Here is a 144,179-nt window from a genome sequence, read left to right on the forward strand (position 1 = left end):
AAGGCTCATGTTTCTCCCTCTGGACCCAAAGGCAGGTTCCAAAGGGTCTTCTCTGGGCACCCCGTGGCCTCTCTTCCTGCTTCCCATGGTGGCTGGGCTCTTCCCTGGCTGACCCGCAGGACTCCCTCTCCTGCCTTGTACCTTCTCTACCTTAATGGGTTGCCGGGTTCCAAGCAGGAACCCCTTTAAGCTGGAACAACCTTGAGAAGCAGGTAGGAGACACTCATCCCTAAGGAGAGGGGGCGCAGTGGGATGGGGTGCTATCTCTTCGCTCTCTCAGCCACGCCCACTCTGAAGCCCACTCAGCCAAGCCACCTTCTTCCTTTGCTCAGAGGTACGTCCTCGTTGGATCCCCCAAAGGCAGCCAGAATCCTCCATCTTCCATGGCAGCCCCTCTCTTTAGGGGGTGGGCAAAGAAGTGCTTAATCTGCATTCCTCCCTCATCAAGTAGGTATTTATTGAGCACCTGCCTCATGACAGGCACCGGGCCGAGCACCGGCGATGGCGCAGCAAACAGAGACACTCATCGCCTGGCCTCTCAGAGCTTCACTCTCGTGGGGAAGACACACGCCAATCAAGAAATCACACCTATGTTTCCTTACAACTAAAAGAGCTCTTTGGCCAAGGATGCCGGAAACCGATCTGGTCTTCGGTGGAGATGGCTGGCTGGGGTCAGGGAAGGCTTCTTTGAGGTTGTGATGCTTGAGCTGATATTGTTGTGTTTCGCAAGCTTTGCTTTTGCTCCCATCCAGCTGCCGTTTCAGGGCTGGGGTCAAACTCCCTAGGAGAGGGTCCTGAGGATCAGGTGAGACCAGACAACATTTACCAGCATGGGCTGAGGCAGAATTGCCTGGAAGGGAAATTGTAATGAGAATAGAGAAGTGATCCAGAAAATCAGCGTGTCCTGGCATTAAGATTTAAGAGTAGGACCCGGCTGCACATAGGAGGGGGACAGGGGTGGAGCTCAGGAGGGGTGAGGCAAGAGGTTCGAGGCGAAGGTGGTGAAGGGTGACAGAGTGTGCCTCCCCCCTCCACCGCCCCAAGTATGACTCCCGCTGCTGCACACAATGACTTCATGCATCTGTGCGGCCTGCACGTTTCTTACGCAGTTCTTTGATGGACCTTGCGTTTTACTGGATCTCAGAAAAGCATCAAACAGTAGAGTGTGCCTGTTAGGGCACCCCTGTTGAAAAGAGCTCTGAACCAGGAGGCCTGGTTCCAGCCCTGATTTTGCTCCCCCTCTACCCGCTGTGTGACCTTGGGTGAGCCCCTTGCCCTCTCTGGAATGTAGCTTCCTCATCTGTAAAATGAGGGGGCTGGACTGGGTTGACCTTGAAGCCCACATGCACATCTCAGGTTCCAGGACCCTGGGAGTCAATGACGTGCTTGACTGAGCCACTCCCAGCTGTAGCCAAGAGGTCAGGGTTCAAGCCTGTTATGAAGCTGCCACTCAGATGCTGCCACTTCTGATATTAATTTCTTTTCTCCCCACGAGGCATGGGGTCTTTACAGATGACTCCAAGAATTGCTTCCGGCCTTGGGGACAGAAGCTGGTCCTGAAAGCAAATGGAGCTAAAACCTGAGAGTACCCCCATCCCGGGCTCTTGGTGAACCGCCCAAAATCATCTCTTTGAGCAAGTTGTGGCTGAACTCCCGAGAACAGGGAGCTGGCAACAAACTTTCATTCTGATTGTCCTCAGAACCATGATCTGCTCCATTCCAATCCTGAATGAGCAGGTTTCCAGAGCAGAGGAAGCCCTGATTTTATCCGAAGTGCAAAGTCACGGGCACGGGGTTACTCAGTTTTGAGTTAGAATCCTGTAACTAGTTGTGTAACTCTGGGAAACCTCCACAAACCGCAGTTTTTTCATGCCTCAAATGGGGATAATAAAGTTACCCACCCTTGCCATATTTTTAGGAGGGTTAAAATGTGCTCACATTATATTATATCATATATAAGTTCCTGGTAAAATTTAAAGCTGTATGTAGATTATTATAAAATAATGACAGGGAATTCCCTGGTGGTCCAATAATAAAATATATATATATATCCCTTCCAGATGAAAAAAAAATAGAGTTTAGAGATATTGTTGCTAACAAAGGTACCCTTCATTTGCACAGGGCTTTCATGTCTACTCCTCTGTTCATTTTCTCATTTTATTCTCACCAGGACTCATGAGGCAGGTGTCATTACTCCTGTGTTTCAGGTGGGGCAATGGCTCATAAAGGAGAAGTGGAATGCCCAAGGTCACAGCTACCCGAGGGACATAAACCCCCATCTGATTGCCTCTAAGTGGGATGGTTTTCTACCTTCTTGCACTGTTTGGCCTGGATCCACAGCCCTCAGATCCTTTCTCCCTTGCGATTCTTGGGACAGCTGCTGTCTCTGTACTGTTAGGTGCTGGTCACTCAGAGCTGTGATGGTTTTGCTAGAAGGGCCTTTTAGAGCAGGTATGTGGTCCACTTTTCTGTGACTGGGCTTAGAATAGCTCTGAGGGAGACCCCTTGGCCAGGTGGCCAGAGGCCCCAGCTTCAACCTCAGGTGAATGGGGACTGGACGTGTGATGGACTTGCCCGTGTCCTGGGCTGATGGGTGGGCGCAGAGAGGGACCGACCACCCACAAAGGTGAGAAACTCTAGGACAAGAGATCAGTCACTGGCCTCACTGACTCCTCCAGCAGGGTCAATTCCATCCCTCACCTTCCTCCTGCCACACCCCAGGCTAGGGCCATACACTCATTCACACTAAAACTTCCTTCCTGCCCTTGAGAGGCTGGCAGTCACAGCCTGGACAAGGGGCTGCGTTTGGGGGCCACCAGACAATCAGCCAACATGAAAGTTTCCGATTCCTTTCCGACTAAAATGAAAATGTCTTTTCAGGAAAAAAAAAACAAAAAACACACCTTATCAGAATAATAAAATTAAATTATAACAGGGCTGTCAGTGACACAATATCTGAGGGTGACAAGATGTAATCTCAGTAAAAACATCGGATCTGTCTGTTTATAGATCTAATAAATTATGTTCGAATTGTGCTCTTATAAATCCCGGCTGTCGAGGAAACCTAACAACTAATTCATCAGTTGCTCGTACAGAGGTCTGCTTCTCCGTTCCAATTGTTCACCGTGTAGATAACAAGGAGCCTTCCAGACCGGCTGGTTAAATGTCATTTGTTTCAGAGCTGTAACACGGCACGGATCATTGCTCACACATAGTCACCCAATTATATTAACCTGTGCAGCAATACAGTGTAATGACATGACATTAACGCAGCCGCTTCAGAGGGGCACCGGCTTCCCTCCTCGGAAAGGACCAGGAGCCCGGCCCGGCCAACGGCTTCTCCCCAGCAGCTCCCTTGTCATTTTAATGCAAAAACAAAAGCTGTTGAGTGGAAGCAGCAGAGAGTCACTTCTTTCTGGCAGCCTCCGAAATGTAAAATAGTCCAGGCTTTATCCTCTGTCAGCTCCGAGGGGCTTGCCGGCTGAGTTTTTTATTCAGCGGCTCAATTTTCCCCTAAAGGACAGGATTCCTCTCCTAATGCCCCCACTCTTGAAATTCACAATTCCTTGTCTCCGAGCGCAGTTCTGGGGTTGTCCCAAAGATATGGAACAATGCGATGAACTGAACTCTTGAGAGACGCAGAGAGCCCTATTTACAGAGGTAAATTACAAGGCGTGGATTCCTTCTGGGGGATTAAAGCATTCGGGGGTATCTAGTTTCCTTTGTCTCGTCAGAGATAGAAGGGGAAGGTGAACACATCTAGTTGATCCCAAAGCCTTGCTTTTCTCAGTCTCGGCTCTATTGACACGTGGGTCTGGATCGTTCTTTGCTGTGAGGGACGGTCCTTCTGCATTAACGGACGTTTAGCAACATCCCTGCCCTCTACCCATTAGATGCCAGTAGCACCCCGCGCCTCCAGCTCCCCAGTAGCTGTGACAACAAACTATGTCTCCAGACATTTGCTTCTGGGGGGCAAAATCGCCCCCAGTTGAGAATCATTGGTCATGGGCAAATCTTTCCCTCTACAGATATCCAGCAAATATTTGCAGAGCACCAGATCTGTGCTGGGTTTTGGGCTCTTTAAGTTGCTCTGGAACTTTCTTTTTTTTTAAATTTATTTATTTATTTATTTTTGGCTGCGTTGCGTCTTTGTTGCTGCACGCGGACTTTCTCTAGTTGCGTCCAGCGGAGGCTACTCTTCATTGTGGTGCATGGGCTTCTCACTGCAGTGGCTTCTCTTGTTGCGGAGCACAGGCACTAGGCGTGTGGGCTTCAGTAGTTGTGGCACACGGGCTCAGTAGTTGTGGCCTGCGGGCTATAGAGCACAGGCTCAGTAGTTGTGTTGCACGGGCTTAGTTGCTCTGCAACATGTGGGATCTTCCCGGACCAGGGCTCGAACCCGTGTGCCCTGCATTGGCAGGCGGATTCTTAACCACTGCGCCACCAGGGAAGTCCTGGAACTTTCTTAATAAAGGAGTGTCCTGTCTCTGAACTCCCAAAGTCTCTTTCCTCTTCAAACAGAGGTGGCTCTGCCTTTCAGACTTCTCACATTTGAAGCCCAGCTCCTCTGCTTAATAGCAGTGAAACCTCCAAGCTTCGTTTGTACAATGGGGGTAAAAATAGCACCAATCTCACTGGGCTGTTGTGAGGATTAAATGATTTATGCGGGTAAAGTGCTGAAGGTCTGGAACAAAAGAAATCCTCGGTGCCTGGGGGTTGTTATTTTCATTAAATCCCACTCATGAAGGATCCTGGAGATGAAAAGTTGGCTCAAACCTCAGGAACCCATGGGTCACCAATTCTGGCCACTCTAAATCCATCCATCAATCAATCCGTCACCTACGTCCATAGCATTTTGTTATGTGCCAGGTGCTAGTGTAAGTGCCTTTCAAATATTACGTCACTTGCTCCTCACAATGACCCTATGAAAGTCAGATGTTTTATCATTATCTCCATTTTTACAGGTGGGAAATCTGAGGCACAGTATTTTTTTTTTTTCTTTTTTGGTAATAATTTGTCCTGTGTCATTTATTTAGTAAGTGGTGGGGCTGGGATTCGAACCCAGGTAGACTGGTTCCAGAGTCCATATTCTCAACCACTGTACTCTGCTGATAACTCCAACACCTGTCTCTGATGGGAGTCAGAGACTCCTTGTCCTGCTTGGGGCTGAAGAAGGGCAAGGCCAGAGGGCTGGAGGAGGCCAGGGCAGAGAGCAAGCTCAGGCCATCTCCCATGCTGAGCTTGCTTGCCTCTTTCTGTTTGAGTTGGTCATGCCTGTTTCGTCTTCTCTACTTTTCCATGGAAATGTTTATTAAAACACACAAATATTGCCATGTTTAACAGCACTAGAATCCTGGAATGTTAATTATATATATATATATATACACACATAAATATAATATATATAATGTATATATATATAATATATATAATTTCCACTAACCAAAAGTCAGATAAAGTCTTGAGGCAGAAAATGGAGCCACATAAGGTGGAAGGCAGCCTCATATTCCCCATCCTCACTCCGTGGGAATTTTGTTCTAAGGAGGTCAGAGTTCTCAACGCCTTCACTCCCCCCCAGCAATACTCTCCCACCAGTATGGCTCCCAGCACTGTCATGCCACTGGGGTGGAAATGCGTGAGGGTGGCTGATGGACATCCTGGGAGGTGACGTTGGCTTTGGGAAGGAGTGGACCCTGGGACAGACATGGGAGCTCAGGGGTGGGCGTTTGAATTTACACTTTACATAGCTTCTTCAGGAGTACGTGACCTTCTCACGACCACTTGGCCAGTTCATGAGCGTCTCACTCCCCATGAGCTGAGTCATAGTAAATACAAGACTGGAAAACACTGGAAGGTTGGAGAGAGGATGAGAGAATGCCATATGAGCCAGCTCTCCGGCATATGTACTGGGTGGGTCCAGTGATTCAAACAGCAGCCGGTTGGACTGTGAAGAGGGACCAGAGAAAAATCTCATTTTATTTACCAGACAAATCTTATGTCTGGATTGACTTCTCTTTTGTTTGTTTCTTTCTTTTTTTTCGGCTCAAGGATGAGTACTCAGAGGAAAAACAAGAAGCACATGAAATCTGAGAAAGTCTTCATCATAAAACAGGCAACACAGTGTGCACAATGCAGGGAAAGAACTTGAAAAACACTGATTATAGTAAACTGAAGATCATTTTAGAACACTTCTAAATCGGTCTTTTCAGTGAAATGCAGGGAAATGTGCAGCTTATGATACAAGAAATGAAAAATGAGCTGACGGTACACCAACATGAGATGTGAAGGGAGCAAGCTGAGAGGAGTTAGAAATAAAATGGAAGATGAGATAATAAATAAAAGACTAAATTTAAAGAAACAAAGTTAACATCAACATTAGCTATATCACAAAGCAGAACTGGCAATGCAGAAAGTAGAGCCAATAATCGCTTAATCTCTATATGCCTCAGTGTTGTTATCTGTTCAGTGGAGCTAGTGCCTACTTCAAGGAGTCAATCTGAGCAGTAAATGAAATAAAGCATACAAAACTCTGAGCAGAATATCTGGGGGTGAGGCATGCCTTTAATAAATATTAGCCATTATTTTTTACAAAAGAAAACCTAATATAAAAAACGTATTTATATGTGATCATATAAATATGATCACAAAATAAATGGTTTTAAATTTATTTTAGTTGTGCATTTGAACTAATAATAGGTGAGGCAGACATTGGACTTGGAATTAGAACTCTTGGATAAACTTGACAAACTCTAGCAAAATATAAAGAAAAAAAGCAGAGAATAAATATATGGAAAGCAGAAAACAGTGCTCCAACATAGAGATCATTGCTTTTCATAAAGAAGAGATCATTGGGTATATTCTTTTCTATATATGAAATACTTTAAAATATTAAAAAAAAAACCTTTCAAAATGAAAAACAGATTTTAAAAGAGACCAGAACAACAAATAAAGTAACAACTGAAGGTGAATTAGAAGAAGACTTTCTCAACCTTAAGAAAAGCCTAAGTATTTTATCTTCTTTCTTTTTTCCTTTTTGAACTATAGTTGATTTATAATATTGTGTTAATTTCAGGTGTACAGCAAAGTTATTCAGTCCTACATATATTTATATATATATTCTTTTCAGATTATTTTTCATTATAGTTTATTACAAGATATTGAATATAGTTCCCTGTGCTATACAGTAAATCCTTGTTATTTATCTACTTTATATAGAATGGTGTGTATCTGTTAATCCCATATCCCTAATTTATCCCTCTCTTCCCTTTCCCCTTTGGTAACTATATAAGTTTGTTTTCTATGTTTGCGAGTCTGTTTCTGTTTTGTAAATAAGTTCATTTTTATTATTTTTTAGATTCTTCATATAAGGAATATCATATATAATATTTGTCTTTCTCTCTCTGACTTCACTTAGTATGATAATCTCTAGGTCCATCCTTGTTGCTGCAAATGTTAATATTTCATTTTTGATGACTGAGTAATATTCCACTGTGTGTGTGTGTGTGTGTGTGTGTGTGTGTGTGTGTGCACGCGCACGTGCCACATCTTCATTATCCATTCATCTGTCGATGGACATTTAGGTTGCTTCTATGTCTTGACAGTTGTAAATAGTGCTGCTATGAACATTGGGGTGCATGTAACTTTTTGAATTAGAGTAAGAACAACCTAAGTATCTTAGAGGGATTCCATAGACAAGTTAATGGGGAAACTTTGTTTACCACATCTCCCTCTTAGAGAGTAGCAATGCCCAGTGCATATTTTCCTTGGGACCCCAGCTTGGTAAAGGCTGACTTGTACATAAACAAGTTAACTAGACCCTATACGATCTGACCTCCATTGCAACTCTAATCTCATCAGCTTCTACTCTCCCCGCTTGCTCATTCTACTCCAGTCAAAGTGGACTTCCTATTATTTCTCGGATATACCAGGCATGCTCTCAGTTCAGGGTCTCTCCATATGCTGTTCCTTCTGTCTGGAATGTGCTTCATCAGATATCCATATGACTAGCTCCCTCACTTCCTTCAGGTTTTTACTTGAATATCACCCTAATAAAGCGTTCCCTATGACCCTATTAAAACTGTCACGTGTCCAATTCCCTATGCCCTTCCTCAATGTTATCCTCCCTCTAGCATGTGTCATCTTCAGAAAAGCTGTATATTTTATTCCTTCATTTTGTTTATCATCTGTCTCCCTTCACTAGAATGTCAGCTCCATGAAGGCAGAGATTTGATCTGTTCCATTCATTGCTGTGTCTAGATCAGTGTTTCATACACAGTAGGTGCTCAACAAATATTTGTTGAATATATGAATTAATAAACAAACTCTACAGGCATACAGGAAGAAAACAGTTTACTATAAAGGACAAAGATCAGATTGCTTTCAGATTTTGCTGTAACTTTGAAAGCTACAAGACAATAAGACCATATCTATGGAATTTTGAGAGGAAAAGTTTATGATTCAAAACCACACTATTCTCAGCCAAGTTGTTCATTTGTGAAGACAACAGAAAGATGTATGTGCAAAAGTGTATCATTTATGAGCTCATCCTAAAATACAAAAACAAAGCAAATAGAATCCTTGAAGATATACTCCACTTTGAGGGAGACACAAGAATGAGTAAATCCACATATAAAGTCAGGGTAGTAAATATTAAAACCAGTTAAACATACAACTGAATGTATTATGTTATTTTAAGGACCATAACTATAGTCACTTAGTAAAGCAATTATCTAAAAACAATTCTTGGAAAAGAGGAACGTAATATAAACAAACATAAAATTAAACATTAATGACCTAAAGTGTAAAAATTCTAGATTATATCAATGAAAACATGAAAGTGGGTTAGGAAGGAACGGGGGGTAAATTTTAAAATGCTGACTCACTCTTCTTAGGAGTGAGTCAACAAAACTGACTTACTTCATTACACTGATGAACAGACAAGTACAGATTCAAGCATAGTTTTTACAAGGAAAAGACAATCACTTAAGAAAGTGGTATACTCTTCAATTAACCAGAGGAGAAAAGAAAAACAAAGAGAACAGAGTTTATGGGAATATTTTGATATATTGTTACTAGTGCTTTTCTATATTTTAAAGGTTTTTCAAAATTTAAAAATTAGGCCAATGGAAAATATAACTAATGGCAAGAAAAGCACAAAACCCAGAAAGTATAAGATAGCAATACAATAAGAACTAGAATTCTGAGTCTTTAAATAGAATAAACTTTAATACAAAATTCAGACTTTTAGACTGAATTCAAGCAAGCAAGTAAACAACAGAAATCACCTACAAATTTTGTACAACACTTACCCCTACATCAAAATGACATAGAAAGACAAGATCAAATTCAAAGTAAAAAGCATTAAACTAAAATAATTTTATTTAAAATGGAAACAATCCATAATAAGAAAAAATAGTCATGAATCTTGATGTGCCAAATAACATAACATTAAAATTTATAAATAAGAACTGTCAGCAATACAAAGGAAACCGATGAAACACAGTAGTGGCAGAGGCATTTCATACACTTCTCTTTGACAGATCATGTAGATAAAAATATAAGTAAGGATATTGATGAGTACAGAAATATAAATATATTTATGTATATTTCACTTAAATCTATTGCAATAAAGGCTTCCTTGACCCTTGGAGATTTAGGTAAAATATTTCCAGCCTCATTTCCATGTCTTAGGTCTGTCAGATGCTCCCTAAAAGTTACCAATCTCACCTCCTCTTGGCTTCCTTTCCCGAGTCTGTATGATCTTTCCACAGGTTTCCATGAGACTCCACTTAAGTCAAGTATTTTAGATTTTGTAGCTCCATAGATGATTTTGGGTGTGCCAAGTGGAAGGATCACAGAATTCATTGCTCAGTTCTGCGCATCCCTCACCTTCTATTTTCATTTTCCTTTGCATAAGCTCATCCTCCCCATAGACGATATGACCCTGGGAAATAGAGCTCCTGTTTTTGTGGGTTCTTTCCAGACTAGCAGCCCCTGTGAATCCAAATTGCTTCCCCTACTTTCTTTAGAATGCTGATAAATTAAACCTTACTATCTCTTTAGAAAATTATTATCATTGATAATCCAATTTCTTCCAAATATTTTGAATGTGAATTCCGCTATGTAAAACATTTTGAGCCTACAGTTTCAATGTGAACATATTTTAAAATTACATAAACATACCACTGTACTAAATGTACTAAATGTTTGAGATTGTCTACCCCAATATTGTCTGTCTCTATAGTATGGTTATACCTGAGAGATATTGCAGTTTCAGATCCAGACCACCACAATAAAGCAAATATTGCATTAAAGTGAGTTACACAAATTTTCTGGTTTCCCAGTTCATATAAAAGTTATGTTTACACTATACCGTAGTCTATTAAGTATGCAATAGCACTATATCTAAAAAAACAATGTACAGACCTTAAATAAAAAATAATGCTATCAGAAAAATGGTGTCAGTTGATTTGCTTGAGGCATGATTGCCACAAACCTTCAATTTGTAAAAAATACAAAGTCTGTGAAGTGTAATAAAACAAAACTCAGTAAAATGAAGTATGCTTGTATATGAAAAATTCACTTTGTGGTACTGAGAATCCCGAGATGACTGCAAAGAGGTTAGCAGTCATCCTTCAGAGGAGCTGAGGCCAATGAGAGGCTCATGGTATCTGTATTTAGTCATTATAAACCAGAGGAAGCAAATAGTGGCTTCACATGAGTCCCCATTGAAAGCCACAAAGGCAGACACTACAAATTACTGACACTAATTTGTAACCAAGCTACTTCTCACATGGTCAATGCCTTATAATGTGCTGCAGTGGGATAAGCAGCAGGGATTTGCTTATTTAACAATGGTCAATGATTTTCTAAAGTAATGTCAGTGGAGCCAAGGAGTCTATTATTATAATTGTAAGAACAAGTCAAATGTAAAAAAAAAGTGTTATCATCTTATAAAAACATTTGATAAGACTCAATATCTATTTCTGATTTTAAAATCTTAGTTAACACAGTTTTAACCACTCGTTACTCAACAAAATTTTAGCCTTAAACAAGTAGTCAATCCATACATAATGGTGAAACACCATGAAATTTCATTTCATTGAAATCAAGACTAAGATAAGAATGACCCTCTACCCAGTAGAGGCCAGAAACATCTCTTTAATTGTGATAACCAAAAATGTCTCCAGACATATTGCCAAATATCCCCCAGGGGACAAAATCATCCCCAGTTGAGAATCACGGTTCTAGAAATTTTAGCAAATGCAATAAGATAAGGGGAAAAGTCCACTATGCAAATAATTGTTATATCAAATATTGTTTTAGAAGTTCTAGTAAATGCAATAAGACAATTTAATCTAGTAAATGCAATGAGGCAATGTAATTTTCTAAATTACAAATTACAAATATTGAAAGAGAGAATTGCCATTACTTGCAGAAGATGTTTTTATCATCCTAGAAAACTTAAAAGAATTAACTAGAATATCTATTGGAAGTAATAAAACGAGTTCATTAAGGTGGCTGGATATGGAATAAATGTACAAAAAAAGCCCAAAATTCCAACAACCAGTTAGATAAAATAATGGACAAAAAGATTTTACACCTATAGCGACAATAATGGGATATCTTGAGTAATAAACTCACTAAGATATGTACTGGAATACATATGAAGAAAACATACAATTTTATTGAATAAGGTGTTCCTGGATCCACCTCTAGAGTGATCTTTTGAAACTGAAAACGTGTTACCATTTGCTTAACATTGTCAGTGGTTTTCCATTGCCTTCAAGATAAAGGCTTAAGTCTGTAACATGCCCACTTTGGCCCTTGCTGATCCTTGTAGAAGTTTGCTCCTGCCCACTCCCTGGGCTCCAAGAGGACCCAGGATATTTGAATGTAGGGTCACATGCCTTCCACCTCTGCTCTTCTTCAGCCTGTACACCCTCAGAACTTTCATCTTATACAGCATAGTTTTCAGCCCCTTGACCACGCACATCACCTTTCCTTGTATATATTCCATTAGCTAAACAAAGTCTCTCTTTAAAGTGTGGATCTAGAATTGAATGCAATACCCTGAGTGTGGTCTGATCAGAGTAAAATATTGTCCCCTCCCTTGTCTTAATATTTCAGTCATCTATTCATTAACATTTCTAGAACGCATCTGGAAATGTATTTAATTCCTGGCTCTACCGTTTATTAGCAAGACACATAACCTCTTTGAACCTCACTGTCCCCTTCAACAAGATGGGGATAACAGTGTCTCCTCCCAGTGCTGTGAGGCTAGTACATAGCACTCGTTGTTTTTCCCTTCGTATTTTCCCGTTAGTCATGTCCCAGTCTCCTCCATCCCCTTCCTCATCGTCATGCTGTCCATACCAACGTGATGACTTTGCTAGGCTTTTGTTGAAGCTGACTGGTTGGACCCGCTGCCTCTATTTGCGCCCCCTCAAGTCCTCTTTGCAGAGCAGTCTTTGTAAAACACAGGTTGTATATGACTCCTCTTCCAGTATCTTTGATGCCTCTCCACTGCCTCCCCAAAGTTAAAATGTTTTATCTGTAACTGGGCTGTGTCTACCTTTCTGGCATCATTGCCCACTCCCTCCCTCTGGGCACCCCACACCCCAGTCTGGCTCAGAAAGTCCTTGGCTTTCCAAGTCATGGCCTGAGAGAGGAGATATTCCACATGGGCCTTCCTGCTTCAAATTCCCTCCTCTCGAAAGATTCTCAACCCAGAGAGAAAAGATTATAAAAGAATAATGTGGCGCTAAAGACAAAACTGCTTCTTACCAGAGTAAGAACCAAGGTCAGGGTGGGGGTCTGGCTGGGAGCCATGAAGGTTCCAGAAGGATTCCTCTCCCGGAGCCAGAGAACAAGCCCTGGGGCTCCGGAGGCCCCGTTTCTGAGCACAACATCTTCCCCAGCCCAACACCTCATTGGTCACAGACACTCTTCCATTTCACGGTCAATTGGCCATAATTTCAATTATGTAGGAAGCTTTTATTTTACATGCAAATTCCAAAACAACTCAGAAATCTGTGGAGAAGCCTAGGTATAAAGGAGCAGGAGTTTAAGCCTGAGAGGTGAGAATACCCCCATATTCTACATAACTACCCCTACTGGCCCTAGCACACTCAAGAGGGTATTGTGAACAATGATTATTGAGAGAATTTGGGAGGATGGGAGGTCAAGTGTCTGGAACATAGCAGATACTAAATATAATTTAGTCTAATGGTCTTTTTTTTTCTTTAGCAAAGTCTGTTCGCTAAATGTATGTCTAAGACGTCATGTTTCTATCTTACAACACCTTGTATATCCATACAGTCACACACAGAAAAGTTTCTATTGTTAGGTTAAGATACTTAAGGTTTTCTTTTTTTTTGGATTCATACAAAATTTTTTTATTGGAATAGAGTTGATTTAAAATGTTGTGTTTGCTTCTGCTGTACAGCAAAGTGAATCAGCTATACATACACATATATCCACTCTTTTCTTTTAAGATTCTTTTCCCATATAGGCCATTACAGAGCACTGAGTAGAGTTCCCTGTGCTAAACAGTAGGTTCTTATTACTTATCTATTTTATATATAGTAGTGTGTATATGTCAATCCCAATCTCCCAGTTTATCCCCTGGTAACCATAAGTTTGTTTTCTACATCTGTGACTCTACTTCTGTTTTGTAAATAAGTTCGTCTGTACCCTTTTTTTTTAGATTCCATATATAAGCAATATCATATAATATTTGTCTTTCTGTGTCTGACTTATTTCACTCGAGTTTTGATCTGGAAATCCAGATCCCAATTCAAGGGAGAGGGTTTTAGCCTCGGGTGGGATGACCTTCCTCCTCCTCCCCTCTGCCTTGACTTGAGCTGACAAAGCAGACACCAGACAGACTAGTGGCAGAGCCCATGAGGCATTTAATGAATGGCAGGGAAACCCTATGGACGAGAGATTCTCAGCCTTGGTTGCCCATTAGGATCACCTGGGCAGCTTTTAAAAGCCCTGATTCCCAGGCAACCACCCAGGCCAAGTGAATCAAAGCCTCTGAGGGGTGGGGTCCAGGTTTCAGGGACTTCAATGTTCAGCTGAGGTTGAGAACCGTCATCCTTCTCTCCCCTGAGGATTTTACTATCACAGCTCTGCTGCTATCTGCAAGGAGCAAGAAGGGACCTTACATAAGCTGAGTGCTTGCTATGCATCAGACCTGTGCTGGGAATTTTCCTTATACGCTATCTTCATAACAATGCCGAGAGGTACATATGATCATCTTCGCTTCCAGGCGTGGGATCAGCAGCTCAGAGGGGCAAAGTGACTTGCTCAGGGTCACTTAAACCCAAGTAAGTGATGGGGTTGGGAGGTGAAGCAGGGTTTTCTGGTTCCAGATCCTATGATCTTTCAGTTTCCTCAAGGTGCATGCGCTAGGAGAATGGACCCAAACCTGCCGTGCCCAGGGTGGGTTTTAACTATCACCTCCTTGTCCTAAACTGATTTGAACAGTGTTTATGCTTTCCCTTGTCCCCAGAGGGAGAAGCATGAGACAAAACAAGAACTGAGATGCAGGAAATAACCCTTATTCCTGATTTTACTGCATCTCCTGCAATAACTTCAGGACCTCTGCCTTATGTGCAATTCAAGCCATCTGCATTATATGCCATCCAGCTTGTACACCCACATACACAAACACTTTCATTCACACACAAACACAGACATATACACATTTGAACCCATGCATTAAACAAATACAATGGGGAACCTACTATATGTCAGGCACTGGACGTGTGCATATTACACCTGATTATATCGGAAGGTGGTTCATTGAAGAGAAGGTTAAATGCATAAGTTCTGCAGATAGATAACTTGAATTTTGAGCCCAGTTTCCCAGCTGTATAAACTTAGCCAAGTTAGTTGAGTTGAATTTTTTTCTTTTTCTGCCATTATTGTTCTATGCAAGAATTTATACACACATCTTCCTGGGTGTGGAGCTAAAATAAAAGAGGGAGCTGGGGGGACAGCTCACAGGCCAGTGTCCTCAGAGTCTCTCCCTGAAGTCGGCTGAGGCTCCCGTGGCGGCAGCTGTATCTGTTCTGATCCCTCTCAAGCTGAGGTGTCAGCTTCCAGGGGGATCAGGTATCAAGCCAGGACCGGCCAAGGCCAGCCAGAGGAGACCTGGAGGCTGGGGGTGTTTGTGCTGAGCATAGGACCGTGCGACTATAAGATTGAGCTGCCCCAACCTTGACTCTTCCCGATGCTTTGAGCAGTGAGGGTAGGTGTGGGCTTCCTTTCTCCCTCCTGGAATTTGCCTGGCTGCTCCGAGGGCTCAGAGAGACAGACAGATGGACATCCCTTGGGAGACAGCCCTGTGCTGTGGTAAAGAGCATGGGTTCTGGCCTTGGACCCATCTGGGTGACTCTCAGCCTCCCTCTATGCTTAGCTCACGGCCTGGTGCACAATTATAGATCTCTGATGTTGCGTGGTAAGCTTGAACCTACTCCCCTTGTTTTAATACTTAGGCTTAGTCAATTTTCCTAGCTTTAGTCCTTAAAAGAAAGAAAAAACCCCTGATTTAGAGAACGTTTGGGCCTAACAGAGAGTCAGTTCTTCCTTGCTGCAACTTAGCAGGGTCCTGCAGAGCCACAGTGAAGACAAGGTTTGCCAAGTTGGACAGATGGACACAGGGCCTTTGCCCAGAATCCTTGGAGACCCTTTGGAAACCATTTTGGCAAAACAGCTGCACAACATGGGCGGGGGAGTCAGTGGACCTGGATGTGAATCTGCATTCTGTTACTGTGCAGCCCTGGGTAAGTTACTCAACCAATCTGAGTCTCAGCACCCTCTTCTCTGCTTTGAGTAAAAGCCTCAGATAGAGTGTGTTGTAATCCATTGATTTTAACTTGACTACTTCTCTCTGACGCCTGAAGCAAGGTCAAAGTCCTCTGTTAGACATGTTCACAACATAATGATCCCTCCTCGCGGAGGCCTCATACCTGCGTCATTGGATATTTACCTGGGGGATGATTTGATTGCTATCTACGCCAGTCAGATGTGAGCTCTGTGAAACAGGTACCTTGTCTAACTTGCTCATTGCTGTACCTCCAGGCTAGCCCAGAGCCTGGCACATAGTAGAAGCTCAGCAAATATTTGTTGAATGGTGAACTCAGGAGTGGCCAAGCTCAGGCAGTCAGATTCACTGATTTACAAAGCGGCCCGTGCCAAGAGTTCCTGGGAGCTTGATGTCAATGATGTCCCAGTAGATTGACCCATTTCACAGATTAGGTAACAGGCCTCCTGCCTCCGACTGAGCTGCCTCAAACAGAGGAAGAGAGTGCTGAGGGAATCAGGCTTCCTTCCACCCTGAATGCCCATTCCCATGGGGCTTGGAAGGGAGGTTGGAGAATCAGGGCTTGGTGAAGCTATGTGTGGTCTCCTGTCTCCCCAGCAAGGACATTGAGCCGATAGGGAGCTGCCCAAACAGCAGCGTATCCAGGGACAGAGGCTGGGCCTGGGAGTCAGGAAGCAGGGTCCCGCAGATGTAGCTGTAAGACCCAAAGTGAAAATATTGGCATCTCTGATAATATCACCCAATTGTCACGAGGATCAAAAGAGATCATGCAATTCAAGCATCGAATAATGATAGCAATGGATTATAACACATCGAATAAAAGAAGAATCTCTGAGTCCATAGAGTCAGAAATCAAAAAATGAATTCATAAATAGATGGGAGGAGGGAGAGCTCTTTTTACTGTATTCTTACAGTAGAATGGGAAGTGGGAAATGGAAAAAAGGTGTTGGATTTAGAAAAATCCATCATTTTGCAACCATCAGAGTAATAATTGATTCGGGCGAGAATCATCAATAGAGACTAAAATGAATGAGTACAAGGAAATTTACATATGTCAAAGCATTGCTCCACAAATTACCTATGGATAACAAAGGGAAAATAATATCATTACCATGGAGAAATCTGGGATCACCACATTACCCAAGTGACTGAGGTCAAGATCACCAAGAATGGGACAGATACGATGCACTGAGAAGGACACATCACTCCTGTGCTGTTTCAGCCCCAAATTCATAACCTGAATCTAATCAAGGAGCAGCAAACTGAGGGACCTTCTACAACATAACTGGTCAAAACTCTTCAAAAGATTTCAAGGTCATGAAAGACAAAGAGAAGGGAACTGTCCGAAGGAGTCTGAAGAGACACGGCCAGTAAACGTAACACGTGCTCCTGAACCAGACCCTGAGACAAGAAAATAAATGGCTATAAACAGCATTAATGGGAGGGTTGGCAACATTTGAATATGGACCATGAACTAAATAATAGTATGGCATCTCTGTAAATTTCCTCATCTTGACTATTATATTGTGATTATGTAAGAGAATGTCCTTGTTCTTCGGAAATACACCCTGAAGTCTTTAGGGTTTAAGAGGGGAAGTGAGACAATGCACTGGAGGCCTTGGCTGGATACAGAGACTGTATACAAGGCTACTTTCTTGGGTGTTGCCAGGAAATATGCTCCCAGCTGGAGGAACTCAGCCCTTTGATTGGTGCTGCTATGTCCTGCACACAGATACAGGCTACCTAAAATGCACCCTCAGAGCTAGGTTACCACCCCGTCATGGCTGGGGAGTGGGGCTTCTGGTCCTTTACAATCTCTAGATCTTCCCTCCCCCATGCCATCAGCTCCCCATTACTCAGACAACGAGCCAAAGACATAATGTTCTCCTGTTTATGTACTATCTATGCTCCCAGTCAAAACCCACTAGAAAATACATCGAAACAAAATTAACTTGACAGGGAAATGGATATTTGAATGAAGCTTCTGCTTAAAACAATTTATCATGTTCCATCGTACGTCTCCACAAAACCAGGATCACGGGTGATTTAGCTGAAATGAGGGAATTCATTACTCCCCGAAACATCTCGGGGAGTCATTTCACAGGGGTTGGGGATTGTGGGGAATGAGGGAGGGAACAGACATTGACCAAGCTCCCCAAACCTGTAGGATACTGTTAAGCTCTTTTCATGCACAGCCCCACTAAACCCTCACCGTTAGCCTGGAGATAATGATCAGGGCCAATTTCACCAGTGAGGACACTGGGACTCTTTAGATTCTGAGGGCCAAGCCCGAGGTCACCCAGCTAGGAAGTGAAGGGCCCGTTTTTCAAGGCGGGGAGAATCACCGTTACTCTCATCAAGGCTGGAATGCGCTGTCTCATCCCCTGCATAGCTTCCTGACCTCTTAGGCGAGCCAGGCTTGTTTCTGTGGGTGTGGGAAGCCACAAAGCCTGTCTTGAAGTTAAGAACCTTCAGTTAAGAGCTTTCGGCCTTGTCCCAGGGCACATACTCCTGCTGGGCGCTCCTACAGATGTCTGGCAGATGCTGGGTAACCTAGACAAAGTGTAGCGGCGTGAGGAGTCCCAGTTAGAGGATTCATATCATTTACTCCATCAGTTACGCACTCATTCATTCATTCTGCAAACAGAAATTGCGTCCCTACTATGTACTGGACCCTGGGGATCCAGGGAACTTAACATGGAGCTTAGAGTCTAGTGTCTCAAAATCTGGTCCCTGAATCAGCATTATTACCTGGGAACTTGTTAGAAATGCAAACTCTCAGGCTCCACCCCATACCTACTGAGTCAGAAGATCAGAGAGGGGGTCCAGCAGTCTGTGTCTTAGCAAAGTCCCCTCCGGTGATTCTGATGTGTACTACGGTGTGAGAACTATACTCAAGGGCACGTAAAATAATGACAGGCTGTGATAATAACAGCTAGGAACAGAAGTACTTGAGAACTTTGGGGCTCTGATCATTATAAACAGAGCCCAGGACTGCATGGAGATGCCCTTTCCACTTCCATCCTGTCTGGAAGTCTGCTCTCTCCTCGCCCCAGACTGAACAGCTTTATGGAATATATCCAGCAGGTGACCCATGGCCTAGCCCAGCCTGGGTACACTGGTCCTGCTGGGAGCCCAGGGATGCCCTGAGGGACCTAGGATGGGAGTCAGCTGGGCCTGAAGACAGTGAGCACCTTTTAGGTTGTGTCTCTCCTACACAAAATGGGGCGGATCAGTGAGTCAACCAAAATTCGCAGGAAACAATGATTCAATCTGATGGCATCAAAAACTGAGCAGGGAGTTTGGGAAGCATTTGGGGCAACAGTTCACAAATCGTAGCAGGCAAAAGAAATCATACAGGGAGTTTATCAAACGTTCAGACTGCCAGGCCATACCTCCAGATGATTCTACCGCAGGTTTGGGGGAGGCCCAGAATTGGCAACTCTTACAAGCCCCAGCAAAACAGTTTGAGGAACACCCTTTGAGAAACACTGTCTTGTGAGATGCTTTCACTGGGACAGGCTCACAGCTCCAGCCACACGCCCAGGCTTATAACCTGACCACCCCTGGCTCCTGGGCGCCCGGAGACAGGTCTGTGGTTTGGGGGCAGGTTTCTCGGAAAAGAATGAATAACTACTCTCATCTGATGGGTGATAACAGGGATGAGAAGGGCCTTTAGCCTGGCTGGGGAGTGGTTAATGGCTCTATAAAGCAACAGAGAAATAATGAAGCCTTTCTCATTTTATAAAAGTTGCTTTGAAATCTAATTGGAATATGAAAGTTGAGATCTCAGGCTATTTTTAAACAAAGTATGAGTTCAGCAGGAATAATCAATACGAGAGCTGTGAGCTGCCCGTCAGCCTTCACTGGGACGAGTCATGCACTTCCTTTAGGAAGAGTCCTTGAGGATGGGACAGTTGGATGGAGGAGAAAGGGACCAGACTTAGAAACAGACCGGGCTCTAGGATGTGGACAACAGTTAGGGGAAGAGATGGAGGAGGTCATGAAATCTCCAGACCCTCTCAAACATCCCATCGGGCACCTCAAGGGAAAGAGTGGGTGGTTGCCATGTGGATGGCGTGTGACCTCCTCTGTTAGATTAGAGGAAGCAAACACACTATATTAGGACTCCCAGGAGAGAGAGCTGTGGGGATGGTTTAGTGAAAAGGAGCACGAATCTTTGGAGCCAGATCCTAAATTGAAGCTCAGCCCTGCTCATTTACTCACTGTGTGACTTGACACATCTTGCAGCCTTTCTAAGCCTCAATTTCCCCCCCTGTAAAATGGTGACAGTAATACTGACCTTGAGAGTGATGAAATGAAATTATAACAGCAATCACAGCTAACCTGTGTGCACTTAATGTGCATGCGTTATTTCAGTTGGTCTTTACAACAACCGTATGAAGTTCAGGGAAGTGGAGGGCTTTGCCTTACTAAATGCAAATAAAGCGTTCAGGATAGTGTCTGGTACAGAGTGGGTGCTCAATTAATATTTGTTTCCTCCTTGGGGCAGGGGGTGGGGGCCGTAAGGAGGCTCATTTCTGAGAACTGAGCCCTCCCATCAGCTGCACTTCCCCAGTGGGAAGTGATGACTTAAGTCTCCTGAGCCAGAGCAAGGCTTCCAGAACCAGTGGTGGGGTATTTCTGATCTTGCTCTGACACTGGCCGAGCAGGCAGATTTGGCAGCGCCTGCGTGAGCCAGGGTGCACAGAACCCGGAGACACTCACGTGACCACTGCGGGGCCGCTTCCCAGGAACGTCCCACCCAGATTTGCCTTCCTTGAAGAAAAGGAATGCAAAAGGCCATTTTTCACTTTTAAATAGCTTTCATTCTATGTCTTAATAAATGCACGTTTGTTGATTTGTGTAAGCATGATGTGGGAAGTCTGCAAATGGATGTAATCTGCACCGAGGGCACATGTAAGCACCAGTGAGCACTTTTGAATAATGAATCCCTCCCGTAAAAGACGGACGCTATTCATAATAATTCCTTGCTTTTCTCATTTTGCTGTGTACAGTAGCGATTAATCAATTTGCAATGTTATGTCACCCGCAACAAATTGCTAGCACCAAGACAAATTTATTGCTTTATGATAAAAGAACTTGTTTAGGTAGAAATAAATTAAATTTGGGGGGCTGTCCTTTGGGTTTGATGTTCACATAGGTGACCCATAGAGAGTGGGCTGCCGGGGGCGAGGGGTGAGAGGTCTAGATGATTGCTGCGAGGACCTGGCATCCCGGGGAGGAGTATAAAAGCAAGAGGGCATTTGCTCAGTTACTGACCCTGAGACAGGGCAGCTCTGGCAGGAGACAGTAATGTCAAGAGCTCCCAGAGGTTCTCGGGAACGCGTGCTGGGCTCCCGGTGTCAGGAAGTGTAATTTAGAGCTTTGTGCAGAGAGGTTTGGACTATCAGCAAGGCTCCAGGGAGACACACCCTCTTCCCCTTCTATATTTCACACGAATTATAAGATCCTGATTTACCTCAGATTGGCAGACGGGAACCTCTCTTCTAGAAACTTGAGAGTGAAGGAAACCTTCGTTATAGGAACTGGGAATGGGGTTCAGAGATCAGAGTGTGACAGAGGCCCTGATGCTTTCGTTTATCAAGGCTGCTGATGTATTAAAATACTGGGGGAGGAAAGGCCAAAATGATGTTACCAAAACTGTGGTGTGGTAAATGTTACGTTCGGCAAATGAACGCTTTTCATACATGCGAAATTTAATACTGCATAATGGGGCTATGAACTCAGACACTGTCCAAAGCTTCCATCTGAAGGTCTTCATGGTATAAAGGCTGGGCTGGCTGGGTTGCCACCGTGGCAAGGGTGAGCTGGGGACTTGCAGTCCTGTTTTCCTTATCACATTTGTAGAAAAGACTCTCGGGGCCAGGAAGCGTTTTGCCCGAGGACAGAGTGGGGGTGGGGTGGTGGTGGTGTGGAGCAGCGTCTCACTCCCAGGACAGCACACACTTTTGTCATTAATTTATACTCCATTCATTTGGAATCTGCAGTGGAATCAGGGGTGGAAGCATTAATTCTGACCTTTCCTCCAACACACACACACACAGACAAACACACATTCGGGACAGGGTTTTTTCTTAAGCAATCTGATAGTCTAACATGATTTGTGAAGAGCGGGTTTCCATTAGGAAAGACGTCAGTCAGTTTCACCGCCCATGTAAGGGGGTGTCTCTGCCCCAGCTCATCAAAATCCATTCCTTTCTGCTCCTAACGCAGGCACTGGGACCACCTCCTGCAATATCGTTACTGAAGGTCCACCTGCCAGGGAAAGCACCCCAGTGACTTTCTTGGGCCATGGTCTCTGTCATCCTCATCTCATTTTAGCCTTGGCGGAGGACGGGGGGTCACGGAGGCCTGCTTGCTGAAGCTTCTGCAGCCTTTCTGCAGTATCTGAGCAGCCTCTTGGCTACCCCCCAACCCCGATGCCCACATCCAGAGCCCTGTGAACAATGGCCAGCACAGAACTCAAACCCTTCGCTGGGACCCTTTCTACCACCTTGTGGCTGAAAGGGCCTGAGAGGGTGCACGGCAGCCCCAGGAGGAGCCGGACTCACCTGGCGCTGGCTTCTTTGTCTTCCACTGTGTCTGCTCGCTGGGCTCCAGTCGGCCCAGGTCCTGGCGAGGGCAGCCAACATCCCTCCTGTACGCTTGGCCGGGCCTGCCCGCTCCCTGGACGCCTCCTGAGCCAGGGGTCCTGCAGGGGCTCCCAGCCCTCGGTGGGGCTCGGTCACCCCTGCTCCTGCTGCCCGCCCGCTGGCTAATTCTGATTATTTCTCTTTCTCCTTGTTCTCTTGGGCGCCTTTATTCCTGACCGTGCATTTTCTCTGGGCTCAAGATTAAAAAAAAAAAAAAACCCACACTGCTAATATCCTTGTCAGCCTTTTCCTGAATCATTGCCGCGCGGCTCCAGGGAACTACGGGCCAGTGCCTTCTGGCCAGCGGACTCCATCCCTGGGCGTTCCTGTCCTTGGGGTCCTGCAGGCCCCTGTCTAGGTCTCTTTACCTCCTGAAGACAACACTCAGAGGCCCAGATTCTCAGAGAAATGTCCAGGCAGTGGAGGCAGATGGGGCTGAGAACTGAGAATCCGGCTGAGGTTTTCCATCTCACAGGTGACTTCTCGCAAATGCTACTGAAAAAATTTTTGTAAAGTGTTTTCCTTTACATTATCTCATTTGCTGTTATTATCCCTGTTTTCCAGATGAGGATCCTAAACTTAGAGGACTTAGTGATGTGCTTGAAGTCGCACAACTGCTAAGGGTCGGGACTCCAGTCTCTACGTGCGTAACTCAGGTATGGGAGGAATAATCATCCTCACTTGGCAGATGAGGAAACTGAGGGTCACGTTGCTGAAAGGGCTGGTCTCAAATCCTGCGGCCGTAAGAGGTGGCGCTGGAAGTGGAATTGAGTCACCACAGGGCCCAGGCCAGTGCCCAGTGCTGGGCAAGGGTCTTTCCTTCTGTGTTGTACGTGAAAAGCCAGGTCAGGCCAGGCTAGGAAACACCTAAGACAATACTTGAAAACCCCAAGTCCAAGAGTCTGAGGCGACCGGCAGGCTGTCCTGTGTACACCTGTCTCCTCACACATACACACAGAGCCTGCTGGGGAGCACACATTTATATTTCCAGGGAGAAGCCTGGTTAACTGTTTTAGCTCATCATGCTGTGTGGCCTGGGCGATGTCCTCATTTCTGTGCTGGGGACAATAGACTAAATATGCCTCTAGCTGGTAATAGAGGTTTTCAAAATTCTGGTTCAGACCTATCCCATCAGAAACTCAGGAAGAAGGTCCTGTTTAGCAAACACCCCCTCCTCCAGGCAGTCCTCCTTAACTCTCTTTAGGGAGAATCCTTTCCTTAAAGGATCCTTTCCCTCCTTGGTCTTGCAGCCCATACTTCTCTGAATGGTCACCTTTCTATTGAATGGGCCAACCGTTCTCCCACCGTCCCTCACCTCTGCTGAGCTGTAACCATTAAACTTCTCAGGGAGACATAACACCTACATAGATGCACAGACAGTCCCGTGGACATCCGTGTGCCCAGCTACAGTCACTTACACACATGCTCACCAACATCATCCTCTCCTGGAGACACAATTATACACAGAAACACTGTCCCACACATCACACTCAGTCACGTGCCTGCACACTCACACATACACACCCAGCCGTGCAGACAAATACAGGCCTGCTTAGAGTCTATCCACGTCTGTACAGGCCACTTTGTGCAGGACACCCACTTCCCCTATCCTGGTATTCTGTGTGTCCTCTTAGAACAGAGGCTGCAGCTGATTCTCTGGTCTATGGGGAATGGGAATTCGACCTGCTCAGGCCCAAAGCTTGTAGGGCACCAAACTCTAACATTGGGAACTTTCTGGACAAATAGCCCATTCCAGCTGGGGCCTGTCTTTGTCCTCTTTGCCAGATAGACCAGCCTCAACTATCTCCAGGGAGCATCTGCCCGCATCACACTCACCATCAGATAAGGTCCCTTCCTAAGGGCCCCCAGGGCCCTGTCACCACCTTGCCTTGCCACCTCGGCACTTTCTCAATAACTCACCAAGGTCAACTGTTGCTCACTCAGTCATTTTTTTCCCCATCACATCTGAAGCTTCAATTTTCCTTGGGACAAACAGCCTGTCCCTGGGCTGGTGGCTTAATGGAATAGTAAGGAAGAAAGTGAAAGAAAAGCCAGGGTCTATGCTGAACTCTGGTTTGTCCCCTGCCCCAAAGATACTGCAAGTCCTAAGAGGGGGGCACAGCGACAGACCACGGATGGTGGAGTCTGACAGGCATAGCCTTAAACCCCAGCTCTGTCCCTTCCCAGCTGTGTCACTGTGGACAGTCCCTGGGCCTCTGTAAGCCTCAGTTTCTGTGTCTGTAAAGTGGGCATAACCATTTGAAATTTATGGGGTTGTTGGGAGGATTAGATGAGGTTAAATGCTTGTAAAAAGCACCTGATAAATGACAGAGGGCTCTAAAAGTGTTAGTGACTAAGACCATTGTTTTAACAATGACCTTACCATTTGAGACTCAGGGAGGATCTGAGTGGCAACTCAAAGAGGGCTCAGCCTCTAGCCTCCAGCAGGGGAGGGAGGTAAGAGTCTGGGCAAGGGTCTGTGTCTCTTTTACAAAGCAGGAGAGAGCTAGGCAGGTAAGCAGCTCTGTTCACTGGTGTGAGCTGTCCCTAGCTACCTGTCATCGATCAGTTACTGCCTATAAGGCTCAGGAGATTACCATTTTCCTATGACACTGGGAGGGAGGGAGCTTATGGATAAGGAGCTCTACATGGATAAGGGCCACATCCATGCTGGTCATTTTTAAACGTATTATCCCATTTCATCTCAGAGCAATTGGCAAGGGAAGGATTATTTCAAATGAGGACACTGGGGCTCAGACAGATAACGTAGCCCCTAAGTGGCTGAGCTTGGGAATGAACCCCTGATTTCTGACTCCACGTGATGGGCTGCTTCCCATCCCCCTGGCCACCTATGGAACATGAACGGTAGAAAGAGTGAACTGAACTGCAACAGCGAAACCAGCTTCCTCGTCCTCAGAGGCAAGATGCTGAACAAATCCATATTGTAAGCAGTACTTACAGTGAATCTTACTCCACAGGACAATTCAGACAGAGACCTAGTTTGTGCGGCTGAATATGAAATATGGCTTGTGTCTTAGGCCATTTGTATAAAAAGACTATTTCTTTACTGTCACAGCCTCAAAGCCACCTCTTACGAGAGGCTGATCTGGAAGGTGGGAGACTGGGGAGATTTTTCCATGAACTTCCTGGGGAACCTCGGGTCAATTTTATTCTCTCTCTGGGTCTCTGTTTTTCCATCTATAAAAGAATGTGGTTTTCTGGGGGTGATTTCTCTGGGTTGCTTTTAATTCCCTCAAACCATAGCTATACACTCCGATGTAGAGCTCATGTTAGATCAACAAAGTGTGTTTTTCCAACTTGTAAATTCATTTGCTAGAAAATCCTTACAAGAGTGGACTACGTCAGTGGTGTTTGGTTAATGCATTTAGAAAAACCAAGAAAAATTCACGTCGCCTATAGAAACTTAGGTAGAAATGGCTGCCCCTGTCTGACTCTGTCATGTTCAGAAGAGAAGAACTTTTGGCCTCTGAAGCTTGTGTCCTTGGTCACTGCTTTGAGCCGTGGTTCTCTCTCCTTTAAAGGAAGCAGGCAGATTCCTGGTCCCAGGTGAACTGCCCACCTCCGTCCCTTTCTGAGGTGACAGAAAACCTTTGCGGGACCCTTCCTTCTTCCAGAAACACGAGTACTGGGGTGGGCAGCTGTGCTAGCCTCCTGGCTGTGAAGGGGGGCTTCTGCTGGGGAAGATGCAGCCCTGGAAGTGCACGCTCCTGGCACTTTCTTTTGGGGAGGGGTGGGATGGAGGAAGGCCATCAGCATCCGCTGATGCTACGAACAAATCAATGTGTTGACAGAGCCGCTCTCCTTGCGTGTCCACTGAAACGCCGATCCCCGTGTGGGATTCAGGCTGGCCGACTCGTTTGCCAAATGCAAATGCATTAACCTTACAATTGGGTAATCTAATAAAAAGGATCAATGGTCTGATACAGTGCTTATGGAGTCATTTACTGCAAGCGAGAGCAATTTAGCCAGGACCCAGACGAGTGGCTGGGGGATGCGATGAGGGAGGAAGCCTCAAGCCTGCCGGTGGTCCTCGCTGACTTCCCCAGGCGGAAGCCCCCCCCCACCGCCCCGCCCCGGCCCCGGCTGTCCAGAGTTGCTGGGCTGAGTGGGCGAGGGAACGAGCCGGGTGTGAGCCATTCATTCCTGCCGCTGTAATCACTTAGAGGTTCAATTAACTATAAATCATTAGTGGTATTTCAAGTTACTTTATCCAGGCCCCCCGCGTAACACACTTGACTGGCGGTGGGGAGCTTTCTGTGACTAGATTTAGCGAGCGAGCGAACAAGGCAGTCATATGGGTTTTTCTGCTATGAAATTGATAAATGAAGCGGGCATTGGAGGTGCAGCAGTAATTTCTGCGGTGCAGCCAAGAGCTCGCTCCCTGTCTCCTCCAGCGATGAGGGCATGGGCCCCTTTAATGCGGCAGCTTTCCCCTGGGGGCCCCAAAGCTAGGCTGGGCTGCTGGCCTTGGGTTTATTTCCTTCCAGAGAACTTCCCTGAGCAAACCCTGGTTCATTAAGGGGAACCAGGAGAGGAAAAAAAAAAAAAAAAAGGAGAAACGGGAATAAAAAACGGTTGCCTCACCCTCGTTCATTCTGATGAATGCTGATTTTTTGATCATTTCTTTGGAGTAGCGAGTGGGCAGCACAAAGAGGACAAAATCGGGCTGTCTCGGCAGCTGGATCCCCTCTTCTCATGGATGCAGTTGTCCCTGGAGGCTGGCATCCCTGTCTGGAAAGCATATTTTCTCCTAATCGGTTTTACAGCTCTTTTAAAGTAATATGTCAGATCATTTTCCCCATATACATAGTTAATGAAAGTAACCCTACAAATTCATTTTAAATAGATGGAAGTTGTTATAACCCTGATCCAGAATTTATTACGTTCATTATAATCTTGCTGAAGTAGGTAATGTAATGGACTATTACTTTTATTATCTTTTTAATCCCTCAAAATTATTAGGAACTGACTAATATTTGGCATCACCCTGTTAATGTTTAAACAGAAACTGATACTTTAATTCTTCTAATAAATGATGGGGCACTTTGAGTGGAAACAAAAGCCTGATGGGGTTTATCTTGATCAGACCCAAAGACTTTTAAGTGGGACTCAGGGGTTTGAATGCAATTATTTCCAGGCAGGGTATCTTCATCAAGTACTCAGGAAGGACAGAAGAGCGGAGATGGAGATAGTGACAGAGAGACCCAGACGGAGAGTGACGAAAACAAGGCAGAAAAGTGAGAGGGAGAAGAATTCCACTTACGTATCCGAGTTCTAATTCTGAGTCATAAAAAGCTCCGATTTGGGCTGATAACCACGCTAGTGAGCTCTATGTCTTTTCCTTCTTTCCTTCACCCTCCCCTCCCCTCCTTCCCAGATTAGAAAGACTTTTCTTTCCAACCATCCTCCCTGTGTTAGTAATCAGCTTTATGGCTAAGAATTCTCAAGTGCTCTAGAATCCATGCGTTGCCAAGATAAATGATTGGGTCACATTCTCCTAGCGAGGAGGAGAGACTCTGCTTCCTCCTTGGAAAATAATGATGGCTGCTCAATTTGCAAATTACCAAATCTCACCGCGAAATGGGAGGGGGCGGGAGGGGCACCCTGTTGTGTCTCTTCCAGAAGTGGCTGGGCGATGCGTGTACTCTCCAGAGCTCCCCTGGACCGTTTTCTGCCAAGAGGGTGACAGGTGGGATTTAGGAGAAATGGATCATTTGCACTTTCTAGTTTTTACCAGGCACGATGCAATGCTAGACACTTAAATTAAAAAAAAAAAAAAAAATCTGTTAGTTCTAACAGGGCGAGAGGAACAAAGTACTTCCCTTTTTGGCTTGATAATAAAAGATGAAGGGAGATACATTTGGGAGAGGAAAAGCTGGCATTTAGTGTCACTTCAAGGCAAGGGTGTGTTTTCTAACAAAGAAAGCTTCCCGTTAGCAAAGTCACTAATTAGCACAGAGAAGCTCATTAGAATTTAAAGCTGCTTTGCTGTGTATCATGGCATTGCTCTCTCTCAGCGCCCCGAGTTTCCAGAGCAAGAAAAGTATTGATGAAATTGACTCAGCATGAAATGTGTCTGGTTTGTGCCAACCCATAAAGAGGTGGCTTCCCAGCTCTCCTGGCAGCAGAGCTTACCGGGTGTCCCATGAGCTGGGCCCAGGGAGGTGGGCTGGGGACAGCGTCCTGCCCACCTGTCCGCTGTAGCTGAGTCCAGGGCACTGGCTGCTTATCATTGGGCTAAACCCTGTTTTAATCAGTGGAGGGGAAACTGGCCTTTAACTAAGTTTTGCTCCTGATGCCTTATAAATCGTGCTGGTTGCTTTCGTCAACGCTGAGTCGACAAGGGCTACACGTCGTTTGGGGCTTGATAAAGAGACTAAAAGACAGCTTCTCAGCATGTTTATTTTTAATAGACATAAAAAATGAAAACAGAGGCTTTCTTACTCTTCGAAACCCTCGTTGACAGAAAAATACTGAGTGCACGGAAGTACGGATGGAAATCTTGGAGTAAGAGGGTTTTTTTGTTTGTTTGTTTGTTTGTTTTGTTTTGTTTAACTGAAATATTCCTGTGAACACAAGGACAGCTTCAGAACTAAGAAAGGCTGGGCTCCAGAAAGCTCCATTGTTTCATTCCCCGACATGAAGTGCCAGTTTCCGTGTTTAGGCATCAAGACGTCAGAGCTGTAGCAACATTCTCTGGGCACGCAGCTCGGGCTCTGTCTCGTGGGTACAATAAATCCCACCTATTCCTACCTCATCTCTTAGAGATGCAGCATTGAGAATTGAAGTTATAGCTTCTGAGATACATTGCTGGAAATCAACCCCCATTCTTATTTCTAAACCTTTATTTAATAGAAATAACTCATCCTTGCTGCTTTACTAGATATGGGTGGCACTAAGATCATTTCAGTGACCATCAAAGCAGAAAAAACACACCTTTAAAAGCCAATTAAAAAATAGTCACAATAAATGTGACAAAGAGCTGATGTCCTTCATATAAAAAGAGCTCTTTCAAACTGATAAAACATCAAGATGCTAGGAGAAAAAGTGTTTGAAAAAGAATTTACAAAAGAAGAAATTCAAGTAACTGTTATTTATTGAACATTTACTAGGTGTAATTTACAAGGGATCTCTCATTCATTCTTTACAAAGACCCTATGAAGTAGGTGTTATTGTTCTCATCTCTATTAAAAAATGAAGAACAATAAAACTTTGAAAAGTTAAATAGCCAGGATTCAAGATCAGGCAGCTTGATCTAGCCCAGGCTCTTAACTGCTCTGCTATAATCCCACAAATTCACAGACATAATCATGTAATACGGTTGAAAAGAAGTTCATGTTTACCAGTAAACAAAATGTTAATTTAAAACAGAGAAAAATTTCATTTGTCAAATTAACAGAGAATTTTAAAATGTTAATATTCAATGCTGGCAAGGATGGGTTGAAACAGACATTTAAAAATATGAACTGCAATTTGACAATCTCTATCAAAAGTCTCAAAAATATACAAGTTCATCTGACCCTGCAAAGCCATTGTAAGTAACTTATCCCAAGGAAATAAAAATGTAAGCAAAGTTTTATACACATAAGTCTGCATTAGAGCATTGGAAATTGGCTAACTGTCCCACATTAGGGGAATGGGTAAGTAGATTATGGTCCATTCATTCAATAAAATACTGAAAACAACAAAGAAGATGTTGTGAAAGAGTTTCTAAGAACATGGGGAAATTGTTATGCTGAGTGAAAATAAAGCAGGGTATAAAATTGTAGGTATAATGTCAGTCGTGTAAAATATGTGAACCAGGGGGTGTTCTCTGTGTAATTGGATTTTGTATGATCATATCTTTTTGGTTATGAAGTATTTTCCAAATTTTCTAAAGTAAACATGTTTTACTCGTCATCAGGCGTGGGGACACCCTTTATCACTTTAAAAAAATCAACTTCACTTAAATCGCAGAGCTAATGAATTGCTGAGCCCCAGCACCATGTTAACCTAAGATGCTGGGTGTACTGCTCCCTGCATAGATCTGGGGTAGCTGAAAGCAGCCCTGTGTGTTGTTCAGCTCTCTGGGTCTCCCTGTCACCTATAACATACCTGCTCATGGGGTTGCTGTGAAGATAAAATATGCGTAAAGGCCTTAGAACGGTGTTGGCACAGTGTGGACTCTCGGTAAATGTAAATAGTAATAATGATAGTAATATATTAATGATGTGGCTCTTGTTTTGTAAGTAGGAAGGACGGGCCGAGCATCTAGCAGGCACCTAGAGGTGTGTATAGACTGGCTCGTCCGGGGATATGGCTAAAAGCATCTTTTATTGGTGCCTATCATTCTAGTCCTACATCTGGGCTTCTGGTGCAGCAAGCCTTTCGTCAGCTGCTGCAAATGCTAAGGGGGTGCTCTTTGGATGTCCCATGGACCTGTATGCAGACCCTGATTCACCCCCCCCCCACTTCCTGGTCTTCTTCTTGGGGCCAGGCACTGTGCTGAACCTTTTCACATAAGGATTTTCTCCCCTACAACTTGGAGAAGCAGGTTTCATCATCAGCTCTGCCTTATGGCTCAAACACGAGAAGTCACTCTTCTGGGTCAAGAAGCCAATAAGTGGACAAAGCTGGAATTTGAACCTATGTTGGTCTGGCTCCAGGGATGGCTGAGATGTGCAGCAGTCATGACTGAGAACATAGGCTTTGGAATCAGGAAGATCTGGGGGTTTGACTTTCTATGTGGCTTCCAGCAAGTAATAAAGGTGCCTAAACCTCAGTTTGCTTATCTGTAAGATGGGACAATACTGTATTTCCCTTAGTTCAAGTAGCCAGTGATTGTATGTTACACCATTATTTAATGTCACGCCTGGAAAAACAGAATCATTGCTAATTAAACTATGATATAATAACTCGCTTATCCTCTAGAATTTTAATTTTATATTTATGGAAAGAGCTCTCGGGTTTATTTAGACATAGGTTTTTATCATAAGGCCATTGTACACACGTAAAAAGGAAAATACCAATGAAATAGTTTGTTTAAAGTATTCCTAAAGCTTCTTCATATTCCGAAATTGACTCAGAATTGTCATGGTCCATGTTTTTCTACACAGTAGCATCTTCTGTAACATCACAAACATCACTAGTAGCATTTCTTTAAGAACCACTCCTCTATTTTCCTCAGAATTTTAAGCCACAGAAACCCATTCTGCAAGTTTTGATGTGTTCCCAGATGTGGCAATGACATTAAGACTGCTGCCAGGCTGACAGTGACTGTAAAATCATCTCAATTTCAGAGATGTTAAAACCAGGAAAAGAAAGTGTCCTTCTTAGAACTGATGAAATGCAGTAGCTACCTTATAGGGTCATTAGGAGAAGTAAGTGAGGCTGTGTTTGTAAAGAACTTAAACCAAAGACTGGACCCACAGTGAGTGCTCTATATCATCATCATCAGCATCGCTATTGTATTCTATTCTGTTCTCTGAGAAGTATCGCATATACACTCGGCTCTGTAGAATCTTCCTCCAGACTCTGAGCCAGTGTGCAGCGCTGATGAACTACGCTGTGCTTGGGTAAAGCCTGCCTCATATCCCTTTCTATCTCTTTCCCTCCCCTACCTGCTTTCCGAACCTTCTCCTTCTGCCCCCTGCCTCTCCTGCCTCTCTCTTTTCCTCTCTTCCCCCTTTCCTCTCTGGCTCTCCTTTCCACCCCTCCCCAGCTCTTCTGCAAATAAACGGCTCTGCCACTCCATCTCTCTTGTAGGTTTAGAGTGAATGGAAGTGTCTTTTTGAAAAGCTTATTCTGATATCCCTGACCGGCCCAGCAGCAGGGTCCTGTGCTCCCCTCCCTTCTGCTAGAAGATCTGCTCCTGTGGTTAACGATTTCCAGGATTGCCCTGGGCCTTGAGCACTCCACTCACGGAAGAGGCAGCCGGGCTACGCCCTCCCGAGGAGGCTGCGTCGGTCCTGCCTCTGGTGGCCGTGGGAAACAGGCACAGGGTCTGCCTAAAAAGAAACCTTTTATTCTCATTTATGATTCTTTAAAACAGAAGTTCACTGCTTTTACGATGAGCCTTATACATGCATTTAATGACATTACAGTATATGATTATGTGCCTTAAGAAGAGGTCTGAGAGCTCTCTGGTGTCCTTAGTTTTAAGTGTATTTTAACTGCCTACAATGAAAGGAACAAGACAAAAAACGAGCTGTGGCCGCATCTTCATAAATTCTGAGCTGTAATTGACACACCTCTGCTGACACCAGGAATGGTCCAGGCAGGTGGATACAAGGAAGAGGAACAGTGGAGTTTCTATTTTCTCATGGGTCTGGGTCCAAAAGAAAGCAAGATCAGCCATCTCTGTGATACTTTCTCGCCAGCATCCAAGACAGGAATGAGCATGGGCTGGGACTAACAACACTTTGGACCCAGCACGGCGCTAGGCTTGTGACACATATCACTGTGTTTGGTCGCAGCAGATAGGTGTTATTAGCCCCATTTTCCAGATGAAGAAACTGAGCCTTAGCCAAGTAAGGTGACTTGCTCCAAGTCTGCAAATATCTGAGCCATTATCTGAAAACAAATCTCTCTGATTCTAAGTCTTTGAACGGCCACTGGGTGCAGAGCTCAGAATGGCTCTCATCTGGAGAATAGTTAATGGAGAAAGAGGAAGGAGTAGGTGCCGAGGCCCAAGAAGCAGAGGCCTTCAGGGAGAAGCTTCTTTCTCCCGCCCATGGAGGCACGCATCACGATGGAAACAGAATCAGGACAGAAAAAGCCACTTGAAATGAACTGCGCCCAGACAGGCCGCCATGGTGGCGTGATTGATACTGGAGCATGTAGGTGTAATGAAACTGATGCCGGCTCCTCTGCACCTGTGATTTATTGAGGACAAATTTAAGTTGAGAAAGGGCCCCATACCAGGAGCTGCATCTTCCCCTCTAAGGGAGGGTGGTCATCCATCACCAACCATTACAAGGGCCCATTGCTAGCGGCTCATCAGATGAGCCAATAGTCTCTTTGTTGGGGTTCCTAACAAGTGTTGGATCAGCAAAAGTCTATTTATGCTGGTGGACCTTTCAGGACCAATTTGTAGTGGGTCACTGATTCTGCTGGGGTATTATCTTCTTTACTACTCGGGCCAGTTGGGGAACGCGGCAAAGATTAATGGTTTTGGCTGCTGACTTGCCGCCGCAATCTACTGCTTCTGGACCAAAGATTAAGTTTTTTTGTGTTTTACCAGAAAGGGCCCACCTTGCGTGCTTTGATTTACTGACTTGCTTCTGGGGAAAGGAGTCGTGGAAATGTACTTGATTGTGGCGAGGTTTGGCAGATGGCTGTGAGAACTGGCATCCACTTGCTAAACCCCGAGGCCCTGGGCAGAGAACGGGCAGCTCCTGGTGCCATGGTTTGGGTTCTGCAGGCACAGGGGAGTTCTCCTTGAGCTCAAACGATATCAAACCCTTGTCTGGCACCCAGCAGCTGGCTCTGGGTTCAGAGAGGCAGGCAGTGCCTTAAACTTTATTATTTAGAACTATGGTACTAAAAAAAATTAGTTACAGCTTTTCCTTATTATTTGGAAAATTGCACATGTTCCTTTAATACATTTAGGAAGAAAATTAAAGGAACAAATAAAACCATGCCTGAACCAAATGCACAGTGGTATGACTATTAATATTTTGGTTTGCATTTTCATCTAGGACCTTTGCTATACGCATATACACGCACGTTATTTTACATGATTAAAATCGTACTGGATTTATGTGGGCTTTTAAAAAAAATTATATGGCTTTGTATTCTTTTTATAATGAACATTATACCATAAGTACTTCCCCATTTCTTCATTTTAATATGCACTACTTTTTTTTCTTTCTCAAGTTGGGTTTGTTGCAATGTCTCCAGGGCCAAAAGTCCATTCTTTGATTCAGTGAACATTTGCTGTGGGCTTCCTCTGGGCCAGATTGTGTTGTGCTGGGATCACATCGCTGATCAGATACAGTGCTCCTGAAGCAGAGGTGCTGGGGTCAGCTCACAGGGATGTGCTTGCGCCCTGCGGGGGACTGTATCACCCATATCTCCCACGTGGGCCCAAAACACTGCAGATGGTTTGGAGGCAGGGGACTCTTACTCATGACCCCTCCAAGGTCCCTGTAGAATCAGAGTTCCAAAAGAGAAAGTGAACACTGCTTCTGCAGGAGAGAAGGCTGCTGTTGGCTTTGGATACCCTAGCTTGGATTTTTTAGGGTGAATTGGGAGCTGGGAGCCAAAACCTCTTGCATGAGGAATAGCAACCCAATCTTGGAAAACTGGAGAAAAAGCCCTGTAGCCCCCAAGGGACCGTAAACCCCAGGCAGCTGCAGAAACTGCCAGGGAGGCAGTAAGATATGACAGAAAAGAGTGTGGCCTTCGATGGCACTCAAAGGGCCTGAATTTGAATCTCCTAGCTGGAGACCTTGAGCAAGTCATCTTTCCCAGCATCATTTTCCTCATCTGAAAAATGGGGCTTATATCCCTCATCTCTCAGGCTTTTGTGCCTATTCACCATGTAGAAAGTTCTGGGTGAAGAGCTGGAGCTCAGCCCATGCCAACCCTGCCCCAGGCCCATTTTCCAGATACTGTGCTGACTCAAATAGATGGATGGGCTCTAATTGTTCCAACAACATGTCTGAGGTTCACAGGGCCTTTCCTCGGGAGCCTTTGTCTCAGGACTATAAATCACTGGGCAACTGTCCCCACGGTTGGCTTGGCTGGGACTTCCTTCCCCTGGTGGGGTGGCTGAAGGAGGGAGGGGCTGGAGCGAGGCACCGGCCACCTCTTCACTGCTGGTTTTTCAGTCTCTAATTGGGAGTCTTACTTACTCAGCGATTCCAATGTTCCCTTTGTAGCAGCCTCTTCTCTGCCCCAGGGCAGGCTCCCTCCCTTCCTCCTCACCCAGCTTCCAGATTAACATTCTTAAGTAGAGTATTTTCGCTGGAAGACACTTACACAAACTTCCCCAGTGCTTGTCTAGATAACTTGCAGGAGCCTTTGTCCGCTGGCCCAAGGCTTATGTCTCGACAGGATGTGTTCTGTTTCCAGGGGGAGAAGTTTCTTTTGGTTCAAGAGCAGCGGTGAACACCCCAGACATTCCCCAGCCTACAGGCTCTCCTCTGGTACAAGCTCCTTGTTCTGGCCTTCTGCCCCAGCCACCCTGCTGGACCTCACATTCCTGACCATCCCTCCTGCCCCAGGACATTTGCTCTTGCTGTTCTCTTGGCCTCAATGTCTTTCCCCTTCCTGGACTCTTCCCATGGCCATCTCCTTCTTATCCTTCAAGTCTCAGCTGAAATGTTACAGAGGGTCCTTCCCTGACCATCCCTCACCCCAGACCACGTCATGTCCCACCTCGTTAAACTCCCTGAAGGCACACAATTCACTTTGTTCCTCAGACTCATCATGGTTTGTGAAGATATATTTGTGTGATGGCAGATTTAACAAGTTGAATCCCTTCCCTGCTTTCCACTGTCAACACTACAAGGACAAAGATGACCACCTTTGTTTCAGTGTCTATTTCAGAGTCTGGCACATTATAGGCTCTCAACAAATAGGGGTGATGACTGAACAAATGAATGAATTGCTAGATGGAGGGATGAACTGGACAGAGAATGAATGTGTGAGCCAATGAATGAATGAATGAACTGTGTAGTGAATGAGGTACATTCTGTACAACTGTGTAGTGAATGAGGTAGTGAATGAATGAGCAAGTGAGTGAATGAATGAATGAATTCCAGGGTGGCCTGCAAAGGCTCATTTTAAGGGACATGCCACTTCTTTGAAGTCCAAGGGACTGGGGAGTCTGCCCTGTCCCACCCATCTTTATGGGGCCAAACCTCACTCAAAACCAGAATTTCTGAAACCTGTACTTGTAACTCTTCTTATACAGTGATCTGTCTTCATCCTTTGCCGTTCTTTTTCTTTTAAATGTTTCATTATGAAAATTTCCAAACAGACACAGAAGTAGAGAGAATTATAGTAAACCCTCGTGTACCCCTTACCCTATCCCTCACTGGAGCATTTAAAATAAATCCAGTTATCACCTCATTTCATGCATAAATATTTTAGGGGGCATTGCTAATAGACATGAACTTTAAATTTAAAAAGTAACCATAATACTATTATCACACCTAACAAAAATTTTTTTTAAATTAGTTTATTTAATTTATTTATTTTTGGCTGCGTTGGGTCTTCGTTGCAGTGAGCGGGCTTCTCATTGCGGTGGCTTCTCTTGTTGTGGAGCACGGACTCTAGGTACGCGGGCTTCAGTAGTTGTGGCACGCGGGCTCTAGAGCACAGGCTCAGTAGTTGTGGCGCACAGGCTTAGTTGCTCCATGGCACATGGGATCTTCCCAGATCAGGGATCGAACCTGTGTCCCTTGCATTGGCAGGTGGATTCTTAACCACTGCACCACCAGGGAAGTCCCCCAAATTTTTTTTTAAAAAAACACCCAGTTCCTTTAATATCTAATATTTGGTCAATGTTCAGATATTCCCGATTGTCTCAAAATGTCTTTTTCCATTTAGGTTGCTCAAATTAGGCCACAAACATTGCTTTTGGTTGATACGTCTCTTAAATTTCTTTTCATCTGTAATAGTCCCCCTGTTCTCCTCACGTTAAAAAATGTCATTTATTTCTCTTTTTAAAATGCCATTTGTTTTTTGATGAACACAGGTCACTTATCCTGCATTCTGTTTCACGTTCTGGCTGATTGCCTCTTGGTGGTGTGATCTAACGTGTTCCTCTGTCCCCTGTGTTTCCCAGAAACTCAGATCCAGAGGCCTGATCAGAGTCGCATTTGATTTTTGGCCAGAAGCCTTCGTGGATGGTGTTGTGCAACCTCTGTTGTATCACATCCTAATGTCTAGTTGTCTCTCCTTTAAAGATGTTAAGATTGATCAGTGGCTCAGCCCACCCTTCTTAAGGAACTCCCCACTCCCATCTCTATTTCCATGGCTATAAGAACTTGTTTTGCGAAACAAGCTAGTTGAGAACATTGATCATATCGAGCAGATGTGGGAGCAGCAAGGTCTGGTGACAAATGCACTGATTTAGAGCAGCAGACCCAGAGAAGAGGTTGAATTTCTCTGAGTCTCGGTTTCCCTGACTGTAAAATGGGGCTAAGAGTAGCAGCTTTGAGAACTAACTGACAGGGGAAATATTTGGTAGATAACGTCAACACACAACATTAAATGCTTACTGTGGATTAACCCGCTTAATCTTCTCCACATTTCTTTGAGGTATATGTGCTATTAGTTCCATTATATGTACGGGGGAGAGGAGACACAGAGTGGTTAGCTAACTTGCCCAAGGACACCACAGCTAGTAAGTGGCAGAACTGGGATTTGAACCCAGGCAGTTGGGCTCCAGAGCCTGCGCTTCCATGCTCGATGCTTGTTGAGTCGTTGCAGGGAATGGGCGACTGTTAGTTCCTACACGACGGGGTGTGCTGGGGTGGAGTAAGGCAGCCCTCCATGGCCAAAGGGGGTTTGCTCTTTGAGTTTTACAAAGTCATTATTTCTGTCCCCCACTGCTTTGACGTGGGCCAGAACCAGCTTGACAAAGTCACATGCTGGAGAGGGGACTGGAGGTATAAAGTCCTACCCTCATTTGGGTGAGATTTGACTTTCCTAGAAAAACTCTTCTGAAGCCTAGAGAGGTTAAGTGACTTGCCCAAAATCACACAGCAAGTTTGGCCCTGAGCTAGGATTAGAATCTCAGACTCCCTCAAGCCTTGGGCCGCTGTATCTCGATCCGCAGGTCCTTCCATGCCCATGTAGAGGGGGCTCTCTCTCTACTCCCCACCGATACCCCATGAGTCATGTTCATTTGGGGCAGAACTCCTGTGGGGAGGAAAATGGACAAACATGCTTGCCAAAGTCACTGTAGCCATTTAGGGCTTTCTTGGCACATCACAGACCTTCCTGTCTTGGTCACTCACTATCGTAGATGTCCAGGCCTGCTAACCTCATCCTCCCAAAAGCATTCTGGAAACCGAACTTTCCTCTCCCTTGGCCTCAGTCTTGAAGCCAAAGCAAATAAAAGCCCTGAGCCCAGTTCTTCTGGCTCCTAGTTCAGGAGGGCCAGAAGTGATGTCAGCACATCTGCCATGACTACAGCCCTATCTTCCAGATAAGGGAAGTGAGGCTCAGAGAGGGGTGGTAACCCAATGAGCTCACATAGCCTTGCCTACAGTGTGGGCGGCAGCAGGGGCTGGACTGTTCCTCCTGCAACCCGGGAGGTCCCCAGAGTGGTCTCCTGTTGGGCCGATAACAAAGACCAAGACAATAATGAAAGGTGCTTTGGGTTCCTTGAGCAGGATCTGGCGCCAGCGCCTGGTGGCTCCACTGGTGCCCTGAGCCCTGGGCGCTCACTAATGGACGGTGGCTGATCCCGGGACTGATTGGCAACCAGCCCCGAGATCCTCAGGGGAAACCTGGAAATAGTGACCTCCAGCCCGGAGACACTGTCCCTTCTGGGAGCCACGGGGAGGCGGGAGAGGAGGGGTTCTGGTTGTTCCAAGGCAGGAGTGCCTCTGAGCCCATGAGGTGAGGGGAGATGAACTGTGTCCCCTCCACCCCACAGCCACTGGGCTGGAACACTAGATGAGCCTTCCAGACTGTGCAGAAAACTGTCAAAATGCCAACTCCTCATTTCCTTTCTCTGCTGCCTCCCTGCCCTGTGCTCCTGGCTGGCTAGCATGATATTCTGCACACCTGCCAGGGTGGTAGTGGGACCAATAAGAGGGCTCCAAGGTGTCCTGAAATGCCACACTGTGATCCCAAGGTGAGCCAGGCCATCATCACTCCCAAGACAGAGGAGACATCTCTGAAAGCAGTCCTGAGCGCAGCACAGGCAAAGGAACAGAGGCACAAGCACTCGGGGAGCAGCACAGGGGAAAGGAACGTAGAGCATTAGGGTGGTGAGGCTAGAAGGGCAGACCTTGAAAGCAAGGCAAAAATCTAGACTGTACCTGATTGGCAATAAGGATCCACTGAAGGCCTCAAACGGAGGGCAGAAGAGAGAAACCTGGGGACCGCCCAGAGGTCATGGATCTCTCTTAAGCACATCAGGCCGGGTGAAAGGCAAATACAAAACGGAAGCATCTGACCTTTTTCTAGGACACCCAATATTTATGCGCTTTGCTCATCACCCAAATTTTATTCATTTACCCAAAGAGTGCGAAAAAGACACTTTAGGAAACTGCTATAAATCCAGTGCAAGTCACCATGGTAACCTGATTAGCAGCTAAATTAAGTTCATGGTTAAGAAGAAATAAATAAAAATAACTCTCCTCCTTGGCTGGGGCTACCCACCGGGCCAGTGGCGGCTGAGCAGATGCTGAGGTCTTGGAGGGCCAGGGCCTGGTCCCTATAGAGATGCTGGGGCCGCAGTGGGAGGGATGGATTTGCTGCAGAGATGCAAGAAGCCCGGGGGTTAATACTGCCTGGGGGTTGATGAGGCCCCTGGCGGCCAAGCTGGGGAGTGCAGGCTGTACCCCTCAAGGACAAAGTTATGGTCTCAGGAAAAGGGACCTATATCCTCCAAGAGAGTCTTCTCGATGCCCTGGATCAGGCTTCATTTATCAGAGCATCCCTGCCATGTATTGCCACCCCTCTAGTTCCAGGTTCCCATGTGCTGGGTGCTAGGGACCACAACATGACTTAGACCCGGTTTGGGTCCTGGAGGAGCCCAGTTAAGTGGTAGAAACAAAAAAAATAGACACTCTGGACACTGTGTGATAAATGCACAGATGGGGGTCAGTATAAGGTGCTATGGAAACATGGGTCAGTCAGGGAGGCTTCCTGGAGGAGGTGATGCTCTAGAAAAAGACATGTGGCTGCTGGAGAGTGCCTACTTCAGGTGAGCATTCTGGCTTTTCTGTTTGGAGCTGACTGGCAGGATGGTTGTACTCCAGTGCTAACCTGGAATGGGCTGGCATTGGCCCTGATGAGACCTGAGGGGTTTTTCTTGGCGGCTGTGTGGTTAACACATCGTAGGGATCAGCAGCAAGAGAGATGGGTGCAAAGAGAGAAATGAGCCTCCCATTTACCCTTCCCAAGCCTCCTCCTGGCCGAAGCAGTCTAGTGCAGTGGTTAGAGTCAAACCAACTTTGAATGTTCTTTCTGCCACTTGCTAGCTATGGCCTCTGGGAAGTGATTTCATTTATTTGAGCTTCAGCCTCTTTGTCTATAAAATGGGGGCGGGGGATAATGATAACAGTTTCTATCTCGTAAGATTACATTGGGTTACTGAGATGTCGTAAGCTAGATGTGGCGTGGACCCTCAGAGGTAGCAAACACCCAACAAGATGCTTGCTGGTGTTAGTTTCATTCCCTTGGGCCGTCTGCCCTGATTGGGTGGAAAAAGGAGGGTGTGGTGGCCATGGAAATGCCCGGCTTAAGTCTCCTTCAGGAGAAATTGCTGCAGGGAGCAGAGGTGACTGACAGTCCTAGCTACCACCCCTCGAGATCCCCCAGTGTGTTCGAGCTGAGGCTACATTTCCTCTCCGTTGCTCTCAGCCAGTGATGGAGCACAGGGTCGTGATGCTGGGGCTGGCCCTTTCCTACAAGATGCGTGACACTGGCCCAGGGATGCCCCACCAACCTGGCTGAAACTTTTCTAGAACACTGCTGTGGTCTTTGACTCTTCCCTCCTGCCCTCCTTCCTTGCCCCTCCTCTCTCCCAGATGTCAGGCCCACCTCCATGACCGAAGGCTCTCGCTGCCTCATCCTTTATCCTTCACAGGCGTGTCCCCAGTAAACCTCTTGCATGTCTAATCTTGTCCTGGCATTTGTTCCTCAGGACACCCCAAAGGACACAGAGGGTCAGGGGAAGCGTCCCAGAGGCGGACGGCAGAGAGATAAATATGCAACCAACAGCAGGTCACACGGGTGCCTATAGGTGGGGGGGTCAGGGCCTTCAAAGACCCCAGTCTCTTCCCATGTCCTGTCCTCAAGCATGTATGTGTGTGTGTGTGTGTGTGTGTGTGTGTGTGTGTGTGTGTGCGCGCGCACTGCCCTGTGCATGCTTCCATCACTGCATTGACCATAGTCAATTAGTTGGAAAATTAGTTTCCACCTGAAGAAGATGAGTTCCTCAGGTTGTCCCCGACATTTAGCCCTACAGAAGACCTCGTGTATGGTAAATGCTCAGTCAAAATAACCTGAGTGCCCCTGGGAGCTGTATCTATCTTAAATTTTTCTTTGAACCAATGTTGTTTTTATTTTCAGGTATTTTGAATTGCATAACGTTAGCTTACTTAAGCTTTTTAGTCCTTTGTTTTTGTGACAGAGACATAAATGTACAGACACATGTAAATCTGTACACCCACACAGAAGGGTGATAGCAGCCTTGCTTCATGGTGGCCACAACTGCCGGCAGACCCTTTAACCCGCCCCTCTGTCTCTGCTGAGCCTTCCACCATCCCTCTTTCTAGAAAGGAGCTTGGAGTCTCTTAGCTCAGCTGCGCGGGATGAATCTTCTCTGGGTCTTCTCCTTTCCTCCCACCTCCAGTTCCCAGCCTCAGCCCCCATCTGTCCCTCCCTGCTCAGCAAGATCAGGGAAGCTGCAAACCCAACCCTTACATCAAAAGGGAACTTGAAAAATACTTGGAGCAAAAACTGCTAAGTGTGCATCCTTGCTCCGTGCTGCCTCTGATATTAAATCAGGAAATGGCACTGAACAGTCGCTCCAAACACAGAAACAGGGGTTGTCAACACAGAAACCAAAAGCAATCTCTAATGGGCAGAGGTGAAAGGGACCTGGCACAGGGCCGGGATGGGGGGCTGAGACCGAGGAACGGATTCCTGAGCTGGGCTTGTCTGTACCGTTTCTCCAGCGTGCAGAATGGAGCCAGACTTCCAGTCCCGGGCTCTGAGGGCACCTTGTCTCCATGAGAGATGAAAGAGAAAGTAAGCACATTGCTTAAATACCTTTGGGATGCTTCTTTTCATTTCTACAGATATTTACTGAGTGCCTACTATGTGCCCAGCAGTGAAACAAACAAAGAAAAATGCCTGCCCAAGTGGAGATGATCTTCTAGTCAAGAATGGGGTCTGACTCTGGCACGGCATTCAAGGCCCTTCAAGTGTTGGCTCCTGCAGCTCTAAATCTAGCCTCTTTGAAATAGCACCCCCAAGTGCCTGAGATGGTACCTCTGTTCTGTGTGTTTGTTTGGGCTGGGCCTACCCCTGGGTCTTCCTGTACTTCTCTGTTTGATACGTATCTGCTCAGCCTTCAAAGCCTTAGTTAAGTGCAGCCTTATCAGCCAACCCCTCCTCTAACCCCCTCCAACAGAACCAAGGGCTCCTTTGCTGAGGATCTGCCAGCATCACCACACTGCCTCTCCAGCTGCAACGGCAAGGTTTGCAATTCTCTGGAGGGGAGGAAAGATGCCATGCCCACCCCTGTGCCTCATCTCCCAGTACTGGTCACAGAATGGACATAAATAGAATTGACACGAAAAAATGAAAAACCTTGTTAAAATCCATTGTCGTCGTGGCTGTGGGGAAACAGGTTACTTTCATATATTTCCCGTGGAAATTTCAAGAGATCCAATCTTCTTAGAGGCTAATTTGACAGTGTTAACGTTACAAATGTGTTCATCTTTCCTTCAGTCCAGCCATTTCATTCCTTACTCTCTATTGCAGAGACATACTTGTACACACGCAAAAAGGAGCATGTAAAAAGTGATTTGTTGTAGCATTGTTTGCAATCGTGAAAGATGGGAAAGCATTTAAATGTCCATAAATACAAGACTGGATAAAAAACTACAGAGCATCCATTGGACGAACTGTCGCGCATGAGTTAAAAAGCATGAAGTAGATCTCGACGTATGGACGCAGAAGTTGCTGAATAAAAATAAAAAGCAAAGCTGTAGCTCTAGACATATCTGTTAAAACTACATTGTTGCATTTTTTTACAATGAGAAAGTAGGCTTGTGTATCTTGTATAATTCATTTTTAAAAGAAGAAAGGGAAGAAAGAGATTGAGTAACCACAGAAATTCCTGGCTGAAATGAGCCTGGGCTCAGATGCAGTCAAACATTATTCCCTCCATCAGCCCTGGATGGCGGTTTCCAGCAGTGGGATGGTGCCACCCACTTTCCCTGTACTCAGAAGCTTGCTCCCCAAGCTGTGATGAGAATGTGGTGGGAAGCTGGACCCCTGGGCCCCTGAAGAACATCCAGATAGAGGAGAAGGGAAGAGGGGAGACCAGTGGGATGGAATCACTCAGATTATCCAGATTTCTCCTGAGTTGGTCCTTGGTCTAAAGAGGAAGGGTAAGGATTGGTTTAGGAATGATTGTTAATTAAGGGAGAGGAGAGGGCTGAAAGGTATTCAGGAAAGGCCTGAGGGTTCTGAGAGATCTACTGCAAGGCAGTATCCGTGTTTGTCTAGTTGCTAATTTCATTAATTCATTCATTCACTATTCCACAACTGTAATCTTGTTCCTCCTGGTATGAGATACAGAGATAACTGTCAACTTCTATATAATTTCCTAAAGTGTGTTTCTTGGACCCCAAACATCAGAATTACCTAGGGAACTTACGAAAATGCAAATTCCTAGGCTCCATGTAGACCTATAAAGCCAGACTGTGGCTCAGGAATCTGTTTTTGCAACATGTTTTCTCAAGCAGAAAACATTTGGTCTCGTTGACAAAAGGCTTTCCCTGACCTCCTTGTATTATCTCCTAAGGCCTCTCCCAAATCTGAGGTCTACCCTAATCCAGCTTGGAGAGGGAAGGGATGGAGGGGAGCCCTGCCACATGACTCTCGTGTGAGTGATTTCCCCAGAGTGACCATGACCTTACCCTGGCTCCTGGGCTCTTCTCCCCACCTCCACTCCCAGCTACATCCCAAGTTCCTCTGAGGCCTAGGAAGAGCCACAGACCACCTCTTCTGTCTAAGGTCTTCAGAACCAAGGGACTGACTCATTCTAGGCAGGGGAATGGCATGTGCAAATGCCTGGTGGAAGACAGAGCTTGGGCTGTGGAAGGACTTACAGAAGGCAGTGTGCTTGCAGCATTGTGTGTGTGTGTGGGGGGGTGGGGGTACAGTGAGAGATGAGGTGGGAGAAGTTGGCAGGAACAGATAGATCATTCAGGGTCTGAAGGCCATGCTAAGGAATTCAGTTTTTTGTCCAAATATTGAAGGAATCTGTAGTTAAGCCCAGGAGTAGGGGGTGAAAGTAGAATGAACAGATTCATATAACATGAAAACTGGCTCTACTGTCCTGGGGAGAAGAAGAAAGTCTGAACCAAGGCCTCTGTAGTCATCCAAGCAAAAGATGAGGGTGGCTTGGATGAGGGTGAAGGCATTGGATGGAGAAACCGAGGTCTTAAGTGATGGTTGAGCTGTGGGGGGATGAGGGCCTCAGTCCTGGGGAGCAATGGTGAGGCTTCAGAGTCTCTAATGCTGCCCTTGGGGTCATGGGGAGGGAGTGGGGGGAGGGAGCCCTGCTGGTCATCCCTCACTGGCCTTGAGTGACAGCGAACCTCTCATCAGCATTGAGCCATCTTCTCCCCCCACCCCACCATATGGATGGATGGGGACTGAAGGTCAAACGGGCTGAAGTTCCAACTCAGGCCAGAGGCAGGACCAAGGATCAAGGCCAAGATTAGGGGTCAGGTTGAGGCCAAGGGTAAAGGACAGGACCTTAGAGAGAACTCTGCAAACTTTCTCTCTTTTGGCTTGCGTCCCGCCTTGGTTTCTAACTCCCACCCTCCAGCCCCACACAGTCAGGGAAGAGGGAAGAGAACAAGAGTGAGCCCAAGGGTGTTTGAATGCCATCGACCAGAGGACGGACACGTTCATCACTGCCTTGATAATTGAGCCCTCGGCAGAGACTTGGCAAAGGCTAGAGGCTCAACTGTGACCCGAAAGGAACCACTAAGTCTGCGGAGAGCTGGAGATCCTGACCCAGAGAGCAGCTGAAGTGCTGTGCTGACACCTGGGTCCCTGGGATGCCACCCAGTCGAGATCAAGACCACGTGCTTCATAGTATTCAGAGTACTGGACTTAGGGCCAGAAGCTCCGGCTTGTCGCCAGTGTGTCACTAAAAGAAATCACTTAACCTCTCAGAGCTTCTTTCTTTGTGTAAGATGGGGATAATCCTCCCCACCTCCAAGGGCAGCTGTGGGACTGAATGAGTTGATAAAACTCTTAGGACACTGCAATACATCTGTATTTACCTACCTGCCTACCTGCCCACATATCCCTGTAAAATAAAGATAGTAATAGTCACTACCTTATAGAGTTGTGAGAATTGAAGGAAAAAGTGAATGATAAAGGCTTTGAAAATCTCCGTACAGTTGGGACTGGAAATTATTATTAAATATCCCATCTGTATTGGAAGCTATACTGCCCAGTGGTTGTCTAACACAGCACTGTCCAATAGGAAGAGAATATAAGCCACATATGTCATTCAAAAAATTTCTAGAATTCGCATTAAAACAAAGTAAAAAGAAGTGGGTAAAATAGTTTTAATAATAAATTCCCATTCCCAGTGTGAGTGTGCATGTGGGGGAGGCGTTGGGTGTCCCTGGTCTTGAAGGGAGGGAGCTGGGAAAAGGCTCTGCAGAGTTGGGGTAACTCTGGCTCCCTACTGGGATCTGCTGTATCCTTTGGATGCTTAAGGCCACCAGGATCCAGAAGCCCAAGAATACCTATTAAGAAGCATTGGGTTAGAATCTGATGGCCACTGTGTGAAGCAAGGAACATTGCAAGTGACAGTTGCCTTTGGGAGAGAGGAAGAGGAAGGGAGAACTATCTTCTGCCTCTTCTTGGAAGCCAAAGACCTTGGGAAGCTCAGAGGGAGCGGCAGCGAAAGAATCCCCTCCTCCCAAGGGCCTCGGGAAAGGTAGCCGAGATTTCAGGGCTCCTTGGAGGAGACAGGCGATCCGACATCTGGGTGATGCAAACGCAGAAGGCAGGCTCTTGGGGGTCCCCTAACTCAGGTTCCTCCCTGGCAGAACTCACCCTGGGGCCCTTGGGACCACCGGCTTCCGTTTGGCGACCCGGGATAGTACGATCCTGCAACGCACTTGGCGCAGAGGCCAGGAGTTGCTGGCTCTGCGATTCGAAGCGTTCCTAATGCCGTGCTTCCCTAACACCCGCCACCCATACCGCCCCACACACGCCTCCCGCAGTGCCTCCCACTGCACCCATGCACGCACAGAGACGCCCACTCGCACACCAAACACCTGCAGCTCTCTGGAAACGACGGGTGTACGGTGCACCTCGGGGCTGAACGCGGCTGCTGGGAGCGCCGCGCTGGTCTGGAGGCGCACGGGAGAGCGCGCCACTCTCGGGTTAGCGGGCGGGCTGATCAGGGGCGGTCGGGAGCGGCGCGGCGAACCTCGAAGCCGGCGAATGGCAGTGGACCCTTCGTTCCCTTAGGGAGTAACTTTTTCACCCACTCCCACACGGGGTGCCCCGAGGCTCCGCTGTGGCTCGGACATCTCCTTGATCACCATCGGTAGATGAAGAATCCCAAGGTGGTGCGCTCAGACGCCTCGCCTCTGGCTCAACCTGGGGTGGGTAGGGAGAAGGGGTGAAAATTTCAAATTAGAGTTTGGGGGGTTAGAGACAACAAACTGTTCAGAAGAGGCCTCTGGCCGCCACCAGTACTCCTTAGCTTCCCTTCAGAAGAGGCTTGGGGCACTACTCCTGTGTCTCCTGCCCTCCTTCCTTTCCACTTCTCTTCCTCGACTCTCCACTTCTCCCACCAGCCCTTCTCTTTTCTTCTTTTCTTCCCCCCACCCATTACCCCACTAGTCTTTCAGGGATGGGGTGTAGCCTCCGGGTACGCGTCGACCGGGAGCCCGGCACGCTGACCTTTACAGCCCCCAGGCTCGGAGAGGAGGCGCCGGCGTCGGCAGGCGGGAGAGGGATGCCAAGGGGTTTGGGACGCCGCGGCCGCGCGGTGGAGCGCAGCAGGAGCCAGGAAGGCGAGGCCGGGGCCCCACCGTGAGGTCGGTTGCTCTGCAGCGGCTTTCACTCCGGAGCAACCTGAGCGTCTGCTTCACTTTTACCCAATTTCCAAGTTTTTGGTGGAGGTGGTTGGGGGTAGGGTGGGTAGAAGAGGGACTGGCTAGGCTGGGAGGGCGGCAAAGAAACGGGATATTGGGGAAGGTGGACCTAAGGATGGACAGATATCTCAGTCAGAGCCCAGGGGAAGGGAGCAACCGAAACCCGAGACAGAGGCACAGGGACAGAGGAACGCGGCCGCCCAGACAAAGCCCGAGTGCTAGAGACTCTGAGACCGCGGCAGGCTGCCCGCAGGGGAGCAGGAGGCTAGACCCTCAGAGCTGGGGCTGAAGGAACCCTAGGGCCTCGATGGGCCACACTCCCGAGACTCAGGTTTGGTCCTCGACATCACGGGTCAGACAGACCAGAGGGGACACAAGGAGGGCACAGAGCGGCCCGGCCGCCTCACTGCACTCGCAGAAGGACACAGTGTCCGCGGGAAGGAGGGCGCTGCCGGCTGGGGTTCAGCGGCACCGGGAGAGGCCAGTGCGTTTGTCCGGACCTGGCCGCCTGTAGCCTCAGCCATAGTCTGCGTAGAACCGAGACGGCCGACCCAGCGTAGCCTCGAAACGTTCCCCCGCTAAGCCGCGATCCGAGTACGCTCCGGCTGCGTGAGAACGCGGCAGGGACCGGCAGGGTGCTGGTCCGCAGCGCCCAGCTCCGAGCAGGGGCGGGGCGGCGGCGTGGGCCGCCCGGGAAGCTCTCTCTGGAGACAGCCTGATCCTTTCTGCGGAGAGCACGCTTCTCGCAGAGGGTTGAAGACGGGCTCTTCCAGTACTACAGTTGCTGATCCAAACCTTTCAGGCCAAGTTTTAGTTCAAATATATTCATTTTATTAAAAATAGGCGGCCCAATATCACACCTCACTCGAGCCTCACCGAGGGCGCAAGAGAATACAGTTTTCAAAATTAATTGGAGGCAAATATTTTACCTTCTAACACTTGAAAACACATCTGGCCGCGTCCGCATTAGTGGGCCCACCTGACCCCTACGCGCTGCGTCAGTCGTGCTGGCCCCGCACAGGCGGCGGCTGGACACACTCACCCAGTGCGCGCTTCTCCTGCTTTTCGCTGCTCGCGCCCAAAGCTGAAGAGCAGAGGCGACGCGGGAGGCGGGTCGGGTCTCCGGGTACAACGAATTTGCGATTTATCCGGTTTCTGCGCCCGGGCCGTGGTCTAGGGAGCTCTTATTTCGGGCCATCCTGTACCCGATACGGAAGGTGCGCAGCGCCCTAGCACTGTCTAGATGCCGTAGTGCGGTGCGCTCAGGGGTCCCCGTCTGCGCTCGGGGGAGGTTTCTCATCTGACAGTCCTGGGGCCCCTCGCTGTGGCGTTTCCGCTTTCGGCCATCCGCCTAACTCGGCCTAGGATCTCCTCGAGCAGGGAGCCGCCGCCGAGCACCCCTCCCCGCCCCTCCGCCCCCCGATCCCCGGAGCCGGGGCGCGGAGTTTCATGGGGGGGGGGAGATCAGCGTGGAACTCGCGGCTGAGTCCGAGGACCGACCCGAGAACCTGTACGTGGCTCTAGGGGAACCTGTCTTGGGCTCCGGTGCACACACAGCCTGCGTTCCGGGCCGGCTGGGGTTGGGCGGGTTGGGAAGACCCAGCTGGGTCCGAGTCGTCGGCCGAGACTTCCAGTTGCGGGCCCCGCGATTCGGCGCGCCTTTGCGCACAGTGGCCACTTGGGGTCGCACTTTATGCCTGTTTGAGCCTCTCCTCGGCTGGCTGACGCCGGGATCTGCTTAATCGTTACAAAACGTTCAAACAAAAACAGGGCCGGTTTCCCAGCAGCCAAGAGCCACCCGGAGCACCGTCCTGGGCTGGCCTCAGCCCCCAACCTCGGAGAACTCAGGGTTCACTGCGTTTGTCTGGGGAGACGGCTTCAGAGCCTTTGGGCCGATTCCTTCCCCACTCCCTTCATCTTTTGCATTTGTGGGTGGGGTGTGCGGGGAGCGGCGGGGCCCGCCGAGTCCTGTCTCGGGGCTCGGCCACCACAACCGCCAGGAGGGGGAAGGCTCCCGCTTGGCCCGAGGAGCGTCCTCTGAGGCTGAGTTGGATTTGAACACAACTCTTCGAGCCCCAACCCTGCCCCCCCCAACACACAATCATGCTCAGCCCTGCAAAAACACAGCCACGCACTGCACACACACGGCCCGCGGCCGCGCTGCACACGGGGCGTCCCCCACTGGGTGGGGGACGCTTGCGAACAATGGACCCGAGAGGTGTCGTCCCGGCGCTCATTCTGAGCCTCCTGGGGGTGACACGGACTGGGGTTGGGGGAGCCAAGGGTAAAGAGGGAGGAGAGCGCGCGAAGGGGTGGACGAAGCGGCCCAGCCTATGGTGGTGGAGGGGGTGGGGGGGGGGTGCTGGCACCGAAGGCGAGCGGGCGGGGGCCGGGACACCGAGGGGGTGGGGGGCTGGGCCCGGGCCGGCGGTCCCTCTCTGCTCCAGCCCTCCGCCAGGCCTCGGCGGCTCTCCGGCTGCTCGCGCCGCCAGTCAGCTGACACGGGGGGCGGAGGAGCTGTCAGGCGCGCCCCGCCCTGCGCCGCCGGTCCGCGGGGCCCGTACAGCCATTGGCCAGCGCGCCGGGCTGCCCGGGCCCCCGCGCCCCGGTGACATCAGGGAGGCGATAAAAGGCAGCGGCTGCGCCGGATCCCGCACAGCTGCACCGCCGGGCTGCGAGCGGCTGAGACCGAGAGAGCCCGAGAGCAAGAGAGCTAGAGAGCGAGCGGCGGGCGCTCGCCCGGCGCCACCCCTCGACCCGGCCGCGCGCCCCGCTCGCTTCTCCGCCCCTCCCGGCTCGACCCGGCCCCGGCTCGGCCACAGCCCCGAGCTCTGGGGCGGCGCAGGCAGCCTCGGGACTCTCCCGCGCGCCGCCGCGTCCCCAGACAAAGGCTTGGCCGGCGGCCCCGGCCCGCTGCGCCCTCCGCTCCCCACCTCCCGGGCTCGCCGCTCTTCGCCCCCGCTCCCGGCTCGGCGCGCCCCGGCCGGCTGCAAAGTTTCCCCGGGCGGCGGCGGCGGCGGCGGCTGCGCCTCGCGTGAGCGATGGCCGCGGAGCTGAGCATGGGGCCCGAGTTGCCCACCAGCCCGCTGGCCATGGAGTACGTCAACGACTTCGACCTGCTCAAGTTCGACGTAAAGAAGGAGCCGCTGGGGCGCGCGGACCGCCCGGGCCGGCCCTGCACGCGCCTGCAGCCAGCCGGCTCGGTGTCGTCCACACCTCTCAGCACGCCGTGCAGCTCGGTGCCCTCGTCGCCCAGCTTCAGCCCAACCGAACAGAAGACCCACCTCGAGGACCTGTACTGGATGGCGAGCAACTACCAGCAGATGAACCCCGAGGCGCTCAACCTGACGCCCGAGGACGCAGTGGAGGCGCTCATAGGCTCGCACCCAGTGCCACAGCCGTTGCAGAGCTTCGACGGCTTCCGCGGCGCGCACCACCACCATCACCACCACCACCCACACCCGCACCACGCGTACCCGGGCGCCGGCGTGGCGCACGACGAGCTGGGCCCACACGCGCACCCGCACCATCACCATCATCACCAAGCGTCGCCGCCGCCGTCCAGCGCGGCCAGCCCCGCGCAGCAGCTGCCCACCAGCCACCCCGGGCCTGGGCCGCACGCGGCGGCCGCGGCGACGGCGGCTGGTGGTAGCGGCAGCGTGGAGGACCGCTTCTCCGACGACCAGCTCGTGTCCATGTCCGTGCGCGAGCTGAACCGCCACCTGCGGGGCTTCACCAAGGACGAGGTGATCCGCCTGAAGCAGAAGCGGCGGACCCTGAAGAACCGGGGCTACGCCCAGTCGTGCAGGTATAAACGCGTCCAGCAGAAACACCACCTGGAGAATGAGAAGACGCAGCTCATTCAGCAGGTGGAGCAGCTTAAGCAGGAGGTGTCCCGGCTGGCCCGCGAAAGAGACGCCTACAAGGTCAAGTGCGAGAAACTCGCCAACTCCGGCTTCAGGGAGGCGGGCTCCACCAGCGACAGCCCCTCCTCTCCCGAGTTCTTTCTGTGAGTCGTGGCCGCTCCCGGCCCCCGCCCTTGCCCCGGCCCGGACTCCCCGTCCCGTGTCCCCAGCCCCGGACTCCCCCGGACCCTGTCCCTGCCACGGCCCCAGCCATGACCTGTTTGACTTGAGGGAGAGGGAGGAAGGGCGCGCGGGACGCGGGCGACGGGAGGGCGCGCGGGCAGGCAGGGGACCTTGGCCAAGGCGAGAGCGGTGAGCGCCAGCGGCGCCTCCTAGACTCGAGCAGAGCCAGAGAGAGGCGAGGGGGTGGGAAGTCCCAGAGCAACTTTTCTCCAGGCTGGAGGGCGGCAAGGCATAGTCGCGAGGAGTCGCCAAGGCCGTCTGGAGACTCCTGGCTTCCTGAACTTTGCGCGTTAAGCCGGGGCCGCTTCCTCGCGGCCCGGAGCGTAATCCAGCCCAGCAAGAGAGCAGCGAGGAGAGGAAAGGAGAGGGACCCTGGCGTCCCGGCAGGCGCGAGGCGAGGCTGAGCGAAGGAAGGAAGGACAGACGGACCTGTCTGTCCAGGGTCCGGAGAACACTGGCTCTCAGCCCCGAGACGCGGGCCTCAGTTAGGACGTTCTGCGCGCAAATCTCATCAGTTTTATTGCCTGCTCGATTATATAGAAAAAATACGAAAATCTGCATTAAAAATATTAATCCTGCATGCTGGACATGTATGGTAATAATTTCTATTTTGTACCATTTTCTTGTTTAACTTTAGCATGTTGTTGATCATAGATCATAATCCCCCTTGTTTCTTTGGGTGAGAAGGGATCGCAGTTCGGAAACTCCGGCGGCTGCTTGTCGGGTTTCAGTCTATGGGCTGTAGGCTTGTAAATACCCGCCCCGCCAAACCGCTTAAGAGAACCTGGCAGCAAGCTGAGTGTCTTTGTTTGGGTTTATTATTATGGCATTTTTTTGTAAGTAAAAAAAAAAAAAACAAAAAAAAAACTTCTGGGCATTTGCATCAGAAAACAACTTTGTCTTGGGGCACCCTTGGAAATTGCATGTTTTCTCCCCCTCCCCTGCTCCCTTTCGGTCCTCTTTTCCTCCCGTTCTAGTTTTCAATTTTGTTTTTGTTGGGATAAAGAGGACTGGGGTCCCAGCTCCCTAGTACCAGGGCAGGGCAGCTGCAGAGTTTCACACCCTGGAGGCCGGGGAGTGTCCTCACATCACCTGGTTTTAGGGCTACGCTGACACCCCTAACAAGAAAGGAAAGGAAAACAGATCTTGTTTGCTTTTTATTGCAACCAAAATCACCCCAGGGTCCCCACGAAACTCTCCAGGCCCGCACTAATTGCTGGGGCCGAAATGCTCCTCGGGTGACCGGCTTCACCAGCCCAGACTGCCCAACGGTGACCTGAACTTATGTTGAACCAGTCACCACACTCAGAAAGTACCAGAAACCCAAACATTGGCAAGTAATTTTGCAACTTTCAAGTGCGTTCTTTAGACCAATATGTTATGTGTGTTTCTTTCCCTGCTTTTGAGATAGCGGGAGAGTTATTGGTGGTGTTACCCCCGCCCCCTTCAGGCCCCCTTCAGTTGTATAGTAGTTATAGGGAAGATCTGGGTGTTTTTTCTTTATTATTACTTTTTTTCCCCTGCAGGTCAGTAAGAGGATTTAAGTTGCACTGACAAAAATACCAAAATGAAAGCGTATTTTTTAGTTCTCATTTGAAATTGCTGGCGCTGCTGGCCGGATGCATTTTTGAGTTTGTATTAGTTGATAAATTAACAGTAATAACAAGATTGTATGAACCGCATGGTGCTTGCAGTTTTAAATATTGTGGATATTTGTCCTGCATCAGAAACGAGCTTCGGTTTTTACGGATTCAACTGTGTTGAAATCAAATTTGCCTCAACAGAAATTGTTTTTATTTCATGTACAATAAGGGATCAATTTCAAACCCTGCTTATGATATGAAAATATTAAAACCTAGTCTATTGTAGTTTTATTCAGACTGGTTTCTGTTTTTTGGTTATTAAAATGGTTTCCTATTTTGCTTATTAAAACCATGGAAATGGTGTTTATTTACAGGACTCCGCGTTCGCCTGTCTTTTCTTCTCTTGCCTCTTCAAGTATCGCCCCAGTTTGGGCGGCACTCTCACCCTTCCCCCGGCCAGTGGGGAAACAGACAAATCTGGGCAAACCTCTCCCTTGAGTGTGTGAGTGCGTGTGTGTGGGTACCTGAGCCTCAAACGTGTCTTCTGCTTCTCACTCTAGGTACGGACACCGGTCAGGAGCCGGTTGATGAGCGGAGAGGGGGCACACGCCACTTTGGCGGAGCTTTCAGGCTTGGGCATCAGGACTGGTCTGCTAGCCTGCTGGCTCTGAGGTTGGCTGAACCCAGGAAGCCGAGAGCTGCCACCCTGATGGGGAAGCAGGGTGTTTCTGGCAATCAGGCTCGCGGGCCCTGCCATTCTGGCCCTCCTGCTTGGAGCACCTGCTGGGAGCAACCAGAATTGCCCTAGAATGCCGGCTCTGAGTGGAGGCCTAGCCCCCTCTCCCCCAGGGCTTGTGAAAGCAGGTGGAATCCGGCACGAGGTCTTGGGGTGTAAGACCCTTCAGACAGGAAGCCCATCTGTGCAAGCCGTTTGCTGCCACTCAGGCCTGGAGCCCTCAGCCCCAAGGAAGGGCACTGCACCATCGGACCAGGATCTCAATGACTCCACAGATCGGGGGTCGTAGGGGGTTGGGGCATTGTTCTGGTGCGGCAGCTCTGCCCATATGTCCTCGACAGGGAGGTGGTCCCAGAACCTTTCCTTTCCCAGACTCTTAGAGGAGGCAAGGTCGTCTGTCTAGGTTCCTCCAAGCCCCTCTCAGCCTTCTCGGAATCCCATCTATAACTCTGGGTAGGAACCGCCCCCTCCCACCACCTCTGGAAGAATTCTCTGCTTCTTTGGCAATGGCAGGTTCCAAGGGGTTTCTGCTCTACTCAGACCCAGTATCTGCAGTCCGGGAGACTCAGCTTTCCAGCCCTCGGGCTCCCTGGCCCGGGATTCCTAATGTGGAATTTCAGGACCTGAATGGGGAGATGCAGGAAACCCAAGCAGTAGAACCCCAGCCAGGAACTAGAGCTGGAAAGAGCCAAGGAGAAGAAAGGGGACGGTGAAACTAACAGGCAGTAGATTTTGGCCTAGGTCCCTGGGGGCCTGGGATTGGTGGTCAGGGTATGGCAAAGAGGGGGGAAAATCCCGACGGTAAGGATGCAAATAATACCAGAGTAATTTACATTTAGCAGAACTTTGGTGTTGTTTGGGAGGAGAGAAGTCAGAAATTCTAGCTTGAATTAAATTCCAAGGCCCAGTTCATTTCACCAACCCGAAGAGGTACCTGGCAGGGAGGGCTTTGGCTGTAATCTGGGAGTAGGATGGAAGCTGAGTCTGGCTGTGGGGTGACTCTACCGGTGCATGCACGGCGGAAGGAGCAAGGGGGTATGATAGTTGGGTAACTGCGTGTGCAAGTGCACATGCACGGAAGGGGGAAGAGCGTGCCCACATGAACGGTGTATCCCCTTTGGGGCAAAAAAGGTCTGGCAGGTGGAGGTCTGGAAGAAATCCGGATGCATGGCTCGGGGGACCAAGGGAGATCCCCAGGACTCCATGCGGTGGAGACTTGACTCCCTTTGGAATCATCCCAAGCCGACTGGCATCCTCCACCTCTAGAGTCACCTGGACTCCGCCAGAAAAGCCTCTGGGCTGGGAAGTGTCGCAAGACTCCAAAGCGTTGTTCCTCCTTCCCCAGAGCACAGAGACACACACACAGTCCAGTGACCGACATCATCACGCTGCATCCAGAACAACACGGTGGCTCAGGCCGGTTTAGAGTGACCATTTGCATCTCTGAGAAGCTGACAATCCCACGACACAGTCCTAGTGACACACTGACACACAGATACACAGACATCCACATCCTGCATCCACACTGATGCCCTCTCAGGCACTGTTAGCCCCTGCGCAACCCACCATTGGAGCACCAACCGGCCCGGGCGCGCGCAGAGGAGAGCAGGGCGTCGGAGGAGGCCGGGACCTCCAGCAAGCAAGTTCCGGCCACGTCCCTGCCCGCCGCCTCGCCGCCTCGCCGCAGACCCGGCGCCCAGAAGCTCCGGAAAGCGACCGGGGGCCCGCGGTCCTTGGGTTCGTCCCACCCCGACGGCGCCTTGCAGGCCGGAGGCTCCTTTCGGTTCCCACCACTCCCCGCCACCCACGGGCTCCTCGCGACCCTCCGTGAGCCGGCGGAAATAATCGTCCCCACGTCGGGTGTGCTCCACGCCAGCACGGGTCCCACGCAGACAGGCTGGCGCCTGCCCTTGGGAGCGCATGCCGAGACAGACACGCGGCCCTCCAGACAGTGGCTCCGCTGCAGCCCGCGCCCCGGGCTGGGGAGGCCCCGGTCGGGTCGCGAGCGCATGCCCCCGCTTGCGACCCCGGAATCTCAGGGGCGCGCGGGAGGCTGTGCTGGCTGGACCGGTCGGGGAAGGCGCCATCAGCTCCACTCTCCTGTCCGCTCGCGTCCTTACTTTCTTTGCCATTACCCTTTCCTCAGCTCTTCCTTTGGGAAACTCATCATTTCAGAAAACTTTCTCCCTCTGGTTCCCCCCCCCCTTTTTTTCCTTTCTCTTCTGCCTTTTATTCCGGCGCTGACTGGCAGAGAGGGCTTTGACAGCGGGCTCTGGGGTGCTGGGTAAGTGTGGGGAGGAGTGGAGGGATGGAGATGAGAGTCTGGCGTCCCCAGAGCCACCGCGCAGCGCCGGAGCCCTGGCCAGCTGTTCTGGGCTCCCGCCGGCCCGATTCCGCTATCCTCCCTTTCCCCTCCTCATCCTTCCCCCAGCGGCAGGGCTGGTTGGGGATGGACCCGGAGCAAGGTCCTCGCTGGTGGGAGAGGGGACCGGTCGGTCTCCACTCTCCGTGAAAGGGGTCCCTGGGGAGCTGGGGCTGGGTCCTACACCCAGACCCTTCTTTCCGCACAGCCAGGCTTCCTTCAGTCCAGGGTCTCTGGGCATTTCTGTGGCAGGACAACCCCCTCCCCTGTCAGAGGTGCCCACCTGCCCCCTGCCCACTCCAGCTGTGCCTACCCAGGGGCCTCACAGTGGGAGCTGCCCATAACCACGCCAGGCAACCCAAGATGGTCGTTTCACTTTTTCTGTGACCTAGAGATGCAGCTTCTGCCACAGCCGGCAAAACCCTCAGCCACCCATCCCCACTCCTCAAGTTCTTTCTCTCCAGGCCTGGGAAACAGCTGGGTTTAGAGACTAGTTCCCTTGCAGGCTTTCAGATGCAAAACCCGCTTCTGAGCCCTTCTGTTTTCAGAAAGGAAAACCCAGCACTTGGCGTCTTGCGTAACCCTTCCCTCTACAGCCCTCTGTCCGCCCGCTTGGCCTCCCAACCCTGAGATAGCAGTGTTTGGATTTGTTATGTAAGGACGGGAGGATTAGAGGTTTGCTCTGCCCCTCCTCCCCCCACCAAAATAAAAGTCCTCACATGGCGCATCCTGTAGATAGTGTCTTCTGCAGCAGCAGCTCTCCTGAAAGAATTCAGTCAGGGTAGAAAAGCTGCTCCGGAGCTTGTGCTCAGCACAGTACTTGGGGGAGACATGCCAGCTTACCAGAAAGGGAGAGTCCCACGTGCAGGGTGCACCTGGTTTGAGGAAGCAACCACCATGAACCGTCCCAGGCTGATACTTACCAGGCTCAGAGGACTAGCCTCCTCTTGGGGAAGGCAGATGCTTCTGCTGCTGGAATTTCATCATTTCTACACTTCTTGCCTCTGGAGCAAGGTGTCCAGACCCTGGAGAACACCCCTTTCACCTGGGGAGCCCACGTTCTCTGTGCCTTGTGTGTCTTCACCATGTGCTACATGCATTGTCCGTGCCTTACACGTGTTCTTAATATCTTGTACCCTTCTCCCTTGTCCTGCACATATTATCTTAGAAGATGCATTTAGATAAGAACATCAGAGCTAACTGTTCTCAGCTGGAGGAAATTAAATATATCAGAGAAGTTGCTGCTCCATTTGGAAAACAGCCTACCTTATTAATAACGATTTGTTCCAAAGCAAAACTTGGTTTTAGCTGCGTCTCTGCATTCTTTGCATGTGAAGGTACTTTCATGTAAAATAGCCACTCATTACACATTCCTTTTTATTGGTATCAAAAAAAAGATGATGTCGTCTAGGCTGGAGGGGCCGCCACAGAGGCAGTGCGAGGAGGCCTGCAACTTTTGGAAGAAGCCAGTTGCAGCGTGAGAAGAGAGCTGAAGCCCACAGATCCAATGTTTATATTGTTGTGTTTTCCTTTTTGGAGCTTGGGGGCTTTTATCGGGACTTGCATTTCGTCCAGTAAATAGATGGGGTGGGAAGCTAGAGGGTGTCCATTTCGGAGCCGGGGATGGTGAGGTGGACATTGAGCCTGGCCTGTGACTCCATCAGAAGTCAGGAAACGAGGCTGTCCTGAGCTTACTCTCAAGTCCCTTTGTTTCTTCCGATCTGTCACTTTCACTGCCCTGACCCTGCCAGGGTTACCTCCATCTGTGTCCTACTGAGGAGAGCCCACGGGCCTGGGCTGGTCTGGGGACAGCAAAGGGCTGCACTTCCCAGGGCAGGACTCGGCATCTGCCCTCCTTTGTGTCCTGGGAATCCGAGCCTGGTACATGTCCATTTCCATGGACTGGGGCAAGCAGATCGCAGCACATACAAGGTCTGACCAGATCACGAGGTTAATCCCATTACGACATTCCCCTTAACTCTCTGAGTGCGGGCTGCTAGTACCCATTGCCGGTCAGGGATGGGCAAGTAGGCCCAGAGTGGTCATCTCTTACCCCGGGTCACCCATTGCAGGGTCTAGGACTTGAATCCCCACCTATCTGTTGCCAAAATTTGTATTTTTGCCACCAAACCCCATATGTCCACTATTCCTTATCTGAAACACTTGGGAGGTGGGTAGAGCTTGGGGAAAAGTATGGACCGGTGGGAAATAGCCCTTTGGGGGACAGTTTCCTTTTTAATTCCCTTTGCAGAGGGTAGTCACTTTCTTGGGGGCATACGTAATGCTCTCCAGCCACAAGGCTCCCTGCCCAGGCACGGAGATGGGGAATGGGGCCTTGGAGATGCAGCAGGACAAACGCCACAAGGGGGTCAGAAGGACACTGCAGGTCTGTTGCTCATTTCAGACTCTCATGGAAGAGCCAGCAGGGTGGTTATGTGTGTGTGTGTGTGTGTGTGTGTGTGTGTGTGTGTGCTGTGGGGAGGCCCGCCTGGCATTGTTAGGCTTGGGACATTGGTGCTGTCTGTAATTAATCAGAGTCCTTTCACCTTTTATCTGTTCTCAACTGAACTTTCCAAAAAATGTATCGTAATGATCAGAGCAAGTGTTTATAAAAGAAGTAGCCTCTAGGTGAGGCAATTTTAATGGAATTACTCATAGATGAACCAAAGCTGTTTCCAGTATGATATTGGAGCTTTGGACCCGCACAGAGATGTGCTTACACTCTTAAGCAGGCACCTGCAGAAACACGTGTGTAACTCATGTTTACATACACAGAGACAGGCACATAGGTGCACACGCACTTAAACGCAGAATCCATGTGTGCTTATTTGCCATACATGCACTCTCAGAGTCACGTGCACACACACATGCATGTACATTGCACATGGATCCACAGGTGTGTATCCATGCCCGTGTGCATGCATGTCCAAATGCTCATACACAGCCATTTACACGGTGTGCATGGAATGTGCAAAATTATGCACATGCCCGTTTGGATTTATACTCGCACTGAAATACAATTGATTGCATAAGTATATACACTCTCACAAAATGCACGTGGGTCACATACTCAAACACACACGTTGTGTGTTGAACACTGGCCTTCATATTCATTCACACACAAGCACCATGTCACAAGTGAAATGTGGCACTGGTGGGGTTAATGGAGGCCCAGACTCCCATAAATATTTATACGAAGCACTCAAGCTCTCAAAGTGGGAGACGAAACCTCTCCCTGCAAGCCGCTGTAAATCACGCAGCTGCTGTGTGGTACCTGTCAGATCCAGGGCTGTGTGATCCTGGACTTGTTCCATGAGGGCAGCCATATACGTGCTGGAGCACACGGCCCTCTCCCCGCCTCACCAGGCATCCCAGCAGATGTGCCAAGGTCGGTCCCCGCTCCGAGGATTCTTCTGTGAGCAGCAAAAGGAAGCATTTGAACACTGCTGCTACTGCAAGTGCAGGGTTGGGGTGGGGGGAGGTAAGGGCGAGGCTTTTTGTGAATATCTGAGCCTTGTCCTCTCCAGTGAAGAGAGAAGTTATCCCGGAGGGCCTTGGAGAGCAGGTGGGTGCAAGAGAGGGCTGGGGGTCCTGGGCTGATCCAGGTTCACTGCAGCAGGGATTCCAGCTTCTGGGGTTGAGCTCACCTACTAAATTTTGGGTCCCAGGAGCCTGCTGAATGGCAGTGTGCCGTAGCTGCTATAACCCTGAGTTCAGTGAATATTCTGCCTCCAATCCTGCCACCTCAAAGCATTCATTCAATCATCGAGCAAATATTTGTTGTGTCTTCCCGATGCCAGGCACTGTGCTAGGTGTTGGCAATACAACAATGGGCAAAACCAGAGACAATCCCAGCAAACAAATCCTCGTGCGGTTTACAGTCTAGCAGGAGAGAAAGAGAGAGAGAGAGAGAAGAGAGAGAGAGAGAGAGAGAGAGAGATGCAGTTAGATGTTACACTAACCAGGGTATAATTTCAAAAGGAGATAACTGTTATGGAGGAAAGAAACTGAGCCCTCTGAGAGCCTATGTACAACAAAGAAGCTGACACAGACTGGGAAAAGAGTGGTCAGGGAGGGCTTCCTGGAGGAAGTGATGTTTGAGTAAAGAGCCGAAGCCTGGGTAAGAGTTATCCAAGTCAGGTGGGTAGGCGAAGAACATTCTAGGTCTAAATTTCTTTTAGTCTTAATTTTAAAATAAGTGATCAGGATCTCTGTCTCCTTCCTGATTTTCTCTTCTACTTTCTCACCTTGCTCACTATTCCTGCCACACTGACTGCCTGGTGTTTCTGGAACTTGCTGGTTACCCTCCTTGCTTAGAGCATTTGCTTGAGCTCTTCCTTCAGCCTGAACCACTCTTCCCCCGGATAAAACTGTGGTAAACTCCCTCACCTCCTTTAAGTCCTTGCTCCCATTTCACCTCCTTGATCAAGTTTATCCTGACCTGCCTACTTGATCTGGCAACCCGCTCCCTTCCTCCTGCCTGGGCACTCCTGACCTGCCTTATTCTGCTCTACCGTTTCTTTTTTTGTTTTTGCCCCATAGCACTAATCACCTTAGGACACTGGATTACCTCTTCATTTATTGCTTATTTTCTGGTAAATAAGCTCTGTGAGGTCACTGTCTGATGGCTGTTTTGTTCACTGATGCTCCTAAACAAGATGAGTGGTGCCTGGCACTGTAGGACCTCAATAACCCGATAATGGGCTGAATGAATATGTGTTGAGTAAAATGTATTTAAAGAGGAAAGGGGCAATAGCTGTGAAAGCATGGGTTTGAGGTCCTGGCTATCTGTATTTACCTGTCTATCTATCTATCTATCTATCTATCTATCTATCTATCTATCTATCTATCTATCTATCTATCTATCCAGCCAATCTATATACCTGTTCATTTATCAACCATCTATCTATCTATCCATCCAATCTATGTATCTATTCATCTATCAATCATCTGCCTATCAATTATCTATCTATCCATCCAATCTATGTATCTATTCATCTATCAATCATCTATCTGCCTATCAATTATCTATCCGTTTATCTATCCATCCAATCTATGAATCTATTCATCTATCAATCATCTACCTGTCTATCAATTATATATGTATCCATCCAATCTATGTATTTATTCATCTATCAATCATCTGTCTATCAGTTATCTATCTGTTTCTCATGTATCTAGTTTTTTGATACTCCTTAAAATACATACTGCTAAAAAATTTTTTTAAAGGTTGTGTAATCATGCTCCAAAATCTTGTATATGTCAGTGGTGCACTTTGGGATACATTTTGGTGTCCGTGAGGAGAAAGGCTGACATCTGATAGGAGAGGCAGGTCGGGGAGCGCTGGGGTGTGACAGCAGGGGAGGGGGAGTTGGGGAGGGGGCCAGAGCAGAGCTTAATCTCATTGTTTCCCCCTAGATTCTTGGTGGGTCTTTGAAGAGAAAAAGGCAGGGTGGGGCGGATCAGAGAAGGGTCTTGTCAGGATGCTGAGGGCAGGGAGCTAGCCAGTTTCCCACTCGTTGCTGACTGCCCTCCCTCCCCCAGTTTATCCTGTCCCTCGCTCTAATCTCAGGCAGAAAAAAAGGCTCCTTCTCCCAGTTGCTTTCTGAGCTGAGAAGAAAGCTTCCTAAATACTTTGTCCCCTTGACAAGTTATTTTTAAAAAGAAATAATGTCTCTGAATCCAACATTTGTGATTTTTTTTTTTTTTTTTTTTAGAGAAAACACTCCACAAATCAACAGCTCTCTTGTTTTAAGCGATTGCTAGGGTTTGGAGAGCAGGCTGCTTGGTAAACACACTTTGTAAACATCCAGAAAAGATTGCATTCAGTGTCCTCCAGTCAAAATCAACCTTCCCCAAGCTCCTGCTTTGTGTTTCATTGACGCAGGAAGGGGCTCTCTAAAAGCAGACCAAAGATGAGTCTGCTGCAGTTCCCGGAGGACATTTCTTCTGGATAATCCGGTCTGGGAAATGTAGGCACATCTGTGAGCAGCCCCTGACCCGACTCCCTAGCCATTTGGCTCTTTACCTCACACTGGAAGGGATCAGCCATTCTGCCCATCTCACAGCTGGGTAAATAGAGTCAGGGGCATCTTGTCTCCAAGCAGAGCTGGGAGAGAATGTGTCTCCGGGTGCCTGTTAATACCACGTGGCCAGTGAACTCTTCCAACTTATTGTTTTAGTTCTTGAAAAATAAGCTGATTTCTTGGGGCCAAATCTGCATTTATATCCTCCATTTCTGGCTTTTTCCACCACCACACCTTAGTCTGGAATGTCCCCGCTTCTTTTTTGGTTAATTCCTAGAGTCTTAATAAACTCGTTTTCCAGGCCCCACCCTACTCCTCCAAGACTGCCTGGGCCCTCTTTCAAAAACTTACCTGTGAACATGTCACTGTCTTGTTGGCAAAATCAACAAGTCATTGGTTTGTCTTTGCCCTGGAAGAGAGCAACTTTCCAAATTGCAGTTCCGTCTAAACAGTGGCTTTGGCAGTACAAGATGCTGAGCCCAGATTCTGAGGCAATTTGGGGAAGGTCAAAGGTCAGAAGCAAAGTGCAGTGGCCCCTGGGAAGTCTGTCCTGGCCTTCAGATGACCTCTAAAGGGAACCCATATTTGCCTGCCTGTCGGCCTGTCCAGCTTCTGTCTCCTTCAAGGTCAACAGAGAGTGAACTTTCTCTGGGTTTTATACTTTTATATAGTAGGAAAGTTATATATGATTTGGATTATAGGCATCTTGTATCTAGAAAACCTTTCTCTTGCTTGAGATCTCTAAAAAGAATGACTCTGCTGTGTTCTCTTGGGTGGCACCTTCCTCTCTCTGTTGGCATGATGGAGAAGAGTGACCAGAAGACCAGGAAGGGCCCTGAAATCCTGCTCTCGAAAAGTAGAAGCATTAGGTTGAAACTTATGAAATTATTGATATGTGATAGATTCATTCTGCAGAACCTGTGAGCCTAAAGTTCGTTCTTGGGAATCTTCCAGGGCATGTTATTCAAAGGATGGCTTGTAGGTAGCAAAGGAATTGGTGATTATTAGGACCCAGAATGGGATCACTAAGAACACACCATGTCAGACTCATCCTATTTTTATGTTTGATGGTCAGGGGCTGTGGCCTTGAAGAACCTTATTTGACAGACACTTTCCATGTGCCTGGCACTGTTAAGTGTTTTACAACTGTTAACTCACGTAACCCTCACAACAACCTTATGAGGCAGGGGAATAATATTATCTCGATCTTCTGGATGATGAAACGGAATCAGAGAGGTTAAGCAACTTGCTCAAATATGCACAGCTAGTAAGTGGCAGTGCTGGGATTCAAACCTAGGCTGTCTGAATTCAGAGTCTTTCTTTGTTTTCAACTATTATACTCTTCTGAGACTGAGGATTGGATGATAGGTGAGGTAGAATTTGGGACTGGTTGAAAAATGCTTCTGGGATTATATCCAGTGGAGACTTGACTCTGGGAAGAGTATGTCTGCCACCACCAGACCACCCTGCACCCTCTCTTGAGCTATTTGTTCTCCACTGGGGACATTGCTTTAAAATTTTTTTTGAGATATAATTGACATATAACTTTATATTAGTTTCAGGTATGCAACATAATGATTTGACGTTCGTGTATATTGTGAAATGGTCACCACAGTAAGTCTAATTAACATCCATAACCATCCCTGGTTACAAAAATTTTTTTTCTTGTGATGAGGAGGGATCTTACCTTTATTTATTTATTTATTTTTTTTTTAATAAATACCAGCATGCTTAGGTTTTTTTTTTTTTTTTTTAATTTAATTTATTTATTTATTTATGGCTGCGTTGGGTCTTCGTTTCTGTGCGAGGGCCTTCTCCAGCTGTGGCAAGTGGGGGCCCCTCTTCATCGCGGTGCGCGGGCCTCTCACTATCGCGGCCTCTCTTGTTGCGGAGCACAGGCTCCAGACGCGCAGGCTCAGTAATTGTGGCTCACGGGCCCAGCCGCTCCGCGGCATGTGGGATCCTCCCAGACGAGGGCTCGAACCCGTGTCCCCCGCATCGGCAGGCAGACTCCCAACCACTGCGCCACCAGGGAAGCCCCACCTTTATTTTTTTAATTACAAAAAATTTTTTTTGCAATCCAATTTTTAAAATTATTTATTTATTTATTTTAAAATTAATTTTTATTGGAGTATAATTGATTTACAATGTTGCATTAGTTTCTGCTGTACAGCAAAGTGAATCATTTATACACATATGTATATCCACTTTTTTAGATTCTATTCCCATATAACTCATTACAGAGTACTGAGTAGAGTTCCCTGTGCTATACAGTAGGTTCTTATTAGTTATCTGCTTTACATATAGTAATGTGTATATGTCATTGCCTGTAAATTAATTTTTCTGAGATATTGACAACTAGTCAACTAGTCAAGAAACCATTGATGGCTCCCCTTGGCCTCCTGGGCACGTTCCAAATTCTTTAGCCTGGCCTTCAGGGCCCAGCACTGGGAGCCCTTGTTCCTCACTCGGCGTCCTGTGCTCGGGCCAAATTGACCCCAGAACTGGCCCTGGGTTCTCCAGCCTCCACACCTTGGAGGTGTGTTTCCCCATGAAGTTCTTTGTCACCCACAGTCCTCCCCTCTTTAGATCACCTCCTTCTTTAATTGCTTCTAGGTCACAGATAGGTTAAGCAACTTGTTCAAGGATGCACAGCTAGTAAGTGGCAGTGCTGGGATTTTTTTCTGACATCCTTACTGGAGCTGGAGTGGGGGCCTAGATGGAATTCAGCTTGTAGAGTCAGGTAGACCCGGGTGTAAACCCAGCCCCTCCTCTTACTGGCTTTGGGGACTTAGATTCCTACTTCGCCTCTCTGAGTCTCAGTTGCCTCTTAGTAAAATGGGGAGCATCTTGCCCACTTCTTCTGGATTCAGGGGAGATCTGATGGGATATGGCCTGTCAGTGATGGCTGGTGGGTGGTGTGATTTCTGGGAGGGCGTGGCTGGGCTGGTCAGAGTCTCCCTCGGATGATGGAAGTTCTGGAGAGAGGGCTGGATCTGAGCCATCTCTGGTCCCCAGCAGTGTCTTTCTGAAAGGGTCCGGCCTTTCAGGTAGGAGGCAGGAGCTCAGGAAACACTCCTAGAAGTAACCTGGAAGGATTAGATTTAGCCGCAAGCCAGACTCCCACATTGCAGCTGGGAGACTGTCAAGCAGGTCTAACCGGTCCCATCCTCTGGCCAGGATCTCGGGGTCAATTTGCATGGAAATTGATTGGCAAGGAAGGCACTGGAAGGCAGTGTGCAAACCCCAGCAGGAGCTCCTGGGAAGTGGGATTTACAGCCTTGAACGTACTGTGGGAAATAAGCTGGAGTTTCAGCCCTGAGTACGAATAGTCTCCCCCCCACCAGGTTTTTCCAGATGCTCAGAGCCCAGGGAGCCTTGACTCATAGGGCTAGCCAGCATTTTTCTGGCATGGTCGCAGTGCATGCTTGCCTTCCGCCTTGGGAACCACGTTTTGGAGAGAACATCTTGAGTCTTTAGGCTGAGGGCTTGGGTCCCTCACTTGGTGACAACACAGCCAGTTTTTGGTAGCCGTATTTTATGTGAGTCTGTGCGGTGAGTGTGTCCTGGTACGCATGCGTGTGTGGGCACAAGGGCCCCTGGAAGGGTGTGTGTGCACGTGTGTACACAACCACAGAAAAACAGTGTGCCTTTGTGGTTAAGATGGGGGGCCCAGAGTCAGGCTGCCTGGGTTTGATGGTCACCTCTGCACTTGCTGGCCCCGTGATATCAGAGAGATTACTTCCACTGCAAGGTTTCAGATTTTATATCAGCTGAACGGAACTCTAATAATGTTGAGGAGTTAAAGCTCTCATGAGAATCAAGTAAGATGTGCATGTAAGGTGCTTAACATGGTCCCTCATGCATAGCTGCTCAGTAAAGAGTGATCGCTATTTTCATTGTATTATACATCTAACGTGGGTAATATTGAAGGCAGGAGTGTAGACTCTGCCTTCAAACCGGAATGTCAGTTCCAACATGTTCTAGCCATGTGGTTTTGCACAAGTTACTTAACTGCTCCTTTGGTTTCTTCATCTGTAAAAATGAGGATGATAATATTTGTACCTGTCTCACAGGGTTGCTGTGTCACAAGGTGCTTAGAACAGTCAGTGCCTGCTGGATACGTGGAGCTCTGTGCGTTAGGTGCAGTTATTATCACCGTCGTGATCTCCACGGTGACCATCACCGTCTTCATCTCCAACTCCATCTTCACCATGGTGATCATTACCTTGTTAGCCACTGTTGGTACCCACTTACTCTTCTAGGGGAAAGTCTGTTGGTGAGGGGAGCTCTAAGGCAATGAGTCCATGCTCAGACCATAGAGAAGGCCTGATGAAGTCTCCAGGCATCATCTAGGATAGCACGTGGCCCCAAGTTCAAGTCTTGCCCCGCTGCCTTGGTCCCTCTGTTCACAAGGGACTGTCAGCTACAGCCTGTCCCTCACAAGGCACTCTGGGTGAGGAGCTAGCCTTCCACACCCCAGTTGGCCACCTAATAATGACACCTGGCTCCTCTCCAGCCAGGAGGGGTGCAAGAGCCTGGCTGGCCCAGTCTTCCGGGCCCTGAACAGCTGACTGGTGTCCACATTTGCCTCCTTATATTTATTTATTTATTTATTTTTGGCTGCGTTGGGTCTTTGTTGCTGCCTGCGGGCTTTCTCTAGTTGCAGCGAGCGGGGGCTACTCTTCATTGTGGTGTGCGGGCTTCTCACTGTGGTGGCTTCTCTTGTTGCAGAGCACGGGCTCTAGGCGCGTGGGATTCAATAGTTGTGGCTCATGGGCTTTCTTAGAGCACAGGCTCAGTAGTTGTGGCACACGAGCTTAGTTGCTCCGCGGCATGTGGGATCTTCCCAGACCAGGGCTCGAACCCGTGTCCCCCTGCACTGGCAGGCGGATTCTTAACCACTGCGCCACCAGGGAAGTCCTGCCTCCTTATAAAGGGCCTCCGATTCATCCCTCAGGAGAGCAAGGGCTAGCCTTCTTCCTCCAACCCAGGCAGGGGCTTCTCCCGGCCACATTGGCAAGACCCCAGCTTCTGCAGTGTGCCAGTTCTGACCTGAAACTCTGGCTCCACCACGCTGCGTGGCCCGGGGAGGCCAGGTAATCTTTCTGAGCCTCACGTCCCTCATTTGCAACATGGCTATAATCATATTAATCTGGCGGGGCAGTAAAGGAGAGATGAGGAGTGAATGAGAAAATGCACATAAAGCAGTAAGTGCAGCGACCTGCACGGGGCAGGTTCTCACCAGAAAATATGGCCCTTTCTGCCTTCCCCTCCAGCCCCCTCCTAGTCCTGGGGGATCCCAGGGGCCAGGAGATGGTCATAACAGATGGTCCAAAGGGCTCAGAACTGCTCCCTAACAGGGCCTTCTGGAAGCAGGGACAGGGTGCGTTCCCCTTGGGGGAGAGAATGAGGATGGGTGGGCCCTGAGCCCAAGGTCTGTTGAGACCCACCCCTCTGCACGTGCTGTGTGTGTGAACTCACCACCTCTACCTACTGGACACAGGTTACAGAGCCAGAGGTCAGGGGCTGCTCACCACGCCCTTCCTGGTGTCCCTGGGAACTGAGAGGGTCAGGAGCAGGTATAGGGGCCACTGCCCGGCACTGGGGAGTGGAGTGTGTGTGGGTAAGTGAATGAAAGCCTGCTGTTCTTCAGGCGTTAATCCCCCTCCTTCACTCAACAAACACTCTGTGCTCAGCACTTCTGCACCCCCAACCTCTCTGATTCCCGTGTCATCCTACAGTAACTCTGAGTGGTTGTGAGTCTGTGCTCTCAGGTGGCAGCTTGTGAAGGACTGGGGTTTGTGCCCAAGTCCTCCTTCTAGGTGGCTGAGCTAGGGTTTGAACTGGGGTCTGTACACAGGTCCTGAGGGGCTTGGAGTCCAGGATGAGGAGTCTGGGGAATCACCCTGCAGTGATGGAATCCCGCCGCCGTTTCACTGCTGTGTCACGGAGCCCGGGCCACAGCTGCTTGAACTAAGAGTGGGCATTTGATCCCAGCTGGGCCAAGAAGCATCAGTTTCCCAGAAGTTAGAGTTTGGATTCTGGGGTGCTGGTTAGAGCGTGGTGGGAGCTGGGAAGGAGGAAAGGGTGGGGAAGGAGAGTCGGGGCAGCTTCAGCTGGTCCTGGTGCCTGAGGAGCTGGAGAAGGGCTCTCTGCAGAGAGGGAAGGATGAAGTTGGCATATAGAGAAAGCTGAAGAGGATTAGGATGGCTTCATGAAGCTGGGTATAATAGAGTGAGCCGAACTACTACAAATCAGTGAAAAATAGGAGGCAGTACATAAAAGCAGGGTGACAGGGTGAGAGTGAACCAGAAGTGACATTACGGTTCACGTGTGGCGTAAAGTCCATGTTGAGATGGGCCACAGAGTTGCCTCTGGGCTTCCTGGTGGCCAATGGGAAGAGGCAAAAAAGACCACCTTTAAGACCCATAGTGCTTCTCAAGGAAACATAAACATTGTTGGCCCTGGGGCTGGAGAGAAATTTCTCTGGTGGACGGTCAAATACCCAGACAGATTTTTGGTCGGGGAGAGATGAGTAGAAGTAGCAGAGTCTGCTCTGGGAGTCAGGAGACCGCATTCTGGTCCTAACTTCACGTGTGAACTTGGATGGTTGCTTAGCCTGTCTGAGGCTTAGTTTCCTACTGTGACATGGGGCACCTGCCTTCAAGGGCTCTGAAAATGGACTGACATATGTGATGGAATTACCAGGCCCACAGTTCCTGTCAGTAAGGCTAGGCTCCCTCCCTCCCTCTGTCTGAAAGCTGTTTCCCTTTAATTAAGCTTCTTATTGCTCTCCTGACCTCTTCCTGCCATGGGCTAGCTCCTCCCAAGGTGCACTCACTACTCTTGGGACCAAGGCACAGCCAGGTGGCTCCTGGCATGTTGTCTCCTGGAATGAGCAACGGCCCTCAGCTCCCCGCTGAGACTGTGCCCGTAGCTAACAGAACGCAAGCCAGGCTCCACCAGCCCGCATTCTGCCAGGGCCTCCTCTGTGCCTGGCCCTGGATGGGGCTGACAGCTCTGCCCCTCAGCCCTGCTCAGCCTCCATCGTGTGCTCCTCAGCCCCCTGTACATCTTCCAGCACAGATCCTAGGAGTGGATAAATACTTGTCTGTGTGATAAGTTGTTTTAACATCCATCCCCCAGCTAGGACACATGGGTCATAGGCATGGTGTATTTTGTCCTCCGCTGTTATGTTGGTCCACGCATAGTACGGTGCTTGCTGCATAGTAGGTGCTTGAAATATATTGACTGAATGAATGGATGAATGAATGGATGAATGAATGAACTGAATGAAACCTTGTAATGGTCGGTCCTGGGGAGTCAGGATCACTATCTCCATTGTACAGTTAAACTGCGTTTTCGTCTCATTTTCCACCTCCTTAGCAGGCCAATTTCTACTCATTCTTCAGGTTTCAGCCAAAACCTTCGTCCTTTAGGAAGGCCACACTAAAGCTCTCGACTGGATCAGGCACCCCACCATTATAGCCAGCCCCCACCTCTCCAAGCTGTGCCCAGGTTTCCTTCCCCCATATCCATCTACTGGGAACTGTTTATTTGGGTTCGTGACCCTCTTAATTCCATCAGTTTCATAATTTTCAGGGTCCAGTGCAAAATGAAGATACAGGGCCTTTTGTTTAAAAATTATGGAGAAGTTTAAGATGGCAATAGACCATTAAAGCAAGCATGGCCCTTTCTAGCTGTGGGGTCCTGTGTGACTACAGGGGTCACATGCCTGTGAAGCTGGTTCTGATTCTGTGACAACACAGACATTGCAGGTCTGGGTTTACTGCTGCCTCCTCCTGCCCTGAGCCTCACACAGTGCCTGGTCCTCATTCGCATCTCATTTAAACATCAAATGAATAAATGAATGAAAGCAGATGTGTGGATAGAAGTTACATAGCCTCTCTGAGCCTTATTTTTCCCATCTGCAAAATGGGAATATCTTGCTTCTCCCCGCACAGGCAGGCAGTGAGGACCTCCTGAGTCTTGGGGCTATGGGATCATGTAGCACGTGTCCTCGAATTAGTCAGTTGCAGGTGATCAGAGGACAGAGGCTGCTCTGTGTGGGGCAGAGTGAGGTTGGGCCTTATCAGGTCAGTGGACTCTGCTCTCTTCAGGCGGCCAGCCTGCTTCTGATGACATACTCCTACCTGGCTGGAGCCCAGGGATGAGGGACAGACTCTGAGGCTCTCTCCCTTAGCAAGCTGGTTTATTAAATAACTACCACATATCAGGCAATCTGCATGCATCATCTTTTATCCTGTTTGGCAGATGGAGGCATCAAAGTTCAGAGAGTAAAAATGGCACTTCCAAGGCTACTCAGCTGGCAAGGGGCAGAGTCAGCTGGGGAAGCCAGATCTGTCGTCTCTTAGACTGGTGCCCACTGAGAACGAAAAGTACACACCGTGAGAGATTGGTCCGCAGAACCCTGCATGAGTGTGTATGTGTGTGTGCGCGCTTGTTCCAGTGTACAGGACATCCTGTGTCTCGGCTCGAGACCCTGCTGATCTTCCCTGAAGCCCATCCGAGCAGGCCTGCTCGCCCCTGGGTCTGGAGGCCGCATGGATTCCAGGCTGCCCTTGGTCGGTGTCATCATCACACGTAACCAGCACTGTTAGAATCCATGGGACAAACATTGCTGATTTTCCTGGGGGGGTGCCATTTTTACACACATACTTTATTATATATTGACTTCTTGGCCTCTGTGTTTTATAATTAAGGAAATCCTAGTTTTTTTTTTTTTTTTTTAAAGATTTATTTATTGATTGATTGATTGCTATGTTGGGTCTTCGTTTCTGTGCTAGGGCTTTCTCTAGTTGTGGCGAGCGGGGGGCCACTCTTCATCGCGGTGCACGGGCCTCTCACTATCGCGGCCTCTCTTGTTGCGGAGCACAGGCTCCAGACGCGCAGGCTCAGTAGTTGTGGCTCATGGGCCTAGTTGCTCCGCGGCATGTGGGATCTTCCCAGACCAGGGCTCGAACTCGTATCCCCTGCATTAGCAGGCAGATTCTCAACCACTGCGCCACCAGGGAAGCCCAGAATCCTAGTTTTTAAGCTTAAAACTGTACTAAGACTTTTGGGATACCTGTAGAAGCTTGCTTTAAAAAAAATTAAGGAAAGGCACAATGTAAACAGAAAAAAAGGAAAGAAATCCTTCTGTCTCACTACAAAACCATCATGAATTTATAAACCTCCCCCACACACCATATACACAGACACCATACACACACACACACACACACACACACACACACACACACACACACACACACACACACACCTTTCAAAGGCTCCAGAGGCCAAAGTCTGACTACCCACTTTGAAAACTGGAATTTGAATGTTTTTACAGTAGGGTGACACAAGCCTAACTTCTCAGAGTCTTACATCCCCCCACTTCCCGTCTTGTGCCTCAAAAGCATTGTGTTTCTGAAACTTGGCAAGATGGACACTTTGTTTTAAACAAAAATGGGTCCAACCTACACCCAGTGTTATGAAACTTCTTTCTTTTGCTTAACAACATGTTTTGGACATCTTGTCTGTACAGAGTCTGACCTCACACTTTTAAACAGTTGCACCATGTTCCAAAGATCTGTAGCTTGAAACATTGTTCTTTATAATAAAGCGGCAGTGGACAGCCTCTGGAACAGAATGTGTCAAAAAGGAGACTTCAAAGAAATGTCCTGCTTGGGGAAGCTCACTGAGGTCAGGCTCCCAGAACCGTGGGGTCTGCGGATGCAATGGCTTTGGCCTTCGGAGGAACTTGGGTTGGAGGTGCCTGGCCCGTGGGAAAGAGCACGGGGTTCCGTTCTTCGTGCAAGGGAAGCACTCTCTTACCCACTGATTCCCACCTTCATGCTCATATATTAACACACTTGCCCACGTTCCTACACACACACACACACACACCCTGCCACACACTGTAATTGCTGTTATAAATGTGAACCTGACCATCATGTCCCAAGGATGTGGAATGGGCATATTAAAACACCAATTGAGCCCTTACTGGATGCCCAACAGTGTCATAGGAACTTCATGGGTCATCAAGTGTGGTTCTCAGAATGAGAGGTCCTCCACCAGATGAGGAAACTTTGAGGCTCAGCCAGGAAGCGATGTCCCCACAGACACACAGAGGGTCAGTGGCCGAGTCAGATCAGCACCTCTCTGCCCCTTTCAGATCTGGGAGGAGCTACCCAAACCTGGCCAGATGGGACCTGGGAATTTAAGCTGGAATGCTCTTGAACTTGGAGACTGTAGCTTGTCCATTGCCAGTCTGGCCACCTCCAGCCTCTTCCAGTGTCCTGAGCTCCCGGACAGATGCCGAAGAGAGATGCTTACTGATGGATTCGACTGCCACAAATGTAGAGCTAGGACGGCCTTTTCCCATTTGTGGAGGCAGAATAATGGCCTCCCGGAGATGCCCCTGTCTTAATCCCTGGAACATGTGAATGTGTTATCTTACCGTGGCAAAATGGACTTTGCCTTTATGATTAGAGTTTGTGACCTTGAGATAGAGAGGTTACCCTAGATTCTCCGGGTGGGGCAAATGTCATCACAATGTTCTTAAAGGTGGAGAAACTTTCCCACTTGTGTACAGAGAAATGTGGTGTGAAGCAGGGTTGGAGAGACACAACATTGCTGGCTTGGAAGAAGGAGGCAGAGGCTGTGAACCAAGGAGTGTAGGCAGCCTCTCCAAGCCAGAAAAGGCAAGGAAACCAATCCTCTCCGAGAGCCTCCTGCGGACACCTTGATTTTAGCCCAATGCGACCATGTCAAACTTCCAATCTATAGAACTGTAATTAAGACTATAATATAGAACCACCATTTATCCAGGAAAATCCACTTACTCATCCACAGGGCCCTTCCTTGGTTGTATCACACACATGCACGCACACAGTCAATGCTACTTGGGTTGAGTTTGGTTTATGACTCCAGGCATGGTGCTAAGTAATCAGAATAGTAATGATAATACTATTAATGCTGATACTGATGGTAGTAACAATAGCAAACACTGAAATCAACCCGCCATGAGCACTGGCTAAGTGCTTATATTTATGAATTCTTATAGTTCTCATGACACCCCCAGGAGGCAAGTAACTCTTAGTAACTCTATTTTACAGATAGAGATATCGAGAGGCAGAGAGGTTATATAATTCTCCCAGGGTCACTCAGCTAAGAGGTGGAGCTGGGATTTAAACTCTGGCCATCTGACTCATGTTTATCTGCTCACCACATACATCTCCTCACATTTTCACAGAAAATCACACAAGCACTTCATGCGGCTCTGACCAGCCTCATTGGCCCCAGGGTGCATGAGAGAACTGGGTGGAGAAAGCTGAGTTCAGAAACCCTGGCTCCAAAAGAAGATTTTCACGGACAGTTCCTGTCAAAGCTTCGAACAATGCATTCATAAGAAAAAAAAGTTGCTAATTTCCCCCCCCCCCCCCTTTAATTTCACATCTCTTTCTGTGAAACTTCACTCGTTTCAACCAGATGATGGGTTCCATGTGTAATGAAACGTGAGTCAGTGTGTCTGGCTTGGCAGGATTCTTCAGACCTGTCAGCTCTCACTCAGTAGAGGCTGCGTCTTTCGTGGGGGTGATCCTAGACTTCAGGGTCTGGAAATGCAGTCTCCCGAACCCGGGGCATCCTCTCCTGACCCCCACCTCCCCACAGCCCCCCAGGGCCACCAAGCCAGGCTGGCTGGGGACCACAGAGATAATTGGTGTTTTCAGGCAGCCAGCAGCTGGGGGTTCACAGCTCCACCTCCTTACCTGCCTCTGGGGCAGGGCTGAGTCCCCTGGAACCTGTTGGGCTGGTTTGGAGGCTGTTATTACTGTGGCTCTCTGGGATGGGATGGAGAACTGGAGGTGGGTGGGAATGGGGGAAGGGGGGCTTGGGGGGATGGGAGAGAGGTGGGGAAGAGGTGGGATTGGGGCTGGGATGGAGAGGAAGAGGGTGTGAGTGAGGGGGGCATGGAGATACGAACGGGGCTGGGAATGGGGGGATGGGGGGTGAGAGGAGAGGGGTGAGGCTCCGTCTCTGCTCACTCCCGGTTTAGCCAGCAGATTTCCTCATTTCCCGCCCCTCACTCCCCACTCCAAGTCCCAGAAGAAGGACCAAATCTGATTCTCTATCTAGCTCAAGGTCTGGTATTTAATGAGGATGGAAAACCACTTTGCGAATCTCCCCCCAAATAGCGGGAAGCCCACCAGGTGAGGGTCCAGCCTGACTCTGCTTCCTTTTGGCCCTACTCAGGCCAGTGAGGGGTGTTGGGGGCTCTAATTCAGTCTGAGGTGCTTGCAGGGAGGGTGTAGGTGGGGTTTGGGGTCCACTAAATGGGCACCCTGAGAACTGATGGGGCCGTCTACACAGCCGGGTTACTGGGTAATCTGACAAAGCAGATGCCCTTCTTTCTGTTCTCAGCCACTTTGGACCTAATTACTAAAATAACTAAGATCTGTTATTTCCCATTATTAACCTCCAATCCCATTATCAATCTCCAGCCGCGTTCTTCTTGCCCATTTAATTCTCCCCCTTCCCTCTTTCTCTCCTTCCAACAACACAGTCAACCTTGTGTTTTGGGTCAGGGTACAGAGGAGACCCCGACCCTCCCAGAGCTCGCAGCCCAGGGGGCAACACTCTGCCTGCTTGTCTGAGAAACTCCCGGAGGGCATCTCGGAGGAGGTGATGTTTGAGCTGAGGTTTGAAGGATGAACAAATGGGGGTAAGTAATCATGGTGGAGGCCAGTAGAGAGAATACCCACTGAATTCCCACCCTGTCCCTGTCTCTCCTCCTGTCTTTTCTCCGTGAATTCTCATGAAGAGTACAAGATAGGCTTTATGGCTCCAGTTTTATGATTGAGGAAATCAGTGTGTTCAGAGAGATACAGTGACTTGCCCAAGTTCGCACAGTTGGACCCAGGGGCGCGGAGGTAGGACTCAGACCCAGGTCAGAGTGTCAAAACTTCATGTTCAATCCACTAGAGAAACTCTTCCATCGGGAATGTTCCAAGCTGAGAGCATGAGAGGATGAAGTAGGTGGGAATTTGAAGAATCATCAGTGGTTCCGGATGGCTGGAATGTGCCTGATGCCATGTGGGGCAGTGGTGGCAGGGGGTGGTGGGTGTTATAGGCGTTTGGCAAAGGTTAGGTGAGGAAAGTCTTAAGAGTCAGGCTCGGGAATCGGGAACTGGGAGGCATGGAAGAATTATTTTTGAGAAGCAGCAGGGGCCTGGTGCTTGGAGCAAGCAGACTCTGGAGCCAGCCGGGCAGGTTTGAATCCTGACCTGGCCGCTTACCGCCATGTGACCCTGAGCTAGTCTCTTAACCAGTATTGCTCCCTAACCAGGCAAAGATAGTATCTACTCCGTGGAGTTGTTATGAGCATTGAATAGTTACAGTGTTTAACGCAGAGCCTGGCACACAAAACAGTTGAAAATTATTCCTGTTTTCTTTCAGAAATCTAACGTCTGGGGCTGGTATGGGGGATTCTCAGGAAGCATAGGAAGGGTGGTTTTGATTTCTACATAAGACATACTGAGGCTGCAGGAGGATGAGGTGGGGTATCCCGGAGCCCAGCATGAGAGGAGGGGGGACGGGCAGGTAGACTGGGGGTAGGTCCCACCATCCCACCTGCCTGTGCCCTCTGCCCTTTTCCAGCAGTTCTTGAGTGATGAGGGTGGGGAGAGGAGGGAGGGAAGACAGAGATCAGAGATGCCAAAGGTCACCCATGGGGCCCCAGCTCCTCCCAGGGAGGTAGCTCTGGGAAGCCCAGGGTGAGGGCAAAGGGCAGAGGACAGCCCAAGCATCTCTCCTCCTCCGGAGATGAGGACAGGCAGGGCTGGGGCTGGACCTGGGGCAGCCTGGATTTTCCTACTGTTTCTCCGTGTGCACAAAATTGGGCTGGGTCCTGGGGCAACTGGGCCTTTCTCCTCTCTGACTGTGTAGCTGAAGAGGCGACAATGCCTCCAGGAGGAGAGTCACCGCCCAGGGGGATGACCTGGAGGGGTCTGGCATGTGCCATGGGATACCCCCCTGACCCACTGGGCTACACCCTAAAGAGTGGCTTCGGTTAGTTTGAAAGGGGACCCACAGACAGCATGCCCAGGGCCTACTTCTCTGACTTTTCCTGCAGGCACAATGGGACCTGTGCTACTGCTCGGGATACTTTTAGGGGCCCATGGAAATATTTTCATTTCTTTAAAGTCAGAAAAAAAGAGTGGATATTGTTCAGCCTGGATTATATTTTTCTTTATACCAACACAGTCATGCATTACAATTTTAAATATATTTTCGTGGAGGTCAGAGCCCATGAAAGCGACAGTTCCTAGGTCCCATGAAAGTCATGATGCAGCCCGGTCTTTGCACTTCCTTCTCTGCAGGACAAAGTCCCAAGAGACAAAGGACTTAGGTGTGGACCCACAGGGAACGGGGTTCAAGCCCTGATTCTAGCACTTGCCTGTTTTGTGACCCTGGCTAAGCCACTAGCCTCTCTGAGCCTTAGTTTCCTCATCTATAAAATGAGATAATGAAAGAAGGAAGGAAGGAAGGAAGGAGAGGCCTTTAGCAAGGTTACCTCTGAGCACATAAAAAGCATCCAACCTATCAAAGCTAAATTAAGGCAATCAGCCTGGTATTCAAGACTATGCACTTAATAGATATTTGCTGAGTGCCTGCCATGGCTCAGGCTCTGTACTGGGCACCCTAATCATTCAGCCCCTACCTGTTCCTCAGCCTCTGCAGATTGTGGTCCCTACCCCACCCATGTCTATATCCCCATCACTTGACTCCCTATTCCTGGCTTACAGAGACCCTTACGGTTCCTGCCAAAGCGCTCCTTCACTTCTACTTCCTTATTTGCCACTGGATCCTTGGAATTCTCCTCCTGAGCTGGCCAGGTAGTACCACCTGGACCCGGCAGAAGTCAGTTGTCATCACCTCAATTTTTGTTCATTTCAGGAGAAGCTGCCCCACCCTTTGTTCCACCCACATCCCCATGCCCCAGTGGGTCCCACTGGGACCCAAGATCCCCACTGCTCCCCCCTCCTCCCCAGAGCCACATCCAAATTCAACCCTGGAGTTGTCTAACTTTTCCCCAACAATCTGCAGAAAAGGGGGTCAGGAAACCTCTTATTTGAAATGTTGACAACCTTAGCTTCCTAATAAAATAGAAGCCTGTTTTCTATCTTATCCCTGCCAGAGACATCACGAATGATTGATTGATTGATTTAAAGAAATTAAAACATGTCACATACTTTATAAGCAACTTAACCATCCGTGCTGGAGCCTGGGTACCTGACATAAAGATTTCAGCTTTAAATGTGGAAATAAATATTTTTCAATTACCCAAATCAATATAAAATATGAAAAGATGAATAATAAGGAAACATAATTTCCTTTCTCTTAAATGACACTAAAAACCTCTGAAGTCCCAGATTTTCCACGGTGGTATTCATGGCTTAAAGTAGGAAAAAAACACCATGTGTGTGTGTGTGTGTGTGTGTGTGTGTGTGTGTGTATATATATATATATATATATATATATATACACACACATACATATATATAGTGAGCCCCTCCTTCTGCATCCCCAAGATATACCTCTTTGTTCCTACCTGTGTGCTGTTCCCTCTGTCTGAGATGCCCTCTTCCTCTGATCCTGTTGAATGTATATAAAGTCTCACAGGGCAGAAATCTTATATCCTTCATTGATGGATCCCAAGTTCCTAAAAGAATGCCAGGCACATAATAGGTGCTTATTAAATATTTGGGGGGAATGAAAGGTCAGCCTAGAAAACTCCTATTTATACTTCAAAGCCCCAATCAAATGCCCTAGCTCTTTGTGCCACCCCATCCCCCCCAGCAGTGTCTGACATTGTATTTCCCACACTGCTTTGCGTTGACGACTATATTTCTGCGAATCAAGGAGAATCCGGGTCTCTGGAGGAGGCAGACCTGGGTTCTAATCTTGCCTCTGACATTTCACTCATTCACTCACTCAACAAAGATTTACTGGGCATCTGCCTCTTATGTGCGAGTCACTTAAATGGTGAGCAATAGCAGATCAGTACTGGCCGCCCGTGGAACCCCATGCACATTCCCATTATCCTTCCCAAGCCTCGGTTTCCTCAGCTGCAATGTGGGTAACACCCCCTTCCTCAGTGTTGGGTAGACTAAACTGGAAGGCACAGCAGGCACTGGGGCCTGGCAGGGGCTCATTCGTAGGTTTCCCTGGGCTCCCGCTTCCTTGCTGGACCCTGAGCTCCTTTTCACGGTGGGGGATCGTTCCCATGTACTTTCTCTTCCCTCGGGCACAGAGGAGGTGCCAACAAATGTTGGCTGGTACTGAGCATGGCTGAGCTGGTCTTTGTGCCCATCTCTGTGGTGCTGTCTCTCTCTCTCTCTCTCTCTCTCTCTCACACACACACACACACACACACACACACACACACACACACACGGTCAGATCTGGCCTGGCCTGACCTCACAGTCTCTTCCAAGGTCCAGGACCACCCTCCACCTTTGAGTGGGCAGGTGCAAGAGTGCCAGCAACTCAGGATTCTCAGCTCCGGGTGTGGGTTGCCCTGGGGCAGGACATACCCAACCTCTGACCCGAAGTGGCCGAGGCCCAAGACATGGTACACTTTCACCCAGTTTCTTGGAATCTCTGGGGGTAGTGATGCAGGGCAGATTACAGAATCATCCCCCATCCCACCCCCCGCTCCTGTGCCTCTGTCTGGTCATTCACACTCAATAACCCACATGTGACCAGATGGCCATCGCCCGCCCCCTTGAGCAAACACAGTGCATGCAAACAGCGTTTGGCCTCAGGTCTGGACAAGGCCAGCCAGTCACTCGGGACACCCACCCCCATTCCACAGAGGAGGAGGAGCACAGGAAACCTGGACACCTGGGTTCTCACTCCCACCCCAACCTCAAGGCGTGATCTGGTGCCCATCCCTTCTTGTCTCTGTTTCCCTATTTGTACCAGGGTTTGGCTGGCTCATAGGAGAAGCAAGGCTTGGAACCCTTTTAGTCCCTTTATTTTGCTATCAAATTCTTGGCTTTGGGGCCGGAGAAGAACCTTTGAGCTTTTCAGATTTCGATTCTGCACACATTTCTTATGTACCCACCATGTTGCCTTAGCAATTTCTGTAATCACCTCCAAACTCATTTCATCTTGGGTTGCAAACTCCCCAACCTGCCAACTTTCTCAAGCCCCTCTAGGACTTCTCATGCTCTTGGGGGGCCTCCCGGATTATGTGTCCCTTGTCCCAAAGAAATTGAGTCCAAAGAGTTGAGAGGGAGGGAGAACACCCGCTCCAAAACAGACCAGTGAGTCTCACATCTGGGAGTTGGGTGTCAGCACATCCGGAGGGGCAGATGGAGGGGCAAGATGGAATTCAAAACATGCATATCATAAAATTTTATTTGAAATTATGACAATTTCCTATTGGCAAAATTATTTTAAAACTACAAACCACAGAAAATAATGAGTGTTAAGACTTGCTTTGCTGAGTGGGGACTTTGCAGAAGGTATCTTGAAAGGGGTGATGGCTTGACATTAAGCTGAACCATCGAAGTTGCTGGGTTTTTTTTAAAGTCAAACACAGTCGAACATTGCCCTTTCATATGGTGCATCTTAAAATTTGGAGGTTGTCAGACAAGTGTGTGGGCAGCTGAGAACTACTGATGATTTGAGAGGAGGGAAGGCTCACATTGCGGTGATGAGGGGAGAATGAGGAGGTGGATACAGAAATGGAGAAGGGACTGTCAGAGGGCAGCTCAGCCAAGGAGATCCAAGAAGGAGGGTGGGTCATGGTCCAGCAGTTTGGTGACTCTGCCAGTCAGCCCCTGCAGCCCTGTCCAGCATCTTCTTCACCATCTGCCCCAGGACCTTTGCACCTGCCACTGGCCCTCTGTTGTGTGTGCCCTTGAAATGCCCCGAGTGCTCTCAACCCTGGCCTCCACATGGGCTGTTCTCTTTGCCTGTAGTTTGCTCTCCTTCCTCCCTTCGGATGGACAATGAACTGTTGATCAGCCCTTAGATGATCACCTTTTTAGGTCTTCCCTGCTTCCATTGCCAGACATGGTTAGATGCCCCTAATGTTATACATCTCCATTTCTAGCTTAAATTGCTTTCTGACATCAGTCTCCCCCACTGGACTGTGAGGTCCTGAGGGCAGAGCCTGCATGCATTTTTTTTTGGTCACTGTATCCCTATCCCTAGCACAGGGCCAGGCACACTCAGCCATGTGATAGCGACTATGAAAGGATGGGCCCCCAAATCCTCAGGATGCTGAAGTCCAGGTCTCCAGCAAGCCTGGCCTCTGACTCAGCCCAAACACCCAGGTCAGACATGACTTTCCACAGGGTTTGCTTGGAGCTTCTGACTTTGGAAATGATGTGCCTTTCCATTGACAAGTTCAGAGCACTGAGAAAGGAGGGCCCATTGTCAGATGGTGTTCTGATTATCTACCGCCACAGAAGAAGCCATCACAAACCTGCTGGTGTGAAATAGCAGCGCTTTCTGTCTGCTCGCAGCTTCTGTGGGTCAGGAATTCTGGAAGGGCAGAGTGGGGACTGCTCTTCTCTGCTCCGAGATGTCTGGGGCCTCAGCTGGGATGACTCCAATGGCCAGGGCTGGGGATCCACTTCCAAGATGGCATCTTCCCTCCCATGTCTGGTGCCTGGGCTGGGTTGGCTGGAGGCTGGGCTCAGGTAGGACTGTCACCTGGAGTGATTAAATAAAGCGGAAGTTGCATGGTGTGTTATGACATAGCCTAAGAAGTCACAAAGCATCATAAGTCATGCCTGTTCACTCCTGCCATATTGTATTGGTCAAAGCCATCACAAATCCCCCCGGTTCAAGGGGAGGGAGTATAGACCCCACATCTCAATGGGAATAGCGTCAGAGAACTTATGGCCATGTTTTAAAACCACAGTGGGTGGTTTATGCCATTGCAGACTTTTGGGGTCAGGCCCATGGGCAGATGGTGAGCTGGATTACCAAATACATCTCCCACACAACTGTTAGCGTTGGAAAAGCATTTTAAAACCCGCCAGGTAGAGGAGGAAAGAGGCTTGTAGCTGCATAGGCCTGAGTTCAGATCCTGGTGCCGGCACTTGGTATCTCCGGGGTCTTGAGCAAGTCACTTAACTTCCCTGAGCCTTGGTCTCCCTGAGTTTTCAGTTATCTGAACAATGGATGTAATAGTACCCCATCAGGCCGGTGCTGTAGTGAGGATTTAGGGAGTAATAGGGAAGGGTCCGACGCATGGCGCTACCTTTTGTTATCACTAATGCTCTCACGTGCACAATGAGAGTAAGAATAATACCTCATGACCCGTCTTCCGTGCTTTCAGCCATCCATGAATAGGGGTGAATTCTACTTATGTTCTTGGGACACAGACGTGAGTGCGGACAGAGCTGACAGCTCTTGGAGCATCCGCATCTGGTGGGCAGGGGAGGGGACAGGGAGGGAGGCAGCTGGGTGTGGAACATTCCCACAGAATGGGGATCCGCGGGCTCACAGCCCTCTCGGCAGCATCTCCTTTGGCTGATCTCAGCCAATATATTTACCAACGATTTGGTGAAAGTCTGACAGCTTGCTGACCTCACCGGGATGACCAAAGATGGGGGAAAACCCAGTTTAATAAGAACCGGTGTGAACAAGGCATAGCTATGGCTTCTAGCCGACCCCTGATACTACCTAATGCTTCTGCAGTACTGTGTTAGGTGCTATTTGTATAATTCCACCGAATCACCCTGATCGCTTTATGAGGTGGGTATGTGTGGGTATGTGTCTACACTTTATAGATAGAAACGGAGACTCAGAGAAGCCAAGTGGTTTGCCCACGGCCACATGGGGTGTGAGCTGCCAAAATACTAATGCAACCCCACCTGCAGGAATGGAAGCAAAGGGTCCTGAGCATGGCAGAGACGCGTTGCCTTCTGTGCAGTTCGATCACCCCCATGGGTGGTTCTCATTGAATTCCGAGACACTGGAGTCCATCCAGGGGAGTCCATCCAGGGGAGGGAAGGAGAGAGGCCTTGAAGACGTAGGACCCTAAAGCTATGTTTTGAGGTTGGGGGTGGGGGTGGGGGGAATGCTTTCCTTACTATGGGAGAGAGAAAACTCATGGGGCAGCGATGACTCCCTCAAATCTCCAAGGGACTGTTGTAGGGCAAAGAGAATCTCATGCTCACTGCGAGGCAGAACTTGGCCCAATATTAGCCATTCAGAGCTGTCTGAAACCGATCTGGTTCCCCTGTGAAGTAGTGAGCCTCCTGTCACTGGGAGTATGCAAATCATGTAGCTCTAGAAGTGCAGCTGAAGTCAGGCCTGTAGTGGGTGGGCTGCTGGAGAACATAATGGCTCTAGCACAGTGCTAGGCACTGAGTCAGTGCTTGTATCAGAGGACCCGTAAGGTTTAGGATTAGTGCTGCTTGGTAAGAATCAGTTTTTGGATCCAGGCAGCCTCTTGTTTGCTAAGGAGGTAAGAATTATTTTAATGATGACCAAGCATCTTACGTACATTATTTCATTTGAACCTTGTAATAATGCTAATAATTGTGCAGAGCTTATGGGGTTACTATCGTTGAGGAAACTGAAGCACAGAGAGGTTACGCAGCTTGCCCAAGGCCACACAGTAATTGGTAGAGCTGGGATTTGAACGCCCGCACCTGGTTTTGCTCACTGCTGTCTTCGCCTAAGGATCTGACAGAGGTATAAGATTGACCCTTGGAGTCTTTGTCCAATGCTGATAATAAGGAAAGGTGTTCCAGGTTTCTTCTTGTGGCTTTGCCTCCTGGATCTTTGGGTTTCCCAGCCAGAAAACTGAGGACACTGTTGATAGGACCCCTGAATCACTGGTGGGCTTGGGGACCGACCCAAGGTAGGACACGATTTTGATTCACCAAATATGCTTTTGTGACAAGTACTGTGCTGGCCCCTGGGAATACAGCCACAAGCAAAACAGGTGCAATGCCTGCTTGCATGAAGTTTGTGGTCTTGTCCAGGAGAGAGCGGGCAAGATGCAACCGCAGTGCAAGGTGGTGGGGCTGTGATGGGGTAAGTGCACCCCAGTGTGGGCTTACATGCCCTCGGATCTCAGCATCATAGCGCTCACCACCTGATTTCCAGGAAAATTTCTCTGGCTGCTTGAGCCCACCATGCTTGTGGCAGGCCAGATAATTGATGTCCATCAGGAGTAGCCCCCAGTCAGTGACTGATGGGACTGGTAGATTAATACCCCAGCTCCTTCCCGAGCTAAGGCTGAGATAACTCCTAGGTGTGCTCTGCACTGAAGCCCAGGGCTCCCAGCAGAATTAACTCCCAGTTGCCCACTGTGGTAACTTGCCTGATACACACCCTTTGTTGGCTGCCTTCCTTTCTCTGTCTCACTTTCCCCTTCTCTGCCAGCAGATGCTGGCATCAGCTCCCAGATAAACTAGCTGCACTTGAATCTTTTTTTTTTCTTTAACGTCTTTATTAGAGTATAATTGTTTTACAATGGTGTGGTAGTTTCTGCTTTATAACAAAATGAGTCAGGTATACATATACATATGTCCCCATATCTCTTCCCTCTTGCGTCTCCCTCCCTCCCACCCTCCCTAGCCCACCCCTCTAGGTGGTCACAAAGCACCGAGCTGATCTCCCTGTGCTATGCGGCTGCTTCCCACTAGCTGTCTATTTTACGTTTGGTAGTGTATTTATGTCCATGTCACTCTCTCACTTTGTCCCAGCTTATCCTTCCCCCTCCCCGTATCCTCAAGTCCATTCTCTAGTAGGTCTGCTTCTTTATTTCCATCTTGCCCCTAGGTTCTTCATGACCATTTTTTTTTTTTTTTTTTTAGATTCCATATATATGTGTTAGCATACAGTATTTGTTTTTCTCTTTCTGACTTACTTCACTCTGTATGACAGACTCTAGGTCCATCTACCTCACTACAAATAACTCAATTTCATTTCTTTTTATGGCTGAGTAATTTTCCATTGTATATATGTGCCACAACTTCTTTATCCATTCATCTGTCGATGGACACTTAGGTTGCTTCCATGTCCTGGCTATTGTAAATAGAACTGCAGTGAACATTGTGGTACATGACTCTTTTTGAATTATGGTTTCCTCAGGGTATATGCCCAGTAGTGGGATTGCTGGGTTGTACGGTAGTTCTATTTTTAGTTTTTTAAGGAACCTGCATACTGTTCTCCATAGTGGCTGTATCAATTTACATTCCCACCAACAGTACAAGAGGGTTCCCTTTTCTCCACACCCTCTCCAGCATTTGTTGTTTGTAGATTTTTTGATGATGGCCATTCTGACTGGTGTGAGATGATATCTCATTGTAGTTTTGATTTGCATTTCTCTAATGATTAATGATGTTGCACACTCTTTTATGTGTTTGTTGGCAATCTGTATATCTTCTTTGGAGAAATGTCTATTTAGGTCTTCTGCCCATTTTTGGATTGGGTTGTTTGTTTTTTTGATATTGAGCTGCATGAGCTGCTTGTAAATTTTGGAGATTAATCCTTTGTCAGTTGCTTCATCTGCAAATATTTTCTCCCATTCTGAGGGTTGTCTTTTCGTCTTGTTTATGGTTTCCTTTGCTGTGCAAAAGCTTTCAAGTTTCATTAGGTCCCATTTGTTTATTTTTGTTTTTATTTCCATTTCTCTAGGAGGTGGGTCAAAAAGGATCTTGCTGTGATTTATGTCATAGAGTGTTCTGCCTATGTTTTCCTCTAAGAATTTGATAGTGTCTGGCCTTACATTTAGGTCTTTAATCCATTTTGAGTTTATTTTTGTGTATGGTGTTAGGGAGTGTGCTAATTTCATTCTTTTACATGTAGCTGTCCAGTTTTCCCAGCACCACTTATTGAAGAGGCTGTCTTTTCTCCACTGTATATTCTTGCCTCCTTTATCAAAGATAAGGTGACCATATGTGCGTGGGTTTATCTCTGGGCTTTCTATCCTGTTCCATTGATCTATATTTCTGTTTTTGTGCCAGTACCATGCTGCCTTGATTACTGTAGCGTTGTAGTATAGTCTGAAGTCAGGGAGCCTGCTTCCTCCAGCTCCGTTTTTCTTTCTCAAGATCCTGCACTTGAATCATTGTTGTAGCATCTGCTTCTGGGGGGACCCCACTGGCTAAGTCATGGGACAAACCTGGAGGATGCTGTGAGTCCAGAAGAAGGACTCTTTGCCCAGCTGGGACAGAGGTCCAGAAAAGATCACTGAGGGAAGAGAAATCTAAATTGAGACCTCAGGGATAAGTGGGAGTTAGACAGCTAAAGGGGAGTGATCAGAGAGGGAGGGAGGGATAAGTGTTCCAGACAGAGGGACTAGCATTTGAGGTGGCTCAGAGGCAAGCGAGGGTGTAGTATGCATGGGAGTGATGGTAGGGAAGTTGTTGCAGCCGGCCTGTGGAGTGGGGCAGGGGTGTTGTGAGAGACGAGGCAGACCATGGACCACGCAGATACTTGGCGGCCACAGGGAGCAATTCGTATTTTGTTCTAAGAGCCTTAGGGAGCAGCTGAAGGATTGTTGGCAGGGGACGTGCACGCTGATGGGGCCAGGTGGAGAACCTGGGAGTTGGGAGGGTGTCTGCAGAGGCCTGGGCATCAGGGTCTTCTGCGGGGGTCTTCTCTCAAAGCCCCTCAGGAGGAAGAGGTCCTGCTGGGAAGATTCCCGGGTCCCTTTCAAGGGACTTCCTCTTGCTGCCTGGTCCCCCATTTCCAGGAGCCTGTAAAGCCAGGCACTGCGGGTAATTATAGGCTGCGAGAGGCCCAGGGCAGGGAGGCTGGGGACATGTGGGGGGATGGGTGGGGTTCCAACGGGAGCTATCACGCCCACCTGGCCGCCAGGGAGGGAAGGTGTAGACACCAGGACCCCCATAAAATTGCCCCAGAGCAGGCCGCTTTTACGGGCATGCTGGGTGGGGGCATGACATCACTGGGAGCCAACTGGGGGCCCCCCTGGCCCTTTTTTCTTCTTTGTGGCCTGTCTCTGTGGTTGTCGAGGTACATTCCTGGTAAAGTGGATGCCTTGTGGAAGGCTTGGACCCAATGGGTTTTGCAGCCACTGGCCTTGCCGGTCCTCTTTCAAGCTAAGCCAGCCACCCCCTGAGACGACATTCCCTTCCAAGTCCTCCTGGGAAGACTGAATGGGCCACCTTGAGTTCTCTTCAAGCCACAACTTCCAGCTTCTTCTAATGAATCAGCTTCTTTTAAAATATATCCACTTGAGAAAAATCATCAACATGGTTTGAGAAACACGACAACAACAAAGGGACCTGGATTTGAGCCGGGCTCAACTCAGTTGTTCTGGGTCAAGTCTCCAGTGCATCCAAGCCTCAGGGCTGTCTTGCATGGGTATTAAGTGCTCCACAACCATTAACCAGTATTTTGGATAAACCCATTCTTCCTCGCAGGACTTGACTCAAAGACTTAAAAAGCCTTCTCAGGTCTGCCCACCACCCACATGACATTTACGGGGCAGATGATCTTAAGGAATATGGAAATGAGGCGGAGACAGGCCGAGGGTCTTATGAAAGCTGCGCTGTCTAATTAAGCTCTGTTTGTGGTTCTTTTGTGAAGCATGATCATTTGTTAGCTCCAGTTAAAAGAAACTATAAAACAAATATACAATCCAACTGAAAATTTAGAAAACAAGGGAAAAAAAAAACTTCCCATAAGGCTACCAGCCTAGCATTGTAAGTGCAGTGACTTTTATGTTAATCCAGTTTGTACATACTGGCCTTGATCATAAACTTGAAATGTGAACACTGCTTTCCCACTTACTGTTATCATTTAAAGTGCCTTTGCCTGCTGCACCAGCCTTGTAGATTATCATATTAATGGTTACCTATCATTTCATCAAATTGCTGCTGGTTATTGTTGAATTTTACTTTCAATTTTCCCCTATTCCAAATAATGCTTTAATGAACACTTTTCTTTTTCCACAGAATGTTTCTCTTTATTTGTCTCATTTCCTTAGGATAAATTCCCAGAAGTGGAAGCAGTGAGTCTCAGGATAGGAACATTTTTGTGGTTTGTGATACATATTTTCCAATTTACTTTCCATAAAGGCTGTTCTAATTTACTTTGCCTCCAGCAAAGTTGGCCTGTTTAGCAGTTTCAGGGCAACCTCACCAGAATTAGGTATTATTGTTTATAATTTTGTTTGCTATGAGATAAACTGTTACTCCTTTTTCTTTTCTTTGATTGTGGATTCAAAGATGTATATATAATGTGTTTTAAAGAATTTTTAAAAAATTAATTAATTTTTAATTTTAATTTTAGGCTGCGTTGGGTCTTTGTTGCTGCGCGCAGACTTTCTCTAGTTGCGGTGAGGGAGGACTACTCTTTGTTGCGGTTCGTGGGCTTCTCACTGTGGTGGCTTCTCTTGTTGCGGAGCACGGGCTCTAGGTGCGTGGGCTTCAGTAGTTGTGGTTCAGCGGGCTCTAGAGCACAGGCTCAGTAGTTGTGGTGCACGGGCTTAGTTGCTCCGCAGCATGTGGGATCTTCCTTGACCAGGGCTCGAACCCGTGTCCCCTGCATTGGCAGGCGGATTCTTAACCACTGTGCCACCAGGGAAGCCCCTGTTTTAAAGAATTTTTATTCCTTTTCTTTTTAACATTATCCGATATTTTTGGTGGTACTGAATGAGTCCTTTGCTACAAAATGCAAGATTGGCATTCCTGTGTGCCTGTGAAAGGCAAGTCTATTTTATCCCATGCCAGACAGTAATAATTGTAATACGCTGGGGCTGCCGCCAAAGTTGAAATAAACAAATGATTACAGCAGACAATAGAAGTGCAAACCTGACCCTGATTAATGAAGTTGCTAATGTGGCTTCCCGGGGTGGCTGTCAGCCAAGGGCTTCCCCTGTGACTTTGCATTAGGTCCCAGTGACAGCCATAAGTGGTTGAGGGACTTGGGGGAGGTGACAGGATGCCTGTGGGGCTGGGGAGGAGGGTGCGGTTTGGGGCAGGTGGGCGGAGTTTGGTTTCTACAGAGAGCAGGAAAGGACTGATGTGGAAGCCTTCCACGGGAGAGGAGTTTGCAGGGGGTGCAGGAACGGACCAATTGGGAATATCTGAGGCAGGGCCAAGTGGTGGCTAGGTTAGCCATCCCCTCTCAGAGGCTCATAACCCAGCCCAGAACTGAGCATCCCTGGTGGGTCTGAAAATCAGAGCTGTGAAGAGCTGGACCCGGGTTCCAATCTTGGCTCCACCAACCGAGGCTGGCAGAAGATGCCACTGTGGATTGAGGGATGACAAGGAACCCAGGAGCACATCCTGTCCCCTTTGCTGACCTCCTGGCCAGGCTGGTGTCTTCACCGCTCTTTAGTGAGCACGGCTCCGTCTCCTGAGTCATGGGTACAAGGCTTCCCTTGGACAGCTTGTCCTCCTCCTGGTTTGAAGGTCCAGTGCAGCTGCCTCTAGGCTTCTTGGAGTTCTGCCCTCAGAGCTTCTACACCCTGAATGGGTAACGAACAAAACCTATCTGGGTCACCCCTGTTATGGCACCCAAGGCATGCTGATTCGCTAACTGGAGAACAAGCTCGTTGCTCAGACTTGAGCAGCCTCTGTGCCCATTCATCCTTGCAACACCACTGTTGCTCCCCTTTCTCCAGGAAGCCTGCTTTGACCTCTCCTGTCTGCTAATGACACACTCCTTCGCCCTCCTCCGCAGAAGCTTTTATTGCTGTTCTTATCACACCAGGTCCATGATTGATCTGTTCACAGGTTGATCCTCCTTCTCAGATGCTGCTAAAATCTGTGGCCACACCCGTGCCTCCCTCATCCCTCCCCAGTACCCGCCTGGGCACATCGCTCAAGGAACGTTTGCCGCAAGAGTGAGTGATAAAATCAACAGTTGGCCATTTACAAGACACTCTCCCCATGCGTTTTCATATTTGGTGTGACTCCATTGTAAAGGCAGATAGGCTGAGCATTGTAATACCCATTTCACAGAAGGTCATCGTGAACGACACCAGCTAACACTCTGAACGTCTCAGTGGGCCCAGCACAGTGCCCGCACTTTACAAGCATTTCCCCATGTGATCGTCCCCAATAACAAAAGGAGACACCAACTGTCCCCATTCCAATGGGGGGAGGCTGAGGCTTGCTGAGGACAATAATTTGCTAAGATCTCATTGCTGGGAGGGGACAGGGCTGGGATCTGAACCCAGTTCTGTGCTAGGCAGCACCTCCTAATGGCATCACCTTCCTGGTCTCCACCTCTGGACCTCGAGCTCTGAAGGGGAAGGAATAGTGTCTCATTTGTCCCTGCACCTCCAGCGCCTGGCACAGGGCTGGGCATGGGTAGGTGGTAGTACATGCTGTTGAAATGGATGGATAGGTGAGTGGATGGACGGTTGGATGTCTGCCCCGGCTCTGTTGCAAGTGGGGAGTTTCTGCTTTTGTGCAGTGCAGCTGGGAGATGGGGTTGGGTTTAACTTGGGGCTGATCTTGTACCTGAGTTGTTCTGGCCATAAAACATGAGGGTGTGTCCCCGTGGGGACACAGTGAGCAACGTGCCGGCCCGCCAGTGCATCAGAGAGATCTTGCCCAACATCGAAGGCAAAATGAGATGACCTGGGAGAGCCAAGAGCGGCCTCCTTCCAGGGCCGGGCAAACGGCATCACTTTGCCCCATCTGACCACGTGCTCCTCTCCCTGTGGATGGCCTTGGGAGATCACATGTCCCGCGTATCCCAGAGTGTGGGGAGCGGCTGCTGGGAAGGAGGTGGGTGCTGCAAGGGCCCGTGTGTCTGGGTGGGGTGGACTCAACCTCCTTCCAGGCAGCAACCTCTTTTCTCTCAGCATCTGCCTCTCCACCCAGATCTGGGCAGAGCCTGAGTGTCTGGCCGGCAGATTCTGGCCCACCGATGTTGAAGCTGGAATTCGTCCTTTTCTGTTCTAAGCTCTGTGTGCGGGGTCCACCAGGCTGGACGTGGCGCTTGGTTCTCGATCTGTATCCAGAGTCCGACTTTCATGCGTATCCTGCCTGGCTTCCCCATCAGGACACTAGGCTTCACCGATGTGACCTTCCTTGGGCTTCAAGGTGGACGCTGAAGAAATGATAGTAGCTGGCATTTATTGTGCCTTTGCTCCGTGTTACATCTCAGAGTGGTCAACAGCAGGGATGTTAGAGCCAGCAAGACTTGGGTTGAAATTCAGACCCTTCTGCTAGTGACTCTGTGAGTGTGGGCAAGTCTCTTCACTTGTCTGAACTCTGTCTTTCCACCTGCCGAATGTCCTGACGGGTAAGAGTCTTCGTACCGCACAAGTAGTGGTGGTGGTCGGGGTTAAGGGAGAGCCCACCCACAGGGTTCAGGGCCCCGCGCATTGTTGGAGTTGCTCTAGGGGAGGCGCTGTGCTTCTGCCAGGCGTGTGGTCCCAGCTCCTTGCTGGCCAGGGCTCTGCCCCTCCTCACATTGCTCCCACGCCTTCAGCTTTGACTCTGGGGCTCCTTTGGCCAGTTCTGTCCTGGCTTCTGGCATCCTGACTTCCTTCCTCGGTGCTGACTGTGCCTCTGTCCTTGGCAGGTGTTCCACTGGCCTTGGGGCAGGACAGTCGGTGGTTATTTCTTTCCCTTTCAGGGCCTTTACCAGGCCTAAGGTTTCTTCTCTTCTCTGTGAGTACATATGTGTGTGTGTGTGTGTGTGTTTGTGTGTATGTGGGTATGTGAGAGAGAGAGAGAGAGCGAAGCACTGGGTCAGGAGGTGTGCAGGGCAGTGGGGATGGGGATTAGCTGGTGACGCCCCTACTCTGTGCTGCTGGGGGTTCATTCCTGGCCTCTGCTCAGAACTGCAGGGCAAGGGCAGGACCCCTCCCTGGCAGGGAAGTCAAACCTTCCTGTTCTCTGTCCTGCGTGGCTTGTATTAGAGAGAAATTCCATGATTCTCTGAGCAAGAGCTAGGGCCAGGGCCTGGGAGCTGGGGCTGCTGGAGGAGGAGACTGAGGCTGGGGCAGCCCTGGCTTCCCAGGGCTCCAAAGGGGGCCCCCCCGCACCTGCTTTTCATACTTAGGTCTGAATTCAGCTCTCCTGCTGTTTCCCAGGGAGGGTCTCTCCAGTCCTCTGTGCTGCTTCCCCAAACTGGGTTCGGAGCCACGAAGCAGGTGACCATGACTATCTTCCCCAGCTGTATTCAGAAGGCCATGGGTGTCCCCCCTCATCCTTCTCATTGGAAGTCCTAGTGAATGTCTTTTTCAAGAAAATGTTTGTTGAATGAATGAATGAAATGTGAGAATGCTTACAGTTGCTTGGGGAAGGAGAGATGATTTGAAACAGGCTTAGTCTCTAACACATGGGGCAGGGCATGCAGTCACACTGGGTTTGTGTGTGTGTGTGTGTGTACACATGTGGGTGTGAAAGGTGGCGGGAAAGAATCAGGCAGCCACTCCCCTGTGGCCACTGGTGCCGCCAGAGCCTGAGATTTCCCAGGCGTGATCTCAGTCTCCTCGGTCACCCTTCTGGCTGCTAGGGGTGGGATGGGTATTGCGGGGCTGAGTGTCCGTCTGGGGCTCTTGTTTTCCTGGGAGGGGCACCGGTCCTCACTGGGGGATTTGTACCAGCAGCTAAGCAGATAATTGCTTGTCAGATTGATTGAAGGCTTTTCAAAATGTCTTTTCCGTGAAACATCCTCCCATCCCCCAATGAGCAGATTGTTTAGTTGGAACTGTTTCCCCCTCAGCTTTTTTCCCCTCCTTTCTCAAAGTAGTAATTACTGCCCGAGTAGCCCTCCGTGGTGTTTCCTGTCATTTGGAGGCTGCAGCCAGGGGCTGTTTCCTCTGCTGGTGAAGGACAAGCAGGCCAATTAGGGAAACACCCCACCCCACAGCCTGGCCCTGAGCTCCAGGGCTCCTGGTGGCCTCTGTGGTGGGGATGGCAGGTAGGAAGGAGTGGCTGAATGACCACTTGAGGTGGTCCCTGGCCCTTTTCCAAATCCCAGGGCTGTCCTCATCCTCTGCGTCCTGTTCCTTTGTGTGTGTGTGTGTGTGTGTGCACACATGTGGCCGGTGGATGCACTTTTGCATACATGCACACCTGTGTGTGTCCACATGGACTGCACATGGGCTTTCTGGTTCAGTAAAACCCCCGTAACTAGGTTACCTATAGTGGTTTTCCCAAGGAAGCTCAGCCTTGATCACCTCTTCCGATTTGAAAAATCTGCCAGTGTCTGCCATTTTAAGTGGCTGATGGCGGGTGAGAGCAAGCAAGTACAGGGAAACGCTCATTGCCAAGTTTAGGTGGTGTGTTTATGGATGTTCATGGCACTGTTCTTTCAACTTTTCCATATTTTCAAATATTTCCAAACTATTCAGAAGTAAATGTGGGCAGAAAGTTTGCAAGTCTCACTACTCACCCCACCCAAACACAGGATGCCTCGTGGCCGATAGCTTTGCCTGTTGATTTCCTGCTGCTCCTCTCCTCTTCCTCTTCCTCCTTCCCTTCTTTACCTCTTCCCCCCTCAAACTTTCAGTCACGGAAGCCAAAACTGAGCAGGATGCAGTCCAAGATGAGATTAACAGCTGAGGCTCATGAGTCAAGATAGCTTGAGTCTCTTCCAAGCTCTGTCACTCTATGACCTTGGACATGTGACCTAACTACTCTGTGCCTCAGTTTACCCATCTGAGAAATGGGGTTAACAATAATAAAACCTTCATTAGGTCTCAGTAAGGATTGACTAAGAGAATGTACATAAAATGCTTAGCCTAAAGCCTGGACTATAGTCTGTGCTTCACAGATGTTTGGCAAAGAAACAATAAAAACAGATATCATAAGGTGGTACATACCACGGAGAAAGGTGGGTGGAAATGTGCCCAAGAGATGCGTGTGGCAGGGAATTGTGTGTTTGAGGGACCCCGGGGAGTTTGGTGTAGCTGGACTACAATGTGGATGGGTGGAGTGTGGAAGGAGTGGGGAGGGAGGGAGGTTGGGACCGTTTTGCTTTGGTGATTACAAGCCTGGACCCTGGAATCAGGTGGCTTGGTTCAAATCCCAGCCTTGCTACTTACCAATTAGATAACTGGACAAATGACTCCCATCACTATGCCTTTGTTTCTTTATCTGTAAAAATGGGGATTGTAACAATTTCTACCTTAGGGGGCTGAGTTAACTGAGTTAATAAATGCAGAGAAGGTAGAATGGGGCCTGGCCACCTGGCCCATGGGGAAGTGTGTAATGAGTGTTCGCTACTGTTCTCTTTCTCAGACTCGTGGACGTGGCCCACATGTGGTTGCACATCTGTGGTTTCCGTATGTGTGCACAGGTGCATCTGCAGCCCTGTGATTCATCTGGGTCTATATGTAGGTGTGTGGGCACAGGATACAGAAAGTCCATGGGGCCAGTGAACTCCTGGGAGACGATAACCCAAACATCCTCTGCAAAAGAGCTCTCCAGGGAGAGGTGGAGTCCTGGTGGTCCCCAGCAAGAGTGGGAAGTATTCCTTATCAATGAGTCAATGTCACGTCCCTCCCTGAAAGCCTGCAGTGACTCCTCATTCCTTCCTTCCTTCCTTGCTTCATTCATTCAGCCAACCGACATTTCTAGAGCACCCATGATGCGTCATGCCCAGCTTCTTTGGCCCTTTGCACTTGTCGTTGGCTTTGCTTGGCTTGCTCTTTCACACACGCTCCTCTTTGGCCTTCTGGACTCCAGTCCGATGTCACTTCCTCTGTGAAGCCTTCCTGACTGCAGCAGCCTCTGTGAGTGGGTTCACTTAGCACCCTGGTTTTTATGCCCACAGTGAGACCGGTGACCTGCGTCTGTTCACCCTGGAATCCCCAGCACCAGGCACAGCCTCGGTGCCTGCGCTTTTGATGAATGAATGAATTGTTCAATGTGAGAACACCACTGGGCGGGGGAGGGGGTGGGGTGTCCCAAATCCTGTTGCCCAGTTCAGCAGAGAGGCTGGGAATTGGCTCACCAGCTTCTGAATCCCTGCCTCTGTCACTGCCAGCTGTGCCACCAGTCTTCACCAGGAAAGCGGCAGAGACTGGAGAGAGATTGCTCAGGAAGAGTTAAAGGAGCAGGGGGCATTGGCTGCCAGGGTGTTGGGTCCCTCAAGGCTGCTGGATGTGTTGGGAAGCAGAGCGGGAAAGTTGTCAGCGTCCTTCAGATAACAGGGACATTCTGACCTTGGGCTCAGCCCAAGGTTCCCTCCCTGGAAGCCCCAGCGTGCCAGGCCCTGACCCCCAGGGGAGGCCAAGGAAGCTGCCTTGACTGCAGCAGCATCGACACCAGGCCCCGCTTTATCTGCTTGCACCACATGCCGGCTGCAGCGGTGGGTACACGGTTCTCCGGCTCGGGAAGTGGGAGGAGTCTCTCTCTCTCTGGGGGTCAGAGGTGACTGGAATTTGGCAGCCAAGGAAATGGCAACTTTCTGTGGCCTGCTTCAGAGCTGAGGCTGGCAGCGGGAACCCAGACAGAGCTGGCAGCCCAGAGATGCCAAAGCTGGGATTTTCACGGCCAGTTCCTCCTGCAAGACACACGGTGGGGCTGGATTTCACAGTATATAGGAGTAGAGGGTATGCGTGCGTGCACACACGTGCTATATATGCGTGTGGGCACGTGTATAGTACGTGTGTATAGTTTATGTCCACACACGTGTAGAGCGTGAATGCGCACATGCGTATAATGCATGCAGGTGTGTGCATGCACACCCAAGTATATGCATGTGTGCATGCGTAGGTGTGAGGCAAAAATTCAGGGACTGTGTGTCTCTAGAGTGTCTTTGTCTGTGCTCAAGTTTGTGTGCCTGTATATGCGTGCTCTTGGCGTAGATGTGAAGCAGGGATTTGTGTGTGCCCATGTGTGTTCTTATACATACATCTGCCTAAGGTGGGTGGGATCCCGTGTGCCAGATGCATGTGTATGATGCATAGAGGACAAGATCTCAGTGCCTATGTGTGTGGGTGTCCTGAGAAACCATCCTGCAGCCCAGTAGGATGAAGCAACTGAGGGAGGGGATAAAAAGCTGTGATGCTGGAAATATCTAGCCCTTCCTATGGGCTGGGGTCTCAGGAGAGGGTTTTGTGTTTCCTCCTGGCCAATAAATGCAATCCTTCTCAAGCAAATACACGAGCACGGGTACTCTCTATTCAGTAACAACCCCAGGCCTGCTCAGCCCGGGTTGTTAATCAGAGCTGGGCAGTTGGAAGGAGTGGCAAAAGGAGAGTCTTTATGGCTGAGGGGTGAGCAGAGCTTGCCCTCTGCTGGGGCTGGGGCTTAGGCTTGGCAGCCAGACGGGGCCATGACAGCCCTGGTGCATCTAGTGCCAGCGAGGGGGACCTCAACCAGGATTAGGTGCGACATCAATGATGGGTTCAAAGCCTCTGGATTGGAAAGGGGAGGTGTCTCTGCCCAGAATGACTGCTGACGTTCACTCCACACTCAGGGGCTTGGGGAGCAGAGAGCAAGGGCCTCTGACATAAGGGCCTCGCAGGGGAGGGGGAGGTGCAGCAGAATCTTGGCCTTCACAGCATTTAAGAAAGTTTGTTAATTATAGTTATTAGGCATTTGTGTAATATTTCTTCAATGTCTGTTTCTAACATTAGACCAGGAGTTGACAGATTATGGCCTGTGGACCAAATGCTGCCTGCTGCCTGTTTTTGTAAGTAAAGTTTTATTGGAACACAGCCACGCCTGTTCGGTTATGTATTTTCTGTGGCTGCTTTTGTGCTACATCGGCAGTGAGTAGCTGTGACGCAGAGGCAGTGGGCCACAAAGCCGAAAATATTTACTATCTGAACCTTGATAGAAAAAGTTTGCTGACCTGTGTACTAGACTGTCAATTTCCTGAGGGTGGGGACTATAAACTTGACACATAGTAAGTGCTTAATAAATATTAGTCCAATGAATGAATGACTTGGTCAGTTTTAGAGGGTAAGTTTGTTGGAATTCCAGGCAGAGGGAATAGGGTATGCCAAGGTTTGGGCCAAAAACTAGCAAGGGGTGTGCTGGTGATGTGGTGTGTGGTGTGGATGAAGCGCACACACACACACACACACTGGTGACTGTGGGGGCCAAGAGATTTTTTTGTTTAATTTTTAAATTTTATTTATTTTTTAATACAGCAGGATCTTATTAGTCATCCATTTTATACACATCAGTGTATACATGTCAATCCCAACCTCCCAATTCATCCCACCACCCCCACCCCCGCCGCTTACCCCCTTGGTGTCCATACATTTGTTCTCTACATCTGTGTCTCAATTTTTGCCCTGCAAACCGGTTCATCTGTACCATTTTTCTAGGTTCCACATACATGCGTTAATATACGATATTTGTTTTTCTCTTTCTGACTTACTTCACTCTGTATGACAGTCTCTAGATCCATCACGTCTCTACACATGACACAATTTCATTCCTTTTTATGGCTGAGTAATATTGCATTGTATACACGTACCACATCTTCTTTATCCATTCGTCTGTTGATGGGCATTTAGGTTGCTTCCATGACCTGGCTATTGTAAATAGTGCTGCAATGAACATTGGGGTGCATGTGTCTTTTTCAATTATGGTTTTCTCTGGGTATATGCCCAGTAGTGGGATTGCTGGGTCATATGGTAATTCTATTTTTAGTTTTTTAAGGAACCTCCATACTGTTCTCCATAGTGGCTGTATCAATTTACATTCCCACCAACAGTGAAAGAGGGTTCCCTTTTCTCCACACCCTCTCCAGCATTTGTTATTTGTAGATTTTCTTATGATGCCCATTCTAACTGGTATGAGGTGATACCTCATTGTAGTTTTGATTTGCATTTCTCTAATAATTAGTGATGTTGAGCAGCTTTTCATGTGCTTCTTGGCCATCTGTATGTCTTCTTTGGAGAAATGTCTATTTAGGTCTTCTGCCCATTTTTGGAATGGGTTGTTTTTTTTTTTAATATTGAGCTGCACAGGCTATTTATATATTTTGGAGATTAATCCTTTGTCTGTTGACTCGTTTGAAAATATTTTCTCCCATTCTGAGGGTTGTCTTTTTGTCTTGTTTATGGTTTCCTTTGCTGTGCAAAAGCTTTTAAGTTTCATGAGGTACCGTTTGTTTATTTTTATTTCCATTTCTCTAGGAGGTGGGTCAAAAAAGATCTTGCAGTGATTTATGTCAAAGAGGGTTCTTTCTATGTTTTCCTCTAAGAATTTTATAGTGTCTGGTCTTACATTTAGGTCTCTAATCCATTTTGAGTTTATTTTTATGTATGGTGTTAGGGAGTGTTCTAATTTTATTCTTTTACATGTAGCTGTCCAGTTTTCCCAGCACCACTTATTGAAGAGACTGTCTTTTCTCCATTGTATATCCTTGCCTCCTTTGTCATGGATTAGTTGACCATAAGTGCATGGGTTTATCTCTGGGCTTTCTATCTTGTTCCATTGATCTATATTTCTGTTTTTGTGCCAGTACCATATTGTCTTGATTACTGTAGCTTTGTACTATAGTCTGAAGTCAGGGAGTCCAATTCCTCCAGCTCCATTTTTTTCCCTCAAGACTGTTTTGGCTATTCAGGGTCTTTTGTGTCTCCATACAAATTTTAAGATTTTTTGTTCTAGTTCTGTAAAAAATGCCATTGGTAATTTGATAGGGATTGCATTGGACCTATAGATTGCTTTTGGTAATATAGTCATTTTCACAATATTGATTCTTCCAATCCAAGAACATGGTATATCTCTCCATCTGTTGGTATCATCTTTAATTTCTTTCATCAGTGTCTTATAGTTTTCTGCATACAGGTCTTTTGTCTCCCTAGGTAGGTCTATTCCTAGGTATTTTACTCTTTCTGTTGCAATGGTAAATGGGAGTGTTTCCTTAATTTCTCTTTCAGATATTTCACCATTAGTGTATAGGAATGCAAGAGATTTCTGTGCATTAATTTTGTATCCTGCAACTTTACCAGATTCATTGATTAGCTCTAGTAGTTTTCTGGTGGCATCTTTAGGATTCTCTATATATTGTATCATGTCATCTGCAAACAGTGACAGTTTTACTTCTTCTTTTCCAATTTGTATTCCTTTTATTTCTTTTTCTTCTCTGATTGCTGTGGCTAGGACTTCCAAAACTATGTTGAATAATAGTGGTGAGAGTGGACATCCTTGTCTTGTTCCTGATCTTAGAGGAAATGCTTTCAGTTTTTCACCATTGAGAATGATGTTTGCCGTGGGTTTGTCGAATATGGCCTTTATTATGTTGAGGTAGGTTCCCTCTATGCCCACTTTCTAGAGAGTTTTTATCATAAATGGGTGTTGAATTTTGTCAAAAGCTTTTTCTGCATGTATTGAGATGATCATATGGTTTTTCTTCAATTTGTTAATATGGTGTATCACATTGATTGATTTGCGTATATTGAAGAATCCTTGCATCACTGGGATAAATCCCACTTGATCATGGTGTATGATCCTTTTAATGTGTTGTTGGATTCTGTTTGCTAGTATTTTGTTGAGGATTTTTGCATCTATATTCATGAGTGATATTTGTCTGTAATTTTCTTTTTTTGTAGTATCTTTGTCTGGTTTTGGTATCAGGGTGATGGTGGCCTCATAGAATGAGTTTGGGAGTGTTCCTTCCTCTGCAATTTTTTGGAAGAGTTTGAGAAGGATGGGTGTTAGCTCTTCTCTAAATGTTTGATAGAATTCACCTGTGAAGTCATCTGGTCCTGGACTTCTGTTTGTCGGAAGATTGGGGCCAAGAGATTAACAAAACAAAGGAACTCTTTGGGGAAGGAAGGCTTCTCTGAGGAGGTGACATTGAGTGGAGTCCTGTAGATGTATAGACCTTTTCCAGAAGATGGAGGAATAGCAGGTCAGGTGGAGGAAGTAGCAGAGGTAAAGGCTGGAAACCAGAGAGAGGCCAGGTAGGATGCTGGGTGGAGGGCCCAGCTAAGTAAACCCAGCCTAGATGTGCCTGTGATGGGCACCAGTGGGGTCCACACGAAGCTTGAGAAGTTTGGGGGCAGGATTTGCAGGGCCTGAAAGGGATTCCATCAAGGGGTCTGGATTTCGTTTTCTGGGCACTAGGGAATAGCTGGGGATGTCAGCGGAAGTTCCAGGGAATAGCAGTGCCTGCCTCCCAGGGCTATGCTAAGGATCACATGAGATCAGTGACATGAGCACATCCAGCCCGTGCCTAGCACAGAGTGTCTAATAAGCAGGGTTGCCAGATAAAATCTGGGATGCCCAGTTAAGTGTGAATTTCAGGTAAATAACCAATCATGTTTTAGTATAAGCATGGGACATACTTATACTAACACATGATTTGTTGTTTTTCTGAAATTCAGATCTAGCTGGGCATCTTGTATTTTTATTTGCTAAATCTGGCAACCCAGCTGCTAAGGGATGTGAGCTGAACCTGGGTCTTTGTTGGTGGCTTCAAGGCCTGGAAAACTTGCCAGTGAAGTCAGAAACAAGATGACAAGCCTGGGGATGGATACTGGGGCTGTGAGGCTACATGGAGCCCAATCGTCTTGGCTTATGGGCAGCGAAATAAAGGCTCAGAGAGGGAAAGGGTCTAGCTCAAGGCCACCCAGCCAGAGGCAGCCCTGGCATTCTGCTTTTCTCTGTGGTTGGTCAAGAGGGAGATTTGGCTCATGGGACAGGCAGAAGGATCCTACCAGGGAGCTTGAGGAGCTCTGAGTGAGCTTCCAGAATCTTCAGAGCCATCCCTGTCTTGACTGTAGATTCAGGGTGTGATTATTGCCACATCCTTTACCCCAACCATGCCTCAATTCATCCAGCCGTCAAATGGGCTAATTACACCCACTTCACAGGTGAGTTGTGAGGATTAATTAATGTTTGAAGAGGCTTTGTGATCCCCAGATGAAACATGCTCCTTACATATAAAGGGTCATTATTTTTATTATTATTATACCAGTGCCAAGAACTATTACCTTAATTAGCTTTTCTAGATATCAAAAGCAATTAGACTGATCACTCGCTGAACTCCACTTTAGACACCCAAGTTACAGAAACTCACAACTCGCGTTGCGGCGAGGGGCCAGCACACGCCAAAAGGGAGGGCTGGGATTTGCAAAGGAAACTTGTTCTGTCTCTGACCGAGTTTCACCCCACAGCAAAATTTTCCAGGCATGTAAGATTCCCTGAAAACAGAGGTTTTCCAGTGGAAATGCTGAACCGGGGGGCTCTAAGGGGAAGGCTTTAGCTTTGTGGCGCAGGCAGCCTGGAATAGGGGTGGAAACATGTCCTGTTTTCCCTTCTGTACCCAGAAGCCCAGGCCTCAGCCCCCAGGGCCAGTCCAAGTGAAGGCAAGGCAACCTGATCTCTGATGCGGGTGTACTGTGTGTCAGGTCCCATCCTGACGTGTACATATATTTAATCAAATCTTATGCTGTAGGTGGGAATCTTTGGACCCTCATTTTACAAATGAGGACACCGTGGCTCAGAGAGGTTAAGCGACCTGGGAAGATCACACAGCTAGGAAGTGTAACAAGAAGGATACAAACATAGGTCTTACTGATTCCATAGCCTATATCTAGGTTTGATGTAGTTTTCCTTTCTCTGTGTTACCTGCAGTCTATCTGCCTGGGTCTGCCCTGGTCCATAAGTCATCAAGAGATTTGTTTGTACTTAAGAGAGTGGATGGGACCATGTAGGACTGAGTGGGTCGCTGTGGTGTAGAGGTCATCTGCAACCCCAGGCCTTGGACCAACATGGATTTGCCTATTCAGAGTCTTTGGAGCTAGTTCAGAACCCCAGGGCCCAGGTGGAGGAGGGGACTGTGGCCTGGATGTGCCCCATCAAGATGGGCAGGACAGGCCAGGGCAGAAATCAGTGGGGTGAGGTTTCCTTTGTGCTGTCCAGTTAGCTGAGAGGGTATGGAGATGGCTGTAATTTACTTTACCAGTGTCCTTAACAGAGGTGAGAAGACCTTTCCCCTACTCCCCTTTCTGCTCTGTCCAGCTTCCTTAATGGCTTTGGGGACCCTCCCAAGGCTCTTCCTAGGCAACGGGAGCACTGCACTGAGCTATGTTGCCACTGTGTGCCAAACCGAGATTATATCCCAGGTCTGCATGGCCTGCTCATCCAGTTTCTTTTCACTGAACCACCCTGAGGGCTGGGTTGGGGCCTTTGTGAAGTCAGTGGGTACATTGAGAGGTAGCTGAAGTGTTGAGGGCTTGGTGAGTGAAGGAGTAAGCATTGCAGGAAGTGGTTTATGTACTAATGGAAGAGTTGCTAGATGGATGGATGGATGGATAGATGGATGGGGATAGGTATTGGCGGATTGGACAGGGAGTTGTATGTCTAGATGGAGGGAGGGGTGGCCAATGAATGGAAGAGTTGATGTGTGGGTGTGGGGATGGATGGGGTGGGTTGGAGATTTTGGTGGATGAATGGAGGATTTGCAAAGTGATAGATGGGCTAGAAGGTAGGGAGTTGCAGGAAGGGGGAGGGGCTGGCAAATGTGTGGAGAAGTTGGCAGATGGGTGGAGGGGTTGGTGGGTGGATGGATGGAAGTGTTTGGAAGATAAATGGAGAGTGGCACGTGGGTGGAGGTAATATGAGATGGGGTTGGTAGATACACAGGCTGAATCATGGATGAAGGGTTGGCAGGTGGGTAGAAGAAATGGTGGTGACTGAAGGTTTTGTGGAGGGTGAAGGAATTGGTAGAGAGGTGAAAACATTGGTTGATAAGGGAGGGTGGGTGGATGGAAGAGGGGTTGGCAGTTGGGTGGAGCAGCTGATGGATGGATGGGGTGTGGGCTGAATCCTGGAGCTTTTGATGGATGGATGGTTCGACAGATGGGTGAAAGTAGGTATGTGGAGGATAGCAGGTAAGTAGAGGAGATGTCAGATATTGGCAGATGGGGAGAAGGATTTTCAATGAGACGGAAAGATGGCAGATGGGTGAAACATTCAGTGGAAAGATGGAAGGGTTGGTAGAAAGAGGGGCTGGTGGAAGGGTAAAAGTTGCCTGAACAATGGAGGAGTTGGCTTTGTGACCCAGGCTTCAGTGCAGACAGACCTCCCTTTATCTCTCTGGCTTCAGACACCATTTGTCTGTGGGTGTTTGAGGGTCCATTCCAGGGCAGAAACTTTCAGTGCCCGCCTCAGTGAGTGGCTGTGACCATCCTCCCCCACAGGTCTGCCCTCCCCCTCCAGCAGCCAGGCTCATTCTAGGCTCATAAATCCCCAGTCGGGCAGGCTTTCTGTAATTATCTCTGGAATATTAGCCCAAGAGGTGGGGCAGGCGAGGCTCTGAAGAAAGGAGCTGACTCAGAGGCAGAAGTCTGTTGTTCAGTGGTGTGTCAAATGTGGCCAGTGTCCAGAGTGCCAGGCCCAGTGCCCCAAGGAACCTCCCTTCCCCACTGGCTGTCTTGGGTCCCATCCTAGCCTCCCCCAAAGAACCTGGGGCCAGGAAGGAGATGTTCACTTGGTAGGAACTTGACAGGCATCTCTTTCCCTTTCCCTTTTGTCTCTCTGTCTCTCTCTTTGTCTCTCTGACTGTCTCTTTTTCTTCTCTTCTCACTTTTTTCTTTTTTCTTTTTTTTAACATCTTTATTGGAGTAGAATTGCTTTACGATAGTGTGTTAGTGTCTGCTGTATAACAAAGTGAATCAGCTATACATATACATACATCCCCATATCTCCTCCCTCTTTTCCTCCCTCTATTATTATTTCCTCTATTCCAGTTTCTCCCATTCTATTTATTTTCTGTTTTTTCTGTCTCTGGCTCTTTCTCTGGTTTCTCTTTTTATGCCTCCTTCCCTTGCTCTCCCTTTCTGTCTCTTCGCTGCTTCTCTTCACCACTTCTGTTGGTTTCCCCTCTGTCATTTTCTTCATTTTGATCTGTTTCCATTTCTGCCTCCTGTCCTGCCTGCCTTTCTGTTTCTGTCTGGCGGCCAGGTCTCTACACTTCACAACCAGGACCTGTTCCCAGAGCAGCACTGTCTCTCTTACCAACACGTGTCTTCTTTTACACGAAAGCAGAACAGTTTCAAGGGAGGTTTTCTCCTGGGCCTTGAGTTCTGTTCAGAATCTTCCAGTAAATTGTTTTTCCTCCTTTTATTGATTTATGATAAAAGTGTAATTAACCTACAGGGAACTCTGGCTAGAGCTGGGGGGGGCAAAAAGGAAAGGAAGACATCGGCCATTCTCCATCCAGACTACGGGCTCTGACCAAGGAAGACCCTTCTCCTGAAGCAGTGGGGGGCAGGGGGGGCAGGATCGTGGCACAGACACAGGTGAGAACTCACTGTTGCCAATCTCATGGGACTCGGTTTTCTTCTTAGGAGAAATAATGGTGAAGAGCACTTTGGAGTTTGAGAGGTCAGGGTTCAAGTCCTCGCCCCCCTCTCCTGACCCTGGCTGTGGGATCTTGGACACATATCTCAGCCTCTCTGATCCCCACTTTAATCATGTCTAAAATGGGACCTTCCTAATGCGGTTGCTGTGAAAATTAAATGAGAATGCTGAAAGAAAACACTTCTTTCAGTCAAGGTTCAAGAAGAGAAGCAAAACAACTAAGAATGAAGTAAAACAAGGGTTTATTTTTATATTCTTTAAATTATTTTTTTATTGAAATAGAGTTGATTTGCAATGTTGTGTTAGCTCCTGGTGTACAACAAAGTGATTTGTAAGTCCACCTTGTTCGTAAGTCCAACAAAGTTAGCCTAGGTAACCAACTAACACAACTGGCTATATAGTACTGTACTGTAATAGGTTTATACTACTTTTTACACAAATAATACATAAAAAACAAACACAAAAAATAAAGAACACTTTTTTTTTTTAATTAATTTGTTTATTTTTGGCTGTGTTGGGTCTTCGTTTCTGTGCGAGGGCTCTCTCTAGTTGCGGCAAGCGGGGGCCACTCTTCATCGCGGTGCGCGGGCCTCTCACTATCGCGGCCTCTCTTGTTGCGGGGCACAGGCTCCAGATGCGCAGGCTCAGTAGTTGTGGCTCACGGGCCTAGTGGCTGCGCGGCATGTGGGATCTTCCCAGACCAGGGCTTGAACCCGTGTCCCCTGCACTGGCACGCAGATTCTCAACCACTGTGCCACCAGGGAAACCCAAGAACACATTTTTAATCTTACAGTACAGTACCTTGAAAAGTACAGTGCAGTACCAGCAACATCACCGCTGCTTTTACGCTTGCATCTGGACATCCTGGGTTTGAAATAAAGATACTGTACTACTGTACTCTATACTGTACTGTACAGCAAAGTACACAAAAGCACAACCACTTGTAGAGGATGCACGCACGTGACAATGTATGCCAGACACGTGTACTAACTTATGTGACTGGACATGTGAACGTATGTTCGCATCTTTGAAAGTTTGCAAATTGAAGGTTCATATGTAGGCGACTTACTGTGTTCTTTTTCATTATAGGTTATTACAAGATATTGAATATGCTTCCCTGTGCTGTACAGTAGGACCTTGTTGTTAATCTTTTTTATATATAGTAGTTTGTATCTGCTAATCCCAAACTCCTAATTTATTCCCCTCCCCTTTGGTAACCATAAGTTTGTTTTCTATGTCAAACAAGGGCTTGATTTTGAGGATTTGGTCCCACACGGTGATGGGAGCTGGTTAAACAGTTTGTGGGAAGCCGTTGCATCCGTGTCTGGGCTTGAAGTCAACAGGGCCAGCAGTCGAGAAAGAAAGACAGACATTAGCTGGAGGGCAAGGGCAAACAGAATCAGAGCTGGACCACACAAGGACTTGGGGATCCATGCCCATCTCTCAACCCCTCATAGTCTCCAGCTTCGAAGATGTGCATGCCCTGCTGGAGAAGCTGATGTCCTGTGTCCCAGAACTCAACATGCTCCTGGCCCAAGAGGTGGGGAAGCAGGGGAGGAGAGCTGGTGAGAGGAGCTTCTGTCCAGGTGCTGCCCCACATCACCCCGACAGCCCAGAGGACCAGTGCTGACCTTCTGAACCTAAACAGAATCTGGCTGCTGCTGCTTCCCTTCTGCCTTCCAAATCTCATGTAAAAATGCCTTTTGGGGCCCAAGCTAATTATGCAGGGAAAGGAATTCTGGGAAACGTAATTCCAGTTGAGCTAAATTCACTCAGTACAAATACGCCACAGCAGCCCCACCACCACGATATATTGACCTCAATATCTTTTCTCTTTTGAATTACCTAGCATGCATTTTGGGCCTGAAGATGGCTTCCTCGGTCGCCAAGTGACTTAGAACTTTAGAGTAAATGTCATATTTTAAAATAAATACTTTTGCTTTCCATGTTTTGAAAAATTCTCCAAATGATTCTAATGTACAGCTGGGCATGGGGGTCATTCATCCATATGAAAAGTGACTGGGACTAGTGGAGTTTACATAGGGCCTGCATATAGTAGGTGCTCAATAAATGCCAGGATCACAGGGACCCAAGTTCACACAACTGGTAAGTGATGGCTCTTCCATCTGACTACAACAAGCCCATGGTTCTGCCGTATCACGCTGCACCCTGAGAGGATGGAACAGGGAGTCAAGACATCGGTGAGCTTATACCTGTGTCATTGAGAAAGGATCTATGAGGGGCGGGGTCTCTGTATCCATCTCTCCATAGACTCTGCTTCCTTTCTCCCGCTGCTGCCATGGTGTACTCTGTTGGTAGTAGATTTTCAGCTCTGGGAATCTGGCTTGGGGCTGTGGCTGGGCTAACCCACTTCCCAGAGGCTAGGAGGCGGGAAAGAACTTGTCAGGCACAGCAGTGACAGTGACAGACAGAAAGCTTGTCCTTCCCTTGCCCAGCCTAAGAAGAAGTGGATTGCTATGGAGAAGCAACTGCCCATCCAAGAAATATATTTCCCAGGTTCTTTTGCATGAGGTGGGGCTGAGTGACAAGTCCTTGCCAATGACATGTGCATGGAAATGATGTGCATCTTTTTCTGGCCAAGGAGCTTAAGAAGAAGGTAGAGCTTCTCCACTTATTTCCCCATCTATTGGGGGGTGAGGGGGATGTCAGCAAGCCATGTGATCTTGGGAGGCAGAGCCTTCAATACGTGACCAAGTGTAGCAGAATCCCCCACTCTCAGCAACCAGGAGGAGCGCCTGGATTGAGTGAACAGTTACCCAGATGGGAAATGAACATTCACTGTGATAAGCCATTGACATTTTGGCGTTTGTTACAGCACTTGGCATTACCATAACACAGTGATTATGGTAGCAGTGGTTCTCAAAGTGTGGTCCCTGGACCAGCCGCGCCAGCATCCCCTGGGAACGAGTTAGAAATGCACACTCTCAGGTGCCACTTCAGATCTACTCAATCTGAAAATTCTCAGGTGAAACCCAGCCAGCTGTGTTTTAACGAGCCCCCCAGGGGATTCTGATGCACATTCAAGTTTGAAACATCCTGCCCTAATCTAGCACCTTTTATTTATAAGTCCTGAAAGGAGAGCCAGACTCAGGACCTCCCCCATGGCCACCCTCACCGCCCCCCACCCTCGCCTTCCCACCCACCTTGCCCCACCCTCGCCTCCCCCCTGGCCTCTTGCAGAGCAGAGCGGTGACACGTGCTATAATTCTTGAAATGAAGACAGTGCAGCAAAATGGCATCCTCAGGAGATAACATTAATTCCTCCCTCATTTTTTCATTCTCTCGACTGTCACTAGTGTTGGACAGTAGACTGAATCACAAGCTTTTCTTGGGGAGCGACAAAGTACAGTTTGGATCAACAGCCTTGCAGGTGGGTTTTATTACCCCCCCCAGTTTTAGAGATGCGCAAACTGAGATTCCAAGAGGGCTGATGAGTGGCGGGACCAGGATCCAAGCCTGGTTCTCTCTGCCTCCACTTTCCACATTCTTTTGGCACTGTTATTACTCCCACATCTGCACGTTCCAGAGGGTTGGCCTTTTGCAGACAGAACTCACCAATTTCAATCTCTTTGCACCTAAGGAAGAATCACATCAGGCATCCAGCCCATTCGGGGAACATTTGCTTGTTACACATTTCTGGATGTGTTAGACAGGCGTGTGTGTTTGCTTATGGCTGTGACTGTGACTTCAGTGCATCCTCAAAGACTGAATGGATGGGTTAATTAATTAATGGGCAGCTGTGTAGCTTGCTTGAACATTTCATCTAACTTTGCATATCTAGAAACTTCTCGGATTCTCACACTGAGAGAACACTTTCAGCAGAGAAGCTGGCACCCAGCTGCAACTGTTTCGTGGCTAGGCAAACAAACAGACCTGATCTTTGTGGGCTATGAACGACATAGTGTAAGTGGTGTAAGTTAGAGCAGCGGGTCTCAAACTTGAACGTGTGTCCGAATCACTGGTAGGGCTTGTTAAGACACAGGTTGCTGGGACACCTCCACCCCTCCATCCCTGCCAGAGTTTCTGATATAACAGGTCTGGGACTGGGCCAAAATTGCTCATTTCTAAGCAATTTCCCAGGTGCTGCTGCTGGTTGGTCTGGTTACCACACTTGTAGAGCTACTGGGTTGCAGTAATGCTAACTGTTACGAGAAACAAACTCCCACATATCAGTGGCTTAACCGTGTAAAAGTATACTTTCCTTTCATTAACAGGGAAATGGTTGAATACGTTGTGCTTTTGTGTATGATACAGCGATTGGAAAGAATCAGATATACATGGAATGATCTGGAGTGTAATCTGGGGTCTGTTGCCTGGGAAAAGCAATTTGGCAAGTAATTGATATAATAAATTTGTAAAACAAAACAAAAACGGAAAATAAAATAAAACAACCCATTTCCCCAAACCTCGAGCCCTATATATGTTTTATAAATATAGTAAAAAAGTACATAAGACGATACGAGGCTATTAAGACAGGGGTGCTTCTGAAGGTTAAGGGAGATTATTAGCTTTCTAATAGCATTTCTATATTACTTAAGAGGATGTGATTTTAGGAATAATGAAATGCCATGAAATAATGAAAACTACTCAGCTCATAAAGGGATGGACTTCCTCCTGCTTCGTTTTTCAGCATGTGTAACCCCCTATGGGGGTGTGGGTCCGAGTTTCTCCTGTCTACAGGGCACATGCTGTTGGAACTCATGATGGTTTTGGTGAATGAATGATCACATTAGTGACCATAAGCAAGGCTGAGACTCTTGCTTCTTGGGATCTGCACGCATGGAGCAAACCATCCTGGAGGCTCCAGATGGGGATGCATTGAGTGGCAGCTACTGCAGTGTGTCTTCCAGGATGTCCTGGCTGTAGATGAGTGAGAATTGCATCAGTACAACCTTCCTTCTTGGTTCAAGTCTCCGGGGGATCCCAGAAGTTCATTCCTGAAACTGATGGTGGAGGGTAGGGGATTCAACCCTGATGGGCTGGGAAGTATTTTTTCAGAGGAGGGAAGACTCATTAGACAGCAAACTCAGAGTCGTTGGGCCTGAAGGATCAGATCCAAATAAAGCCAGGGCAGGATTCAAGGGTCTATGCTCACACGCTGCAGTCTCTTACTCTTTGGTGAGTGGCTAAGCTGGTCCTAACAAGGGGAATTAGAGACCTGCCTCCCTGGGGTTAGGGGTGAGGATGCTGTCTTCATACTGGCAGGGCTGCCTTCAAGGGTCACTTAATTATAGCTCTGGGCTGATCCTGGTGGCTCCTGGGCATGGGGACCTAGGACCATGTGTTGAGGTCTCTGTCACAGTTCCTGGCTGCTGGAGGTCCAAGAGAATGCATTACATTCTTCAGCCATGCCTGGGGTCTGGCACCTTATGCATTTGGGAAGGGCAAAGCAGCTTGAGGGTCATTTGCAATTATCTAGTGGGGAAGCAGGAGGTCAGTTCCATGATCCATCCCACAAGGTCCACAGGAAGCCCTTTTGTGGGAATGCAATTCACGAACAACTTGATTCAAGCTACTTGGCACAGGGGAGTGAGCACTGAACAGGAAATTTGGATCCCAGTTCTGCCACTTTTTAGTCATGTGACCACATGCCAGTCTTTCTGCTTAGTTGAAATATTAGAGATATTACCTGATTTCATCTTCACAACAGTTCTATACAGTTGTTGCAACCATCTCTCACCACCCACATTTGCAAATGGGAAAACAGGCTCAGAAGATCTCAGAGCAAGCAATTGTCAGAGTTAGACCTGATCCCAGGCTCTGTGCTGATATTTTCTGTACTGGAATTTTCATACTTTCTTCCTTCACGGCTCTGAATGTCACCTCAGGGTTCATCTATAAAGTCAGTTTGTATTCATCAGTTTCCAGCCAGGAAGTGAGAATTGCACTAGGTCTTTCAAACAGAGGGAATTTAATAAAGGGAATTGGTCACACAGATGACTGAAGAAGCTGAGAGACACTCCAGATTTAAGTAAGAGCAGGAAGCTGTTACCACCCTTAGGGCTGGAGGAACAATGGGAGAAGGTATTGCTATTAGATCCCAAGAGCAAGGCCATCAGCAGAAGCTAAAACCCTGGAGATTTATGCCCAGTGGGAGGGGGTGCCATGGAGAACATGTAATCTCGGCCAGAGATGCTGCAGGGAGCAGAGAGAAAGGGAGAGACATACTTGGTTTCTCTCCTCCAATCTTCCTCTAGAGCTTCTCATTGGTTGAAACTATGGGAAGCCAGAGGACAGGGGACACTGGGGAGGGTAGTTCCCAGAGCAGAGCAGGGGAAGCGTACAAAATACATCTGAGACCAGATGGGCAGTTGACCAGCTCAGGGGTGAGGGTTGTTGGGAGTACTGAAGAAGATCGTGTGGGACAGAGCATGGCATCGGGTGGGGCACACTGTGTGTGACCAGCCTGGCTGATTACTGGCTACCACTCTCATTCTACTGCCAGGAAAGGGGGGTTAAAGACTGTGTTTAGTTCCTTGGCTGTTGAGCCTTCTTAGGGTATAAGAAATCTGTTTAGAAGAGACACAGAAGGAAGGCAGTCAGTTCCACAGCCAGCAAGGAACTTGCCATAGACCTGACCTGCTGACTTCTTCCCAAACTCTGCTCCAAGCATTCAGGCTCTTCCTTTATTCTCCATGCTGCTGCCTCTGAGTGAGTGTCCTGGGGATGGCTGGAAAGTTCTGGCTGCCCTGTATTCTTCCAGTTAGTGATGAGACCCTGGCTGGCAAATGTGGAGGAGAAGTCACAGAGGGCATGAGATCTGGGTCTAAGACTCAGATATTCCCGAAATTCCTTTGAGACTTTCAGGCTTGGGACTGGGGGCATGTGCTATTTATTCTCCTCTGCTTACATATAACCATCCTAACATTCATCCTGATGGCAGAACTGTCCCTGGTAAATTTTTGGTCAAACCAATTAGGGTCAATCTATGACCTCCCTCCCTCCATCCTTCATTCTTTTCCTCTCTTCTTCCTTTCTTTTCTCTCTTCCTTTCTCTCTCCCAATAATCTTTGATCATTTATTATATGCCAGGTATTCTGCTATGTAAACAATGAAAATACAATGGTGAGTAGGGTAGCTTAAAAAAAGTATATATATATTTGAAATTAAAAAACCCATTTCTAAATAAGTCATGGCTCAAATGAGAAACCATAAAGTATGTAATATAATTAAGATTTATAAATGAACAGTAATAAAAATTCTACATATCAAAACTTGTAGAATGTATCTAAAGCAATATTTGGAGTGATATTTCTAGCCTTGAATGTTTAGCATGAACTTAAGAAGATAGGAAAAGAATAATAGATCAAACCCAAAAAAGGTTTAGTAACAGAGGAAGGAAATAACAAAATGAGTGCAAAGGTTAATAATATAGGAAACATTAGGGGGGATCAACCTGTTCCAAACTGACTCTCTGAAAAAGCAAGAAATGAAAAAGAGAGCCTGTCTACCTATACAGCAGACAGACAACACCCGTAACAAGACAATATGTGAATAATTTTATACTGAGATATTGGAAATCATTTTGAAAGAGTTTGGTAAAATTAATTTACCAAATCTGACTTAAGAAAAACCCAAATAGATCTATATTCAGGATCTTCTTATTCTAGATAAAATTTATAATTTCTATTTTATGAATAACAAAATTGAGGCTCAGAGTGGTAAAGAAAGTTGCCTGAGTCTATGCGTTAGAAGCCGTGGAGATAGACACGGATGTGGATGCCTTGGGATTTTCCTTCTGGTGGGGGGACTTAATCCAGGGCGGCCTCTGTTGAGAAACTCCCCAGGGATGTCTGCTATTGGGGTTGCTCAACTACCAGACACTTTAAACGCACCTCTAGGAGAGGCATTTGGCACCTGAATTTCCCCTGGACTTTCTTTCATCATCTCCAATTAGTGGACGCCCACAGCTGCCCTGCCCGCCTCCGAATCCTCCTCTACTGCCCATGTGAAAGGAGCAGGGCTGTACAGCCCAAGCCTCAGCCTGGGGCCCTCTGACTCAGCAACCTCCCAGGCCCAAGAACGCCCAGTGCCTGACTCGGTACCTGCAGCTGCAGCCCGGGCCTTGGAGCCAGGTTGCCTCTCATAGCAAGCAGGTGGCAGTCTGCCTTGGAGTGTGGGTGGGTGACAGACTCCCACGGTCGGAGGCCTGCAGGAAACCTGCATCTCGTGGATGGGACGTGGGCCTTGAAATGGAAATTGTGGTGTTGGGAGGTGAAGACCCGTTGGTTGTCCTTCACCTTGATGACCCTTGTGAAGTGGTGTCTATCATCTCTATTTTGCCTGCTTTCACCTCTTCTATTGAGACTATCACCTGTCCTTCCCTCCCTGGAGTTGTGGTGGAGTTGCCAGGGACAGAGTCCGACCATCCCTGGCCACATATGCCAAGCCAGCCCGAGCTCTTCCCTCAGTTTTGATGTACAGATCATCTCTCTTTCCTCTGGGTTTGCTAAGTAGGAATGACGTAAGCCTGGAGTTTTGGGGGTCCTAGTGATTTGTTCCCAGGGTCATATGTTTCTATAAAATTTGCAAAAGTAAGATATTTTAACTGAAATAAGTTAAGGCTACTGTCTTTTCTCTCTGACTTCTGTACTATCCCTCCATCTCTTACTGTAAGAGCGGCTCTGGGGACCTGGCTAAGAGTGAGCTGGGGATACACTTAGCTTGGGTTTATAGCTATGTGACTTGCAGTCTCTTCTATGTATAGTTGAGTAATGGCCAGTCATTCTGGTGTGGAAATCTCCTCCAGGGAAACTTGAACCACCTACTGTGCCGATTCACATGTGACATGTGATGTGTTGTGACATGAAGGTTTGGGACCAGACGCTGTGTCATGACATGAACGTGTCCTGTGGCATCCAAAGTATGGAGGAGAAACCGAGTTTGAAATATACAGAGCCAGAAGCTAATCCGTAGAAAATTCTCACAAGTCTCAGAACTCAAATGTGAAAAAACTTGATAAAGACCTTGCCAAGTTTTGGAACAACCCTGAAAACAGAGAGGATGTTAACAGTTATGAAGCAGAGAGACATTTTCTAAATTATCAATAATAAAACACTGTTTTTAAAGATTTTTTTTTGATGTGGACCATTTGTAAAGTCTTTATTGAATTTGTTACAATATTGCTTCTGTTTTATGTGTTGGTTTTTTGGCCGAGAGGCATGTGGGATCTTAGCTCCCCAACCAGGGATCGAACCTGCATCCCCTGCATTGGAAGGCGAACGCTTAACCCCTGGACCTCCAGAGAAGTCCCCTCAATAATAAAAAAAATTTTGATCAACCATTGATATTAAAAAATTGTTGTGATATTAGTGACATGTGCAGAGACAAAGAGAATGAAGAATGAAAGTACATAGAAAGTACATAGGGAAAAAGTACATAGGGAAAGTACATAGAAAGTACATAGGGAAAAAGTATTATAGATGTACGTCAAGTGGTTAATTAATGCACAATATGGCCGTTTTTCTGGTTGTGGCAATGTTTGTGATATTTGTCAGCTTTTTAAAAGTTGTAATTAGTTGTGATTTCTTTTCTAAATAAATTTTGTGCCTAAATTTTAATTAATTTGTTTATTGAAAATATCATATTTATTGAGATATAACTTAACCACAATGAAATGCATACACCTAAGGGCACAGTTTGTCATTTCTGACAAATGTACGTACCCTTATAACCACCGCCTCCCCAATCGGGCTATAGAACATTTCTGTCACCCCCTAAACTTTTCCCTCCTCCTCATTATGTCCACTTCCCTGCATGTTCCTGCCCCAGGTAGCCATTAATCTTTTTATCACTCTAGATTTTGATTGTTCTAGAACTTTCTATAAATGGACTCATGCACTAAGTACCCTTTGATATCTGCCTCTTACTGGGGGGAGATGGCTCAGCATTGCATGTCATTTTCTGTTATTCACAATTTTGTATTTTTTTTTTCTTAAATAAGACATCCCCATTTGGATACACCAGATCCAGCCCTGCTGCTGCACCCACCCTCTGGGTATGGGAGAAGGCCCCTCCAGGACAATAAAAATCCCATGTACACGCCTGAGTCCATGCCTTGAACACTCTGTTCCCTCTGCCTGGAATGCCCTTCCCTCCTGATTCACTTGGAGGATTCTGGCTGATCTGTCATTTTCCAGGTCAAATGCCTCCTTCCTTCTGGAGTCTTTCAGAACTTTCTCTGCCTTAGGAAGCATTTGGCTTATATTTCTCATGAATGCTCATCATATTGTCTTATACTGGAACTGATTTATTTTTGTCCATCTCTCCCTCTAGAGTCTGAGGTTTCTGATAGAGATTTTGATGTGGGAGCTGTGTTGACCAACATGTGACACCCACTCCTCTCTGGCCTGGGCTCACCCTTAGTCAGCAGGTTGCCTTATTCAGAGCAACAAATGTGGAATGAAAATGGGGGGAAAAAAAAGTGAAAGTGAAACTCATCTTCATCTCTTCAAAACAAACAATTCCCTCTTCTACTGTAGCCATTTCTCTTTGGTTTCTCACCAAATTTATCGGGGACGGGGCACTCACCGTCCACCCAATGGGACCGGAGTGAACCCGTCATGTGAGGAACCTCAAAGGAGGCTCTGAGCTAGAGCCCTGCTCTTGAATGGTGTCCCCCCAAAAGATACGTCCAAGCCGTAATCCCCAGAACTTGTGACTATGACCATATTTGGAAATAGGGTCTTTTCAGATATAATTAAGGTAGGGATTTTGAGGTGAGAACATCCTGGATTCAGATGAACCCTCAATCCAATGACAGATGTCCTTATAAGAGACAGAAAAGGAGAAGACATGGAGAGACACAGGAAAGGAGGCCATGTGAAGACAGAGGCAGAGATTGCGATGCTGCCGCCAGCTAAGAAACCAGGAGCTGGGAGAGCCAAGGACAGATTCTCTGCTGGAGCCTCTGGAGGGAGCACGGTCCTGCGAGCATCTTGATTTCAGACTTCTGGCCTCCAAAACTGTGAGAGAAGAAATTTCTGTTGTTTTTAAGCCACCAAGTTTGTGGTAAGTTGTGTGGCAGCCCTAGGAAACTAATATAGATTTGCCAGACTTAAAGGATTACATATATGAAAGTGACATAAGCCGACTGAGATGTGACAGAAAAACTCTATGGAACTGTAGTCTCAGATTTGTCATGAAGAATCAAAACTCCAAAGGGCTTTTCGAGCATTTCAAACTATGCAGACAGCAGGGTGCAAGGACCCTATTCTCTTATAAATAATTTTTTTGGGGGAAATAATTTAAATAATTATTGAAATAATGGAAACAATCTGAATTAAATAAGAAGAAACCATTTTCACCCATCAAACTGACAAATATTAAAGAATGTAGTACCTAGTTCTTACAGGATATGGAAAAAAAAATGAAATTTTAATACTCTTGGTAGGAGTCTAAACCTCCTGAATTTGTCAACAGATAGGAAACATCTTAAAAGGTACATATTCTTTGCCCAATTAATTCCAAGTCTCATCAGAGAGGTAAATAATATAAAGACTTATATTCAAGGTTATTCATTATGGCACTGTATGAATAGTGGGAAATTAGAAACAATATGTCTTAAAAGTGGATTGGTTAATATATACTGGTACAAAAATAGAAAAATGCAGCCCTTAAAATTGAGATTATAGGACTTCCCTGGTGGCGCAGTGGTTAAGAATCTGCCTGCCAATGCAGGGGACATGAGTTCGAGCCCTGGTCCAGGAAGATCCCACGTGCCGCGGAGCAACTAAGCCCGTGCGCCACAACTACTGAGCCTGTGCTCTAGAGGCTGTGAGCCACAACTACTGTAGCCAACACGCCTAGAGCCCGTGCTCCAAAACAAGAGAAGCCACTGCAATGAGAAGCCTGTGCACCACAATGAAGAGTCGTCCCTATTCGCCACAACTAGAGAAAGCCTGTGTGTAACGAAGACCCAACACAGCCAAAAATAAATAATAAATAAATAAATTTATTAAAAAAATTGAGATTATAGACACCTAATAACTTGAGTAAATGCTCATGATAAAATATTAAGCAGAAAAAGTACAGTACAAGCCATTATTCAGTATGATCCCAATTTACTTAAAATTATGCATAGAAAAAAGACTGAAAGTGAAACATTATTAGTAGTTATTTCTGAGTGCTGAGATTAAAGCTATTTGTTTGCTTGTTTTGTTTTGGTCCATATCAATTTTCGAGAAAACTCTTAAAGAAAACCCAACCAGATAGTTTTTTGTTAATCAGGAGAAACAGTGAATAGACCTTTATGATATATCACCTCACACCTGTTAGAACGACTGTTATCAAAAAGATTAGCGGTAACAAGTGTTAGTGAGGATGTGGAGAAAAGGGGACCCTTGTGCACTGTTGGTGGGCATGTAAATTGGTGCATCCACTATGGAAATCAGTACGGAGCTTCCTCAAGAAATTAAAAATTAAAAAAATTTTGAACTACCATATGCTCCAGAAATTCTACCTCTGGGTATTTATCTGAAGAAAACGAAAACACTAACTTGTAAAGACATCTGCACCCCCATGTTCATTGCAGCATTATTTACAATAGCAAAAACATGGAAACAACCTAAGTGTCCATCAGTAAATAGACGAATGGGTAAAAAAGTTGTGGTATATGTATACAGTGGAATACTATTCAGCCACAAAAAGAATAAAATCCTGCCATTCACAACAACATGGATGAACCTCTAGCACATTATGCTAAGTGAAATAAGTCAGACAGAGAAAGACAAATACCATGTGATCTCACGTACATGGAGCAACAAATAAATAAATAAATAAATGAATAAATAAATAACTAGGGGTGGGAGTGGGGCGGGAGAAATGGGTGACCTGTTTTTGCTTTTTATTTTTCATTCAAATACATTGAATAAGTAAAAAAGGAATTTTAAGTTGTTCTAAAGGTTTTGATTTTGTTATTTTGATTTTGTTATTAGGGGTTAAGTTTCTCTCTAGATAAAACTACATGTGCTCAGTATTCCGAAAAGTTCTTAGAATTGGAAAAAATACATACATACGTGTGTGCGTGTGTGTGTGTGTGTGTGTGTGTGTATATGTATGAAACATTTGCGTGTGGATTTTGTGGGTAGGGAACTGAATCCTAGTTTCAGCCGGTACAGCTGTCATTTGACTCAACAGGAAAGACAAAAGTCTCATGCGAAATACAGCAAACGTGCCTGTGTGTCTCTTTGGTCCCTGGCTGAGCAGTGCAGATCCTGGAAGAAAGAGCAGTCCCTCTGCCCTCCTTGCAGGCAGATGGAGTTGGTACTGGCCCAGGCTCAGGATGATGCCTGGTCCCTACAGTCCTGCCTTCACAGCATGCCTGGATCCAAGTCTTCTCTTTGCTAATCATTCAAAGAAAACTCTACCTCCACATGGCCGCTGTAGGAGGGGCAGGGCCAGCAGGTGGAACCGGAAGACAAGCAAGAACTGGTCTTTATTTCTTCCCTGGAGTCTGGCCTGAGGCCCCCAGGGCCCCTGTTGTTCCTCCATAGGCTTTGGGGCACCCTTTCCCTAGGAGCACTTTAGTTATGCTTGAAGTGACCAGAAACCCCAGTCTGCCCAGGAACAGTCCCAGCGCCATCGTGAATAGTGTCTCCTTTGACTCTCAAAAGTACCTTGGTTTGGATAACAAATTACATTATCATTGGAGTTTTAGTGCAAAGTGTGATCTATCATATCTGATTCATAATATGAAGAAAAATAATTGTTGCTACCATTTATTGAGTGCACACCATGTGCTGGTTGCCTTACACATAGATTTAATTAATTCTTACAACTGTCTAGTGACTAGACTCTAGCTGATGTCTCAACGGTCACCTCAAGTCAGCTCATCCCCAACTAACCCCAACCTGCGCTCTCACCCTCCCAACCTGCTCCTCTGTGTGGGGGTTCACTCCCAGTACATGGAACCATGAGGTTCCTGGTGGCCCAGGCTGGTAATCTGACATCATCCTTGGCCACTCCTCTTCCTTCCTCTCACCTCTAATCAGGCCCCAGGTCCCACTGATTCTACCTCTGTAATATCACCCTATACTCTAGCCACACAGACCTTTCCATTTTGAGAGCTCTTCAAGCACAGGACTTGACACTTGCCATTCCCTTGCCTACTTCTTCAAAATTAATGCCTACATTTTATGGATTTCAGCATAAAATTTTCAATTTTATGGATTTTTATGGAATTATGCTTACATTTTGTGGATTTTATCCATTTTATGGATATGGATTTTATGGAATTTTATCGATTTCTCTTAACTCGATCTGTAATTCTGGTAGGGTTACCTATTAAACAGGCCGAAACACCCTTTACATTTCTTTGGGTGGTTATTTGGATGACGTCTGTGGACCCCACTACATTGTGAGCTTGTTAAAGTAAGAACCTTGTCTGTCTTGCTCTCTGTAGCATCTCTGGGGCATAGAGACTATCTGGCAAATGGAAGGTTCTCAGTAAGTGTTTACTGAAAGCATAATGTTTAAGGGCATCCACTTTTCTCCATTCCTCTGTCCCTGCTCACCTGGCTATCTGCCTCTAGCTGGCCCCTAGCTCACACGTGACTTCTCCCATCCATTCTGTACCTGGAGGGAGCTCATAAATGAGCCTGTGTCCCTCCTCTACCTAGACTCATCAATGGCTCCCCATTGTTCCTGGGATAAGGCCCAAATTCCTGAACAGAAGCTTTTTGTTCTGGCTCAAGCTGCCCTCCTAACTTTTTATGGATGGGTCAGCTGTGTCTCATCTCTGGGTTTTTGCAAAGGAATTCACACTTCCGTCCTATTTATACCTGGCTGACTCCTCATCTTTCAGATCTCCGTTGAAATATCCTGTCCCCTAGGGGCTTCCCTCAGTGCTCAGTTGGGGTCAGACACCTCCTTGGTGTTCTCACAGCCTTCTCCAACCACAGGGCGATCATAGGTTACTGTCTCTTTAACTGTCATTTTTCCCCCACCAGAGTCCTCAGGTCTGGTGTACGCATGTTGTGTTCAAGTGTGTTGTATTCAAGTTTCCAACACTCTTCATCACATGGGAGGAACTCAAGGAATATTTGTGAAATGAATGAATTATCCCTTTTTTTTTTTGGCTGTGCTGTGCAGCATGCAGGATCTTAGTTCCCTGACCAGGGATCGAACCTGTGCCCCCCGCAGTGGAAGCGTGGAGTCCTAATCACAGGACTACTGGGGCATTCCGTGAATTATCCCTTTTTGAAAGGTAAGAAATCTCAGGTAAAGAGAGGGGGGGCATCCTTGATGAATACCATACAGCTAGCAAGTGAAACTTGAACACAAGTTTCAAGCCCAGGACAGTATCATGCTGTTATGGGCTGAACTGTGTCCCCTGCACCCACCCACCCCCAAATTTGTATGTTGCAACACTAACCCCTAGCACCTCAGAATGTAACGGTATTTGGAGATAGGATCTTTAAAGAGGTAATTAAATTGAAATGAGGTCATTAGGGGAGGCCCTAATTCAATATGACTGGTGTCTTTATAAGAGGAGATTACGACACAGACACACAGAGGGAAGACCACGTGAGGATACAGGAAGAAGACAACCATCTACAAGCCAAGGAGAGAGGCTTCAGAAGGAGCCAACCCTGCCAACACCTTGATCTTGGACAACTAGCCTCCAAAACAGTGAGAAAATAAGTTTCTGTTGTTTAATTAACCCCATCTGTATACTTTGTTATGGCAGCCCTAGCAAACTAATATACATGCCTAAGAGCTTTCCTCTCTGTGCCACATTTGAATTGTCTAGAGCAGAACTGTCAAACAGAAATACACTGTGACTCACATATGTAATTTTAAATTTTCTAGTAGCAACATTAAAAAAGTTAAAAAAGAGGTAAAATTAATTTTAGTAATATATTTTATTTAACCTAACATCTAAATCTAATATCTAATCTAAAATCTGATCATTTTAACATTCAATCTATATGAAACATTATTAGTAAAATACATTACATTCCATTTTTTCATAGAAGTCTTTGGAGTTTGGTGTGTATATTACGTTTATAGCACATATTAATTTGGATTTGTTACATTTCAAGTACTTAATAGCCACATGTGGCTACCATATTAGACATCACAGTGGTAGATAATCCCTTCCTTTCTGTACATCACTCTTTAAAAAAAAAGGTGTTTTTTCCTGATAATACATGATCATTATAAACAATTCAAAAAAATTCAGCAAGTCTGCTTGGGAATATCATTCCTGGAAATTTTGTCTTTGCCTCGACTTTAGCAATTCTAATAGCTGGTTTAGTTGTTCTTCACAGGACTAAGCTATTTGGGCATTTTGGCCATTAGTTTCCCCCCTGGCATTAGACAGTAAGCATCAGATTCAGAATGTTTCTGTGCCTCCAGAGAAAGCTTTTCTGCCCCTCACCCCCTCAACCACATGCCTCTGCTAACTCACTTGGAAATCCAGAGACCACAATACATTGCTATATGGCTTCATCCCCCAATCCTTGACCACAGGCTGCATCTCATATGTCTCTTGGATGACTGTGTCTGCCAAGTTTGAACCTAATGCCTCTCTGACCCAGTGCAGGTCTGTTCATCCCAGCCTGTTCCCCACCACTGGTTCCCAACTTGTACAGGTGAACGTTTCTGTGACCTTGAAGGGCTACCCTGGGTGGGGGACCCACCATGCTACCTACGCTGTCCCCTCAGCAAGGCCCCTTGAAGTTGACTTGCTGCACTTTCCATTGTGCTGGGGGCAGAGAACTCATCTCATGGAGGGAACTCAGGAGCTGCAAAAAGCAGAGACTCAGGGCATCAGGTAGTTGTCCTCAGACCTCTCAGCTACCCCAGCACTTTCCCTAAGGGCGTCTATGAACATGCTGTGGCTCTGTGGTTGAGAGTGTGGTCTTGGGCATCAGACAGACCTGCTTTCTAATCCTGCTCTGCCAGTTGCTGACTGTATGATTGTGGATGCTACTTTCACTCTCTGGGCTTCATCTGTAAAATAAGAGCAATAGCAATAGCGTGTACTTTTCCCGGCTTTGGAATATAGTTCTGATATAGCTTACAACTATATAGCTGTATATACCATAGGGTGCATAGCATATTACCTAGTACATGGAAAGCTCTCAGCCAATGATGGGAGAGAACCAAGCATGCCAGTCCAGCTCGGTACCATAAGACTGTTCCACTGATGTTTGGGTTAAGTTGCCAATGACAGGAAACCCAATTATAGGAGCTTAAGCTGTCAAGATTGGATGATTGATAACGAGGGCCCAGGGCTGTTTTACAGAATGCAGCCTGGCCTCAGGGAGGGGCTGCCAGCATATATGGAGCATTCTGGAACCTGGGAGCCCTCTCGTTCTGTCTCTCACTTCTGCTTCAGTGTCTGTACCTCTTCCCTTTTTCTTTCTGCAGGCCAGCATTTTCTGCTTCTCTGGCCACACACTGGCTGATCTCCAGCTCCTCAAGATCTCTTCCCTTCCAGTGACCAGCCTAGCGTGTGCTGCAATTCCCAGTCCTGGGAGACAGATGGGGTTGGCCTGCTTTGAGTCAGGTGTTGACTTCTGTTTCAATCAGCTGTGACCAAGAGGGAAAGGCAGATAGTTCAAGCTCGCTTTTTTAAAAAAAAAGTTGTATTTAGTTGGAAGAAATAGATGGACACGACTTGGTGAGCAAAGTGATCATATCCTGGTGGACAAGGTAGATGAAGATGCAGACTTAGTAAAGAGCAAAAAACTGTAGTTTTGATGCTGGTGACCACAAGAGAGGGAGAAAAACTCAAGTGGGGCTTAGAAAAGTTTACTCCAGGTCAAGAATTGAGACCTTGTGGAGAGCGGCTCAACCGTGGATTTATAAGGGAACCACTGAGCCTGTGTCTTAGGTACTGTTCATAACTGTCGTTCATTCACTCCAATTTTTCGAGTGCACTGGGGGTACAGTAGTGAGCTCACCCTCATAGACCTTACACCAGTTTCCTCTGTTGATGTGGTTGTACAAGAGGAAATAAACCAAGCATTTGTAGGGCCCCACTGTTGTCTCACATTTCCTACTTGAAAGCACCATTTCAGGAAAAAAAAAAACTGGACCTAAAGAAGGTGGAGGTCATTTTCTTGGTGATTCTGGAAAACTAGCTATAGTCCCAATCAATTGTGGCACACTTTTGCTTTATCTCCTTACTCCTTTTGGTATCCACCAAAAAGTCACATTCACCCAGAAGAGACAGGAAAGGAGGTAAGGGAGTGTGATATTGTGATTTACAGTAAGAAATATATATTTGGTCTTCATCCCAGGTTCTGGCACAGAGCTCCTAAGACCCTTGGAATTCTTAAGTGATAAGAGTGATAAAAATGTCTTGATATTCATAACAAGCTCATTTCAACCACGCCTGAGTTCATGTTAATGAAGTGACTTTTGGAAAGCACCTAAAGATAGGGGTTGGTTGCCAGGGGAACCAACTGTATGATTAGAGGGTTGGAACTTTCACTCCCACCCCTCTGACCTCTGGGGAGGGGAGAGGAGCTGGAGATTGAATTATTTGCCAATGATCAATGATTTAATCAGTCATGCCTATGTAATAAAGCCTCCATAAAACCCCAGAAGAACTGGGTTCAGAGAGCTTCCTGCTTGGTTAACATGTCAAAGTGCTGGGAGAATGGCTTGCTGGGAAGAGGGCATGGAAGCTCTGTGCCCCTTTCCCCATTCCTTGCATTATGCATCTCTTTTATCTGGCCATTCCTGAGTTATAGCCTTTTATAATAAACCAGTAATCTAGTAAGTGAAATGTTCCTCTGAGTTCTGTGAGCTGCTTTAGCAAATTAATGGAACCCAAGGAGGGGGGCATGGAAACCTCTGATCTGTAGTTGGTTGGTCAGAAGCACAGATGACAACCGGAACTTGGAATTGACATCTGAAGTGTGTGTGTGTGGGCAGTCTTGTAAGACAGAGCCTTTAACCTGTGGGATCTGACACTATCTCCAGGCAAACAGTGATAGAATTGAGTTGAATTATAGGACACCCAGCTGGTGTTGGAGAATTTCTTGGTAGTGTGGAAAAACACACACACCGGAGGGAGTCAACAGTATTTGAATACCTATCTTTGCTGGATCTAATTAATTCAATCTGGATTCTGGGGCCAAGAATGGACTAAATCAAGTAGTCTCTCCTCTTAAGGAATTCCATTTGTCAGAGCTAAACATTCCAATAGCAGACAGAATTCTTAAGGTTTTCGATAGATATGACTGAAAAAGGTCCTTTGGGCAAGTTGGTGTTTACTTTCTTTGAACAGTGTATCTGCACCATCAGAGCAGATGTGACTCCAATAAGTGGCTGCAGATGACCTCTGTTTTGGGAGCTCAGTTGAACCAGTCAATTCATTCATTCAAAGAACCCAATCCATATTAATTGAGCATCTTCTAAGGCTTTGTTCTGTATGCTGAGGATACCATGGTGATCAAGGCAGGCAAAGCCCTGTCCTCATGGAGCTTACATTCTAGATGAGGAGCTCACATTTTTGTGGATTTGATACATAACTAGAAACTTGGAACAAAACCTGGGACATAGAAGTCATTAACTCAACGGATATGTGCTTAATTCATTGAATGAATGAATGAATGAATGGACTTATTGACTGAATGGGAATTCTGAAACATTGTTAACTATCAAGGATCCTCAGGATTGGGCCTTCTTAGGGTACAGTCCTTTTTGATTTTTGAAATCACCCTTGTTAAACCACTGTGTCAGTAGGTAAGTATACAGATACTTGTATATTATTTGTATCGGTTATGGGAAAATGCTTCTCCTCATAGACACCTCATACCCAAGCTTTAATTTGATGATAGTTGGGGCACATGAATGAGAGAAAATTGAGTGAGTTCAGATGGCCTGGTGTTTCCAGATATCATAAAAACTTTGGAGTAACCAAGAGTGCAGATGAGTTAAGGACCACTTTGGAGGCATGAGGCCATAGTTGTCCACCCTTTCTGATTCTTGAAGGGAAGGCCTCACTTCTGATGTGGTTGAGGGGCATGCTCATCTGGTTTCCATTTGAATTGTGGACACGTTGACCATTTTCTCCCAAAGAACAATCAAGGCAGGTGGATATACTTAGGCAATTACTGGGGTAGAATGTCAGCAGAAAGAAGGGAAAAATAAACTATGCCAGTCACTTCCTCAGCACCAGCAGCACTGTGTCTATAGACCAAAGCATTGCAGGTTCTCAAAGAAATCAGCTGGATAACTTCCAGCTCAGAATGGTACCTGGCTAGCTATAACTGCCCCTGGCCTGGCCTCTCTTGCTTTCCAATTAACCTCTCTAAGGAAGACATAGAAGCAGCACAGCCCCACCATCATAAAAGTGGAGACACTCTTTCCCTATCCCCCTCTTTGCACTGGCTCAGAGACACAACATCTGTAGCAATTAAAACATTGCACGAATACCTTTCAAGTCTGTGAGTATTGCTTAAGGAAGCCAAGTTTTGCCACCCTCCCTAAATTTTTTGGAGATTATGTTTTTTATGAAATGATAGGCTAAAAGTTGGGGCTATAGTACACTGATACTGGCAGGAATAGACACTATAGGCAAAGTTATGTAGATGAGGATAGAAACAAAGAGAGACTGAGTAACAGAGCCTGTGGGAGACTATAGATTTTCATGTGTTCTGTATTCTGTCGGTTTTGAATGTCAGAGAATAAGGCAGAGGAAGTTGGAGAAGATTCCACCTCAGTAGAGCAGAGTTCTATTAGATAAAAGACTGAAAAAAAAATGAATAACAGATTTTAAAATAAATCCCTTCCCCAAACACACAAATAAACAAATACCAAATTCTCTATTAATGTAGGGCTAAAGAAGTTAAAAAAAACTTCCCTCAAAGAAAATTCCAGGCTTACATATTTTCACTGGTGAATTATTTCAGTATTTAAGGACGGAATAAAACTAATCTGACATTACCTCTTTTAGAAAATAGAGGAGGAAATGCTTCCAAATTCCTTTTGTGATAGTCATTTATGAAATCATCATATGAAAATCTGACAGACATTCTAAAAAGAGAAAGAGAGAGAAAAATAGAATTATTGACTAAAATCCACATAACATAGGTCCAAAAATCCTTAACAAAATATTAGCAAATCAAATCTAGCAATGTATAAAAAGGATAGCACATCAGGACCAAGTAGGGTTTATTCCAGAAATGCAAAGTTGGTTTAACATTTGAAATTCCAACAGTGTAATCCACCACACTTACAGAATTAAGAAGAAAAATACACCAAGGAGAAAAGGCATGTGACAAAGATGAAATCTATCCATGATAAAAATTGAGCAATCTAGGAATAAAAGGTAAATTTCTCAATCTGATAAAGGCTATTTATTAAAAAACTGTAGCAAAAATCATACTTACAGGTGAAATATTGAACACTTTCTCACTAAGATTGGCAATAAGGCAAAGATGTCCTGTCTTGCCATTCCTAAATTGCAGGCAGATATGAAAAGAAGATAAAATTATATCTACTTTCAGGCGTCATGACTATGTGGAGAATCCTAGGAAATTTACCAAACAACTACTAGAACTAATAAGCAAGTTTAGCAAACTCACAGAATTCAAGGTTAATATACAAAAATCAATTTTATTATTGATATACCAACAACAAATATTTGGTGAAATTTAAAACTCTCTTTTTAGAGCATCAAAAACAAACAAAAAATTACCGAGGATTAAATCGAACAGAACATGTGCAAGACCTTTACCTACACTGAAAACTCTAAAACATTGCTGAGAGTAATTAAAAAAAAAACAAAATTAGCGGGAATTTATGGATAGGAAGGGTCGATGTTGTTAAGATGTTAATTCTTCCCAAATCGACCAACAGATTCAACACAATCACAGTAGAAATTTCAGAAAGTCTTTTGCAGAAATTAATATTTATATAGAAATGCAAAACACCAGGAATATAAAAAGCTACCTTGATAAAGAAGAGCAAAATTGGAAGATTTAGATGATCTGACTCCAAGACTCATTTTTAAACTATGGTAATCAAGAGTGTGGTATTGGCATAAAGATGGACAAATTGATCAGTGGAACAGAACACAGAGCTTAGAAGCAGACTCAACTGGTCAACTAATTTTCACAGAGGCACCAAGGCAATTCAGTGCAGAAAGGAAAGTCTTCCAACTAATAATGCTGGAATAGCTGGTTATTCATATGGAAAGGAAAAGGACTAAATTTCGACTTCATATAATATACAAAACCAGAAAGCTTTCAGTAGAAAACATAGAAGAGTATCTTCATGACTTAGAGATAGGCAAAGTTTCTTAAGACTCATAAAAGAAAAACTGATAAGTTAAGATTTTATCAAAGTTTGAAAATTTCTGCTTATAAACAGACACTGTTAAAAAAACAAGTAGGCAATCTGCAAGCTGAAGGAAAATATTAGGAAAACAGATAAAAAGAAAAGAAAAAGAACTGGTATCCAAGATTTCAAAGAACTCCTACAATTCAATAATAAAAGAATAAAACCCAATAAAATGGACAAAACAATTGGGTAGGCATTTCTCAAAAGAAGATACACACATGGCGATGAAAATAGGCAAGGTGCTGAATATCATTAGTCATCAGGGAAATTCAAATGAAAACCACAATATGATACACCTATACCTTCAGAAGGTCTAAATTAAAAAGACCGACAATCTTAAATATCGTCAGGAATGTGGAACAACTGGAATTCTCATACACTGTTGGTGGGAGTTTGGGAAAACCTGACAGTTTTTCATAAATCTAAACACATATATACCCTGTGACCCAGCAAGTATACTCCCAGGTAATTATCCAAGGAAATGGAGAATATGTGTCCATGAAAAGTTTGTACAAGAATGTCCCTAACAGCATCATTAAAAATAGTCAAAAATTGGAAACAGCCAAGGTTCCATCAGTAGGAGAATGGATAAACAAATTATGGTATATTCAGTTAATGGAATACTACTCAGCAATAAAGAGGGACAAATGTGGATGTATCTCAAAATATTTTGTCCTGTGAAAGAAGCCATACACACAAGTAAATACTGTATGATTTCATTTGTATGTAATTCTAAAAAAGACAAAGCTAATTTATGGTGGAAAAAAATCATAACAGTGATCGACTCTGCAGGGAGATGGGCATTGACAGGGAAGGGCACGAGGGAATTTTCTGGGATGATGTAATGTTAATACCTTGATAGATGTTTGAGTACATAGATGTATGTGTTTGTCAAAACTCAGCAAATGTATGGTTAAGATTTGTGCCTTTCATTCATGTATAAATTTTACTCCATAAAAAAACCCTGTAAACAAATATTGAACTCTAGTTTATGATATATATTCTGAAATACTTAGGGGGATAGGTGCTGATGTATGCAATTTAATTTGAAGTGCATCAAAACAATCAGAATGGGTTGATGGATGGATAGATGGACAGGGATGTGATAAGGCAAGAAAAGTGTTAATGGTAGAGACTATACAAGTGCTCACTATAAAGTTCTTTCAAGTTTTTTGTGTACTTGAAATGTTTTATAAAATGTTGGAAAAAATTAAAATCCAAATCTGCAAACTTTAACTGAGGAATATGAAATAAAAGAATACATGGAAGACAATCATCTACCTAGTTGGAAAGATTATTTTGCAAAGATGTTAGTTAGTCTTCCTGTTAATTCATACATTTAACATCATTTGGAATTTTGATTTTCAAAGTGATTCTGAATTACATCAGGCAAAACAAACACCCTCTCCCCTGGCAAGAAAACAGAAGTAATAATATCACTAATTATTAACGTATTTTATATGTATAATAGTTGAAACAATATGGCATTATGCAACAACTAAAATACAATTCCATGAAATAGAAGGGATAGTATTGAATTACATAATAGGATACCGACGAGCTTAACAGAAGATAAAAGATACGTTGTTAATTATTTGGAAAGGGATGAATTTTTCAATAAATGTTGTAATGAAATCAAGTTAGAACTTTAGCTCACATTATCTCTCAAATTAAATTGTAGGTGGATTAAAGAGTTAATTTTTTTTAACACAGGCAATTCTTGCTTTGGATGGTTATAAAATATGTAAATTTTACTTAACACAGCTTTGTGAAAAGTTAGGATTGCCTGTATTAAAACTAGAATAATGTTTATAGATGGTGATTTTCAGATGGCAAAAGACATTCTTAGCCCAAGAGCAATGAGGAAATCCAAAGGATAAGAAAACTATATTTGGCCATTTAAAAAAGAGAATTTCTATGTCTTCAAAAATATTACAAGCAACAGAAAAAGAAAAATGTCAAAATTGGAAAAACACTTGCAATAAATATGCGAGAAAGTGTTACTATCCATAATAGATACAAAAGTCTTTCAAATCTATATGGGAAAACAAGGAAAAACCTAAAGAAAAATGATCACAAGATTTGCACAAATAACTTGCTAAAGTGGTTGAAGGTGCTGAATATCATTAGGTGCTGAATATCAAGGTGCTGAATATCATTAGTCATCAGGGAAATTCGAATGAAAACCACAATATGATACCCCTATACATCCTTCAGAAGGTCTAAATTAAAAAGACCAACAATCTTAAATGTCGTCAGGATAGTAAAGACAGTATTCTGCTCAATTTTGCTGTGATCTAAAACTGCTCTAAAAATAGTCTGTTATAAATAAATATTCTCTAAAAAAGACAATATAGTTGCAAAAATATCATTATTACTGAAAAATTTACATAAAAAATGAAAGATACAATTTTTTTTTTTACATTCACAAACATAGAAAAGGCTTTTTGAGATAGTTTTGCTAAAGTTGTGTTTTCCTTGTTTTGCTCTTAAGGGTGATTCTGTGGTGAGCATGCATGTTGTCGGTGTTTCATCAATAACATTTATTCCTTAAGTTGGTTGGTAAGCACATTAGAGTCTGTTATGTAAATATCTCTAAGATGGTTGAAATGGTACTTAATACATTAAAATATTTCTGCATGTAAAAGAGAGAAAATGTATGAACAGATAAATATTAGCTGTCACTAGATGGTATGATTATGGATGATTTCTGGGTTTTTTTCCTATGTTTTTTTCTTAATTTTCTAAAAATTGAAGAATAATAAACAAAAGAGACACTCAGGTCACAGATTTGATCTAGCTTTTATTTTGGCACTTGGTATAGCCTGGCACATAGTAGGTATTCAATATACTTTAAAAAAGAACTTTATGAGGTGTAATTCACATACCATGCAATTTAAAAAATATTGATATATTCACAGATATGTGCATCCACCATCACAGTCAATTTTAGAATATTTTTATCACCTTAAAAAGGAACCCTGCACCCTTTAACTGTCACTTACTTATCCCCCACCTCCCCCAACCCTGAACAACCACTAATCTACTTTCTGTCTCTATAGATTTGCCTATTCTGGCTATTATCTATAAACGGACTGATATGTGGTCTTTTGTGACTGGCTTCTTTCACTTAACCATAATGTTTTCAAAGCGCCTTCATGTTGTAGCATATATCAGTATTTCATTCTTTATTATTGCTGAATAATATTCCATTGTATGGATATACTACATTTTGTTTATCCATCAATGAGTGATGGATATTTGGGTTGTTGCCACCTTTTGATTGTTATGAATAATTCTGCTATAAATATTTGTGTAAAGTTTTTTTGTTTTTGCATGGGAATATGTATTCAGTTCTCTTGATTTATATACCTAGGTGTTGAATTGCTGGGTCATATGGTAACTGTCTAAGTTTTTGCGGAAATTTTAAGTTGTTTTCCAAAGTGATTGCACCATTTTACATTCCCACCAGCAGTGTATGAAAGTCCCAATTTAAATCCCAGTTTCTCCACAGCTTTAACACGGATGGTTTATTTTCTGACTTTTGTTGATATCTAGGTTATTCTAGCAGGCGTGAAGTGATACCTCATTGCGGTTTTTATTTGCATTTCCCTGATGATGAATGATGTTGAGCATACTTTCATATGCTTACTGGCCATATTTATGTATCTTTTTTTGGAGAAAGGCCTATACAGATAATTTTGCTCATTTTTTAGTTGTGTTATTTGTATTTTTTTATTGGGTTGTAAGGGTTCTTTTATGTTCTAGTACAAGTCCCTTATCAGATAATATGATTTGGAAATATTTGCTCCCATTCTGTGGGTTGTCTTTCCACTTACTTTTTTTTTTTTTTTAAATAAATTTATTTATTTAGTTTTGGCTGCATTGGATCTTTGTTGCGGTGCATGGGCTTCTCATTGTGGTGGCTTCTCTTGTTGACGGAGCATGGGCTCTAGGCACGTGGGCTTCAGTAGTTGTGGTACATGGGCTTAGGGCTTAGTTGCTCCGTGGCATGTGGGATCTTCCTGGACCAGGGCTCGAACATGTGTCCCCTGCGTTGGCAGGCGGATTCTAAACAACTGTGCCACCAGGGAAGCCCCTTCTTTCCACTTTCTTGACAGTGTCTTTTGAAGCACAAAATTTTCTAATTTCCATGAAGTCCAATTTATGTATTTTTTCTTTTGTTGCTTGTGCTTCTGGTGTCATTTCTAAGATTCCATTGCCAAGTCCAAGGTAATGAATATAGAGCACTATATTTTCTCCTGGTTTTTATCAGTTTTTGTACTTATATTTAAGCCTTTGGTTTATTTTGAGTTAATTTTTGTGTGCATTAAGAGGTAAGGGTCCAACTTCATTCTTTTGCTTGTAACTATGCAGTTCTCTCAGTATTCCTTGTTGAAAAGACTATTTTTCCTCATTGAATGGTCTTGGTACCCTTGTCAGAAATCAGTTAACCATAGACACATGGATCTGTTTTTGGATTCTCAGTAAAATTAGAATTCTATTTCATTGGTTTTTATGTCTATCCTATGCTAGTACTACACTGCCTTGATTATTGTTGCTTTGTAGTAAGTTTTGAAATTGAGAAATGTGAGTCCACCAATATTTTCTTTAAAAATTCTTTTGGCTATTCTGAGCATGTTGCAATTACATATGGACTTTAGAATCAGTTTGTCAGTTTCTAAAGACGCCAACTGGAATTCTATAGGAATTGCTTTGAATTTGTGGATCAAATTGGGGAGTATTGCCATCTTAACAATATTAAGTCTTTTAATCCATGAACATGGGCTGTTTTTCCAATTTCATAGGTCTTCTTTCATTTTTTTCAACAGTGTTTTATAGTTTTCAGAGTATAAGTTTGTATGTCTTTTGTTAAATTTATTCTTAACTGTTTTAGTCTTTTTGATGTTTTTGTGAATAGAATATTCTTAATTTTATTTTTGGGTTGTTCATTGTAAGTGTATAGAAATACAGTTGATTTTTGTATATTGATCTTGTGTTCTGCAACCTTGCTGAATTAATTTATTAATTCTAATAATTTTTTAAGTGGATTCCTTAGGATCATGTCACCAAAGAAGAGAGTTGTTTTACTTTTTCCTTTCTAATCTCGATGTTTTTATTTCTTTTTCTTTCCTAATTGCTCTGGCTGGAACTTCCAGTACAATGTTGAATAGAAGTGGTGAGAGTGGACATCCTTGTTTTGTTCCTGAACTTAGCGGGGAAGCATCCAGGTTTTCATCACTAAGTATGATGTTAGCTGTGGGTTTTTCATAGATGCCCCTTATCAGGTTGAGGAAGTTCCCTTCTATTCCTAGTTTGCTGAGTGTTTTTATCAGGAAACCATGCTGAATTTTGTCAAATGTTTTTTCTGCTTCTATTCAGATGATCATGTGGGGTTTTTTTTGTTTATTCTATTGATACAGTGTACTCCATTAATTGATTTTCAGGTGTAATCAATACACTTCTGTTGAATGTGTCCTGTGCTAATAGGTCTCTTTAGAAATGAAATGAAATTGAGCCCACTATGTGGTCTAGCGTGTACAGGCCACCATGTGGCTGTTTTTGGAGGAGAACTGCCCTATCCTAGTCTCTGCCAGCTCTTCCCTTGTTCTCTTTTCAGAATCAATGCAAAGCCTTGTACCATTCAAGTCCAAACTTACATCTCCATCCAGGTAGACATGTTTCAGGTTAATTACGGGCCTCAGTCAATTTAGTGCACAGGCTGTAATTACAAGCACTTAAGACCTGCAATTACTCTTTTAATTAAAATAAACAATGTGGAGGAGCTGACATCACACCAAGGCAGCTGGTGTGCAGGGCATAGGTAATTACACCAAAGCTGAGGCTCCTGCTGTGAAGAAGTCTGTTGGGATCCATGGTGAAGCCCTGGGCATGGCCATCCTGGTGAACGGTAATTACTTGCTGCCAACCACAGCTGAAACCAGACAGGTAGTTGGTTGTAGTGATGACATTAGAACATCCTTCTTTCAAGTTGGAACTGAGCTGTGACTTTTGGACCATGTGTGTGTGTGTATGTGTGTCTATTTACATATGTGATGTCCCTCTAAATATATTTACCTATAATATGCTTTCATGCATATAAGCAGTGGGATGAAAAATTCTTATTTTAACTGCAGGTTTTAGAGATCTTTTTGCAGGTGGAGTTACCCTTGCATAGAAAAATAATACTTCACCTGGATATGTGGATAAGACATATCTTAACTGCTCAGCCTTAGATGTTACAGAAATTTGGAGATGGGGTATAGCAGGGAAAAGAGAAGTGGTAAAAAAAAAAAAAAAAGAGTGGAGAGATACAGGACCGGGCAAGTGGCAGGAAGTTAAAGAGAAGGTCTGAGAAAAAGGTGGCCAATAAGAGACCTGGTGGCCAGAGTGGCTCAAGGACATATAAGAACAAGGTACTGGGTTGGCCAAAAGGTTCGTTCGGGTTTTTGGGTAACATCTTATGGAAAAACCCGAGTGAACTTTTTGGCCAGCCCAATATTTAACGCTTAATTTAAAATTGTTTGCGTTGTATGTTATAAACTCCCTCTGACGCTGAAAATCTTCAGTAAAGTCATTAGCACACACTACTGTTTTGTATCAGTGAGTGTTTCTGTGTGTGTGTGAAGATCAGGAAGAAAGATTTAACTCCACATTTGAGTAGGAGTGTAGGGGATCATACAACTGAGAAAGTGAATCTAGGGGACTAGGGAGCCAGAAGCGACCGAAGATTGTAAGTCTCTGCGACTTTTCAGAAACCTTGTGCATGGAGTTGGGCTTCCCACAGGATATAGGAGAGAAATCCACATTTATGTTTGCAAAGAAATCTCATCATGGCACTCTGCCCCCTGAAAGCTTCCAATTTCCCCTATTGCCACCATGATAAAATATAAACTTATTTAAATGTTTCCCAAAGATATCGAGCCCTAGTCCCTGAAATCTGTAAATGTCACCTCCCCACCAACTTTTGTTTTCAAAAGAGTCTTTGTAGATGTGATTAAGTTAAGGATCTTGAGATGGAGAGGTTATCCTGGATTAGCCTAATGGGCTCTATATACCATCATATATGTTCTTTTTTTTTTTTTTTTAATTACTTATCTCCATGATATCATTGTATTTATTTATTTATTTTTTAAACATCTTTCTTATAAGAGGGAGATTTTAGACACCAACAGAAGAAGAGGACACAGATGAAAGAGGAGAAACAATGTGACCATGGAGGCAGACATTGGAGTGATGCGGCTGAAATCAAGGAATGCCAGTAGCCACGAGAAGCTGGAAGAGGCAAGGAGCAGATTCTCCTCTGGAGCCCCTGCAGGAAGGGCAGCCCTGCTGGCACCTTGGTATTAGCCCAGTGAAACTGATTTTGGATTTCTGGCCTGTAGAACCGGGAGAGAATAAGTTTCTGTTGTTTTAAGCCGCCTAGTTTGGGAACCTAAACAGAAGGCTTCCCCAGATCCTCAGGATCTGGTCCTACCTTCCTATCCAGCTTTGCCACCTGCTGTTCGACAGACTTTCATCTCCAACCTTGTCACACACCCCCACCCCCTAACACACACCCCATACTCTGGCCATATCTTGTAGTGTTCCACCTGGAACACTCCTCCCATCTCTGCCAGCTGTGAGAGATGTGGTGTGCTAGACCAGTTTACAGATGAGAAAACTGAGGATGCAGGCAGGACTGTGCCCCTCAGAGTATTGCTAAGCTCGTCTTTGAGTAGTTACCTTTCCTGGCCATGGTCTCAGACCCTCTTGCCCAGTCTCCCTGGCTAAGGCTCCTTGTCAGGGTGGGTTGGGAAACTCCAGCTGTCTCTCCTTTGACTTGACCTGGTGCCCTAAGATTGATACCTTTTTGGACACAGTGGAACAAGCACAGGCTTTGGTGTTGGATAGACTGAGTCAGAATGTTGTCTTGGCTCCTTACATGTTGTGTGACCTTGTGTAAGTTACTTAACTTTTTCAGTTCTCTTATCCGTAAAATGTGGCTTACAAAAGTGACCCTTTTTAAAAAAAAAATTTTGCTGATCACTGGACTTTATTAAAATGGAATCACTGATGATTACATAGAAGCTGCTACTTGCCTAAGCCAAAATTCTTGAGGTTCACATAAACTTAGTTGAGGTCTTTAACATATATTTATGGAACATCGACTCTGTGTGGACAAGCCCAGGTCCCCAACTTCGCGGAGGGTGCATTTACTTAGGATACTGAGAGAGTAAGAGCAGGTATTGAGACCTGGAGCAGGTCCCCTCTTCCTCCAACCCCTCCACATTGTCTGAGGTTCCCTTTTCTTCAGGGGGTCAGAACTGGCCCACTTACCCAGGTTAAGGGAGATCTCCCAGGGAATAACTTTGGCCTAAAAGGAGGCAAGTGGGCAGGGCATAGGGCTGAGCACACATGCAGGTGGTGGCTTTGGTTTGGAAGCAGCCTTTAGCTCCCACTCATGTCATAGCCCAGACTTCAGCAGCTGGGAGGCAGCTGCCATCTTCTAGGAAAGAAAGGTTTATAAGGGTGGCAGGCAGACAGGTATGATGAGTGAGCTCTGGATACCTTTCCTGTACCCCTAGTGTATAACCAGGGCCAGAGAGGAAGCACACATGAGTTCTGACTCATGTGCACACACATTCACAACCCTGCCTAGGAAACTGCCACATTCACAGATATACACACACATACGTGTCTGTACATACACTCACACATGTTGTATTTTTATTGCATTCATATCTGTTATTTCAGAGTCACTTTTTGTCTTCCTCTTCCCATAACTGGATATTTGGAAAAAGTGATGAGAAAATTGAGGCTCAGAGACGTGAAGTTCCTTCACCAAGGTCACACAGCCTTCATACAGCAAAATTAAGCTGAAAGCCCAAGATTCTCAAATGTCTCCACTAAATTAGGTCGCCTTTACACACACACACACACACACACACACACATGAATACACATACATGTATTCACTCATTTGTCCAACAAGGCATTGTAGTGGGAATGTTATGAGCATGAACTCCAGTCAAATCCTAGTTCTGCCACATTTTAATTATGTGACCTTGAGTAAGTCACTTCACCTGTTGGAGCCTCGGTTTCCTCATCTGTAAAATGGAGATAATAACAGAGCTGGTTTCATAGGGTTGTAGTGAACATTAAAGGACATAATGAAGTCAGGTTCATGGCACCTTGCTTATCACATAGTAAGTGATCAATCAATATTTATCTTTACTATGTAGCTGGCACCTTACTAGGCACTGAGAATCCTCACCAAGTCAGGTACCTTTGCTAGGAATACTGATATATTGTTTCAGATATAATAAACTGCCCAGGTGGTCCTAGTTCTGGAAGAAAGACTAAGAAAAGCCTAAGGATAGAACCCCCATGTTGGTGTTGAAATTCCCTCCAGGGTCTGCCATTTGGGGATCCTTTTCTGCCCACCGCCCCGACCTGGAGACTCACGGCCAGTTCATTTCAAGGTCTTGGGTCTGGGCATACCTGGAGGAATGAGCCCCATGGCACACAGGACAGTGTTCCCGCCAGCACTCGGGGCAGGGGGCTCAGCCTTGCTCATCTCATCCCCGAGGTCTGCACAAGCTGCTACAAGCTCACAGAGGGCAGGAGATAGCAGTGACCCAGACGCTTCTGCGGTTTGTCTGGGCAGAATGTCTCCCTTACTGGGGCTGGGCTGTCTGTTCCCTGAGGCTGCTTCTGGGTCTGAGGAACCAGCATCCTCTGTGCTGGGCAGCCTGTCCCTCTGTCCCATCCTGCATGTTCACTTCCAGCCCCAAGCCCTAGTCGAACGATTATCACTGCTTATGGTGGCACTTTGAGCCCCTTTACACCCACAGTCAAATGGGGTTCATGATAACCCCTACCTCATCGGGTTGTCATGAAGATGAAGTGAGATAAAGCATGAAACACTGGTTTGGGGACATAACAGGTGCCTTGTAAATGTAGCAGCAATTATTGTTATTATTATTATTAATACAGTCATCACCACCATCATCATCGTCGTCATCATTATCACCATTGGCTTCTGAAGGCAGCTACCCAGAGATTAGAGCCAGTCACGAGCCGTGTGACCTCAGGCAAGTAACAGCTCTGGGCCTCGGTTTCTTACAAAGCAAACTGACGGCTCTTTTTTTTTTTTTTTTTTTAAATATTTTATTTATTTATTTATTTATTTATGGCTGTGTTGGGTCTTCGTTTCTGTGCGAGGGCTTTCCCCAGTTGCGGCAAGCGGGGGCCACTCTTCATCGCGGTGCGCGGGCCTCTCACTATCGCGGCCTCTCCTGTTGCGGAGCACAGGCTCCAGACGCGCAGGCTCAGTAGTTGTGGCTCACGGGCCCAGATGCTCCGCGGCATGTGGGATCTTCCCAGACCACGGCTCGAACCCGTGTCCCCTGCATTGTCAGGCAGACTCTCAACCACTGCGCCACCAGGGAAGCCCCCTGACTGCTCTTTTTGATGCTTCCTTTCTCCACCCTTGTTCAGAGTCTCAGAATCTCTTGCTGAACAAATTCTCATAACCAGCCCCGTGGGAAGTTGGGCACGTGACCTTACTTCTTTGAAGCTCAGTTTCTTCATCAGATGAATGGGGTAAATATAGCAATCCACTCACAGTGTAACTGAGAGGATTAAACAGACAACAAATGTAAATGGCCTCGCACATGGTTTAGCCCAGGCCAGAAGTGAGTGGGTCCATAGGTCAACTGTCTATGACTGTTGACAGCAAGGAGGTTGGGAAGGTGTTTTGGCACAAACACTGTGGAAGCAGAAGCAGAAAGATTTCTTGTTTTTGCCTGGGTTTTTCCACAGCTGGCTGGTCTTTGATTGCATCTCGGTCCACAAGGCTTAGCTCTAAAGAACAGGTTCTGGTTTTCTTTGAACTTCTGGCAGTTTTTCTCAGTCTCTTTTGTGAGCAACTCTTCCTCAAGTCATCTATAGACGCTGGTACCCTTCAGGATTCCATCTTTTGCTCTTTCCTCCTTTCAGTAGGTTGTTTCTTCCACTTGCAATACTCGTCACTGTGCCCTGATCATCCCCAAATCATCATCTACTGCCCTGAGCTTCTTCTTGAACTCTGGATCTAAATATCCGACTAGCTGCTGAAAATCTGTAGTTGGATTGTACCAGGGGAAACTCAACCCAACGCTCCCAAACTTGACTCACCGTCTTCTCCTTAAACCCCTACCATCTTCTCTCTCCCATGTCTCAATGATGGCACTGCCATCCACAAAGCTGTCTGAGTCAGAAATCTGTGGATCCTAAGACCATACATAAAAATAAACTCAAAATGGATTAAAGACCTAAATGTAAGGCCAGACACTATAAAACTCTTAGAGGAAAACATAGGCAGAACACTCTATGACATAAATCGCAGCAAGATCCTTTTTGACCCACCTCCTAGAGAAATGGAAATAAAAACAAAAATAAACAAATGGGACCTAATGAAACTTAAAAGCTTTTGCATAACAAAGGAAAACATAAACAAGACGAAAAGACAGCCCTCAGAATGGGAGAAAATATTTGCAAATGAAGCAACTGACAGAGGATTAATCTCCAAAATTTACAAGCAGCTCATGCAGCTCAATATCAGAGAAACAAACAACCCAATCCAAGAATGGGCAGAAGACCTAAATAGACATTTCTCCAAAGAAGACATACAGGTGGCCAAGGAGCACATGAAAAGCTGCGCAACGTCACTAATTATTAGAGAAATGCAAATCAAAACTACAATGAGGTATCATCTCACACCGGTCAGAATGGCCATCATCAAAAAATCTACAAACAATAAATGCTGGAGAGGGTGTGGAGAAAAGGGAACCCTCTTGCACTGTTGGCGGGAATGTAAATTGATACAGCCACTATGGAGAACAGTATGGAGGTTCCTTAAAAAACTAAAAATAGAACTACCATATGACCCAGCAATCCCACTACTGGGCATATACCCTGAGAAAACCATAATTCAAAAAGAGTCATGTACCACAGTGTTCATTGCAGCTCTATTTACAATAGCCAGGACATGGAAGCAACCTAAGTGTTCAACGACAGATGAATGGATAGAGAAGACGTGGCACATATATACAATGGAATATTACTCAGCCATAAAAAGAAACGAAATTGAGTTATTTGCAGTGAGGTGGATGAACCTAGAGACTGTCATATAGAGTGAAGTAAGTCAGAAAGAGAAAAACAAATACTGTATGCTAACACATATATATGGAATCTAAAAAAAAAAAAAAAAAAGGTTCTGAAGAACCTAGGGGCAGGACAGGAATAAAGACGCAGACATAGAGAATGGACTTGAGGACACGGGGAGGAGGAAGGGTAAGCTGGGACGAAGTGAGAGAGTGGCATGGACATATATAAACTACCAAATGTAAAATAGCTAGCTAGTGGGAAGCAGCCACATAGCACAGGGAGATCAGCTCGGTGTTTTGTGTCCACCTAGAAGGGTGGGATAGGGAGGGTGGGAGGGAGACGCAAGAGGGAGGGGATATGGAGATATATGTGTACGTATAGCTGATTCACTTTGTTATACAGCAGAAACTAACACAGCAATGTAAAGCAATTATACTCCAATAAAGATGTTTAAAAAAAAAAGAAATCTGTGGGTCATCCTACACTCTTTCCTTTCTTGTACTACATACACACTGTTTATCCCTCCTCCCTCCCTCCCTCCGTTCCTTCCTTCCTTCCTTCCTTCCTTCCTTCTCTCTATTTACTCAATAAGAACTTCAAGTATTTACTGAGTGTCTACTATGTGTCAGTCACTGTACAATTTGTTGGGCCACTAGCTCACTAAATCCTCTTAATATTACTCCTAAATGTCTAAGAATTGTCTCCGCTTCTTAGTTGCAAATGACAGAATACATAACTAGGAAGAAAATATATTGAGAAGCTCCCAGAAATGGTGGGCAAGATGGAGAAACTGGCTTGAGGACAAGCTTCTAAGAACATCCAAAACCACCTTGCAAATCTGGCTCAATGGTGAAACTGCCATCATTGAAGCTGCCCCTGAATGCGAGACACCAGAAATCCAGCTTTATTACAAACCACTGCTCTTACCAGCCCCGATGTTGCTTCTGAGCTGGCAGTTTGACTGGGTAACCATGCTGCCCTGAAAGCTGAATGCCTTTGTTGTTTCCTATGCCGGCGAAACTGCAAGTGAGCTCCAAGCAGAGTCCATCATCACACTGGCCACTTCCCAACTGGAGCACCTGATTGATGAAGGCTGGTCATGTGTTTGTGGCATTGTGACAAGGGAGTCTAGAAATGATTTGAGTTCTGATTTCTACCTTGGAGACAGGAACTTATTATGTCGTATTTCCCCCAATTGCCAGAGGCTGTTAAAAAGGTGATGGACAGTCACACCAAAAAATTTGCAAACTTCTTAGTATAGGAATCTGTCTCGTGCCCTCCACCATCACCGCTGATGCCTCAGACCCACCTCATGATCTCATACCCGTCTCATCCTGGTCCATCCTCACTCTGGCTGTTGGAGCATTTTCCTCTGAAGCATAGTTCTGACACTGTCTGGTCAGTGACCTTCTATGGCACCTCATTGTCCTAGCACTTCAGCTACCCAATGTGGTCCTTGATGATCTGTCCTTTGTATAGTTCTTCAGCCTCATTCTCTGAAACCATGACAGCCATTGAATGACAGTTTCTCAGTGACGTTTGGAGGATGGCATGGTAACTCCTCCTGTGGATCCAACATAACTTAGAGTCCCAGAGGAGGGCAGGGACTGAGGGTACGTACAGGACGTACCTGTGGCTTACGTAGGGACAATTTAAGTGAGGGTTTTCAAATATCTCCTCCACTGGGCCAGAAATCTCACCACTGCCATCCGCACCTCTGGATTCAGCAGCCCTGGGTACTGCTCATACAAATGGTAATCTATTGAGAAGATCCTCTCATGAAGTTCCTAAGGCTTTGAAGAAAAAAGTCTTTTCATTTCTTCTCCCTCTCATCCAGTTCTTAATTCCTGAGCTGGGGCCCAATACTCAAAGCCCTCCTCCTGTCCCCCTTCCCCCCTAGCCTGATGCAATTGCATCCAACAAAAGCCAGAAGGCAATGAACCATGAGAAAAAGTGTGGGGAGAAGGATTAGGGGGAGAATTGGTCACCAGTGAGCATGGGCCACCAACCTTAAGTGGAAAAGGATGAATAATTGTTTCAGGACCAAAGTCACGATTACAGGGTGTTATCTCATGCTCCGCAATGGCAGAGTCAGAGAAGCGGGGAAATTTCCCAAGATAAACTTTCTTGATGTTAACAAGAGGAGAATCTGAGGTCAGAGGGAGCCATGTACAGGCGAAATTTCCATTCCGCCAGGAGTGACCTGTCTCAGATTGGGGTTGGGACAGCCCCACTGGTCAGCCCAGGCTCACTAGGACATCACATCCCGCCCTGCCAAGCCCTGCCTAATCCTTGATTCTTGCTGACCAGTACGGGAAGTGCATTTGGAACCTCAGTCCCACCCTGGGTGGGGTTTGCTTAGAGTTTTTCTTGTTACTTCGGGTTCCAGGCCTGGTGTGGGAGTCCGTGACGCTCACGACTGCCTTTCTTTAATCTACGTGTGAGCCTTTTCTTCAACTCAGCTTCTGAGTTCTCTGCTGAGGTCTGTGTTGAGACTTGTCCCATCTGACTGGGGTCCCAACACTCTTGAGCTGTCCTTCAAGTTAGAGACGCCCCACATGCTCACATGCCTGTGACCTTGACATTCCCAGGGGTGGACTTTAATTATCACCTCTGCAAATGGCAGCACCCGAACCATTACAACCATTAATTGAGTGAGAATTACTTATGTGTACAGAGCGGACTTCCTCTGTGTTTTGGAGGCAGTACACTCACTGACTGAAACTACTCGAGGTCTAATCCTGGATTACTTATTAGTCGTGAAAACTTTGGCCATGTTACTCCACATCCTTTCATGAGCCTCTCTTTTCTCCTCTATGAAATGGCGTAATGTGAGTGTCTATATATCAGACGGCTGTTGAGAGGATTAAATGAGATGATACACATAAAGGGCTTAGCATAGTTTTTAAGACATAGTGAGTAATAATAATAAAACCAACAGCTTCCATCCTTTGCTTATTTACAAAAATCATGTTAGTAGTAATTAACATATAATTATCATAAAATGCACCCATTTTAAGTGTCCAGTCTAATGAGTTTTGAGAAATCAGTATACCCATTGACCTCCACCACTATCACTATCCAGAGCATTTTCATCAACCCCAAAAGTTTCCTTGTACCTCTTACTACTCACACTGATCTCCCACCTCTGGCTCCAGACAACCAGTGATCTGCTTTCTATCACTTTAGATTAAATTTATCCTTTCTAGAATCTATAAATAAAATCATACAGTATTTATTCTTGTTTGTTCTGGGTCATTTTTCTTAGCAAGTGTTTTTGAGATTTATCCACGCTGTGGCATGATCAGTATTTTGTTCGTTTTTATTTCTGAGTATGCTGTCATGGTATGGACTAGCCCATAGCTCATGTATCTGTTCACCATTGATTGGAATTTGAGTTGTTTCTAGTTTTTGGTCGACATGAATATAGCTGCTCTGAACGTTTACCCACAGGTGTTTGTAGGGACATCAGTTGTCATTTCTCCTGGGTAATTACCTAGAAGTGAGATTGCTGGGTTGTATGGTAAGTGTATGTTTAACTTTCTAAGAAACTGCCAGAATTTTCCGAAGCGACTGGACTGTTTTACATTCTCACTAGCAGTGTGGGAGAGTTCCAGCTGCTCTACCTCTTTGTCAATACTTGGTGTTGTCAGTCTTTTGAACTTTAGACTTCTACTTGGTTAATATTATCTCATTTTGCTTTTAACTTGTATTCCCTGAAGACTAATAATCTTTTCATGTGCACATTGATTATTTGTATATCTTCTCTTGTGAAATGTGTTGCCCATTTAAAAAATTTGGGGCTGTTTCCTTACTATCGAGTTGTAAGAATTCTTTAAATATCTGGATACAAATCCTATTTCAGACATATGTGTTAGGAATATTTTTTTCCAGCATGTAGTTTCTTTGGTTATCTTAATGGTGCCTTTCAAAGAGAAGATATCTTAAATTTTGATGAAATCCAATTTATCATTTTTAAAATAGGTCAATTTTTTTAAGCCCTATGTAAGAAATATTTGCCTACCCCAATGTTGCAAAGAATTTCTTTTGTTTCTTATAGAGCTGTTATAGTTTTAGCTTTTACAGTTAGGTCTGTGATCATTTTATAAAAACTTTTTTCTTTTTATTTATTTTTTAAATTAAAAAAATTTTATACAATTTTAAAAGTTTATTTTCCACTTACAGTTATTACAAAATATTGACTATATTCCCCGTGTTGTACAGTATGTCCTTGAATCTATCTTATACCCAATAGTCTGTGCCTCCCATCCCCCTTTTCCTATATTACCCCTCCCCCCTCCCTCTCCCAGCTGGTAACCACTAGTTTGTTCTTTATATCTGTGAGTCTGCTTTGTTTTTGTTATATTCACTAGCTTGTTGTATTTTTTAGATTCCACATATAAGTGATATCATACAGTATTTGTCTTTGTGATCAATTTTTTAAGTTAATTTTAGGTGTGGTTTAAGTCAGGGGCCAAGATTCTTCTTTTTATTTATTTATCTATTCTTTTTCACTATGCATGTCCAGTTATTCCAGCATTATTTGTGGAAAATATTATCCTTTTCTCATTGGATGACCTGAGCATATCTGTCAAAAATCAAGTGGCCATATATATATACATAGGTTTATTTCTGGACTCTCCGTTGTGTTTCATCGATCTATTTCTATCCTTATTCTGATACCACACTACCTGGATCACAGTAGCTTCATAGTAAGTCTTGAAATAAGGTCACGTGTGTCCTCCAAAATGTTCTCTGCAAAATTATTTTGGCTCTTTTAGGCCCTTTGCATTTTCACATAAATTTTAGAATCAGTTTGTCAATTTAAAAAAAAGTCTGCTGGGATCTTGATTGGGATTGCTTTCAGATTATACATCAGCTCGGGATAAATTTACATTTTAACAATACTGAGTCTTCTAATCCATGAAGACAGTGTATCTTCTCATTTATTTGTCTTTATTTTCTCCCAGCAATGCTTTGCAGTGTTGACTGTACAGTTCTTGTACATATTTTATGAGACTTACCCCTAAGTATTTCAAGGTTTTAAAATCTGTCTCAGTATTTTGTAAATGGTATTTTCAATTTCACTTACCAATTGTTTGTTGCTAGTCTATAGGAATGGAATTGATTGCTTTATTTTGATCTTTTATGTTGTGACCTTGCGAAACTCAGTCCTACCAGCATTTTTGCAGATTCCATAGAATCTTCTCCATTTCTTCATTGAGGACATGGGGATAATGTGAATATACCTCCATCAGAGGACTGTTGTGAAGACTAACATCTAAAAGACTTACCCCAGATCCTGGCACATATTGAATAAGAGTAAGAAAACTGATCCAGGCTGTTAGAAGTAGGATTAGGGGTTACTCTTGGGGAGCAATAGTGACCAGAAAGGGTGAAGGTGGGTGTCTTCTGTTTCTGGACTTGGATGCTGGTTTCATGGATGTGTTCGTTTTGTGAAAACCAGTGATTTATGCTCTTATGATAGATGCATTTTTTATATGTTCATCACACTTCAAATAAAAAGTAAAAACAGTGTCAAACAACTACTGTCTTTTGAGTTTTTATCCTGTACCTGGCCCTTGTACCCTCTCCTTACATGGATTATCTCATTTTCCCCTGGGAGCTGGGTGCTACCGTCATCCCATTTTACAGAGGACAACACCAGGTCTCTGAGAGATGGGAGTCACTTGTCCAAGCTCACAGAGTTAGTGCGTTGGTGAAGGTCAGTGTCTCTCCAGTTCTTGTGCCCTTAACCACTATGCTGTATGGCCTTGGGTTACAGTTTGGTTGGAAAGCATGTAAAATTCTTAGTGCTGGAGCCAAGGGTATGCTGGTGGATTTTGCCTTTCCCGGGAGGCACAGGACAGTCAGTTCCGGGCACGGTGAGCAGACTTCAGAGTGGAAAGGGCAGTGGGAGAGGGGCCTGAGGGGGCCTGGGAGGGCCCCGATGGGCCAGCTGGGTTTCCTCACGGCTATTATTCCTCACTGCTGACCTGGTCTCTCAGAACCAAGCCTCCCACACAAATACTGCATAATTGCCTGATCTGGCCTAGTGAACAGGGCGGAGGTGGGGGGACGTTTATTTTTCATTAAAA

At 46.5% G+C, this 144,179-nt stretch overlaps 1 protein-coding gene across 4 annotated transcripts; it reads left to right on the plus strand.

Moving 5' to 3' along the window:
* Window positions 1-50,461: 50,461 nt before the first annotated feature.
* MAFB (MAF bZIP transcription factor B) lies at window positions 50,462-119,381 on the plus strand. Of its 4 annotated transcripts, XM_082430332.1 has the most exons (5): window positions 50,462-51,567; window positions 53,790-59,892; window positions 89,110-90,631; window positions 118,735-118,849; window positions 119,133-119,381. In XM_082430332.1, the coding sequence occupies exons 1-2, from the start codon at window positions 50,600-50,602 to the stop codon at window positions 53,815-53,817; spliced, it is 996 nt and encodes a 331-aa protein (XP_082286458.1). In that variant the 5' UTR covers window positions 50,462-50,599; the 3' UTR covers window positions 53,818-59,892; window positions 89,110-90,631; window positions 118,735-118,849; window positions 119,133-119,381. The 4 variants fall into 4 exon arrangements, with proteins under 4 accessions (XP_082286458.1, XP_082286457.1, XP_082286456.1 ...); XM_082430331.1 differs by lacking the exons at window positions 53,790-59,892; window positions 89,110-90,631; window positions 118,735-118,849; window positions 119,133-119,381 and adding exons at window positions 52,284-52,979; window positions 53,173-53,605; XM_082430330.1 differs by lacking the exons at window positions 53,790-59,892; window positions 89,110-90,631; window positions 118,735-118,849; window positions 119,133-119,381 and adding an exon at window positions 52,284-53,605.
* Window positions 119,382-144,179: the final 24,798 nt, after the last annotated feature.

Source organism: Balaenoptera physalus, assembly GCF_965194825.1.
Source record: "Balaenoptera physalus genome assembly, chromosome: 16".
Taxonomy (NCBI): domain Eukaryota; kingdom Metazoa; phylum Chordata; class Mammalia; order Artiodactyla; family Balaenopteridae; genus Balaenoptera; species Balaenoptera physalus.

Coding starts and splice junctions, on each gene's coding strand:
- MAFB (XM_082430330.1), top strand. CDS start 50,600: ATGGCCGCGGAGCTGAGCATGGGGCCCGAGTTGCCCACCAGCCCGCTG. Junction 51,568..52,283: donor TCCTCTCCCGAGTTCTTTCT/GTGAGTCGTGGC, acceptor GTTTAACTTTAG/CATGTTGTTGATCATAGATC.